Below are 144,179 nucleotides of genomic sequence, written 5' to 3'. Positions count from 1 at the left end.
GACAGCTACAAAGGAGATGTTTTCTAAAGGATGCAGGACCCAGTGTTGTTAGCTAATTGCTCTGGCTTGTCTTAATATCTCACGCAGGAATCTGCTGCTTCTGACCCACTCATCACGTGCTTTGTATCCTCATTTAAATCAGACCTTTCTCATTTCAGTCAAAGGTGATTCTTGTTCTGTCTACAGTAAATTGCTCCAACAGTCATTCATTCCTTGTCATGTCCTCTCTTGGCCTCTTCAGTAGGGTGTAAATCTATAGATTTCACCCATGGATTCTACAGTCCATCCAAACCACAAAATTAGCCTGTTGCTTGTTGGTGCCTTCCACGCACATCTTCCTTAGTGTTTAAACTTACAGCAGTTGCTTGCACCATTACCTCTAAATTAAAGTATCCAGTGTTGCAGGTACTTGTTTGAAAAGCATCTAAGTGTTTTGATACCTAAGTCTCCTCTTCAAGTAATGTAAGTGGCCAAATTTCATCAGTTTTAATGCTCTTTTTTCTCTAGTTTCTTATCAAACTCCTCAACTAGTTCATGACTTTCTTCTTTATCAAACAATGTGCTCCCTACTTGGTCTATCTCTAATGTATATGAATACACAAATATTTGTTTTCCTTTAAATGCAGCTGGCCACCTTTAATTTTGCAGTTGTCCAGTCATTCTAGAGCTGCTTTTTATACCAAGACACAAAGCCCCATCTGATGTTTAAATCTCATTTTGATCCTTATATTTTGCCTCAAGCTTCAGACTAAGATACCAATGCAAAGCACAGCACTGTGAGGGTTACTGTGGGAAAATGAATTCTATGTCAGCCAGACCCACTACAGATCCAAAGCGGTTTTTGACTCTCTGTGTGAAAGATTATCTACCTGCCTGCTCCTGCTTTCACTGCTGCCTCTAGGATTTTGACACATCACATACTCTTGTGACTACCTGTGTGAATCACTCCAGGGGAAAAGCAATTTGAAGCACCATTCCTGGCTATGCCTTTTGCCCTCACCTTCAGCTGTCATCATGGGTACCACTCAACTGGTGAACCTCCATGAAATGACTTTGATATATCTAGGTTACATCTAGGTCTTCTCATTTCCAAATTGGCAGAAAAAAATCAAACCATATGGCACTTGACTCATCAGCAAATTGTTTAGTTGCAAAAGCCTTCCTCCTTCAACTTACTCAGGGCAATTTTAATTGGCCCTGCCTTGTATCAGAGTCTGTGCAGCAGTGGAAAATCCCAAAGATGTCCTGTTTGCCTCAGCACATTCTCTAGAGACTCCCAGAGAAGCAGTTTGACTGGCAAAGGCAGCTGGAGCCCCACCTGCACTCTAGCCGAGACATGCTGGCCAGAGTAGCTGCGCATGGGGCCAGGCCATTACTTCTCAGGTTCTGAGAGACTGACATTGTCAGGGCAGTACCTCCATGGGATGCCTCTGTTTGTTTCTGAGTCTGCCCTGCCATGCACAAGAAAGCAACACATGAAATTTTCTCTCTGTTTGAATTCCTATGGAGAAATATCCACAATGCAACATGCTGCATTTAAGCACAAACAGCTGACATATTGCTTTGACTATTCTAGTCTACGACATTATCCTGCAGAACAAGTGGCTCTCACTTACCATGCCTTTACCAAGGATTATAACAGCACTCCTACATTTGTTAAAGGTGAGTTTGCCTTTGCACAAATTCACAGGTTATTTGGTGCCTGCATCAATACAGTTGGGGTTGATTTTTGAGGTAGTGGTTGCTCAAACTCTTCAAACTGGGGTTATTGGTGTCCAGGCTCTCTGAATATTAGATTATCAGATAATATTATATTCTCAGAAAATCAGAATACCAGATTTTTACATGAGTCATTGGACCCTGGAAGCATGTAGAAAATCCTCCAATACTCTTAAGTTCATTCTCATGAGCTGAATTTAGACTGCAGTTTATAGAATTTTGGGTAGAGGACAATAGATGTAAGAGGTGGGCAACAGCTTTCATGGCAGGGTGAGGAGAACCCATTCCTCACAATTGCCTAATTGTGAGTGGGGGACCAGGCTGCATCAGCCGCACTGACTTCAATTGAAGTAGTGCAGCACATTCAAAAGTCCTAAATTTCTGCAGTATCATGCACTTACTCAGGGTGTGTCTCTGAGGACTCTAAGGAGTGACAAGGACAAGCCAATAGGGAAAAAACCTACCAAGTTTATGATGAATATAGGTTTTCTGTAGATACCTGGATGTTACTCGAGCACTGCTGAAGGACTTTGTCCTGTCTATTGGGTAGCAGTGTCAGGGTTTGGAGTCCAAAATGCAGTCCCCTGACATGATTCACTGGCCAGGAGTTGTATTTGGTGAGTAATAATATCAATTGCAGAATCCTAGTATGGTTTATTTACTGGTCATATTAACATGTGAGCTGATTCACATTGCCACAGAAAACCCTTGCTTGCATATGAATGTTATTACACTATCAACTGCTTCTGATATCTCACAGATTTTTTTTTCTATTTTCTCCCTCCTAATCTATTTTTTTAGGCCAACAACCCTGCTTCAATGCCAGCATCTGCCTTTCTAATAATGTAACTATTTACTGCATCATTGTGCTCTACTCTCATTTCATGTTGTCACACTCTCCATGACAATATTTGAAAATTGTCAAAACCCTCAGTGAGAAATTTGTACCAGAGGGAAAATGAGAAACACAAGTGGTGCAGCCAGGTTATCATGAAAAGGCACGGAGGCTGTTGTCACGCCATGCCTCTCTTGTGTGACCTCCTTCTGGACTCAGGCTGAGACACTCAGACTGCCTCTGCTGGAAAAACTGATGCTTAGTTTATTTTTGGTGTGCTTTCACTGTAAGTGCTCTGAGTCCCTCTGGACAGCTCTGTGCTGTGTTTGCATCAACATGCTTTGTGTTCTTCAGTCAACAAAGTTCGCTACTTTCTCCAGCAACAAACGCCTATGCAGCAATCAGTGAATTATTATTAAAACAGGAATTGCTTGTTTTGAGTTATATCTTCAGGACTGAGTGAGCCTAACTTAGGCTAAGAGTCATTAACTGAGGCACATGTGCTGGATAAAGGAGAAGCAAAAATAACTGAGTGAATATGCTTGTTATCAGCAGGCATCAAATGTTTTCCTGAGCTCAGTCCCTAAGCAACTCTATCTGTCACAGTAGCCCTCAGGAAAAAAGAGATCCCTGGGTTTTTCATGCCTCGTCAAAGCCCTCCCACTGTCTGGCTTCTGCAGACTGTGGCAGCCCAGGACACACTACAGTCATCATGCTTACAGTAGGGAAAAGAAGGTGCTTTAGGAAGAGTCATAAATTTGGGCAGTCAGGAGTTTGGGACAGGGTGGCTACAAGCAAGTTTGTCTCTAGCATGTTGGGCTCTATTTTCATACTGTTTTTCAACTGCCCCAGAACTCCACCAAAGTTACCTGTGAGCCAGGTGGTGACTGTCACGCTGCTCAGCTGTCCCAGTGCAGAGGGACACCTACACATCTCCTGCCTCCCCCAGTGGCAGCACGTATCTCAATCTCCATGAGCAAATGGAGGCACTGGTGTTATCCCAGTCCATTCACACTCCAGAGGTCAGAAACACTCCTCTTCAGGTGTTACACCAGAGTCCTCCACTGCATAGGAGCGGATTAACAAGCTGCTGCAGAAGATGCTCCCACAGAAGGATGCAGCTCAACCATTGCCAGGCTGGCTGGCACTTGATAGTGTCTGCTTCTCTGATTAGCTTGTTTGCAGCAATGCGCAATCCATTTTTCATTAGGTAATGTGCTGGTAGTACATGGACAACTCTTCTGTAGCTGATGGAACAGGAAGTCTCCCAATCAAGATATCCAGAGGTCTACTTTGTAACCAAACAGTTTAAGACTGACTCAGACAGAATGTCCCTCAGCTGTCCTACAAGCTTCTGGGTAAAACAAAGTTGTTTATTTCTGGAACGAACATTGGAAGGAATTAGGGCTATCTGCTCTCATTTTTTTTTTTAAAAGAAGTATTTGTAGCAGTACACATTTAGAGTCTCTGTTCTTAATAAAGAAGCCAAATACAGAAGAGTACTTAAAAAACAAAACATCATTTTAGACTTATAAGGCACAGAACTGCAGGATGTCTGCATATCTTACTCCATGTAATAAACATGATATTGTGTCACTCTTTATTTCCTGTGGTTTGAAAACCCACCTGTGAAGTTATATATTGCCCTATGCATAACATTATTGTAGAGAGGACTCTTCCCAATGGTGATAATGTAAACATATACTTTTAAAAACAGCACATACTTACAAATCCAAACAGAAATACACATTGACTTACCATAATATTCAGTCAAAACAATTACCAGAATGTTTTCGGAATAAAGCTGGTTCTATTTTCCCAGTTTTGTTTGGCTAGTCCAATGAGGCTACAAAATACTACCAAGTATTAAGGATGTGAAGTCAAAAAGCTTTTTTTCAGCTCAGCTGAAATGGCACTGAATGGCAATTACACATTCTGAACAATCATACAACTTCTTTAATCAAATGAGGTAATATGAAATTGGCTAGATTTTCCTCAATACTTTCAACTTCAGTGAAAAATACAATAATTAAACTCTCGGTACAATGACTTTCAAACCTCTGTGCACTCTCAGCCCCCTCTCTTCTTCCCTTTCTGGATAATAAATCCTTATGAAAGCTGCCACCACGACTGAGACAGGTTGTGAAATTGTTTAATAATGTTGACTCAAGCAGTGACATCATTTGGAGACTCTTGCTTTTATTGCAATGTCTTTAAAGACAACTGGAAGCTGTTGGAAGTTACAGAGCAGATACAGCCCCCTGCAGTAGGAATGAAGGTGGTTGATACAAGGGGAGCTCTATTTCTCCCCTGGGGATTGAAGTGAGCCAACTTCAGGGGAGGAAACCCCACCACTGTCCTCTTTGTCCTTCCCTGGTGATCTTGCAAGCCCTTCCTTGGAACACGTCTCCTGGGAGAGGGTCAGAAAGTTAATGCCTCATATTTTGAAGGCCAGGGAGGGTGCCTAAGTGACTTTTGTCACCCCAAGCAAAGTATTTTAATGTGCCCGGAGAATAAAAACCCCCATCTGGAAAACAAACCTCACAGAGTCAACTGCTTTCTCCATTCTGAGAAGATCCTGCTGCATCCGGTCCTGGCTACTTTCTGAACATGCGTGTGGGGTTGGCAGTCAGATTCTAGGAATATCTGCTTTACAAAACTGATAATTTCATCAGGAAAACACAAATCTATTATAGAAAGAAGAAAAAGAACATGACTGTGATGTTTCTTCCCACTGTGAAACCTTATTATCTGCAAATAACATTAGCCTAATTCCAGTGATAATTATCAGGTACTATACTGGGGAAAAGGTCGCTTTTGCTGTTCCCTGTATGGGAGGTGTTGTCAGTTGGAGCACCCTGGATCTGTGGTATGACAACCACACCACATTTCAAAAGACCGTTCAACCCCCAGAAAATGTTGTAAAATAATAACAAACTTCCCAAATATATTGCAGTTTTAAAGTTACATACATATATAAGAAGCTTGAACAGTATGTGTTCGAATGGATGTAAAATGTCTGTCTTTCAAAAGCGAGGCTGCAATTCTAAGGAAGCCATGGAAAGAAAAAAAAATTACTAGCTCTAGTAACAGATGTGAAATTACATTAGATAAATATAATCATTAGTTTCAGTCTCACCCTGGTTAATTTGTTTGTGGAAATGTGCAACCCATTATTCATTAGGTAATTTTTCACACATTGATTAGAAAGCCATGTCGAATTGTGACCCCGCACATTGGGGTTTGCCTATCTTGCAGTGAACTATATCGCTTACAATAGTGGAAATGGGGGACAAAATGTTTATCTCAGGCTGATTTTGTGCCAATAAGTAAAGTAAATCAATAGCCAGTGAAGTGTGAACGACATTTCTCTGCTGTATAATATGGTTTTGGGGGCAATTTGACATGCTACAAGGGGAAACAAGGGTCTTGAACAGAAAGGTAATAAAAGCAAATCATGCTGGTAACTGTTACTGAAGTCTTGTGTTTTTCTCTACACGGGCAGCTTTAAGATGAGAAAAATAATGCATGTAGCAGTCCAAAACTACTGAGACACTCCCCAGATTTGTGAACGTTGGAGATCAAATCCAGATGTGGTTGAGAGAGGCTTGGGTCTCTGGAATGGGCGCTACTCTGTGTTTGGGCAGGCCCCTGGGCCGTGCTGGCAGTACCGTCACTTCCCCAACAGCACTTGCCTCTGCTGACATCTTTCTTCTGGCAGCTTCCTGTCTAGGGGGTTAAATTCTGAGGCTCTAAATAGTTTTGCATCAAATCACAGAAGCTGGTATTCCCACATCTCCATGAGACCACTGCAGCCTGTATGCAGCTTACTTTAAGTGACATTTGCTGCTGGTGCAAAGCAGCAGAATTTCATCAGCTTCAGTTTACCTGTTTGCACAGCAAAGAAGCTGTACAGCTTCCCTACTGTTAACTTTTGTACTTTGCCATTGTGAATTGCAGATAAGTTAAAGAAGGGAAGAAGGGAGAGTGACATGGTTGATGCTATCAGGTCTGTCCTTTATATCCCTGCACAATTTATTCTTCCCAGAAGACAGTTTGGGCAACATAGGTACATGATCAGTGATTTTTCACTCATTGTGGGATACTTTGCTTCATCCCCACTGCTTCTTGAGTCGGCCAAAAGTTAATGGGAGTAAACTTTTTTTCTTTTTTTGTTGTGTTGGCATTTCTGTTGCATGCCCTGCACAGACCATCGTGACATTTGCAGCAGTCTAAGGGAAAATACAACCATAAACTTGGCCAGGAGAAAAAGTAGTGTAATAACGCGCCCATCCATCCCCAGAGAGGAACCTTTGGGCACTCCTGTGCCCATGACAGCCATTACAATGAATTTTGGCCAGAGCAAGGAGCTATGGCGTAGTTGTTCCCCTACACATCAAAAACTTTTGTGCTTTCTAGTTGCTCTCATCCCCATCACCTCAGTCTTGGGGATGGAAAGTCTCCTCAGGGCCTGGGCCAAGCTGGCAGAAAAACTGCTGCAGTAATGGGGTTTTTTTGCCCAGGTGCTAAGTAGTTTAAGGGAAGGCAAGGTGTTTGAGCAGAATGTTGCAGGAGGGAGACAGTTTGCTCTGGAGAAGCCATTCAAATTGAGAAACTGACAATCCTATTTTCCCCAGTGTGCTGGAAGTGGCATGACCCCTCTGAGAATGGCTGTATGAGCGTCTGCCTGCCACAGAGGGGGCAACGCAAAGGTGTTAGTATCTACCCAGGAATAAAGATCCTTCAATCAAACCACACACACTGTCTGGTGGAATTAGAAGACTCAGGTCCTGACATATTTTAAAATAAAAATAAATAATTGATGTAATTTAAAAAATGCATCTTAATATCATTCAAACTTGGATACTAATGGTGCAGTTGGATTTGCATAGAAATAAAATTAAATTGTCTGAAAGAGACCTGAAAGTCTGAGAAATAATAGAACAACACCTCTATTAAACTCATAGGAGTCTCTTCTAACACTAAAGGGGCAAAAGCAATATATATCTGTCAGTTTATAAGGTACCTCTGCCATGCATTTTCTGCCTCAGATGTGTTCTTTAAAATACAGATTAAAATAACTTGCATTTTTCCACATAATGCATACTGTATTAAGGCAATTAACATTTAATTAACAGCAGGTTTTCCTCAGCAGGTCAGATTGCGAAGGGCTCACTGTTGTTGCCATAGAAAGTGGAAGGCTGGGCTGTTTGGTTTCCAGTAAAGGAACAGCTGAGCCTGTTTTGAGCCCTGACAGTCTGAAATCATCCTGAGTAGTCTATAATGCTCCAAAGGACAAGGAAAACAGGAGGAGGTGGCTGCTGTTGGTGTCACAGAGACCATGTCAGGCTGCTGGAGAATGTCATCTGCTTTATAAATCAGTGTGCTGTTGTTAGGGTATCTTTTTAATTGAGCTGACAATAGAGCTTTTAAACTCCTATATACACTCAGTGAGCTACTTTAACTGTTTTCCTCTGATATGCTTTTTAATTGTGTGAGCAAAGCAGTGCAATTATTTTGCACACTTTCGCTTTTCATCTGTCCTTTTTGTTGTTTCTTTCCTCTTCTTTCCAGATTCTTCACTCTTTCTCTGGGTAGCTATTTGGCGCTTATTATGAATGTTATCCAAGGATACACAGATGCACAAATTTCATTAAGAAGTCACATCGTTGCTCTGAATCAAAAGCTACTATCAAGATGGTGTAAGTAGTATTTGTAAAGGCATCTTTAAAAAGGACAGAAATGCTGAAATGAAGATAAGATAGATGTAGTGAATCTGTAATAGCACAGACGAAGGTCTCCTGGGGAAAATGAAAAAAACTAACAAACCTAAACCAAACAATCTCAAAGAGAACTTGGAAGAGCGTGGGGGCTCCCAGAAGGTGGTGGAGTTTGTCTTTTCTCCTCAGTAGGTGTAAGACAAGGCTCTAAATCATAACATCAGTGCCATGCAATAGCAACAACAACCAACTATCATTTTCAACAATACGATTGAAGGCTTCATGTTGGGGAAGGAGGTTATCCTGGTATGCTCCTAGGCTTTGGTAATTGCAGGCAGAGCTCTTCTTACAGCCCAGGACAGTCTGAGAGAGAATGATTCAGACTAAAAACATTCATGAATGGTTTTGGGAGTCATTTTATTCCTCATGTATTTCCAGAGGAGAACAAACAGCTTTCCTTCTTCTGGTAGGTAACAGATTTTTACCATTAAAAGTAATCCATCTGTCCTGGTAAATTTGTTAATCCCCATACCTGTTTGTGTTTGACAGAGAGATGAACAGGAGAACTGAAGTGCAAGGACAGACCTCAGGAGGGAAAATGTGACCTTAGGAATAATATGTACATACATTTATGTATATCTATACACTTGTATTTATACACACACACACACACACACACACATGCACATATATATGCATGTGTGTATGTATGTATGTAAGTATGATGAATATGGTGTATGTGTGCTCCCAGCAAAGGGTGTGAAGCTGGATAACCATTTAAAGATTTCACCCTGTGGATTCTGGTCCCCAGATTATGGAAGAGACAGAATTAATGAAGAAACTCCTCTGCTGGTGGCACAGGCATGAGCAGCAGCTCTGCCTGCTGTGGTACCATGCTCTGGGGAGCACTGCAGTGCTGTGGGCTCCAGAGGTGCAGCTGAGAGTCAGGGCTGGAGCATTACTGCATTCCTGGAAGCTCTCCAGCTCCTCTCTCTCTACCTAGGTGGTTCTGTTTGGTGAAAAATACTTCAGTAAAGTAAAGGAGGACCAAAGTGATTCAACACTACATTTGTCTTCAGAAAAAGCACGTGTCTGCCTAGGTGAGACTTAGGGCAGTTAAGGGTGGTGGTTTCCCCCGTGTGCCAGCATGCCTGTCTGCAAAGGAAAGGGCTCTCAAACCATGCAAGGAGTACAATGCAGATAGGGGGCTACAGTAAATTTATTTTGGTTTGTTACTGGGGGTAACTGAGAGAAAGTGGGAACAGGTCTTCTTGGGAAAATCAGTGCAGAGTCAGCAGGGCAAGAGTTTCTGGAGCCATAGCTCTTCAATGCTCAGTTAGAATATGGGCTAGTGCAAGGAAAAGATCTTTGACTGCTGTTTGGACATGGCAATAATGCCAAAACTACACTCTTATGGAAATACCCTGTCCAAGCATGAGCAGGATCATGGAGGTTTCCTGATAGTTGGATTGCTTTGTGACTTCCCTTCTGCCAGGTCAGAGCAGCACAGGACTTTATGACAGCCCCAGAGGACATGCTCTTGCCTGGGGGCGAACCACTGCAAAAAGAGCAAACTGCTCCTGGATAGGTTGCATTGCTGCTGAGCTGGCTGTGCAGGGCCCAGATGTTGTAAATTGGTTGCCATGCCTTGTCTCCCACCTTCTCATTTTTCTTTTGTTTCACCATTATTATAAAAAATTGGTAGATGGCTAATATTACAAGTCCAGGGCAAAACTACTCATACGTTCAGTGTAAGGACATTTAAATATTTAAAACAGATGGTTCCCAATGACCTTACATGTCTCCTTTATAAATGTATGTACTGTCTTATAGAACCATCTGCATCCCAATATGCAGCTCATATGTTTCCAAGTGTTTCCTTGTTAACCAGCAGAAAACTTCATCTTCCATCTGATGTGAGATAAAGGTTCAAGTTCAGTAACAGTCGTGCAAATCAGCACTCCAGGTGGGAGCAGCACTTACCCCAGGGCAGTGAGGTGTTGGAGCCTTGCACTTTGCATTCCAGGTGGATCAACAAGGCTAGAATTTGGAGGATGTGGGCAAGCTTCCGCACATGACCTGAGCCTGGGAAGTCCAACAAATAATTTGCAAAATCACAGCCACTGACAATGACAGGCATACATCTAGCCTGATGCACCTGCATCACCTCAGCAAGGCTATCTGTGAAATGCAAACCAATGCAGAGCAATGCATGATTTCCTATCCCCCAGATCAGCCTTGCTGCCTGCTTTTTTCTTGTATAGAAGAGCAGAGCTAAACTAGTAAAAGCAATTTTCCATTCTCCGAGAGACCCAGGGGAAATGAGCTCTGATCTTGTGCTCGTCTCACACTCCCTTGATTCCCTCAACTGGCAGCTTTCCTCTGCTAGTCTCCACTGTGCAGAGCTTCTCTGTCATTAGAGCAGTATGGTTGCCTCACTCCTTTCAAAGAAAAATCCTTTAATTTTTAGGACTCACTCTGGTGACTGGTCGTGTGCTACCTGCACTTTTTTTTTTTGGTAGGAAATAATCTAAAATAATTGTTCATAAAATATATATAAGTGGCAGGTAGATGGAAAGTGGCATGCCTCTAATTTAAATTTCGATTAGAAAAAAATACAGAAATGTATTACATGAGATACTGCTAAGAGTTGTATGGAATATTGTGTTTTAAGACCTACTGTAGATCTATGTCGGTGCCTGTGAAAGAGAGGATAATTAGTGCCCGTACTCTCAGTCATATCAGACTAAAGGTAATGGGGTGTAGGAAATGGTTCATTAGGCTCTCTCAAGTACTTTTACTGTGTCCATACTATTTATACCAGCAGAAAAAATTCAATGTCTTTAAAATCAAGTCAAAGCATTCGCCTTAGATTCTTCAGTTTAAGAAATAACATTGAGTGATAGTCACTTAAAGTCAAATGGAAAAAAAATGTACATAGAAAAACCCCTTAAACTAGTTTTATTAGCATTCTGTGTCACTCCAAGGCTGTCTACATGCCTATGCAAATCCTGCCTCCTTCACTTGTGCTCCCCTCTGTATGCTTAACCTACAAGAGGGAAAATTTGTGGCTGAAGGAGGCAAGCAAACAAAAGTATTGCATTTATTTTCAAGAGAAACATGCATTTAGAATATTCTTTGCTTTCTTGTCTGAACAAAAGAGCAAATTGTGTGGAGAAGAGCAAAAAATGTGGGTAAGTGAATGGAAAGAATGGCTGAAAAAAAGAGTTAAAGCCCAAATATCTGTAGCTCGACTACACAAGGGAAGGATAGGATGGCATGCTACAAATGTTTGAAGGGTACAGCTATCAAATGAGAGGGGGAAAGTTATTTAGGCTGAAAAGAGAGATTTAAGTAGGACTTATGCAATGAAGTTAACAAACGAAACATTTAGGTTGAAGAATCAGGGAAAGCTTCCTGAGAGCAAAATATATAATACAGCTCTGGAGCAATCTCTCATGGGAACCAGAGAAGCTCCATCACATGAAGCCGTATGAATTTAAAACTAAATTGAAAAAGCATGAGAAAATCTAAGGAGAATAAAATATAAGGCACTTTTCTGTGCACTGGAGTCTGGCATGGATCACCAGGGGCTGCTCCCCTGCTCTCTGTTTCCATTTTTTTCTGGTCCTTTGCTAACAATGTGCCATTTGTACTTTCTAGAAAAGTAACTAACACAGCAAGGGTAAATTTGGGAGGCAGTCTATTAGCATAAATTACACTATGTATCTACAAGATAATAAGGGCATAGCAAAGACACGTTGTACTAATACTGCATGCAATTCTGAGTGCACTTCTGAACATCCTCATTTTTTGGTTTGCAATCTTGGGCACCTCCATTTTGAGAATGTGGCCCTAGGTAAGTGCTTAAATTGGTGCCTTTGCAGTCTCTGGCAAGGATTAAATGAGCTGTGTTTGACACCATACTGCCCATAGGTGAAATGAGTGACTTGGCTAATGCCAGGAGTGGAGCACCCACAGCTCCCATGGGTTTGAGAAGGGAGAGGTGGTGCTCAGCTCCTGTTGGTGGCAAATGCTTCCCATGGTTTTTTGGGTCATTATCTGGTTTTGCACAGGGATATGGAAATGCAAGCCCAGCAACTTGAACTCAGCATGGCAGGAAAACATTTCACAGGAAAAGGTAAGTGGGAGTGCAGGACACTGCAGTGACCTAAACTTGTGTCCTTTTGCTTTTGGGCACCAGAAAGGAGCGGCATAAATCATGCCAGGTCCCTTAGTTTGATATGTTTTCCATCTGACCTATGTAGGGCACACACTGGCCCAGTTGCTATATTGTATAAGGACAGGTAGGACACTCAACTCTTTAACATACAGATAATGAACACCTGCACCCAGAGAGAATGCACAATTAAGGCATCCTGATTAATCTGCTATCACAGAACAGACAACAGGGAGTAGGCATATCCTGAAAGAGGTAAGGAGTAATTTCCCACCTACGTAATATATACACCATGTTCATTTAAGTGCCAACTTCAGCTTGCTCTACTGTCACTTGTTCTACAACTGCCACATGAAAATGTAAGCCTGTAACTGTAAAATACTGTTGGGAGGTTTAGTTACAGTAACATCATAATTTGTTCTTTTCCCATATTTTAGAAGGTGTGGTGCTTGGTCTTAGAAAATTATGGTTTTTCCTTCACATAAAACTTCTCCAAGTGGCTGAAAATAATTTGATGTGAAAAGGGGATTATCTCAGACGTGTTTGCCTTTGTGTATTCACAAACAAATGGTTGGTAACTTATAGCCTCTACAAATAAAAGTGTTAATGATTACCTGTGAAACCACAGGAAGGAGTTCCTGTGTGTCAGATAACCCTGTTCTCCAGAGCTTTCCTGGTGACAGTGATCACCACAAGCATTTGTGATGAAGAAGCTCAGTGTTTTCCAGCATTGCCCTGGTCTTCCACAGAAAGAATTTTTGTTTATCCTGAGAATTTATATTTGTTAAAATCAGCATCTGCACTCCTTAGAGAAACAGTACAAATGCTCAAAAGCCTCCTGACTTCAACATTGGTTGGATCTCTCTTTCCTGCACTGGGACTGCAGGACTGCTCCGTAACTACTTTGTAAGCCAAATGCTGAGCTTACAGCACTCCCTACATCTGATGTTCGCTCCAGGAAGGCAGACTGAAAAATATTCTGTATTTGTTTAGAAAGCACCAGTATCTCTTCAATGCAGAAGGCAGAATAAAAGCTGCCCTCATGTGTTAGCATGAAAAACATTTATCAAATGTTTGGTGAAATTCCAGTGTATATTGCTTTACCTCAAAAACATTCTATAAATCAGTTCGAATTTATATTAATTTTATGAAAATTACCCTCCTAACTGTGGAAGTGTTTAGGGGACCCACAATGAGCCATGATGCTGCAGTGCCAGATCCCATGCCAATAGAGAGCTGGAAAATTATGCCTGTTTGGAGGAGTCGATACTCCTTACGTGTGAGAGTGCTAAACGATATTTCCATTGTGTTTACTGCCCAGGGTTGAAAACTCTGGGTTAATTCTTGCTAGCACCAGATTTGGCAAAGGTAGGTCAGGTCCCCAACAAGCTGCAAAAGCAGGGGAAATACCAAATCACGTGCAGCCCCCTGTGTGGAGGCAGAGCACTTCCTAGGAATATGCAAGGCGGACAGCTCTTTTGTGGTCATGCACAGCTGGACATTACAGACGTCTTCCTCACTCTTCCAGAACTCATTTCAGCAAAGCAAGGTATTTCTGCATAAAACCACCCTTTGTAGTATACTTTCAGACCATTGCACAACTTCAGACAGGACACCTTTAACAATAAATCACGCTTCATACTCTGCTTTGTGGCTTTCTCTACTTACACTCCCCCACCCCCTCCAAAATTCAGGGGAATTCCAGAACATTTTGCAAGTAGCTAAGGATTATATTTCCTTATTTTTATTAATTTTATGTAAAGTGGGATTTATCAGTGGAGCATTCATTGACACTGACTTCAATTTATTCTGATGAAACTGACTGACATCTGTGTGTGCTGTTCATCAGTCATAATTTAAACCATTCTTAATTGCATTAAATGTAAATTAAGACATTCAATTTCAGCCATTATTTTTCATAAAATACTGTGAACTGAATTTTAGTGGGTCACGAGATCTTACATTCAAAATAAATAGGGTAAATTTGAAACTTACCATTGATGTTCATATTTCACCCTTTGTCGGCTGTATTTTTTTTGTAGCTTACTAGATTGGAACAATTAATTTTCTCTCTGAAGGGAACATGAATGGCTAAAGATGATGTAGCTGAGTTTTTTAACAAATTACTTTATCATTTCTAGAGCTTGCTTGTTACTACAATATATTAAATATATTAAGAGAAAACGCAATTAACCTTTCATCTAAACCAAATGACAAATTAAAAAAGAGGACGTAAACCATACCAGAATCAGCCCTCTGATTTTGAATTCAGAAGGCTATGCTAATGGATTTGTTTGATGAGCTTCCTCAAGGAGGTTTTGCAAAGCAAAATCTGTCCAGCAATGAGGGCTTGGGTCATTTCCAGCTCAAGCTGGAAATAAAGGGAAGACATGCAACACTGTCTTTGCTATAAAGGAGAGTGGTGCTCAGTGAGTGGGTTGAGACACTGTCTGGGAAAGGCTGAGACTTTCATTTTTGCAAGTTGAGACCAAAGCTCCTCTTTAATCTCATGGATCTGGTCTCCAATATCTGCCACAGCAACCAGCAAAGCCCAACAGTGAGGAGGTGATTTTTTTAAAAGTTGTGTATGTTTTGCTCCAGAATGAGGGATGAACTGAATACTGTGGTTTAATAGGGAGAACATGCAAGCCCAGCTAACTCCCTTTTTTAGTGGAGCAGCATGGCATGTCTCCAGCTGAACACAACAAGCTTGGCTCATGGCAGGGAAAGCTGCAGCTGCCCTTGGAGCAGCCCTGACTTGCCCAGCCTGTGCTGGATAGGGCAGCCCGCACCCAAGAGGCAGCTTGTGTCCATGGGCTCGCCCTGAGGGGGGCTGGCAGCTGGTCCTGCCACCTGCACTGCCAAACTGGCTCCAAGGGAAAGGCTGGAGGGATTCTTTCTCTGGTTCCTTGCTGTGGGTTTGGATGCTCATTTACCTGTCTGTTTGCCACTTTACATTACAGGACTGCTGGTCTGGGAATGGGTGGCTTGTTGGTGTAAATGGATGGCCACAGTGGTTTAAATGAAATGATAGACTCATTTAAGAGCTCTTTCCAGCTCAGCACTGGCACCTGCCTTGTTGCTCCTCCAGACCACTCCCTAGGAAGTGCTGGTGTGATGCAGTGCTGACCATCTGGAGCCAGCTTTCCTCCCAGCCCACTGCTAAAAATGTCCCTGTTACATCCTGTTATAAAGCTCTGCTGTGCCCCAAATCAGAACTCTGCTCTGGTATTCACCCTTACAATTCACTGAATTAAGGCTACTCCTGTGGCTACCACTCTTCAGGATGATGTGCAGAAGTTGGCCAGCAAAGGGAGGACCACAGGCCTGGCCTTACACATGTTGGAAAAATTTATATAAATATTATCGATGACATTTACATTCCCATGCCAGTTCTACTCCTGGAGAATGAAGTGTTACAATAAGTCTGGAGATGGGTAGTGATGCAATCATTCTCCCAGTTTCTTGCTATTAATATATGTCTCTTACTCATTTTTAAAGATAGAGTAAATGAGAGTACTGAATATAAATGGCCTTTGTAAGTCATTGAGGTCAGTGAAGCATGTCATTGTTTGCTACTTGAATTCCATGAAAGCACTGGCTAGCTGAGGGGCACACTATATCCTTTTTTTCCCCTCATAAATAAAAACCACAAACAATATTCAGTATGTTTAATGATAATTATAAAATAATACTGTGTACAATGAGTTTCCAAAGCCAGAACTAGTTGTGAGTGCTTTATAATGTGACCTTATAGTGTCATCTTTAGCATACGTGATGCCTATATGCCAGCAATGTATAAATTATTTCTCTGGCTGTACATTAGCAAACATTTGATTATGATTTATTTTGGGGTTCTCTGAAAGATGAAGTAAGTTCTTTAATATTAGCATTACTAATGATTTTAATGAGGCATTAAAATGTTGCAGTATTGTAGGAACATTTTTCTTTTTTAATATTATTTCATTAATAGTTTACATGAATGTTAATGTTAAATTGATTATGGAACCTGAAAGAGTAATCCACAAAATGTCAAAGTGCCATTAGCACAGTGAAAGAGCCCTCCAAAGGCAGGGATCTGGTGAGAGCTAATGAGATATCTCTGTACCACATAACACTGAAGCAGCTTTTTCTAAAATTAAGTCTGAAAATTAGGTTTTAATATCCTTCACTTTGGGACTCTCCAGCCATTTGAGCAACTGAGTGTTCAGCCTCATGAACGCAAAAAGACAGATCAGGAGTGGGCCCAGAAACTCCCTCAGAATTTGGTATTATGCATGTAAGGCCCAGTTAAAAATTTTGAAAAGTCAATGGTGAAAATATTAAGAAGAAGAAAAAGGTGTTTCACAGGATGTGATGACTGCATTATCCATCTTTTGACAGCTCTGCAGAGAGGATCATCCATAGGAATCTAAGGTTCACATGCGTTATGTACTGTACGTGTCAGTACATAATGTTAATTTGTTGTAAATTGTTAATTTGAACAAGAAAGAGCATATTGAAATCTTTCTGTAAGTTTTGCAAAGCAGGTTTTTAGATAACACCCAATTTTCTCAAAATACCAGAGGGCAGGTGTATTCAGAGAAACACTTGGAAATATGCTGCATTAGAAAGCCTAAATGGCAGTAGGGGAGAAGGAGGGCTGGCAAAGGCTCTGACACACACACACGTAAGATTCTCTACTGATTCACAAATTTAGGAGGTAAGAATATTTCAGGAGCTCCACAGCAGCTCTGCATTAAACAACTGGCACTTATGCAGCAGATGAACCAAGGTCTCACTGACCTTCACAGCTTTACAGGAAAAAGTTAATGTAAAGGTGAAGCATTCTCAAATAATGTCATTTATATGTTAGGTAAATCCACACTCTCACATGCTGTGGATATAGGTCTTGAATTTCCAATGATAGTTTTATTGTGGCTGGGGCAAATAGCATTTGCATCTTAGATCTGTTATCTTCTTATATTATAAGAAGTGAAGAGGTGAACTGAGTAATTTAATTGTTCTCCTCTAACTTAGTTCTATGCTAGAGAATATATGAGTATCCAGGGATATTAATTTGTGTAAAACCATCATGTGCACAGCAAAGCAAATATTGTCTTTCAAGTATGACCATCAATACACATGCCTGCCTGCAGTCTCCCATCAGCCTGTCCCCAGCTATGATATTCCACCCCAGATCTTGACTGCTGATGTCCAAGGCTTTCTTGCAGCAGCATTTCCAGGATCCCAATTTTACCACCAGGACAAGCCTTGTCCCAGCACCATTTAAACAGACATGCCCAGAAATTTGGGTGTCGGTATCTTGGGACTATGGGGACAGCCCCAGGGCAAGGTGCAAGGTGCAGGGGAGGTGGCACTTGTGTCTTTACAGCTGAGATCCGCACTTTGGCCTAGACACAACACAACAGGGCACTTCAACGTACTTGAACTACGTCCTAAGCCCTCCACTCATGTCAGACAAGACTGTGTTGAGGTACTGAACTTCTTGGGTGTCTGAGTTTCTGCAGAGGGGAGGAATGCAGTGGTGTGGGGCTGCCAGACACTGGCTCCCTTATGGGTGGTGGAGGGAGCTGTGTGCCAAGCTGCAATCTGGGTGTAGGCAGGGGCCAGCCTGGCAGCTCTGGGCAGTGTATGATTTGACAGCTCCAGGTGTGCCTCTCAAGGTCTTGCAAGCCACCACGGCACTCGAATGAATCCCAGGCAGCAGCAGGTGCTGGAGGGGAAGCCCTGTTCTCCACCACCTAGAACTGTGCTGCATCACCCACATCCCTCCAAGTTACCTCCCTCTGAGCCAAGGCTCACGCTGAAGACCAAGAAAGAGCTCAGCCCTAGGTGGGACTGCTAGTCTCCCACTCCTGTCTGGGTAAGGCTTTTTTGTGGTCTGAAAATGGCAATTAAATAGCCCAAAAAGACCCTTACAAATAGAATTTCTCAGTCATAGATGAGGAAATTGAGGCTCGGTAGCCTATAGCCTGATCCTGCTTGGCCTCTGACTGTCAAAACCAGTGAAAGTACATTCATGGGCCAAATGAGAGGATTGTAGATCCTCTCCTATGGGTCTTTCCCTCTAGACAAAACTCACAGAGTACTCATTACTGCTGGGAAAAGAAAATGGCTTGGAGAAAATTATAATAAATTCCTGTATAACAAAATTCTAGAGTGGATGTTACTCCCTCTACCTTTCTCATAAAAATCCCCTGGTTGATTTAATAATTTATATATTCATAATACATTAATTCAACATCATAGCTTTGCTTGGGTTTTTTTTTTCATAAGCAAGGAAACTGGTTTGAAAAATGACCTGAATAATTTTGTTTTGCTATGGCATTTTTTTACCCCTTTGGCCAGCAAATTGTTTTAATGGTTTTACCCAGGACATATACTGAAGTCAGCAAAGCTTGTCCTGAGCATCATTCCACAGCCAAAGTGCTCCCAGGTTACAATTACCCCTTGCTACTCCATGGGGCAATGGGCAGCAAAACGCTGTTTTGAGTAGTCTTGAGAATGCACTTAGCTGTCAAGAGGAGGAACAGGGAAGCAGTGGCCTCTTCCTTTCATCTCCCACCTTATAAATTAGTGATGGCAACCTTACTGATTAAACCAACAACTTTAAAAAGCAGTTAAGTAGTTAAAATGTAGATAATTTTCCAATTATAAGGAGAGAGATGATCAGCTGAGAGACAGAGACAGTTCTGGCTTGTAAGCAGAATTCCTCATTCCACCTAAAGACCATGCATAGTTCTTAATTTTGATTTCACTCAGGATTCCTTTGCAGAATCTGATGGTATGATCTTGTTCATTATACTTAAGAGGGCATGCATTTATTATTCCATTTGTTTATGTTATCTGAATATTCCAGCTTGTGTCTAGTATATGGCAACTACAATGGAGCTCCCCAGGAAGTCCTGAGTCAGACGTACATTTTTCCTGTTAAGACCTATTTTGTTAAAAATAAACTATAAGATTAATTGAGACTAAGTGAGTAAGTAAGTAGGCAAGTAAATAAATAAATAAAATTATGAGACTTGCATTACTCCTTATAAGGGGGATGATGAGGCAAACCTGATAGCCTTTCCCCACACTCATAGTCAAAGAAGCCTCTATCAGTAGGAGATTTTTCCTGTGTGGATAGCATTGCCTTGGCCCTTCACCAATTCCTAACTTCAGTGAATAAGCAAAGAGTTAACCTGGAATCCTTTGCCATTTGCAATCCAGTGTGCTGGTTTCCTGAGAGGGAGAGCTCAGGGTGAATTCATTTTCAGCTGAATATGTCATTAAGGAACAGGATTTATTAATGACTTATTAATGCAGACAGCGTCAAACTGAACTCTGGTACAAATCCTCTGGTATTCAAAGGAAATAACTGCTCTTGAGGATATGGGCTGTATAGAGCTAGTTCCTGTCTTCAGATGTGGATATATAGGCAATATTAAGTATGCTGTTTAATATGGTACACTTATACTCATTACCACTCAGAATAATAAAAACTTCCCATTTTACAGTGACATTTATTTACTGCTGAACATCAGCCCAGGTGAAAGAACTCCCACTTCACTCCTGTATATAATCTCAGGTTCTGTCATTCACATGTAGAAAACTCAGCTCTCTATTTAGCACAGTGTTGGTGAAAGATAGACATTTACAGGGCCCCTCTGCCCTTGAGCTGTTCCATTAGTGCATGGAAAGCACCTTGCAGCCTGTGACAAGCGCAGCAGATCGGCACTAAATCAAAAATCAGTGCCAGCCAGGGATCTAAGCCACCATGAAGGTCACAGCCATCAGCTGCATGCCATCTCAATCCAAACAAAACACACTGGATACAGGGGGATTTTCACTACTCACAATAGGAGACAAACACATCATGTTAGAGTAATCTCCTGATAGCAGCAAAATGGGTAACTGACCTTTTAAATACTTTTGAGTATTTAATAAAAGTTTGAAGACAGGGAAAAGAGGTATTGGTAATTTTTGGGTGCTTTTTGTAGTGTAACTGAAACATTGGCTCTGTGCCACAGCAACCCAAAATATTAACAAAGAATTTCTTTGCCAGAGCTGAGAGAGCTCATATGTATTAACAAGCTCATGAATTAATACCCTCTATTATTTTTCCCCTAAATAGATTCTACCTATTCTAGCGAATGTAAAGAAACTTACTCAAGTAACCTTAAACAGTGGATTAATCTGAAAGAGATTTAAGTGACCATAGAGTTGTACACAGCATCTTTGCTGAAATTGTGACCTAAATGTCCAGAGCTGCATACTCTTACAGCAGCACAAAGCTAAATGAACAGAAATCAGAGGGATTGTACATTAAGGGGTTTAAATAGGGCAGTCAAGACATGATCTACTGTCAAGGCTGAAAGGAGATGACGGGAGCTCAAATAGTAGTGTATAAACTGGACAAGCCATGTGCCATCTCTCAGCCACGCTGGGTGTCCAGCCATGCTACCTAGGAGCACCCAAACTATGGGTGTGTACAGGCTCATCTTCCTGCTGGGCTCTGTGCAGGAGATGCCCATGTCGCACACATCTCTCCTTCCCTTCACAGAAAGTGGAGGTGTTGAAAATAAGTTCCCACTCCAAGAGTCATTAGGATCAAAAAGACAGAGAGGGAGGAACAGCAGTGAAAGATAAAAAAAGGAATAGTTTCTTCCCCTATGTCCACTAGTGGCTGATCTCCCTGCCCAGCCCCAGACCTGGAGTTAGGAGTGTCCTCTCATGTCACAGACACCTGATTGCAGGGGTACTGGGTTGACCCACAGAGGACTGAGCACACAGGCTCCTTCTGCTAGTTTCCCCTGGTTCACCGAGAACTCAGAAAAATTTGAGAATTTGGGAGTTAAATTCCAGCATCAGTACAATCAGTCCCAGGTGATTTTGCACCTTCTCTGTGGACAAATTTTGGAGTAGACCCCCGAGGTGAATCTTAGATAAAATTGCCTTCCATTTCCTAGGTCTCTTCCCTCAGACTTTGCTCAAGAGCAGCCATTCTTACTCCCCCAAGATCATGTTATGCTCTGATTCATGGAGTCTTATTTTCCCAGCTCTAGAGTGACTAATGTTCTCCATCCAGAAAGAAAAGAACACAACTGAGCCTGTGAGTTTGTATTTGTGCGGAGGACAGAATGTCCTCCTTCCCTTTCTTCACTATACTAAACGGCAAAGATCACGTACAACTGCATGAGAGGAAAACGAGGCCCATTGGAAATAAAATAACCTGAAGGGGGAAGGTAAAACTGCTTCCCTTTGGAGATCTCCACCTCCTGCTTTGAGAAGGACCATTCCTGTTAGAGATATAAGACAAAAGGAACAGGCTCTGAATGGGTAGTATAGAAATAACATTTATGTAATCTACCTGAAAAGATCTATTGAAGTGTCAAAGCTTATTTTAGCTATGGTATCCAGGCTCTGTCAGACTAATTGGCTGCATCATTAATTATACAGAAAGCTAATTTAAATAAGATACAAACCAATGCACTGGGTCAGGCTATGGGTTAATCAGTGCCCGGCAGTGGATACATTTTCTTATAAGAGTGTAAGAGGCAGGGCACATACAGAAGTAATCCCCTCCATACCACACTTCCATGGCTCATGAACTGTCATGTTTTAATACCACCAACAGACCTACCTTTCAATGACACTGCCTATTCCCTTCTTGACTATTGCAATGTATATTCCTAAATAAAGATGAAAGACTTGCCAACTTGTTTTTAGGGACATGAATTTTTTCTTTGAGGAGAATATTTATAAACATGAATAGCAGGTTTACAGGTTTTTTTGTATTGCTGTTCTAAATACCCATTTTGCTATTAAAAAAACATGCATTTCCTTGTACATGTGACTGCTTCATAGATAATTTTATACAGTTTATGTGCATCTTGGTTTTGTGTTAAAATTACACTTATATACTTGCGCACAGAAACACAAGAGCACCACAACATATTGCAGGGTATTCCTACTATCGGGTGCCAACTGAAGGCAGTATTTGAAAGCCAGGTGCTAAGAGGCCATTGCGAAGAGAAGGAAACCCGACAGAGCTTTCTCCCAGCCGGAGAAGTTTTCCGTGAGCGCTGAAAGAAAAAAAAAACATCAAAACCCCAGCCCTAGAGATGCCTTGGAAATTGCGTTGTGGGCGGCTGCCATCTACTGGCACCGGGGACGAGCCCGCCGCGGGGCCTAGCCCTCGGCTCCTCTTCCCTCCTTTCAGCCGACACCCAGGGCAGAATTTTGTCTTCCTTGTGCCAGAGCTTTCTTTATATCCATGGACACATCTGAGTGGCACTATTTTATTTAAATTCCCCTTAATGGCAGTTTTGTATACTCTTAAGTGAGGGAAGTGCTTGAAAAGGACTCAGCATTAAGTGTCCTTTCTCCTTTTCCCTTTTTCTTTTTCTTTTCTTTTTCTTTTTCTTTTTCTTTTTCTTTTTCTTTTTCTTTTTCTTTTTCTTTTTCTTTTTCTTTTTCTTTTTCTTTTTCTTTTTCTTTTTCTTTTTCTTTTTCTTTTTCTTTTTCTTTTTCTTTTTCTTTTTCTTTTTCTTTTAGTTAATAAAGTTTTTGTATTCATCAATCATCAGGAGTCAGCCTGGGAGTGTGCTCTGTTTAAATGCTCTGGCTTTTCACTTAATGTATCCCATCTGTTTCTGAAATAAATTGCAATAATCCGTGTTTAATGTTAATCAATGTATTACTAAATATGCAAATTATATTAAAAGACGTGGTTTGAAAAAGCTTTCATTTGTAAATATGGTAGCTGAAAACAGGGAGCATATCTAAAAGCCATTTAGATACAGTAGCCTAACTCTGACAGTGTGGCTGATTTATAAAGCGGTTTGCAAGTTGATCTTTCTCCCACAAGGGGATATGTAAAACTGTTGCATATCAGATTTTGTTAACATCTGATGGGTTACTGCTAACAGTGTAAAGACCTAATATTCACAACCATGTCTCTTATTTAAATTAAAGCAATCTTATTCCAGCTTTCTAATTTTTGTGCTCATCCTAACATATGAATTTACATGAAGAGTTTATGAATCACAGTGAAAGCAATTTGAACAAGCTTTCCAATCAGTGTTACATCTTACTGCCTGATTTAGATAATTCATTGTCTAAGGGGCTCTTCTGGCCGCTCATTCTCCTTTCCAGGGGGCTCAGTCTATGGAGCTGGCTGTCCCTGTCGGTGTGGGCACAGTCCCTCCACTCCAGTGCACCACTTTGCAGGAGGGTCCTGTGCAGGGAGGGCCTTTGTGATGCTGCTCCCATCAGCAGCGTGGCTCCACACCCCAGCTCACAGAGGCCCTATGGCATTCCTTGTGCCACTATGTTAGCAGACATTTATAGGGAGGGTCATTTTTACTTGTTGACTTTCCATGGAGCAGTGGAAAAGCATGTGCAAAAACACTATAAGCAGGACATGATCCCTGAATCATGGCACTGAATAGGAAAGAAAGTACTAGTGAGCAGTGTTGGAGAGAATATCCAGCTAGGAAGATAAAAGCTGAGACATTCTGCAAACAGAGGTGTCTCTTTGTGTTCTCAGCCCAAGGCTACCCACTGCCCCTCTTGCCTCTTTTTTACTTTGTTTTTTTGTTCACAGTCCTGCTACTCTCTGGATGGATTGCATGATGTAACCAACTCCTATCCATGATGGAGCAGCCCTGCCTGGAGGACCCAGGTACCACGGGCAAGAGTGGGTAGAAGAGGAAGCTGTGACCACTGCAGCAGTTGCTCATGATGAAGTGGAGGGGAAGCCCAGGTGGTGAGGAAAATGCAAACTATCTTTTGAGATAGTGTGCCTTGGCTGACAGTGTTTTCCCAAGTGTGTGTTTAGCTTGACAACAATCCTCTCTTTTCCCATGCTGGGTTAGGGAATATCTTTGATGCTTCAGGATGTAAAGCAAGCTCTAAACAGAATTATTTGAAAGAAAGTTTACCCCTTGCCCTGGAGAAGGTCAAGGTGGTTTGTGGTTTGCTTGAGAGGTGGTTTGTGGTTTGTTTTTCTTTTATATTCTTCTTTTATTTCTTTTTCCTGTTGCAGCTTCCTGTGAAGCATCCAGTGAAATTTACTGAAATGCACCAGAGTAGGAGGACCTGGAAACTAACCTATGACTAAACTTATCTGGGCTCAATGGGGATTTCTTGGGTCCTTACATATTTGCTCTAATTTAAACACCTTTGGGAAATGGGCCAAAATTTTGCATGAATTTTAGAATAGAAAGGACCAAATATGTGACAGTTTTGACTGTGCCTCTTTCAAATGACCATTTGATTACATACTAAATGAGATGGCTTTGCCACTGTTTCCATGAGAAGTTGAACTAAGTTTTACTCCAACATCTTAGATATCCTGAAACTCAGACCTGGTCTATATGTGTGAGCAAACCTCCCAAGAGCTAAAAGTGGGAGCAAGGTTAGTAGGAGCGAGCTACCCCGTAAACTGAAACTGCTGAATTCCTCATGGGTCTATATGTGAACAGTGCCAGAGTTCAGTAGCCCTGGAATACCACCTATCAGCCAAAGTGGGGGGAAAGTGTGAACACTACTGAGGCACTATCATGCATTTACATTCAAACATATGCAAGCATTTCCTTTTTTGCCATATAAACTTAATGGAAGTGTTTAGTGAATTCAAAATGTGAAAACTAAATAAAACTCCCTCTTTTACCCTGGGGAAGAGATAGGAGGGACAAGGTTACAAGCAAGGTTTCATGAGGATGTAAGACTGTAACAGCTATGGTTAAGTACTATACTTGTCTTCATAGCATGGATCTCTGAGGGAAGGCTAAGCTGATGAACTAATTGAGATTTCCCTGTTGGTTCCTCGTGTGTGGGGCTTGGGGGGTTGCTAACACAGGTCTAGGTACTCGCAAAGGTACCCTGGGTAAAGTGATGCAGTGCCCTTCACCCCTCTTGACGGCTGGAGGCTCTGTGTGAACTTACCCCAGGCGGCATTTTTCACTGCCACAACCCCTGGAACTGAGTCCCCACTTGAGGATCTGACATAGCAGCTTGGTTTGACTTCTCCTTTGCAAAGTCATGCTCTTCCCTCGTGTCACAAAGCCCTAGAGTTTTGCCCTCAGCACTCTGGGGTTTTTGGTGATGGCACTGTGTTTGGTGACTGAGATTGCCCTTACAGAATGTTTTTAATCTCATCTAGTCAAATCAAAAAGTGAAAGTAGCAACAAGGTCTAGAGTGAAGAATCTGATTCATAGAGGATTTATTGACAGTACCTTTGAAAGTACTGTTTAATATGCAAGGTAAACAAATTAAAAATCCCAGCTTGTGGTCCAAGGGCATTCACAAATTAGAAATGACCCCATGCCTGCCATGAGAGTGCTAATGATGTGAAAGCTGAAAGGAAGTGAATCCTCTTGGGAGAAGAGAGTGGGTCAGAGGGGCTTTTGTAATCTACCAATCTGTTTGGCTTTGACAGGCTCTTTGTCTAACATGGGAGATGACAAGAGGAGCTGAGGCGCCTGGCAAAGACGAGAATGTCTGCCTACAAGCATTATGTATTTTTCATTTTGTCTTCACTCAGTTGTTAGTATCTCTTGGCTGCCTGAGTCCAGGGAAAACACTTCCCCTTGCTGGCAGCTACGGGGAGAAAGCAGCAGGAGCTTCAGTCACTGTCAGGGAGTATGACACAACATGAGGCACAAGGTTACCCACTTGGGTAACCTTGTGCTGAGAAAATCACAAAAATTGTCTCTAATCCAGACCTGAGAAAGCAAAAAGGTATCCACTATACCCACCGTACCCCGAGGCCACATCTCTCTCACAGGCTGAGAGGACACTGGAGTGCGGGTGGCGGCAGTGCTGTTATCAGCTGCAGTGCTGGTATCAGCTGCAGTGACTCATGGGTGTGGTCTGAAGGCAGAGTTGGTCTTGACAACGACCATGGCTAGGAACCAGTCTTTTCTGCACACACTGACCCTTAGGACCTCTAGAACCTTGCATAAGAAAGCAGAGCTCTGTCTCCAAGGGTGTATACACAATTTTCCTTGACTCCATGAAGATTCTGAGTGAAGTTCAAGGCCCACTAAAATGAAAACAACAACAACAACAACAAAACCCCAACCAAACAAAAAACCCCCTAACAAACAAACAAACAAAAGCCATGTCATCTCCTTCAGATAATCCTAAAATGGATATCCAGCTGTATACACAGGATGATATGCACAGAAATCCAGATAGATATCTTTGGCTACAAAGAAAAAAAACCTTTTCTGTTGAGAAATATCTTTTCTTCAGCTTAAATAAGTGATTTTTGAACAGAATGGGTCACTCAGAATTACAATACTGTGTGATTTAATTCTGCTGTTTGCTTGGCTCTACTTGCTCAGTATGAGCAGCTGGATTTACTTCACCCCTGAGCTGTAAAGCTGTGGACTTCCACCCAGATATGTGGGAACAGAGTTGGTTTGCTTGCTAGCTGGCACAGCATTGTGTTTTACCTTTAGTTAGGGAAGAATATTAATAACACACTGATGTTTAGTTGTTGCACAGTGGTTTTTGTCCCTAAGTCTAGGCTTTTTTTCATTACTATGTCCTGACTGATTAGTGCACAAGAAACACAAACCAGAAGACAGGGAGGCTGCAGGCATCAGCAGAATCTACAGTTCAACATGATAAGAGCAGTTAACAGCCTGGCTGTGGGGAGATAGAGAAAGAATCCAATAAGGTGTTAGAGGATCCCAGCCCAAAGATCACCATTGGACTTGAAACCACGTGAAGAGTGCGTGAGGGCAGGTGCATAAATCATGGGGGGGTCTAATTGCCCAGAGGTTTTTTGCTTCTGGGTCAGCTTAAGCTGATCTGTTGCTTTATCACTCTATTAAAATATAGATTTTTATAAATCTGACACCTTAGATTCTGCTGCAGAAAACCCAGGACAGAGCCTGAAGGAGGAAGTGCACCTGAGAATGAACATGTGTGCAAGCATTTGGAAGGGAGCCCATCAGCCCCACTGAGAACAGACTCCAGTCCTAGCAAGGAAGGCCTGAGTGGTGTGTGTGACACTCCTTGAATGGTGAGAGAAATCTTGGGCTGTGCCTTCTCCTTTAATAATCTCTTCCTTTTCCTTTACATCTCTTGAATTCTCACCTGAGTCCAGAATTGATAATAAGGTACCATTTGGACATAATCACAGCTACAAGGAGAAAGGTGGTGGTGGTTCCAAGCCCATATTCACAAAAAAGCACTTGCAGAAATGGTCATGCTATTTGTTCAACAATCAAGTCTGTTTTTCAAAAGCAGGTGCTGGGGAAGACCTGGATGGCAGTGTAGCAAGCTGCCTGATTAGCGGCACAGCTGCTTCAGCTGCTTTGGAAGTTTACACATTTCAAAAGCTGCTCCTCATTTTTGGCTCTTTCGAACCCCTTGAGTTGTGTTTCCCAGAGGCAGTGAGCACTGGCAGCTGCAGGAAGCCTTCCTTTGATGACCAGCACTCAGCACTTCTGAAAATGGACTTTAATCCTGGCACTCCATACCAAAACACCCCAATGAATGTGAATGTGGTCATTCAGATGAAAAGTGTGAGATTTATTCTTCAAAGGTCCTCTGGCATTTAGACCCTAGGTAGTTCTTGATGGGAAATGTGTTTAACGTGTCTCCAGATGAGAAGAGCAAGAGACCAAAGATTTCCTTTTTTCAGCTCTTGACAGAGTGAGTCCTTGCCAGTTCTGTCTCATCTCCATCCTTCCCCACTTCTTACTCAGGAGGTTATCCTTGAGTCTGCCATTGTCAACACTGCTGGGTCATGGCACCACATCATTTTTATCTATTCAAGAGCACTAACTCCTTCTCCATAATTTTTGAAAGTACCCAGGGGCAGGAGAGGAGCAATGGACGTAGTGATTCCCCCTTCCCTCACATAAGGCAGGAGCTGTTAGCCCCTGGGAAGAAACATATATTTTTTGTCCCCTAACTTTTTCAGACATGCTGAGGCTGCCTGCCTGGTGCTTTCTTGTAAGAAGCAGCTCTTGCCTGGGAAAAGAAATAACTGGGCTTTTTTTCTCTTCAACTGTGTGCTGAATGACAAAATGCTAAAACCATCTGTTCTCAAAGTCTACATTTCAGTCATATCAGAAATTTCAGTTTTTACTTATGTAGGTTTCCTCAAGTACAATCCTCTCACAAAATTACACATGGTCTCTGGTAGAATCCTCTGATTCTTTATTTAATTGAAGATGAGTAGTGAGAGAAGGTGAGACTGTGCCACAGATTTTGTAGTCTCTGTCGACAAAAGATGAGGCATGAATGGGTTTGCAACCTCACACTAGTCAGGAAGGAGACCCCAGATACCGAGGTGGAGAGCAAGATTATGTCTGGGAAAGAAGGAAAAAGAACAGTTCAGAAGCACAGAAAAGTACATAGGAATACTTGGATTCTCACTTTGCTGACTTGTCTGGGAATGAACAGATTAGCTATTGAAATCTGGCATAAAAATACATACCATGATCCTTGTCATTGGATGTCAGAGTCAGAAAAAAATTCAAGATGTTTTTAAACATTTTTAAACAGTGAGGTGAATCAAGCACTGAAGTGGCTGGACAACATATGTGCCAGATTCAGTCATGTGAAATCCCTACATGGAGAACATCTGCCTTTATGAAGACATGCTGCAGCTTGTGTGGAAGCTTGCCATAGAAATGGTTGGGTGAAGTGTTTTGATTCGTGTTACATGCAAGATATGACTTACCAAACAAAGTACGTAGCTCTTTCTGGCTTATTTATTTCTGAAGTCATAGACTTGTTTGGAAGAATGCCTGGGAGAAAAGAAGAGAAAATGTTTAGAAAGGTCTGAAAGCTTATTAAAATGCCTCTCAAGCCAAGACACAGCAGAGACAATGCACTACTCAAGAAAGCAGTACTGAAAAAAAAGAGATAACCTTGCCAAATGTTGGTATCAACACAGCCTCTCCTATTCTAAGAGGAGACAGGAAGTGTAGTGTAATTTTGAGTCAGAGAATGGTTAAGTCAGAGAATCCAATTCTCCTGAAATCCATGTTGCTTTCACACCAGCTTGTTCTGTTGACCAAGGTTCCCACTATCATTAGTTGCCCATTTGAACAGCTTTTGTGCCCCTTTTCTACCCTTTTTGTAAAGAAAAGTATAAGAGAACAGGCTCTTGTGAATCATTTACACACTTAATGGAAGATTGCAGGTCTCACCTAAATTTTCTTGTAGTCCAGATGCAGCATTTGCTCGTACTTGCTCTGGAAAACAACCACAGCAGGTTTCATCAGGAAGAAGGCAAGGAAAGCCACACAGCAACAGGACAAATGACACAGCTGGTTAGCTGACAGTCACACACTCAATGCAACATCATCCAGACTCTTCTGTCACAAAATTAGCCTTGAGAACAGCATTTCTAAGTTTCCAACTGTACACTGTGCAAGGATTTAAGAGATCAAAGGCAAAGAAAATGGGGACCTCTCATGACTGAACCTTACACATTATTTCAAGGGGGAATTTTTATGACAAGGCAGCAAAGAATATGGCCTATAATACCAGTGCCTTCTTGCAGCATTTCAGTAGTTTCATACAGAGAAGGGAGTCAGAATTGGAAAATCATTATTCTTATTGACACAGTATAAATTACCATAGTAATATTTTTTAACCATGGTATGCATAGAAAGGAACTTTTCCCTAGCTAATCTTCTAAATCATTATGGCTCATCAATTATAATTTTTGTTTTAACTTATTATGTAAACTTGGATGAGATTTTATTGCAAACTTTGCAGACTGAAATGTGAAAGAAAAACCCCCTCAATATCTGGTGCTCATGTAACCTGTACTTCAGTGTATTTCTTAACTGGAGACTAGACTTTGCAGCCAGACCATACTTTGTCTTTCATGACTGAGCCTTTACTCCTTCAGATATTTAGTTACCTAATTCCCAGTAAGTTACTTGGAATAAATTATTAAAATAATATGTGCAAGGATTTGTCTTTATTCTGTTAATCTGAGCAGGAAGATTTCTCTTCAATAACAGAAAGGGCATGGAATCTAGTTATCCAGTTATGTGGCCCACAGTGTTCAGGCAACTCTTCTACACACAGACTTGCCTTTTAATATTTTGGTGAAAAATTTTAGACAATTCAGACAGTGTACACAGCAAATGTGATAGAAATATTTTGCTAGATTGGATCTTGTTAAATGCATGCTGAAATTTCCCTATTACCACCACACTCAGTTCAGAGATCAGAGCAAGGTATATATATCTTTGATATCCATCTAATTATATGTCCCTAGGTATTTAATGGCCTTCTTCCAGCCTCGTGCATGATGATGGGAGCACAGGAAGGGATTTTCCAGGACTTCTGTCCATATAGGTCTTTTCTGAGGCTGCCTGTGTGCCATTGTGCAGCCCCATAAGAGCTTCTCTGACCAAAACCTTGCTTTGGATTAAAAACTCTTCCCAACTCCCAGCCTCCTCTACTGTCTCTATGATACACAAGGGAGTGCTGTTGTCCCCTTTTCACTTATGTTTGGTTGAGCTGAATTTCTGGTGTCATATGATAGAATGAGCCTTGAGCTTAAGGTGGCTGCTCTGTTCTTGTGCATGGGTGTGAATTGGTGTTCTCTGAGTGGAGAACCAGACTTCAGCTGACATGGTGCATCAGGTCTTGTCTAGCATCCTGTATGCTGGTCCTTATAAATCTGTACTAGCAGTATCTCACCACTGTAGCTGCAGAGATTAGCTGTACATTTGCATCACACTGCCAGTGTACTCATACGGCCACGAACTAAGGGAATCAAGAAATTAACGGTAGAGGACATTCAACAGCTTCTTCTTTGGCAAGGTAAGAACTTACCCATGCTCTCATTGTGATTACTTAATGTGCTGTAGGTATTGAAGGTATTTTGCTGTAGCTGCCAGAGTATTCACTACAGCTAAGACAGTGAGGCTTCTTCCATTTTGGACCTCTTTACTGTTTATCTGATGTTTCCTTTACTGTATAGCTATGAGGCTATACTTTATCTCTCAAGAGGATTTTTTTTTTTTTTGTAAGGGCAAAGGATTCTCTCAAGCATTTTCTGAACTAGGGAAGAAGAGAATACCCTGTGATAAATTTCAGACTTACTTTAAAGGGGACAGGGGGTTAAAATTTTATGTTTATCCATAATACTTAAACATATTAATAACTAAATGTCACTAGAAAACTAAGAATGAAAAAATGTGTTTGACAAATGGGAAAATAACTAAACAGAAATATATAAGTATATATATAAGAAATATATAAGTATATATGTACTTACATATATATAAGTATAATGTGCATAGTACAAGACAGCCCAAAGGCTAACTCATAAACCTTTGTGAACAAACATACATGACTTTGTTTCAAAATCCATTTAAACTCAAGAAGTTTTACATTTGTCCAGTCCAAAGCCCAGAGATACCACCACCTGCAAGAGTTTGCTATAAATTAAGGCTTGGTCCTTATAGTGAAAAATATACAGGAATGACTTTTCAGAAGGATTGTTGAGAGATTTAGGGCTGCAACACAATCAAGACAGATGAAGTTTGAATTTCAAACATTCCGTCTGTGCCTTCTGGCTACTTAGAGTCTTACAGTGCAGCAGCAATTTGGGTTTTTCTGCTTTAGGAACTGTGATTGATGATACTCTGACTTAGTGACTCCTCCCACTCTGAAAGATATTCAGAGCAGCATGTAGGTCAATTTTTATTTATGACCTAATACATACTGATATATTTTAAGCAGTAATTTAAATTAGCTCCATTTGCTTTATTAAATATGATTACTGTGTGTTTATGCTCCATATCCCACTGGAATCCTAAAGAGGGACAAAGATTCCTTTTGTCCAAGTGTTGCACAAATACAAGCTAAACCGGTCTGCCTTTCAAAGAGGTTGCAATCCAAATATCAGCAGAGGTTGCAAAGAGTTGCAGGTGGGGCAGCCCACGGTGCATATGACTAGGTGACAGTGTTGGTCAGAGCTGTAAGGACATTTTGCAGCACATCAGCCCAGTGGTTTCTAAGGAAGTTGTAGGGTTTGTTGCAGAGAAAGGTTGGAAGAAAGGATTTTAGGGGTGATTGTGAAGTTTTTTTTGTGGGCACTCCTCCACATGTACCAGATAGTATGGAAGAAAGCACATAAGTATTCACTAGCAGAGTAAGATCTGGGTGTGAGAGAGTTGAAAGGGAATAAATACTGTGAAAGCGACACTTGACCCAGCTTTGAACTGAGAACCTGGTGGGGAAAGAAATGCTTCAGCAGGGAGCAACTCAGCTGGGGAGCTGTGTGAGGTAGTTGAAATAAATCTCTGTGGGAGCCATCCTGCCTGTGGTGAATGAGGGACCTCAAGATGAACCATCAGCACCCTTGGTACAGAAACAGGGTGCCTAAGGTACAAGGTACAAGCTGTGCTCTTTGCAAAGGCCTATCTGGTACTCCTGGAAAGAAATAGAAATCCAACCAGAATCACACTGGGTTCATGCAGTCATAATATTGAATTCTGCCTGGATTTCATTGTAACTCAGCATCAGTTAACATCCATGTGTTGTAAGGTATTAGTCACAATTGGATTTATGATTTTCTCATAAATTTGTTGCAAAGTGTTTTACTGCAATTGTGATTTTCAAAATTCAAATGGTATCTTTTATTGAATAGCTGTTGCAGGACATCATCATGTTACGGACCTTAGTATCTGGAATATAGTATAATTTACATCATTCCATCAAATCAGATTTCAAGCTGGGTTTGAAGCTACTGCATTTGAATCTACAAAACATGTACAAATTGGAAACCTCAAAAAACAACAAAAAAAGGATCAGCTTATGGCTTTAATTTTTTTGTTCAAATCTACCATGAGGGTGAAGAAAATTTCTTTTTAAACAAAAGAATCAGATGCACTCTTTATGAAAACAAATGATTTAGAAAAACAAGGTTAGAATGCCACCTGGGGGCTTATATTGCCATCACACTCCACTTTAGACCAGAGCAGCATGTAATTTGTACTGTGAGATAAAAAAATTGTTCACTCCATTTTCTTCACAAAGTACACTCAGACTTTGAGGAATTCATGCAGGTGTTATTCCATTTTCTGGAACTCGCTTCCTTAGACCTTCAGCAAGAGCATAATACAAGAAATAGGCACTGAAGAGGCAAACCAATTTGCTTTGTGAAGAGAAACACAGCATTATGCACTGTATGAGGTAATCTATTTTTCACAGATAAATGTAAACCAAACACAAGAAACAGAAAAATAAGTTTATTTATTGACAACACATATAAAAGACTAGATTGCATCAGATGGAGGCCACAGTTTGTGGAGGCAGAAAAGGGATTGTTCAGGCACAGATAACTGCAACATGAAAGTACTAAAAACAGAAATAAACAGACAATAACTTTAATCTGTTAAAATAGTGTTAAAAATATGACTTTCCTTGACTTTATTTTCATGGATTGGGCCAGAATGGTGAAAATGGGAGCTGATAAGGATCTTTGTCAGAAATTACAACTTAACACAAATGAAGGTTGTTACTATGTAGCTAGGATAGCATTCCCACACTACTAGTATTCATCTGCACTTTTGGTGAACTTTTCTCAACCTCGCCAGACAGGAGAAATAAATACGTATTTCACACATTGAAATGTTAAATCTAAGGTCAAGGGGAGATAGGAGATTTTCTTAATAATTTAATCAAGTCACCATTTAGTTTTCCCTTGGCCAGGAGCAGCCTTCCTCGATTCTCTCCAGTCTGCTGAAATTCTCCATGAAGGGGTGGATAGGAGCACTACACAACTTGGCTTGTATGATGAGCTCCATCACAGTCCTAAGACTCTGAAGCACTCAGGTAGCTGTTGATTCCTCCTTCCATCTAGTGAGCTGCTCTAGGGTCAAGGATCTGGGAACTTGAGTGTCCCTGTGGACTGTGAAGGATGCCTATATTTAGGGGCTGGGTTACTTGTGTTAGGGTTATTGACCCATCATGGGCCATTTGATCAATGGAGACAAAAGGCACCATACAAGGGTGATCCCATATAACTGGGCAACATGTGAATTTCTGCTGTAGCTTCAAGAGTAGCTGAAGCTATTGACTAGAAGGGGTGACAAAGCATTTCTTGCAGCCACAAAAATCTAGAAAAATACAAAACTATTTATTTTAATCTACGAATCTGAACCCATATATTTATTTGGCCTGTGAGCAGCTCCAGAATTTCATGATGGAAGCAGTTGAATCTTTTGTCAAGGTACAAAATTTCTCTCAGACATAACACCATCGCTGGAGCTGCAGAGATCCCCTTAGGATAAATGGGGTCAAGTTAATTACCACCCGTGGCTGAAATTCCATTCCCTCATAAGTTCCTGGAGTTTAGATTCAGGCTCACCTAAATCAATCTAATGTCCCTAGGCCAGGTCTTGTGCAACTGGGATTCAGCCAAGAGGAGGAACTCAATGTGTTCAGGTGGTATTGCTGGTTGATCTCCTACCCTTCTCCTAAACCTCTAAATGCTGGTGATTAGTTGGAAGATGGGTGGTCATGTGACAAAATGGACTGAATCCTGCAAGGAATGCCATGAGGGTGCTTTGGTGGCACACTGACTATCTGAAACAGTGCCCTTGAACTGGCAGGAGCCACAAGGTCCATTTTTTCTCAGCACTTTTAATCCCCTTCAGTCACAAAGTGAACTGGTTAGACAGCATGGCCTTAAGTACCAGAAGAATGTAAATGATGCTAATCTGTGTTATCCCCCATCATCCAGGGCCACGCTGCACTTCCAACAGGGAGTGCAGAATTGAAATGGATAATTTCACTGTAAGAATAACAGATCTCTGAACTTCTGTATCACTCACCTGAGCTGGGACTGCAAAGTTAGCCGTTTCCTGAGGGGGTGTATTTAACCACCACTGAATACAAGGAACAGCAGCATGGACTTTTAAGACATATATACTGGTTGTGGAGGACTGTAGCATATGTTGTCCACTGAAATAGCATCTGTTGGCTTTAATATGTAAAGTGCTTTGATTGTATTTGATCTTGACAGGGTGTGAAATCCTTGCATGCACTTTTCAACTGATCTATTTATTAGACATAAAGAACATACTGTGTGGATTAGGCATGATTTTTGAAACTGAATCACAATTATATCTCAAAACTATATGGTCTGATTTAAAGAACTCACCTTTAAAACAATGTTTTCTAGTACTTCCTTTGTAAAAATCCCTCCAAGTAATTCTTACAGTAAGGCTGATTGTAAATTGTTCACCTGTTCCTAGGAACTTTATTCAATGAATAAAATCTACAGAAAAAATTTGAACTGTGTAACTTGAGGAAACTGTAATAGGCTTCAGCATATACAAATAATGTGACATATACAAATAATATGACATATACAAAAAATGTATATGTCATACAAAAAAGACATATACAAATGTGACATACTGGAAATGTTAGTTAATTGAGCAAGAGATAACCTAGTTACACTTTCTATGCCTAGTCAGTACTGCAGAGGCCACTGGAGCAAGTAAAAAGGGAAGCCATTGTACTAGAAGGTGGGAAGAAAAAGTATTCCTCTATTGAGATACTAAGGCCTGGGGACAAGAAATGTCATATTGGTGGAAAGTGTGCTCTTGTAATCACAACATGCGCTGCACATTTCCTGCAGTGAGTGTTATCCTCCAACACTCCATCATTTTTGCATAGTTAAGAGTCTGAGCACAATCCTTTGCCAATGGTTGAGAGCAACAAGCCATAAATTGCAGAAAACACTGCATCTTGGCCTAGCAAATGCAATGCTGTGATCAACTGCACTTTTTACCTAGGCACCACAACAAACACAGCACCTGTACCAACCACACTGGGAAACTGAGAAGTTGCTTCCTCTTCCTAGAAGTGTACAATACATCAAAAGCTTGAAATGATTACAACAAAACTGTTTTTTTAAGATTGCAAGAAGAATTCAGAAAATAACTGTACAGAAATTTATACAACATACAAAGGCAGAGAAAGAGAAAATGGAGAAAAATTCTGGAAGCAGACAGCATTGTTAGTCTAAGGAAAGAATAAAAAGATGCTCAGAAGCAGAATTCTGAAGTAATTTCTAATTAAAGAGACAAAAAGCACTCTCCTGAAGTCCATCTGCAGTGGGTTGACCCTGGCTGGATGCCAGGTGCCCATCAAGCTGCTTTATCACTCCCCTTCTCAGCTGGACAGGGGAGAGAAAGTACAACAAAAGTCTCATGGGTCAGGATAAGGACGTGGAGACATCAGCCACCACACACCATCAAGGGCAAACAGACTCGACTTGGGAAAAATTCAATTTAATTTCTCGTCAATCAAATCAGAGTAAATAGGATAATCAGAAGTAAGGGAAAACATTTTACAACACCTTCTCTCCATGTCTTCCTTCTTTCTGGGCTCAATTTTACTCAAAAATTGTCTTCCTCCTGCAGATGCACAGGGGGATGGTGGAAGGAGGTTGTGGTCAGTTCACCTCAGCGATCATATAGATCATAAAACTGTAAATAGTGTCATGCTGTGCAGTTGTTCCTTCCAATAAATAAAATGTAACAAAATGACTCAACACTTGCCAGTTTGGAGAATATACCAAATTATTTAGGGACACTGCCAGGGACCAGATTGCTGATGACAAAACTGCTGATTACCATGGAAACCCTGGCAGGTGTATCCACATGCACCAAGTAATTTCACTGGCTGTGCCCTTAGCCTGCAGGAACTGCATCTCTAAGATGGAAGTCAGCATGACTGAACTGAAATGAAAAAGCAGAAGTCTGCTAAAGTTTGTTTGCTAAACAACTGCCTTAAGAGTGGTTTATGACTGTTAACAACTTCAGCTGGTTACAAAGCTGCAAGAAGTTCACAGCAGTTAACAAATGGCAAAACTCAGGTTACAAACCACAAAAATTTGTCGAACTTATGTTACTTCTGTATCATTTCATCCTCGCATCCCATGCTTTATACACAAAGACTGGTCAATAGCAGATGTTCAGGAGGGGTGGAACATCTGTCCTGTGAAGAAAGGCGGAAAATATTGAGATTGTTGAGCCTGGAGAAGAGAAAGCTCTGAGTCAACCCTCTGGTGGCCTTCTAGTTCCTAAAGGGAGCCCGCAAGAAACATGGAGAGGATCTTTTTATAAGGGCATGAAGTGACAGGACCAGAGGGGAATGCCTTTGAATTGAAAGAGGGTAGATTTAGATTGGGTATTAGGAAGAAATTCTTTACTGTGAGGCTGCCAAAACACAGGTTGCCCAGAGAAGTTGTGGGTGCCCCACCCTGGCAGTGTTCAAGGCCAGGCTGGAAGGGGATTTGAGCAACCTGGTCTGCTGGAAGATGGTCCTGCCCATGGTAGAGAAGTTGGAACAAGATGAACCCCAAGGTCCCTTCCAACCCAAACCACTCAATAATTCTGTGATTTAGAAAAGCACCATAATCTCCTTCCCTATGGGAAATCTCAGGCACTGTCTGGAGTTATGTGAAGAAATGTTGGCAAAAAGCCACCAGGGCAAGTGACCTTTGTATATTCAGATGCTCAGGGCAGTGCCTGTTGGACATATCTGTATACCTCCATGGTTTCTTGTGTCTGCTCAAGAACGGGGTTTGTGTGGCCTTTTGGAAGGGGTTTTGTGATCTTGCCGCACATTCATCTAAAACGCAAAAGGCTTCCAAGATTAATGCATCACCTCATCAAGGTCTACAGCTGTCTAAAGAGTGTGAAGGAGATGGATCCAAGCTCTTCCTAGTGGTGCCAAGCAGGAGAACAAGAGGCAGTGGGCAGACACTGATGCACAGGAAGTTCCACCTGAACATGAGGAAGAACTTCATTGTGCAGTGACTGAGCGCTGGAACAGATTGCCCAGACGGGGTGTGGAGTCTCCCTCCCTGGGGATACTCAAAAGCTGCTGGACACAGTGCTGTGCCGTGTGCTCTGGGATGACACTGCTTGAGCAGGGAGCTTGGACCGGTGGCTGACTCTGGTCCCTTCCAACCCAACCCATCCTGGCGCTCTGGGACTCCATGAAGGGCAGCAGAGGAGCAGGACAGTGAATCAGGCGAGTTCACCCATGTTTGTCACTTCATCCTGTCAGAAGCATCAAATACCCCAGCGAGGGAGGATGGAAACAGCCCCAGCCAAGGGAAATCTGCTACTCAGAAAATATTTTGGTGCTCATTCCGCTTCAAGAAATAGCTGACGACCGTCACAACAAAATGGCAATAACTGTAATAACTGTAATGTGGTAATACGCAATATGGTAATATGGCAAAAGGTAATAGCATAAATCTTCTCTCACAGTCGGAAGACAGCGAGGTAAAAGGCCAGTAAATATTTCACTTGCCCGCCGTACGAGGCCGCGCAGTAACACCGGCCCGACCCTCACGGCGCACCCGCTCGGCCATCGACTGCTCCGGCCGCGCCCGGCCCCGCCCGCCGGCGGGCGGGTGTCCGCGCGGAGCTCGATTGAGCAGCCTGTCGGTCAGGTGCCGCCCCGCGGGTGCCGCAGGAGGGCCCGCACCGGCCCCGCGCCCGCTCTCCATGCTGCGCTGGCTGATCGGCGGCGGCCGGGAGCCGCAAGGCTTGGCCGAGGTGAGACGGCTCTCTGCGGAGCCCTGCGCTTGGGGCTGGTGGTGCCGTGAGGTCGGGATGCGCTGGGCCATGGCCGTTCCCGCTGGGTGGATCTTGGCCCCGGGATGCGCCGTGCTCCGGGCCGGGTCTCGGCCTGCGAGGCAGTCGGACTGGTAGAACGGATTACGGGTGTCCTGGAAGAGAAACAGGGGAGCTGGGAAAGCACAGAGACGAATCTCAAGGCCTTCGTCTACGTCTGGGCACTTGAGTTCAAGGAGGACATTGAGGTGCTGGAACCTGTCGGGAGAAGGGGAACAGAGATGGTGCCGCGTTTGGACCACAAGTCCTGTGTGGAGTAGTTGAGGGAGCTCGGTTGGTCTTATCCTGGGAACAGGGAGGCTCAGGAGAGATATTGTCCCTCTCTCCAACTACCTGAAAAGAGGGAGTAGCCCTGGGGGTTGGTGTCTCGTCCCAAGCAGCCAGTGACAGGATGAGGCCACAGTCTCAAACCGCCCCAGGGGAGATTCAGGCTGAGCATCAGAAACAATTTCTTCACAGAAAGAGTGATTGGATATTGGAATGGAGTGCTCAGGGAGGTAGTGGAATCACCATCCTTCGAAGTGTTTAAGGACTGGACTTGGCGCTTGGTGCCGTGGTCTAATTGACAAGGTGGTGTTTATCATAGGCTGGGCTCGTTCTCAGGCGTCTTTTCAAACCTAATTGATTCTGTGAACAGCAGAACGACCGAGCTAAGCTCCTGCTTTGCGGGAGTTATGGTGTGTAGCTTTCATGCAATTCTTGCAAGTTCTGCTTTCAAGACTCTTGAGATCGATAATGTAAGTTATAGGCAGTAAGTTGTTATTTATGTGTCACAGTAGTTTGTAGTAGCTTACCAGCATTTCTTCTTAGTACCTCATCCATGAAATATGCCTTGTTGCGGAGTGTACTATACAGTGACATACTTGCTGCTGCTCAGATTAAGAGTGATGTTACTGGATTAGACGGAGAAATTTCTGGAATTTTCGTGTCTCTCAGTCTGCTGTAGTTCTCAGCATGGATTTAACAAGAGTTAATTAAAAGTATTGCTGTGCTCCATGCACTTAGTGCTTTTGTAATCTAGGCATGTATGAGGAAATAATTATTCTTCACCTGCTGTTCATGAGCAAGTTATGCCAATATTATGGTTTACTTTAAAGGTCAGTACTTAATTTGGGTCTGCACCAGGTTGGAATGATGATGTGTGGAAATACCTCTGACTTTTGTCATTGGTCAAAATGCCAATTGGATGCAGTCACATTTGCAGGTTTGTGTGCAGTTGTTTTTAGAAGGAGGGTAGGAAATACGATGCAGTTTTCTAAGACGCGCTAGAAAACCGCATTATTGTGTGTCCCTCAAAGTTTGACTTCAGCTTTGGTTTATATCCTGTGATTTAATAAAGCATGAGCACAAATCAAGGTGTGGCCCGCTTCTTCCATTCTGCCATTAATGCTTCGGTTAAATCCAATCCTCAGGACTTTTGTTCTCATTGTTTTACTCTCACACAGTTGTGGAACAATAGTACTAATTTTGCTTCTCAGCTGAAAATCTGAAGAACGAGTATTCCTGAGGGTTAGTCCCTAGACTTTTCCCGCCCTGCATGGTGTAATATTGTTTCATTTAATAATCTTCATCACCATTAGTTCTTCAATAGGTAAGAAAGCCCACAGCAGTGTGTGGGCTGTGGACTTACAGTGCTTGTTTCCTGTGCTGTGACTTCAGGCAGGTGTGTTAGAGTGGCATTGCACTGGGTGAATAGAGGAAGCCTCTGGCAAAGCTGTCCTAAGTTTGTGAGATGGAAATTTCTCCTTACTTGTTTCTTTATTTTTTTTTTTTTAACTGTGGAATCAGAATCTCTTCAGTTGGTGGCCAGCCATGGTGTTATCTCAGTCATGGTGGCTCTGGTGGTGGGAGCATTTCAGTGCAGGAGCATCGTGGTCTATAGGAGCTGATCTGTCATGCTCCATGATCCATAGATCAGTATTCCTATGTGCTCTCGTATCTGTGTTTTTCATGAATAGCTTTTGAAAATCCTACTTTTTAAATGCTTCACATCTTGGGAAGTTTTGAGGTTGACATGAATTTTTTTTTCCTGATTACTGTAATGTTACTTGCAGGTCATGCATAAAAGTATGCGTGTTGGGAATAGAGTCCATTAACATCAGTGTCCAGATTTTACCTCCAGAAATTTGGTGTTGGTACAGGAGAGTCCAGTTAGTAGTTTGTACAAAAAAATAGATTTCTTCAGAGAAAGAACATTCATGTAACCCAACACTTGGGTAAATATTAATGAAGATCTGAAGAGAGCATAACTTGTTGTATGACATTTCTGGGGAAAAAGATGTTATTTTGTTCTCATATATAAGTGCCTTGTCAGCCCTGTAATTTTCAGTATTCACAGGGATTGTTAGAATTAAGATCAGACATAGTGTTCAAAAGAAATAACAGCATCTTGTATTGAATAGGAAGCAACATCAGACTGTACAATTGGGATGTTAATGATACCAATTCTGAGTTTTTCAGAATGGTGTTAAAATTGTTTCCTAAATGCTTGTTTTCTGACTGTAGTATTGGTATACTGAGATTTCCCTAGGATTTTTAGAACTCTAACTTTTTAAAAGGAGTGTTTGGATTAGCTTATAATGGATGAACTCCAAGTTATTTAATTTGTTATTACAGTCATGCAGATTCTACTTGCATTATTTTAAAGGGGAACTGCTGTTCTCATGTGATTGAACAAAATGAGGAACAGTTGCTTCGTGAATTGCATCAGGTAGCATAAAACCAATATAAAATCACAAGGGCTTCATTTAAAATTAAGAACTCTTCACTTTGAAAATAACAGCAGGTTTATTTCCATCCATATTTATTAACTATGTCGTTATTAATTCCCAAGGAATAATGTCATAGTACCAATATCAAAGTAATAGAAAATAATTTATTAATCCTGCAAGAAAAAGTTCAAGTTTCTGAGGATGACAAGTTTGTCTTTCATGTGGTGTTACGTGTCATGTGATGGATGTTGCACAGTGTTCTGTAGTTGCTGTTTTTACAATGTACATTCAGTTGAAATTCTCAAAGAAAGGACAGTCTTGGAAATAGTATGTTGTTGACTGTTGTGTAAAATAAATCTAGGAGGGAGAGAGTGCTGTCACTGTTTAGATGGTTAAAAAAAAGTCTGGCAAGTTGTTTCAGAATGTTTAAGATCTTAATTACAAAAAGGTTGTCTTGAAATAAAATGACGATTGAAATTGGCAGAACTATTCTGCCTTAAAAATGCAGCTGTATGCAGTATTTTATTGACCCCTGCCTAGTGATCAGCTTGCTCCAAGTGATTGATTGTTCTTTTAATTAATAGTCTAGTTGGGGGTAATTGCAGATGCTGTTCTATAAAATGATTAATCATTCTCTATATTTTTTAAGCAGTTTGCTGTGGTATTTTGTAAATAGAGTACCAGTGGGTGATTTACATATTATGCAACCAAACAGTATTTGTTCTTGTTTGTTTTAAATATGTTGTCTTTATATAAGATTTTGACATTGAACAGTAGATGAAAGATATGAGAGGTTCACAGCCATCTTGTAAGAGGTGTAATTTAATGAAAAACTGAATGTATGGTGAATTGAGTCATGAAGCTGGCTTCACACGACAGCTTATAATTCAGCTGGGTTTCATCTCACTGTATCAGCAATTAAATCAGTACAAAATGTTTTTGTTGAGAAGAAAATGCTATATCGTAATTTAAAATACAGTCTATAGAAAGCTATTATTTATATGAAATAACAGGAAATTATATTTTATTATTATTTTCATTAAGGCAAAATGGTATTTCAGAAACTTTGCACATGGGTCTGTATGTAGACCCATCACAAAGACCTGATGAAAATAATTATGTTAGTACAAAATAAATTTACTTCCTTTTTTATGAATTTTAGAAATCCTCTGTACAGACAATTGGTGAAGAACAAATACAGAATCCTTACACGGAGCTCCTTGTGTTGAAAGGTCATCAAGATATAGTACGATTTCTAGTGCAAATAGATGATTGCAGGTATGAAATGCCATTTCAAGTTGTTTCACAGTGTCCTTGGCAATGTGTTTGTAAAAATGTAGTAACATTTTAATCCTGTGTTTTTACTTTTGGGGGTGAGAGCTGGAAAAACTGGTGGTAAATCAAGGGATGAATACTCCCTTTTCTTGCTGTGTTACTGTATCTTTTGGCTTCTCTTTTAAGTCTTACTTTAATGAGAAAATAATGGTCATTATGTTACATTTCTCAGTACAGTTTCATTTGTTGTAAGAATTGCCTTTAGCTGATTCATCTGTTCTTTTTCAGTTTATTCCTGGTCTGAGTGCTGCCTTCTGTACATGCATAGATTCTTAAAGGACAATATGCGGTCTGCTGCTGTTCTCACAGGCTGCATGTGTCCTGTGTTTCTGAATTGAGGATAGCTGTAGTTTTACCTTGTGGTTCTATGAAAGAGTGTAATAGACTCCTGCAGATGTGCTGGAGAATTGGACGTGACATCTTCAACAATGAGTGTTGCTTTTCCTTTCTTTCTGATCTTTTGTTGCACTTCTTTTGGTGCTATAGTGCTAAACTCACTTGAGCTTTGGTTAATGCAATTTTTTTAGCTTTGCAAGATTTAAAGTTTTAGCTGCTTTATTCAGAATGACTGCTTAGTTTCAAAAGTCACTGTATGCCTGCCCTCTGCGTTACATGTCTCTTCCAGTTTGATCTGGTTCAACTTGGCATACTTCTTTGAAACTGATACTTCCTTTGTTTCTCTCCTTCAGGTTTCAGCTATATGCACCTTTCTGTATATTTCCTAACAATCTCTGTCTGTAACTTCTGAAGACTGAGTTATCTGTCTTCTGAGGACAGAGTTATCTAAAAGCTGGAAAACTGGTTAAGAAGATGAAATAATTGTATTTACCTTTGTCACTTAGGAAGTGTGACTGAGAGAATGAATTATGATAGTTGCACATTACAAACTAGTTTCTGTTCTAGTTTTATCTAAATTTACCTTGCATGTTCTTTAATTTAACATAATTCTATGAGAGAGGGAATAATTTTCTGCTTTAAAAGTAAGGTTGTAGAGTCTGTATTCAGTCATAAAATGTAGGACTCTTGACTGATGTGGAGAATTAAATAGAAAATGTTAGTGTCTAAGAACATAAGTAATAGGCAAGATTAGTTCTGTTAAGGAGATGTAGTAATTTATATCTTTTACCGATTAGACAAACAGAAGGGAAATTCTAGTATAGTCATCAATACACTGCATGAAGTTAACATGGCCTAGAGTTTGTTTTATATCTTATAGGTGTTTTGTGATGGAAGAGTCTGAAGATCCTCTTCCTCCCCATGCGCATTGATTGGAAGAGACCTTGCTAGTGGTCTCTTCCAGTTCAGAAATGCCCACAGAATCTTATTTTCTAATATTATATATATCTATATATATACATAAATAAAATTTCACAGAAGACTCCATGGAGGATTTTTAGCTTGCCACTTTTTATTTTAAAGATTATATATCTGTATCGATATATATATATATATATATATATATATATGTCAGGAAAGTTACATGCATTTTTATAACATTTATTTTTCTGTGTAGTAGTCCACCATAAGATTCATATAAAAATGGAAGAATCTTGTATGGTTTCTTCAGTCTTTTATTTCCCCAGACAGCTTAGTAAAATAACCCTTTATCAAAGTATGTTTTTCTCAAATGTAAACTGAGTATGTGTAATTCATCTTTGTAGAAACACCACAGTATTCTTAGCTTGCACATGCAGTCTTATAAAAAGAAGTCTTTTTCCATTTTGGGCTTTGTTATTTGGTGGCAGGTAAATTACTAAAGCTAAAATAATGATAATCATTGTAAAACTAAAGCCTTAGTGGTGATGTTTAAGATAGGTTGTGAAATAGTATATGGATAATGAGTGAATTGTATAGCTGGTTAGTATTCTGAGAGTTTGGGGAGTTTCATAGAGTTGTTTCAGTTGTTACTGGCAGTAATTCTAAATTCTGTTTATCAAGAATATGGTATTTTCTGTATTGTTAAACACATGATAATATTTTTCACTTGATTCTTTTCCGTATGACTAGTATTGTTACTCAAGCTTCTGAAATGTTTTTGTTTATTTTCTGCGGCTATTCCATTGTGTGGTTTTTGTCAACTATTGTAAGCCAAGTTTCACGCTTCAGGTCTTTAGATAATATCATCTTAGTGAGAATTTTACAGAAGGATTTTCTTGTTTTCTCAGTGGCTCAGCTAAAACCAGTGAGTGGAAAATTTTCTCATATTGGTTTTTGAAGATACTAAATAAATCCTCTATGAATGTAACAGAAAGCTGGTTGTTTTTTTTGGGTTTTTTCTTCTTTGCTCTTGTACTTTTTAAACATGAAGTAAGGCTCATATTGATTGGAAGATCACTAAAGAAGGCTAAGCCTCAGCAAGAGTCTTCCAAAAACTGGACTGAGATAAAATTGCAAGTAATACTCTAGCCTTTGACACATTAAATTAAACAGAAATTAAACAGAGTCCCTAGCACATTTTAAGAATAGATTTTTTTTTTTTTTTATCATTTGATCATTCTTTGCACCTTCAGGAAACAAATAAGGTTATAGATGATGGTGATCATGACTGGAAAAGACTGAGGTGACCCATGAAGACATTTTATAACACTATTGGAATTCTTAAGTCTTGTTTTTATATTAGGTATATGTTGATAATCACCTATTTAAATACACTATTTCAGTTTAGAAACTGTAATTAGGATTTACAAATGCATGTTTATAAATATACTATTTCAGTTTGAAACTGTAATTAGGATTTAAAATGCATGGTTATTCTTTAAAGACTGAATCTGATATATCTTATAAACATTTTTAGTTCTGTAAGTATTGACTGTTTTTCCATTACATTATGCTATAATGAAGTTTTCAGTTTGTTATGGTTCTTTGTTTGGTTTGTTTTTTTCCAGGTTTGCATCTGCAGGAGATGATGGAATCATATTTCTGTGGAATGCTGAGGTTAGCTGTCTTTTTTAGGGGTGGCTTGTGTGCTCTGGACAGGGTAGAAGTAGAGAAGAGGTGAAAATGTCTAGGAGCAAAAAAAGCGGAATAAATAAGAATTGCTGCAGAGCTACTGTTTGAAAATGTTTTTCTGTTAAAAAGCAGAAGTGTGAAGTTGTGACTTTAGTGACTCTTTGAAAGTATGTTCTGTGTTTGCTGTAAATGCTGAAATGCTGACTAGTTACTCAACAAATTTGTAGGAAGATCCCAAATTTGGCAGGACTTTTATATACATGTAAGATTTAAATACATTTCAGTCACTCTGTTAGTAATCCCTCTTTAGCATGACTGATTAATGGGGAGCTATCACAAAATTGTATTTAAAAGGTACCAAAGTCAGTAGGAATTAAACATTTCATACCATGCATGAACATGCCCTTAATTGCTTGCTGTGATAAAGGTCTTACAACTTTTGAAAACCTTAATAAGACATTAGTTTTATCATACAAATAGTGCTCTGTAAGTGTGACACCTGCTGTTTTGCTCTACTGCTCTGTTTCTCCATATCATTGACAACACTGTAGAGAACCGATGAACATTAGACCTAGGTTAAGGAAGTCTAGTATATGAGTTACATTGTTTAGTAAGAAGTATGAAGGGTCTGCAGTGTATCAGTCATTCAATTGAGGAAGAAAAAATTCTAGACTGTAAATTTTCTTTTAAATCTTCTGAAAAATTTCAGTGACATTTATAGTGGTCAGAAGGAGAGACTTGAAACTTTTCTTTTGAGCAGTTTCCACTAGTGCTTTCCTGGTTTTGAAAGCCTTTTATAATTCTATAATTGTATAATTTGTAAAAGTAAAGGGATTTTAGTATTAAAACCCATGTGTGTGTATATATATGCCCAGTGTTCTGAGCAGCTTGTAAACATAAAACTCATTTGGATATCCAGCTTTATGAACCGAGTTCCATTTTCTATTTCTGTAGGACTTCTATTGTGTTTGTTAAAGCAAATCTTTGCACTTTTAATTTAAAATATTAATCCACGTCTCTCAAGAAATTTGCAGTTAAAATTACCCTGTATTTTAGCTTTATGCTTGAAATGCCAATTTATTTCTGCATGTTTGTTTGTAGGGTTTTTCCATTTAACTAAAATGTTAGTAGAAGTAGCTGTAGTTGTCTAAAGCACCCACTTGAATCTATAGACAATGTGCATAGTAAATAAATCTGGCAGGAGGTTGGCCATAAATATAGGTCAGGTTTTTCCAATAGTTAAAATTAAAAAAAAATACATTTTCAATTAAGGGTTTGTCAACAAATCTGAATTGGTGTAGGATTTATTAAGAAGGATGATTAGCCAATATTTGCCTTAAAATTAAATGAGTTTTAATTGTGTTCTTAAGGGCTTTTAGAGTTTTTTTACTCAGAGAATAATTTCCGTTATGTACTACTTCTTTAAACTTACTCATAGTGTGTTATTTCATTTAAGGTCTTGAACAGTACTGAAGGTAGTAAGTAGAAAATCCTTAAATTTCTTTAGAAAGGGAAATTTTAAACTCATAGTAATTCTTGCTTTAAAAAGTCATTTAATACCTATATTTTCTGCTATTGTAGGCATTTTCCTATTTTAACCTTAGTTTTCAATGTTTTTATTTTTCAGACTGGAGAAAAACTTCATGAACTTCATGGGCACACACACAAAATTACAGCTATAGCACCATTTTCTTCATCAGATGTTGCTGAAGAAAAAACTAATTTGATTATAACAGCATCAGCTGATAGAACTGTTATTGTATCCTTTGATCTGGAGGGAATTTAAAATTCTATGGACCTTTTGTGACTTTTACTTCTAAAGATAGCACTGACACAGGCTACAGCCCATCTCAAAACTTTAAGGCTACCTATACCCACTGGGTGTAATTGGATTACACAGGGGTTTCACTAGTTATTGTTCACATGTAGATAGATCCCTTGCCACAAAAAAATGAATCCATAACAGGCCTTTTGTGAATATAAATATTTGGCCTTTATGAATATATAATTTAGGATGAATATTGAGAAGACTGTCAGGGTTTGGGAGACTGAGTCTCTGCATACCTCTCTCCTAATATGTCATTTAGTTACCAAAACAGCATTTTCATTTATGATACATAGAACCCTTTCAGTTTCCTTAATGAATAAAGACAGGTTTGGGACTGCACTAGTGGCAGACAGGTTCAAAAAGTGTCATGTTTCCATTCTACTGTAAAGGTACTGAAGAATGAATCCCTATGAATGTCTGTTGTTTTGTTTTATACATTAAGCTATCATGTCTGGATCATGGGTCATGTGGGCAGGTGTGTTAGAATGAATGGCATTGTGTTATTTAAGAATAGGTGCATAATGGCTGAGAAGTGGGCATAATTCTTAATTTGGTTTTGGATCTCTTAATACCTCAGTTTTCTTTTTGAGAATAGGTAGATCAAAGGTAGTGGTGTGACTTGGTTTTATTACTGTGTTGGAAAAGGCAGCCTACAACATTTAAAGTTTTTGTACTGTTGATGAAAAATTTAACATATTAGTGTGTAATTAAATATGTATTTCTCAGAGACCTTGATACTGTATTTCATAGTATTTACAGATTTATCTAACTAAAGCTCATGATCATTTCACTGAAAAATTCCCTGAAGAACTTTTGCAGGAGACATATATCTGTTTTTTGTTCTGCAGTGTTTGACAGTTCTTCAAAGACTGAATGTATGGTTGTCTGGAGGGAGTGATCTGTGTGTTTGGAACAAAAAATTAGATCTCTTGTGTAAGACCAGTCATCTTACTGATGCAGGTAAAAATGGAAATTACTCATTATAGCTGTTAAAGTGCAAGTAAAATTGATCTGTATACTGATGCAAAACCAACTTGGCAAATTCATTTTAATTCTAATGATAACATTATGTATTAGAGCCACTCTTTATTTTTTTTAATGTCAAATTTAATTCTCGTTTCTGAACTAAGACCGCTTTTAATGTTCTGTACTGTGTGAATTTTAGAATATCTCAGATCTCAGTAACTAGTACAGTACATTATCTTGGACTACAGGGCTAGAGCTCAGATGCTGATTTATGTGTTTGCTGTAACTTGTACCAGATCCTTTGACTGACTTTTTGTCTGATTGAGTGTGTGTTTTATTATATTTCTAGAGTGAAAATTTGTAATAGCAGAGCAGTAAAGATAACTTTTTTATTGTTAAGAATCAGTACTTTTGATGTAGAAAATGCATGTTTTGATAGGAATATAATAATCAGAAATCACTGTCAATCATGCTTTTCTGTTAATAAACTTCTATATTATCTGTCCATGTGGAGAAAATTTTTCATGTTATTGCTGTACTTTACCAAGATGCTTACAAAGCTGTGAATCACATTCAAAGGTGGAACTGATATTGGCCTTATTTTTGTCATAGAATAAAGTAGTGGTAGGCGAAGCCTCCTAAATCCTTGAGGGTATTAATACTTCTTTTGGTTCAATGTGAAATATCATGCTAAATACCAGTTGGACTGCGGTGCTTAGTATGGAGTGCTATTGAAACTTTGGTACAAGGAATCAACGGAATGTGTGGCATGGGCCCTCTCTTCTGTCCTAATCGCTGACTTCCTTTGTGGGGAAAGAGGTTGCTTATTCCTTGGGGAATTTTCTTCTAATGGTGCTTTGGCCAAGGGTGGGGAAATTTTGTGCAGGATGAAAACAGATGATAGCAAGCTGGGCATTTTATCATATGCTTTATTCTTCTTTTTCTTGCTCTGCATGTTATTTTAGAATTGTGCATACTTGAGGTAGTATCAGTATCTGTATCTGATTTTGGTACTGCCTGTGTTTAGGGCCACAATAATTGTCATGGTGTTTTTAATACTGTCCAGCATTAGAACATAAATATCTTAATTGTATTTAAAATAAAAAGATCATTTAATTTCAGCTTTACCACAAGTTTGATGTTCAGAATTCTGCTTGATTGAGACCAAAACTCCTGATCTTACCTCTGTTTGAGATAAACTGTTCATTTCTGATGCCATTTAACTTAAGTCAATAGACTTTGGTTTTGATAAGTGGAAAGTAGATTAATAAAGAATTAGCAGTTTGTTGTGCTTTCTTGTGGTCAATAAATATTCTTTTCCCCCTTTTTTCAAAGGCATCAGTGCTTTGGTTGAATTGCCCAAAAATTGTGTTGCAGCAGCAGTTGGCAAAGAGCTAAGTGAGTATCTTGCATTTTCCAGTGTTCATGCTCCTCCATAAGACCTGCTTATCAAAGACATTTTTGAAGAGCACTCTGCTGCAATTGTATAAGAAAAGTAAATGGTATTAGGGTGTAGTCAGCCACGTTTTTTCTTTGACCATTGACAAAGAGAAGACTATTCTAATCTTAATCAAGAATTTTTGGAAATATGCATGACATACAAAACAAAATGTTTCTGTATTTAGAATTATAGAATCATTAAGATTGGGAAAGACCTCCAAGATCATTGAGTCTAAGGTTTGACCAGTCACCACCATGTCAACTACCATAGAACTCACTACCATATCCAGTGATTTCTTGAACACCTTCAGGGATGCTGACTGCTCCACATCCCTAGACAACCCATTCCAATGTCTAATTACCCTTTCAGTGGATTCTTCCCGATGTCCAACCTGAACCTCCCCTTGAACAGCTTGAGGCCACTTCCTTTTCTCCTGTGACTTGTGGCCTGTGGGAAGAGGCCAATGCCCACCTTGGCATGACCTCCTCTCAGGTAGTTTTAGGAAATGATAAGGTCTCCTTTTACTCCATGCTAAACAACCCAAGCTCTTGTCTCTTAAGACTTGTCCTCCAGACCCTTCACCAACTCTGTTGGTGTTCTTTGGACACACTTCAGCACCTCAATATCTTTCTTGTCATGAGGGACCCAGAACTGAGCACAGAACTTGAGGTGTCGCCTCAAGTGGCTGTTCTGGCCTCACCAGTGTGGAGTACAAGGGCACAGTTGCTGCTCTGGTCCTGCTGGCCACACTGTTGCTGATGCAGGCCAGGATGCCACTGGCCTTCTTGGCCACCTTGGCACCCACTGACTCATGTTGGTCAAGCAGGACCTGCCTTTATTAAACCCATGCTGTCTGGGCCTGATTCCCTGGTTGTCCTGTATGTGCTGTGTGATTACACTCAAGATAATTTGTTTCATCACTTTACCTGGCACTGGCATTAGGCTGGCAGGCCTGTGGTTGCCTCAGTCCTCCTACAACCACTCGTGTAGATGGGCATCACATTAGCCAACCTCTATTTGACTGGGACCTTCCTGGTATACAAGGACTGATAAATGACAGAGATCGGCTTGGTGAGCTCTTCTGTCAGCTCCCTCAGTGTTAGTGCCACCTGTCCAGATCTGATTATGGCAATTGACATTTGTTCTTCTGGAGAAGGTCTGGAGTTGCTTACCTGAGTTGTCAGATACTCACATTCTCTAGAGCTTCCTTATCCTGGGATCTGAAGTATGAGGTATTGATGATCTCTAACTATCCAAGGCTATAATGAGTAGCTTTTATAGTACCCTTGAGATAGAAAAGAAATTCCAAGACTGATTAAAATAAAGTCTTAATTTCTGACAATATTGGTTGCTTTATTAGAGGATATTAAATTCATTGTTTTTGAATATTAATGTTTCACATAGATGAGTCCTCAAGAAAACATATTTCACTTTTAGTAACTTATCCATAAAGATGTCTGATACTTTTCAGTTCTGGTGTTGACCAGTTGTCTGAATATCAGAGTTACTAGGCTGAAGTGTTTATCCTGTATTTGCTGAAGCCTTAATGGTAACACTGAAGTAAGTGCTTCCTGTTTTTTGATTATAAGTGGCTTTTATATGGTCTCACAATGTTTAATTTGTGTCTCTGAAAATGTTGTTTTATTTAGACCTAGCTCCATCTTATTCCAAATGAAAAAACTTATTTTCTATCTTTGAAGTAATTTTTAGGCTGAGTGCTTCTAACAATGGGTCTGAAGGTTGGAGTATCCTTGAAGTAAAGCGCCTTGTTGACCATCAGGATAACATTTCATCATTAGTCAGTGTTAATGGTAAGAATAATTTTCTAATATTACTGGGTTTGTTAGTTACCAGTGGGATATTTCACCCATGGAGTTTTTATTTGAACCAAAGTTTTAACTGGAGTGAAACTTAGTAACTAGTGGATGTACCTTTTTGTGTAGCTGCAAAGGTTGTGATGTGACAAAATACAATTTCTTTGTTTATGGATTAACAACGAAATGAAACCAGGTGAGTTGTAATGTAGAAGACTCAATGTCATTGATGGAGATGGAACTCTTGGTCTTTCTATTGAGAAAGTTAAAAATGCTACTTTTTTGGTCTTGTTCCTTCTTATTCTTAAAATGGGATATGCATTGCCACGTCCCTTGCAGCTGTAGTCCTAAGGTAACTGGAGATTCTGAGTATGCAGATGTGGGCCTGCATGAAGAGCCTTTATAGAGAGGGTCTGGAAGCTGATAAGATCTGTGCTGCTCATTAGGGTGATACTGAACTAATACCTGAAATTCTGTCTGCTCTGCTGAAGGTATTGCTGGTGGGATAGAGAGTGTTTATTTATCCTTGGCTGTAGCTGTGTCTGCCTGGCTGGCACAAAGAGGCGGTATTACTGAGGTAACAATAGGCTGGAAAAAAGAAAACTTGGGTTCTATGGTACATGTTTCTGAGCTTAACTGTTGCCATTATTTTCTTCTGTTTGATTATGAAAGGAGAACATTGTTTGACTTAAAAAGACAAGATGCTACCTGCATTAAATATTGTTGTAGAAGTTCCTTTCCATGTGTGATAAACGAAGTCATGAGCAGCTACTTCAATATTGCCATTAACTCATTCATTTAATTTGTGATCAGTATTTCTATTTAGGGCAAAGATGTACTTTGTTGTGTCTGGGGGATGTTGGGGGATGCTTCCCCAAGGAATAGAAGGGCTTTGTATGTAGAAATGAAGTTCAAATATTTGTACACACTTCTGGTGGCATTCCTTGCCTTTGCAACACTGTGCTGTGCACTGTGGCCAGTGAATGTTCTTCTTCCTGATTCTAATTTTACATGAGCACTTGTCTGAGCTATGTCAGGTAATTAGATGAGTATTTACTCAAAGAGAGAGGTTTTTGTCCAGTCAGTTATGCACTGCACATTGTACATAGTTTTTTACATAAATGGGCTGTCTTTCTAGGGTTGTAGCTTTTTATAATTTTTTTTTCATATAATGTGATTTCTACGTGTGTTTTTTTTCCCTTCAGATTTGACTTTTGTGACAGGTTCTCATATAGGTGAGTTAATAGTTTGGGATGCGCTTGACTGGACAAAGCTGGCATCTGAGTGCAACTTCTGGGACTCCTCTGTCCATCCAGATGTACAACCAGAAATAAAGTTATCCCAAAGCCCACATGAAACTTCAGTTCAACACTTAACATCTGCTGAGGAGGTAAAAAGCTTCAGAGTAAATTACTTTAAGTAAGCTAGGATGATCTTACCACAGAAGATTGAGTGGTTTGTATTTTCAGTTTCCTTGTTATGATATGAGTGGCTTCTTTTAAATGTGCACAGCTATTTTATATGGTCAGTAGTTTTTATATAAAATATTTGCTGTTCACCTATATGAAGAGTTTAATATGTTGATGGTAAGGAAACGAACATAATGGACTGTCACAGCAGCATTTCTTTTTGACTAATAAAGATTTATTACTTGTTTAAAATACCACTAGAGAAAAGTAAAAATGGGTGTGTGTTTTGATGGCATCATCTTTTATATTCCAGATCCTGGAAATAATGTTTTCCCAGTAATGCACCTGTTTGAGCAGTTACAGCTGAGGTTACTGTGAGAATACTGTGGGGTACTATTTAAGAGTAGGCATATGTTTATGCTTCCTAGTAAATCAGTATTGCTCTTTCTGTTCAGGGGGACTATCCAGAATTATATACTCAAATGTTTCCAAGATCCTGTCTACTATAGTCATGCTTTAGTGATAAATTCTTGGTCAGAATACTCAGTTAGAACTCAGTTATCATGCAGCAAACACTAAAAATACTCAGGTTGATATTTAATTTTGTGAAATGTTACCAACATTTCACAAAATTAAATGTGGCAAAATAAAAGATCTTTCATTGTTGAGTTACACTGGGATTTTGTTTGGGGCATGTAGGTCCGTTATTGAGAATGATTAAGAAAGAGATTCATGGAAATGGATTCAGATATATAAGCTGTAAAACATAAAAGCTGTGGAAAAGCCTGAAAAGAGGGTAAGGACCAAACAGTCACCTGATGCATTTGCCTCTTTCTGAATAGAACTTTCCTAAAACACTGGAGTGAGAAATACTGTGGGAAGTTGGGGGGCTAAAAAGATGTGGCTGCCCTTAAAGGTGGGATATACAGTGGTTTTGTTGTCAATGCTTATTTCTACAATAAGCCACAAATGAATTTTATTTAGGATAAGTCCTCTAATTTAGCTTCAGAACACTTTGATTCCATGCTTGAAAGCTACGTATGATGTGTTTTAAGGGAGTAGGAAAGAATTTGAGGAAGGACAGAAGTTTTCAAAACATTCAATGTGGAATCTGGGGCTCCTGTCTTCCATTCATGAGACTGAACTAAATAAATAAATAGGTGTGATTTTTTTTTTTTAATTGTGAGAGTTTTGAATGATGGGAAGAAAAGGTTGTTCTAGTATTACATACCAAAATAGAAGGTGCTTTTAAGGTAGTGCTGTCTGCATTGTAAAGCTCCTCAAGGAGCCTAAAGTGTGGTGCAGAAATGTATTTGTCTAAGATATTATTTTGTTATGTGGTATTTCAAAGCAGACCACTGCTTTTCATATTAAAAAATGGTGTAAAATATATGTTTTCTCTGTCTTCCAGACTTGGTAGTTAGGTAGTTGGAGAAGATACACTTGTCTAGTTTGACACTGGGCTTGTAGGCAAAACATGATTCAGAAAAAAATGGGATGGTAAAAGTTTTCAAAGCTAGGGAACAGTGCTAAGGAGTACATCTGCTGTTCTGGTATGTGTATTTAGCTTGCCTATTAATAGAACTGTACAATTCATGCTTCATATGTTTTATTTTCTTGGATTTTGAGATGACCAGGATTTTGCCAGGGCTTGTGAATAAAGAAGAGTGCTCCATGAAGAGCATCTTTTGCAAAGCTGTAAGATTGTATGGCTCAGGTTGGAAGAGTTATGTGGAAAGCCATTGAATTTGAACCTTATGAAAGCTAAGATAATGGGCTTAGTGTTTTGTTTTTTGTCTTGATTTCCTATTGGTGGTATCAGAAATCTGTTAAGCTTCAGTGCTCCCACAACAGATAGACATAAGGGAAAAAAAAAGAATAAAAACCTGAACAAAGAGTTTTGAACAATGTTAAAACATTGATGAATGTATACAGGAAATTTTAGTCAAAAGACCCTAGGCTACAAGTTGTACAAAATGTTGACAGACGTGCAGTGTGAATTGTATATCAGATATTAATGTTTGGGTTGTGTAAATGGAAACTGGCTGTTCAGGGAAATGTTCCTAAACACTGTCATCTAAACAAGGCATGTTCAAAACTGCAAATATATACTGAATGGAAACCTTTTGCACACTTCTGGTACTGAATACTAATCATGTGTACATGCACAGGATTGTACACTTGTCCTCTGTAAGTTCATCAAAAGACATGAAGTGGTCCAGGTCCAAAGATCTGTAAACTGTTTCTGGTGTCTTAGGGTCATGATGATTATGAGGTGGAATGCCTGCAATCTTTTGAAGAAGAGCATTGAATGCAAAATGCAGTATTGCATAATACTTTGCTATGAGAGAGTTCCTTTTCTGAATTCAGTAGAGCTCAATTCTTGAGCAAGGTCTCTTTATCCATCTCTGTCTTTAGTTAAGAATAATAGTAGTTTTTCTTGATAAAACAAAGGCTTTTCAAAACATCGGACATTATTTTACTGTAAGAACATGAGCATTTAATTACAGAAGTGTATTGATTGGTTGGTATCCTTAGTTTCTGCTTAGACTCTGAAGAACAGGATAAAAATACAGACATAAAATTACTGCTTAGAATATAGGATTATATCCCACGTTTGCTTTTAAAAAATCCATCTCTTTTTATAACTTGCCAATTTCATATGTTTGGGATAAAGCAATAACATGAGGATTGAAACAAGCTAGGTCATAGTATCATTGGAAATCCATTATATGCAATGTGATCCTTTGGTATCTATTTCTGTAAGTTGTTCTATTGAATTTTCTTTCCAGTGTGTGTTTGCTGCTGTTGGGAAAGGCATATACGTATATAATCTTCAAATGAAGCGTGTGATTGCCTGCCAGAGAACTGCTCATGACTCCTCTGTGCTGCACATTGAGAAGCTTCCAAACAGGTACAAAAAACATAGTACATTTTGTTAATGCAATAAAGAAAAGCAAAACCTGGAAGGGTGACTAGATACAGACTGCAAAGCTACATTGGATTTCTAGGGCAGGGACTTGATTTTCAGTTTGATCTGCTTTTATTAGGTAGAGCTTGTTATCTGATCTTGCAAAATTTGTTATTGTAATTCAGTGGGAAAACCTATATTTCCAGTATGACTGGTACACAGGCTGAAAATACCTCAGCTATTTTCAAAATCAGATTTGATGAAGCACTTTTGTTTGTATTGTGAAAATGTAGCTTAATGGCATTTTACTAATAGAAAGCAAAGGCATATAGCATATATTTTTCATTAAATATTTTATAATACTTGAAGTGTTTTTACAAAAATTAATAAACTTGCCATTTCTGTTTCTTAGTGCAGAGTTTCTAGCTGGAACTTTTGGCAGCCAACTTGGACAAGTTGCCGCATATATATGTATATGCTGTAATATACCATAGATAATAGTACTAGATCCCGTTATGTTCTTGTTCAATGGGGCAAAATCTGCCAGAAGATAAAAACTGAGGCCTTGGTCTTGTAACTGCATGTATGCTAAGCTGTTCTAAATGTGTAATGAAACAGAGTACCTTTCCTTTCATTATTTTTCTGTAAGAAAAATAGGGTTTTGCTTAATGAAAGTAAACTTACAGAAATGAGTTAGTGGAACTGTGTTTGCAGAGTCTAGACTGGTTGTGTTTTTGTTTACATAGTGGTATGCTTTCAATATGGAGTTGAAAAGGTTTATTTTTTTCCACTTATTCTAAATATCTGTTATACTTTGTTCTGCTACTAATGAATTTTGTTTTCTGTGGAACATCTGTACACCCTGCTACATTTAAGAGTTCTAGTAAACTTGTATAGAACCTGAGGGACTTACTGTCTCTTTCATAGAGGCATCACAAGGTGATTTGCACAGGTAAGTATCCATGCTAGTGTTGCTTATCAACTGTTTTTACAGGCAGCTGATCTCCTGTTCAGAAGATGGCAGTGTGCGCATTTGGGAACTCAGAGAAAAGCAGCGGCTGCCAGCTGAACCAGTTCCAACAGGTTTGCTAGTAGTGGGGAGTGAAAGGAACATTTAAAAACTCAGTATTTAACATATAGGAATAGAGAGGCTTTCGGGCTTTGTAAAGAGTGATAATGTCTTGTGTTTAACCAGCTGATTACAGGTGTGGGAGGGAAGCTGAAGAGAGTGTGAGTTCAAGTACTCCAAGCTCTGGTACGGGATGATAGAAGATACAGCTGAAGCAATTCTGTGCCATAAGGCTTACTTACAGTTTACAGTTGTATGAGCCAGTTAAAAAAAAAAAAAGACCTGACAAACCTTGATCCTTTCTTCCTTGTACCAAACAGTATTGAATTCTATACCGTACCAGAGTAACTACCTTGTGATGAAAGCTTGCAGATAAGCAGCTGGCAGCAAAAAAAAAGGTGTTTTCCACATCTCCTCTTTGAACTTAGAATTATATTGGGACTTACAGTTTGGAGCTGTATCCAAACTCAGATACTGCCTCTGGGCACTGCAGACCTTAGAGCTAGTTGATTGTGTTACAGGGAACATTTTCCCCAAGTAAAGACATTCATAGAATCACAGAATGGGTAAGGTTGAAAGATTCTACAGTGAGTCATGTGGTCCAGCCTCCCTACTCAAACAGGGTGATTCTGGAACACATGGCAGAGGATTGTGTCCAGATGATCTTAGAGTATTTCCAGTGAGGGAGACTCCACAACCTCTGGCCAACCTGTTCCAGTCTTCAGTCACACACAATAAAGGAGTTCTTCCTCTTATTCAGGTGGAACTTCTTGTGCATCAGTGTCTGCCAATTGTCTCTTCTCCTACTACTCAGCGCCTCTGAGAAGAGCCTGGTCCATTGTCTTAATACCTCTCTTCAGATATTGATAGGCATTGATGAGATCCCCTCTCAAGGCTGATCAGGCTCAGTGTCCTCAGCCTATCCAGATGCTCCAGTCCTCTCATTATTTTTACAGCCTTCTGCTTGACCAGCTTGCTTGTCCTGAGAAGTCCAGAATGGGACACAGTGCTCCTGGGGAGACCTTGCTAGGGCTGAGTACAGGGGCAGGATCACCTTCCATGACCTGCTGGCAATGCTCTTCCTAATGCCCCCCAGGATACCATTGGCATTCTTGGTCACAAGGACACACTGCTGGCTCATGGACAGCTTCTTGTCCACCAGGATCTTCTCCACAGGGACCCCCAGGTTCTTTTCCACAGAGCTGCTCCCCAGCAGGTCAGCCCCAGGTGCCTGAGGCTGTTCCTCCCCAGGTGCAGGATCCTTCATTTGCCTTTGTTGACTTTCAGATGGTTCTTCTCTGCCCATCTCTCCAACCTGCCAAGGTCCTTCTGAAGGGCTGCACAGCACTCCAGAGTGTTGGCCATTCCTCCCAGCGTTGTGTTCTCAGTGAATTTGCTGAGGAGACACATTCCACCTTTTACAAGTCAAGAATGGACAAGTTAAACAGTTCTGGGCCCAGTATTAAACCTTGCAGGACTCTGCCAGTGACAGGGCTCCAACTGTGCCACTGATTTTGAGCCGCTGGGATCTGTTGTTCAGCCAGTTCTTGATCCACCTCACTGTCTAGTCATCCAGCCCACATCCCTGAGTTTGTGAGGATGTTCTGGGAGACAGTGTTGTAATCCCTGCTGAAGTCAAGTAGACAGTATCCACTACTTTCCCCTCATCCATCCAAGTAATTGTTTCATTGTAGAAGGCAAATAGGTCAGTCAAACATGGCTTACCTTTGTTGAACCTGTGCTGCCTGTTCCTGATCACCATCTTGTCATCCAGGTAGATAGAGATGGTCTCCAGAATTAAGTGCTCCATCGCTTTCCCAGGGATTGAGGTGAGGCTGACCGGCTGGTAGTTTCTCTTTTGAAGACCAGGGTGACATTTGCTTTCTTCCAGTCTTCAGCACCTCTCCTGATCTCCACGACCTTTTAAAGATGATCATGAGGAGCCTTGCAGTGGTGTCCACCAGCTCTCTGAGCACTCGTGGATGCATCCACTCAGGGCTCACGGACTTGGAAATGTCACGTTTGCCTAGATGGCTTCTAACCTAATCCTCCTTGACAAAGGGAAAGTCTTCCTTCCAACATTCCTTTACTCTGGTCTCCTGGGTCAGAGAATGCTGAGGGCTGGTCTTGTCACTGAAGACTGAAGCGAAGTACAGTACCTGACTTCTCTGCATTCTGGCCTGCATGGTCCCACCCTCCATTTAGGAACAGCCCTACATTATCCTTAGTTTTAATTTTGTTCTTGATGTATTTGAAGAAGCCCTTCTTGTTGTCTTTGACACCCTTGGCCAGTTTTAATTCCAGATGGGTCTTGGCCTTCCTTGTTTCATTTTTACTTACTCCTACAGCCTCTCTGTATTTTCAGCTGGCCTGACCCTGCTTCCATCTCCTGTGTATTTCCTGCTTATGCTTGAGTAATGACAGTTCCTTTGTAGTACTTGCTACTCTTTGGCCAAGCTCCCTTGCACACTGGCAGTTGGGATCTTTGACAGGTGCTCAGGACAGTGTAGTTCATGTCAAGGACTGGGAACAGCAACACTATTGGTCTTCTGTAGGAATTTTTTATTCAAGATGTAAATAATTTTCCTGATGTATCTTGTTTACCTAGCTATTCATCTCTTGTTGGTAACTTTTGAAAATGTATTTTTGCTGCATAGGTTGATTTAGAAACACTTTTTCAGGAATATTCCATCTTCAGCATTGCTGGTGACAGGCTGATCTACACAGTGACAAGTGGTGTTTGGCTTCACATTATAAATTTATAACTTCAGTGAATTAAGATGTTTGGAAAAAACCTTAGGGAGATATTGCTGTTGATTTGCACTCTTTTTATTTTAGGGATCCCCTGAGAAGCTGTTCACCTCACCAGTTATCTCCCTTGAACCAGGGCCAATATTTAGCACAATTCTAGTTTTATGTGCTGATAGGGCTGAGGGAAGAATTGGGAATAAAGTCTGAACTGCATTGTCAACAGAACCCAACCTTCTTACTTGTGTCAATACTGTTACACAGTTCTGGGGGCTGCGGCTGTGTACTTTTGTGCAATCTAAATGGAACATGTGAAGTACTATCTTTACACTCCACATTTGCTGATAGTTTTTGCTGAAGGAAGGAGGCAACGAGCCAGCACTTAGATGCTGTAGTGCAGAACATACAGAGGAGAGATTGGTGCCTCATTTTTGTGCTCTTTGCACAAGTAACAATTTAGGTGGGCAGAGCAAAGATAAACACCTGCATAAACTTGTCCTGCATGTATCTTTGCTGTTCAGTTCATTCTTTTAGGAAATCTTTGTATTTGTTCCTAAATCTGTATATTGTCTCATCCAAGTGTGTAATTCAGCATGTTTTCTAAATTACATTGTGGCACAAGTAGCTATATTTTCTTCTTCCCTCAAGATGAATAATCCAGATGCTAAAGAGCTGCACAGTACAGTGCTTCTGTCTTTGCCATGCAGAGTGTCCTGCTTTTAGATTTTATGTGGCTTTTGTAGTTCTCTCTTTAGCTAGAAGAAATAATTTATATTTGTGATTTTTGTCAAAATAAGAGATTTTTTTCCCCTCTCAGGGTTTTTCAACATGTGGGGATTTGGAAGGACAAACAAGCAGGCAAACCAAGCTGCTAAGAAGATGCAGGAGAATACACCTGTGTATTTCTTGGAGCTGGTTGGTGATTTGATTGGTCATTCATCAGCTGTGCAGGTAGGTCAGCATTAGTAAGAATGAGAAAAAGTCAGTGTTAGTAAGTCACATAAATTTGACTGTTTTTTGAGCTGTAACTTTTAACTGTCTGACTCTGGAGGCTAGGAACACATTTTGTGGTATCTTTAGTGCAGTGTGAAAACACTCGGTATACACACTGACTTAATATTCTAATGACAACTTGCTCACTGATGTCTGAGGACTGTGTTTGCACATAAATGCTAGAGATAATCTGACAGAGTATTTGGCTTCATTTAGAGACTGCAGACAATACAGCTGGGAACGTGTACATGACCCAGATTTCATCTGAAGTTCACAATCTAAAGAAGGACTCCTACAAAAAAAACTGAAACGAAAACACGCAGAGTTATTTCTTAACCCTCCATGCTGTGAGCATTAAGGAGGTCTTTTAACTTAAGCAGTACTACCAGTATTGTTCCATGCTTCTGTCTGCCTAAAATAGCAGGTGTTCATTTTAAATGGCATTTTCCCTCCACACTTTTCTGTCACAAGATATTGGAGTAACAAAGCACTTCGTTACAGCGGACTTCTACATATGTTCTTGGCAGGAGCAGGGAGCAGGGAGAAGGGCAGCCAGAAGGGGATAGTGTGGTTCTGGAGTAGCTTTGCTCACAGGCATTCATGGGGCAGACTGGATTTCAGACTGCTGCTGCTAAAACCTGAAAGCTGTTCTTTAATAGCTAAGGTGAACCTTTCTGCTAAAGGGATTTCTTCAAGGCTCTCTTTCCCTTTCTGCCATCTTTCTTTTGAAAAACTGTTGGAAGGGGGTCTTAACCACTTGGAAGGTTGCTCTCTAAGCAAGGGGACATGGTGTGTAATTCAGCAAGAGAAACAAAGAAGGTGAGAGGCATACATTGGGTCTTGGCTGAGATGCAGGGCAAAGAAGTAATGGAGATGATGGTGGATGTGATTTCCTGCAGTGTTCTGCATATGGAAAATTTTGGGATTTTTCAAACTCTGGGAATATGGGAGCTGTTGAGGAAGAAAATGTCGAGTAGTGATGAAATGTGATGGCCAAGATGAGGACTTGGGAGACTATGTCTACTGGAACCCTGTAGCTATTAAGTGAGCATTCCCAGGGCAGGTAGGCTTTGGCCTGAATGCTTCCCCTAGACAGAATCCCTTTAACAAACTGAAGAATTGGGGCATTGTGAGTATGCCATAGTGACATCACAGGTTCCATTGGCTGTCATGTTGGACTGCAGTTAGTGGTTAATCTTAGGCAGTCTTGTGATGATCTCAGAAGTCAGGGGTTAACTCATGATTTGTCAGCTCCATTGGTCTTGCAAAGTCCTTCCCCTGGTGCTGTACTTCCCTCCAGTAATATGTTTCTTGCTTGTTTAACTTCCTCTGTGTGACTAGGCATGTGTCTGTCACAGCTGTTTGTCCTTTGATCTTTCCAGGCCTGCTGCTAACTCTACTGTGTTGTAGGGGGGAGGGGGGACAGTGTACCTTGTGAACACAACACTTCTGTTCCCAAGAACCCAGATCAGAGTTTGTGCAAGTTGTTCACTCTTCTACTGCTGACTTGAAACAAGTTTCTTCAGAATTCTGTCCTTTAACTTACCTATCTGTAAGTTAAGTTACTTATCACTGCTTTTTTAGACGGAGATCTTTCAGTATGAAGTGACTAAACAGTTTGTTTCTGTGTAGCAATTTTATGGCATCTCTAACATACAGTATGTAATTTTGTATTCCTGTTTATAAGCAGAGCCATATCAGATACATATGTTTGTTTAGTCCAGCTATACACAAAATAATTAAGCAAGTTGACCATCTCATGCAAGCATCATGGTAATAATAGTTGTTTCATTGCAGATGTTCCTGTACTTTGGTGAACTGGGATTGGCTACATGCTCTGCTGACCACCTCATTATTTTGTGGAAGGATGGTGAACGAGAATCTAGCCTCCGCAGTTTAACGCTATTTAAAAAATTGGCACAGAATGGTGATTTGCAGCTCAAACTTTAAATTGTTTGAATACAGGCTGTATATATGTAAACTGGATGTGTTTTAAATATGAGTGTAAAGAATCTGGGAGTCTGACTTCTAGTAGAGCTTACACTTTATGTCATGTGTTATATTGGAACTTCTCTTAGTTGCTACTCTTCTCAAAGGGGGATTTTGCATTTTGTTACACTCTGTCAGCAGAAATGGTGTTCTCTTGAAAGACTGAAGGTAATAATGAGTCATTAAATAGTTTCTAGTATTATCCCAAATGTTTAAAATTATCATGAGTGAATGTCAAAATTAAGAATTGTGAAATACAGTAGATGGATCATAATTAAAGCAGTTGAGGGCATCCACAGTGCTATGTGCAGGAAGAAGGCACGGGAAGAAATCTGCAGCTTCCTGCTCTAATTTATTTCTATAAGCTGAACTTTCCTCACTGATGGCTCAGATTTGTGTGTATACAGAAAGCCCTGAAAGAAAGCATTCTTAAATAGAAATTTTGCACTTTAAATTAATATCCTGCATCAATGGTAAGGAAAAAAAAAAAAGGTAGGTAATGCCAGTTTGTCAGGTTCTAATTTTTGGCAAACTGAGGTACACAGAAACTGTTTACTAGTAGTAGCTGAAGTTTCTCTTGAGTTAGCCTACATTACTGGACTTTATACAGCATTACCATTACACCATTACCAAGTTTAGCATGCAGTGTGATTAGTTTAGCTTAGTCTTTCCATAGTGCATTCATCAAATTAAATTGTATCTAATAAAAAGCATTTGCTTTACCATGAATTTTCAGAATCCTTTCTTAAGCAGTAGGAGTTGATATTTCAATAGTAGTGAAACTGTGTTTTGCCATATGAATACTAAATTCTCAACTGAAGTCTGACTGCAGAGAAATGTGCACCAAGTTTGTAAGGTAAATAGTATTTCAGGGTTAAAAAAAAATAAGTAGCTCAGTGCACAGATACTAAGAGTCTGTGCTAACAATAGCTAAACAGGAGTAGGGAAAGAAATGCAAACTAAAACAAAGCTCAAACCACAGCAACAAAAACACAAAAGCAAAAAATCGAATCAACACACAAGCAAATAAATAACCCCCTCTCCCCCCTCCCTGCCAACAATAACAAAAAAAAACAAACTGAAAAATGAAACAGTTAAACCCAGAACTGATACTAAGACAGCATGAGGAAGGACAAGATAATGAGTGGTACATTACCATTTGAACAGAGAAGAGCTAGGGAAAAGGGAAAGTTTGGGAACTTAGTGGTCATAAAACTATGTAGAAGATGGTGCTACTATCCTCAGGTCTACTCAGGAGATACAGCACATAAATGGTGTGGGAATAAGTCTTGTGCAACTTTTCAGTGCCATCTCTTCCCTTTGAATCACTGAGAATTGTTTTCAGTACAGGAAACTGTGGCTGTAATTCCAGACCTCAGATACAGTGGTTGCAGTAAGTGTGATTAAGACAAAGGGCTAAGCAGATTCTTGCAAGAGCAAAAGAAGGAAGAAAGCTCCTAGCTTCCTAGGAGAAATCAGAGGTTTTTAGACTTGCTTCCCTGAGCAGCAGTGGGCACTTTCCTTCCTCCTGCCACTCAGAAGCCCACCTTTGCCTCTTGAGTCTTATTATGAGACTATAATCTCTGGAATGCAGGGCAGAGGGGCAGCAAGATTTTGAGCTGTAATTTTTCCCAACCTTAGTCAGGTTGTACAGCTAATCTTACTTGAGTATATACCTCAAAATTACATACTTCAAAACCACAAAACGGATGGAAGAATTGTTAAATTACCATCTCCTTTCAATTCAGGGAGGTTAAATCCTGAATTGTGTTAAAGTTTGAGCTGCATGTTCTTTGCTAAGGCTGGCTATTCTGCTGATTCATGTAGGAAACGCATTTGGATTACAGCTGAGGATAACATTCCTTTGGGTATATGGTATTAAACTTGAGAGAGGAAAGCATGTTAAGTTTACATTGCTTCAGCTTGTCTTCTTCAGCAGATTTTTGGCTTACCCAGGAGAACCTGGGGAGATAAAATGTCTCTTTGGATCTTTTTTGTTGTTTTAACTATTTGGTTGTATATAGTGCTTGTGTGTACACACTGTTATGACGCCTTTGCAGTGAAAGCTTATGAAACAGATTTTTTGGAGAGTCCCTGTTACCATCAATTATAACTACAGAGAAGGAAGGTCATATTTTTATAATGTCTTCTTCTAGCATGAGAACAGCTATTTCCTTTTTATTTGACTGCTGTTAAGTGAATACCTGGTAGAGAAACGGGCCTTTTCAACTGTACAGTTCTAGTCACAAAATTCGCTGTGCATTTTACAGGGATGTAATTCAGCTTTAAATAGTCCTACATGCAGGTGTAAATATTTATATTTATCAAAAGTGCCATTGTTCTCAGACACACTCCATTGGCAGAAGATCTCCCAAGGGTCTCTTCTTTTAAAGATGGTTGACTTAAAAGTACTCAGTCCTTTGTTTTACAAATGAACTTTGAGTGTAACAAGAGAATAAATGAGAGTTTGTCACTTGCTGTTGGGAGATGCAGTGAGCAGAATTATGCTGACCTGATGAGAATTTTACATCTAACTGATGTCCTAAATATTTTTCCACCTTGCAGTAACACTGAATTCCATATGTTCACGTCATGGAAGCAAATATCTTTGTCTGACCTCCTCTTAATACTTTTACAACTATGAGGTGGCTGTTTTTACATCTGTGCACTGACAACAGCATGAAACAAGCAGCTGTTAGTAAACTGGACTAGTCTAGGAGATCTGACACAACTGGCAGATTATGATTAATCTGTGCTGATTTGTTTTGCTATTAAAGAGGACCTATATCCACCCAATTTTTTTCTTTTTTTATTTTTTTTTTTTATTTTTTTATTTTATCTGACTGTGGGAAGAAACACAAGATCCTGCAACAAGTATATTGATTCTGCATTAATGCCTTCGACTCAGTTCTGGTTCACAAGTAGAACTTTATTTTTTTTTATGCCTTCCACTGTTGACATTTTGTTCTGTGTGACAAAAAATATGAATTAAATGTTTTACATGGATATGGTCTTACAATGTTGCTATATTTAACAGATTAAATTAACAAAGCTTAAATCTTGGGAAATTCTTTCTTCTGATGCAAGCTGCACTGAATGTTCAGAATAGTTAAGGTACAACCACTAAGAGCACTAGTTCTAAATAAAGAAATGGTAAAAGCAAACAGTATACAGTATTAAAAAAGAGGTTCAACTTCTCTGAATAAAAATCCACTGAAGAATGTTGCCATAGATAACAGGAAAGAATGAATAACCATGCTTCACCAGAAACACCATTCTTCAAATGTACACAATGCGGCATTTTGATACACAGCAACCTGCCTTGGCTGTGACAAAAGTAAGGATCTGTTACAATTCTAACAAAAATATAGCCTCTATACATTCTTCTGCACATACATTTTATGAATGTTGCCTTTTGTTTCAGAACTTGGTACAAAACATACAAAAAAGGTTGGCACATATGTAAGCTACCTGCAGTAAACAGCATTGTCACTATTCTTCCATAGCAATCTATGCTGTTTGCTTTTTTTCCCCTTTTCCTTTACCCAGTTTGATTTTTGATACAGCACAGGGTAGGTGGACTGCTTCTTTAACTGCAGCCACAGCTTTGACAGTCTTGCTTGCAGCCTGGAGTGCACAGTGTTAAAAATCAGCAGTTCTGCTAGTACTTATTTACTAAATAGTCTGAGAATAGTCTAAAATTTAAACTCATGTTCTGCATGTGATTAAAATGAGATGTACAAAAATACACATTTGGGCTTTGGAAGCCTTAGCATAAATTTCATATCTTGGAACTAATGAAGAACTATGTTTGATTTCCAACTGATATACATATTTCTTACATCACAAAACCAATGAGCATTTTATTAGGAGGATAAAGCAGTACAAATTGTAATGTTTTTATAAATTATAGCCTGGAAAGTTCTTTTAAAAAGTGATAGGTTCATCCTAGAAGTAGCACAAAAAATGAACTTGACGTAAAATTTAGATCAGTTTAATAAATTGATGACCATGTTTACAAACACCATTTTTATAAAAAAGTATGGTGATCAAGTGCCACAATAGTTTTTTGTGTAAAATTTGATGAAAACTTTTGTGATAACATCTGCAAGATGGCAGAGAACCCATGTGGATGGCACTACCTAGACAGAGCATGCTTACTTTCCTGTATTATATGATCAATTTTAGAGAACATTGACTCCTACCAAGATTTTATATAGAAAAGAAAGAACAGGTGGTGCTGTGAGAGAGTCTCTGTAATAAGAAGGTGTTTTAAAAGGTGTCATGTTTGGGTTTTTTATGTATCCAATTTATTAAAATTTACTTGTTTTGCTGTGCATGTTCGCTTTACAAGTATGGTTCCTAGAGCTGAAGAACATTGACAGAATTGGAACAAATTTATGCTAAATAAGTGGGAAGTTTCTGTCCTTATTTGTTAGGCTATTCTTACTCTCTTGGTGACTAGATTACCCCTCTCTCTGAAAAACAGTTGTGTAAAGTGTTAGTGAATACAGTTGTATCAACTACAAGATTCAACAAGTACATATTCAGTATTAGAAATTAGTTTTAGAAGTGCATTTTCTGCCACAAAATATTATTTCTGAAGAGCACTTAGTCATCTGTGGTTTATATAGCCTCTAAAAACATTTTTCTGTAGAATTAATAGAAGCTTAAAAATGAGTAAAATATTTCCTTCTTGTCATGCAGTCTTAATTTCACTGGAAAAGCAACATTAATCCCCTTTGTAGCCAAGAGTTTCTGTAAGTGATTCACAGTGAAACTGGTAGAGCAAGAGGTCTGGTTTTCTTGACTGAGTATCAGTTGTTGTTTTCTGATGGGAGCCGGAGACTCTTGCACTTCAAATCATCCAGTGTTTTCCAGTGTTTGTAGTTATTTGCCAAGTGTTGCATCAAAACTGGCAGATGTGCAAATGCTGAAAGAATAGGAAAAAGAGTTTTACCATGTTTATAGAATGAGCAGAAGAACAGCCCAGCCTGATCTGAAATTGGCATTCTCCTACTCTCTTTTGTTCTTCCAATTCCTTAAAGTAATACTAAAAGGTGAATGATTTTTGTGTGTGTGTGTGTGTGATTCTCTTTCAAGAAAATCCCTTTCCAAATGCATGGTGACTTCATTAAATTATGCTAACATGCAGCCATTGGTGGTCTTAGATTCTGCAGCTCAGAAGAAATACAGTGCCAAAGGAAAAAAACACATAGATGAAAGAAAAAGCTTAGTTATAAGCCATTACTACTTCTCTACATAGATTGCCTGGTAAGTGCACAGCTTCATTGTGTGCAGTGAAACAGACTTCAGTGTCATGATTGCATAATATCTTGTGTTGTACTGCTTATATATGGGTACAGTCTCTGAAAAAAGTGGATGCAAGGCCACCTTGATATTAGTAATTTTGGACTGTAGGAATCTCTGAATCTCTTTGTCAGAGGAAGGAAGAAAAATCAGTACTTACCATCCCATGCATCGAACATATCTGTTATAAAATAATCAATGAAGGAAATCTGGGACTTGGGGATGCTGCAGGTGTTTCTGTCAAATACTGGCATTACAACAGGCAGGCCCTGTCTCTTCTCTTCATCAGTCTAAGAAGACAAAACTCCAGTTAGCAACTAGAGCTTTGCTGACTTCCGTGCTGGAATAGCAGAGGTCAAGGCATTAGATTAATTGCAATAGGAGATTTGAGACAAGCCTTAGAACCTTAGTTTCATGTGTGTTATTTTGTCTGGAACAGGAACTGAAATCAACATCTCTTCCCTTTCACACGTACTCTTCATTACTGCAGTCCTGTGATTGCACTTAGCTCCAACAGGACAAACTGCTGTAATCTGGTGATTAGGGTACACCAGCTAAAAATATGGAAAATGGCGCTGTGGAGTCCTTTAGCAGAGAACAGGTTTGATCCCTCATTTTTCCACATCTGTAGTGGGTGTTACAAACCATTTGTCTTTTAAGTAAGAAGAGATTGTTGCTGGTGCTACTTCCTCTGCTTGTATCAGGTTATCAGGTGAATGAAAGTATAGGTAAGCCCTTTAACTCTGTCCCCAACTGGAAGAGGCCTGGTTTTCTTGCACCCACTGTGCTGCAAGAAAATCACCTCAGCAGTTTCTTAGAATGTAATTTGGAAACACATCCCCTTTTAAGTAGCACAGGCAACATTTAAAGCAGTAATTGGCAGCAGAACAGTCTCCAAAATTAGCAGAGGTGAATAAACAGGAGAACAACTCTCTGAATCTCACATTGCTGCAAGCAGGCTAGTACTTAATTTGGGCAATTTAAAGCTCATTTATGATACCTTGACTGCTAGGGAGATACAACGTAAGTGATCTTTGATTTTTCTTAGGACATGGCAAAATTTATTCACTATGATTAAAATGAAATTCAGACATGTTTCAGATAGTAGCTACAATTTTCTTTCAGGAGTAACTATCACGTGTGAATATGAAGGGTAGGCATGCCCACTTTTCTTTCTCTCCATTCATAGCTGTTATTTCCACACCATTACTGGGAAATAAAAGCTAAGATTTTATCAGTTGTTAATTAAAGAGGTAAAAGAGTGTTTCAGGAAGCTGGTTGCATTTCTGGCAGAAAAACTGAATGTGAAGAAGGAAAGCTGAGCTTCCAGTACTGTCTGGACACATCCCATGTGGTAAGTATTTACACTGCCCACATGCCTTGACTACTTTTCTGCCTACTGTGATAGTAGTTGAGGTCCCATCTTAGAAGAGAAAGGGCAATCCCAGTAGTTCAGCTGAGGCATTGATCTGAGGGAAGGTATTGGAACAGGAAGCTAGAGTGCTGACCATCTTGAATTTCAGCCAGTTGACTTGAGTAGGACTAATCAAATAATTTTGGTCAGATCATGAAAGTGTAAAACCTCCTTTCCACCGTCTGGACAACAAGCTTCATGATAAGCAAACTAGCTAACTGCTTGGAGTGAATTCTTCTGGATGAAATTGAGGGGCCAGTTCAGACTGCAAACAAAAAGCATGTATCTGGACTCTGTGGTGATACTATAGGCAGACCCTATGTGGAACAGCAGATCAGCCAATGTGCACTTCTTTATATAATGTAATAGTTAAGTCATAAAAATATACATACCTGTGCAAAGTACTCCTCTGAAATCCTACCTGCCCATTCAATACATAGCTCTAGGGGGCGACATGGATTTGCTACATCTGCACATTTAATCATCATGCGCTTGATCAGTGTCTGGTTGTCTGGAAAATTCTTTATGTTGGTTGTGCATTCAGTGTTGCTGCCATCATTCTGTAAAGGAGAGTTGGTTACAGGGGCCATCCCGTGCTAGCAGGACCGAGGGCATCATTATCAACTCTACCAGACTTAGGCACTAAGCAGGCACCCAGTCTACTGCCTTACAGTTTCATGCAGAGCACAAAGAACACGGAGAAGAAGGTGATGTCTGAGAACTGGTGCCTTGCTAAGTAAGTAATGTTAATCCAAATACATATTACAGTTGTGGTCATTCTCAAAATTAGTATCAAAGTTTGGAAAAAAAGTTCTTTATCAGGTAGGATGTTACCTTCTCTGCATCCCAGCCTGGTCCTCTTGGGGATGAATCCCTTGATAGAGGATGCATCTCATGAGAGGGGATGCATTCACCAACTGTAAGCTCACAAACAATCCTCACTTCTGAATGTTTAAATGTAGGGATGGTGATGGTAAGGGACTGCTTCACTTAGAGTTTCTGGAGTTAGATTTTTATTCCTAAATGAGAAAACTGAGGCAGACATGGGGCTGAATTGACTGGCACAACTATTTCTTTTACAGACAGAAAAGCAGGTCTCTGACATTCAGTTCCAGAATGTTTCCAAGTGGAACGGCTTTCTTTGTCTCAGATTTTGAACTTCAACCTGGAATAATCTTTGATCTCAGTTCCTGGTGAGGGTGAAATATTACATAATCTATGAGATTAACAGTAGGAAATCACAGGAGCAGCAGATTGACTGCAGAAATTCTCTGCTTGTTAGACAGTAGACAGTAAAATACCAAACTGGAGACCAGGTGGTGGCCATAAGGTATTGTTCCCAGTTTGCTATGGCATCATATTCTGGATCTTGAGCAGTTTAGAAGGCACAGGTAAATTATGGAGTAATGAAAGGCTTCCACCTCAGCTCACATGGCATTAATGCTATTCTCAAAATAATATATTTGTGGGATTTTGGCCTCCCTCCACTGCTAAATTCAACTATTGAGTCAGAAACTGAATGTAAGTACTTTTTGCCACCACAACTAAATATATTTGTGGCTTGTGGGGAACTATTTTGCTGTGACTTTTGCAATTCAGGCATTAATCTTCTAACTTTATGTTTAGCAGTTAATCCTTTTTCAGCATGGGTAGCCCAACAAAGAACTGTCAGGTTAACCCTGTACCTTAACTGCTGTTCAAGACCAAAACCAGAAAGAGCCACGGCTAACAGTAAAGAACAGAACAACCTAATACTGAGGGAAAAGAAGAAGTCTGTGGCGCAAGTGGTTCTGTCCTTCACGTTTATTTTGAGATAAGTTCAGCAGCACTTGTGGTTTCCAGCTCATATTGTGGGAGAGTGGAGCTCAGCAGTCCCTAGAAGCAGGTAATTTCAGATGACAGAATGCTGTCTTAAAAGTTGTAAATGGTACCCACGACAGTCTACAGTACAAAGTCCTATTTTGGATAGCTAACAGAAGATATTTCTGTTTGGTTTTAGCATTGCTGACCTTCAGTTTTGTCTGATTTTTTTTTTTTTTCATGTTTCCAACAAAGCATTATATTCACTAAGGTGCATTAAGACAGTCTTTCCTCAGGTAACAGATAGTTTCCTCAGATAGTCTTTCTCCAGGTGCCCTGGAGAACCTGGTCAGGTCTTGGGTGCTCAGCCTTGAGAGGGGGCAAGAGAAGGTAAGGAGGGGATGGGAAACTCAGAGACAGCTTATTAAATAAACCCTGGTGGAGCATGAGAGTTGTAACTGTTATGCAAAAAGGCCTGGACATCTCTTGGTGAGTGCCGAGGTCTCAGGAAGTTATTCCTCGGGGCAGATTACACAGAGACAAAACTGTTGAGAAGGTTCTTCAGTTACCACCCTGGGCTCAGACAAATCCCACTGTTTGGAGACAGGACCATAGGAACAGGTGCCAACCTCGCTCCGTGCACAGAATTTTCCGTGTAAAATAACATCCACTCATATATTTCCTGAATACAAGGTAGCTTTTAACACAATGCTTATAAAATGAAGTGTTTAAATGAACTAAGAGCAGAAAAGAGAAAAAGCATATTTTTTCACACTGCTGTGTGAGGCCACAAATCCATTTGTGTCATTTGGGCATTGCCATAATGCAAATTAATGCAAAGTGAATGAAAATGATACTTAAGGTTGTCTGGAAAGAACCTCACTGAAATGCCTGAAGGCATAAAGTCCTGCAAGCACTTACATGTGGGCTGGTCTCCTCAGATGCCATAGGCTTGTTGATACTGTTCACAAATTTGTTCACATGCTCAAAGTGCTTTGTCATCTCTGTTGCCAAAACCATATCAATAATGGCCTGTCGCAATGTCCGGTAGCGATTTCTAGGAAAGAAAAAGAGTTCTTGCTCATGAGCTTGCCAGACAGAACTCTGCCCTTTCCTCATCCCTACCCACATGTTGCTACAAAACACTGCTCAGGGACTCAGCCACAGCTGGCACCTTCAGAGTTAGGAACAGTCTAAGGATGGAGGAATGTACAAGATCATGCCTCTCCAAGTTCCCCCCTGCTCTGTTATTTTTACCTAATGAAAATCCTGAGAAATCAGCAACAATTTACGTCTCAGTTTCATAATGCTGTAAGACTAAGATAACTTCTCCAGGAATGGCACCAATGTGTCCATGTATGTTCCGCTGTATGTTAGTGTTAGCTTGGAATACAAATCTCAGGTATTTAAATTATCTCTTTGGGGTCAGGCTCTTTCCCTTTCAGAGCTCTTTCTCTCTCACCTTGTCCCTACAAAAGCTGGAGTCATGCAGTGGGGACACCTGGGCTACTTGCATGCCCAGCCAACCACAGGAAGCTTCCAGCTCTCCCAGAGTTTCATGTCCCCTGCTACCACCCTTTCAATTCCACATGAATGCAGTAGTGCTGGGATGCATAGGACCTTGTGCAGACATAAAATGCAGCATCCAGATGCTGTTGTGTAAAACATATACCAAAAAAGTAGTGCCCAGGCTCCTTCAATGAAAAGGCAGTGAGCAAAGATGCAGCCTTGAGGCTGTTAACTCGACCAAGTTAATGGAATTCATAAAAGATTATTAAACATCTCTCTAAGCTTCCAATAATTACAAGTTGGAGGATAGAGCTGGTGAGGGGGAGATGAAAACCTTTTTATAAATCATGTCTATATAGGATTCCAGAAGAGGTTAAATTTTATTATCTGTATTTAAACGATGCATTCCTGTTTAGAAGGTAAACTCTCAATTTGCCCCAAACTGCCAAATAAGCAGTCCACACATGGACACTGCCCTTGTCCAGCAGACACACCTATCAATATTCTTGAAAATGTTGTATTTGCTGTCTTTTGTTGTAAGCTGAAACGCCAGTGCTGTGTGATGACTCTCTAATACAGCTGTATCATTGTAAAGGACAGCTAATTCACTGCCTGCATTGCACAGGAAAGAGTTGGTCCGTCCAGGATGGTCTACATCATGAATGGTGGCAGCTATTAATGCAGCTACCTCATCTAGATGGTCCAGACTTCCCTACAGGAAGAGAGAAAAATTACAATGTAGCACAAAAATTACAATAAATATTTTCTGATAACTTCCAGGTACCCACAATTACACAAATGTAAACTTAAGCAGGCAAGCTACCTCCTTGCAGTCATTTTCCATTCACTGTGCCCACAAATTACCTCCCACAAAATTTCTGCTCCTACCCTTATCCACATATGCTTTCTTTAATGAAGCTTTTTACACTGCTGTCACCTGAGCAATATCTTTACATAGAATTGTTCAATGGATAGATGACCTAGTGGTTTCCTTCCACTTTGTATGCTTGCCTGAATGTATCTTTATTGACTCTGCTTCACACACCTTATGTTTTAGCACAGGATAGGGTAGGCTGTTTCACTTGGAAGTAACCTACATGATCATTGGCCAATTGCCTGACCACTTCAGGACTGAACAAAAGTTAAAGCATGTTATTATGGCCATTGTCCAAATGCTGTTTAAGCATTGACAGGTGCGGGGCATCAGCCACCTCTCTGCGAAGCCTGTTCCAGCATTTAACCACTTAGTAAAATAAATGTTTCGTGATGTCTACTCTGAACCTCCTTTGGCACAGTTTTGAATCTTTCTCACATGTCCCATGGCTGAGTACCAGGAAGAATAACTCACACCTCCCTCTCCAAAGCTTTTGCAAAGCTTTTGCGAAGCTTTATTAAGAAGTGTTACCTACAGCCAGTTAACATGAGACAGAAAAGAGCCAGGTTCCCTCCCCACCTCCATCACTGCTACTTAAAATGTAAATTTGTATAAACAGACTTTAGAGAAACTGTGTGGGCCTGCTTGCATCACAGGAAGACTTCAAGCACAGAGAGAGTTTATGAAGCCAGGACCATTATTTAAACATCTGACTTCTGGATGACACACATAAAATGGCAAACACACTGAAATCCTAACCCAAAAAACTCCTAGGTGATGGTTCTACCTTAACTCTCTCCTTCCCGAGAAAGAAGGCAGTAGCATGCAGGACATCTGCCGCATGTGTGGAGTTGTGGTATGAGTTGGAGGAATGGTAGTTGGCTTCAATGACCTGCAGCCATGCCCGCAGTGTTGCTTCCGAACAGTTTAAAAACTCAGAGACCCCAAACCGGGCAAAAACTTTTAAGCCCAAATACACTAATGGCCTGAAAAACAATAGAAGAAAAAAGCACTGCTGTAAAATAGGAACTTGTGATGTTCTGAAAGTGATACATTGAACAAAGAAACCAAGACTTTTAAAAGGGGGGGTAAAGTTTGAGTTTTTAAGTTGCATATCTATCACCTCTAAAAAGCTGGGCCAAGGTTACAAGTGATTGCATCTATCATCCTTTCAGACGTCATTTTAATGTTTTGTAGAAATTGCACAATTCCATCAGTTTCAAGAATTCCTGTGGCTTCAGAGAAAACATCTTAAAACCCTTTTTTTGTGTGTGTTTAGTATCTGTCAATCAAACAAAATTCCATTTTTTTTTCCTGAGGAGAAAAAGCAGACTGAGCATGACATGAGCACATGCCAAAGGCTAAGAAGTCCTAAGCCAAAAAAAAGGTCAAATTTCAATTGTAAAGTGCTCTGTGGGTGTGGGTGTGTGTACAATGCTGGGAATCCCAAGTGTGAAACAGTAAACAGAGTACAACCTCTAATCTTTTTGATTCTTAAAACCAAATCCACTCTGGGTTGTCTTTTACTCTGTGTTGCCTGTGAGAGAGTCCTATCCATCAGTTACATTCTTCCCTCCTCCAAGATGTCTTACAGAGCCTGTGAGTGGAGAAAGGCATAACCAAACCCGAACATCTGCAGATTAAAACCAGGCAAATGCAAATTTTTAAAATGGCTATTTTATGCAAAGAGAGTACATAAGAACGGGTAGTCTGTTTGATTCGTTGCATCTTGGAATGAAAGCAACTTTTCTGTCTGGATGACGTGCTTATTTTTGCGGTCTGCATGACCTCAAAACTACTGACGTCTGTTTTCATTATAAGCTTTAAAATCCCAGTCTGTTGATCCTATCACTGGTTTATCCTCCATCCCATTTTTTTATCCCTATAATCAAAAGCTGCAGTTGCCTTAGATCTTCCCAAATTGTGGGATGATTTAGGTGAGGAAGGGGAGAGGTTTGCTTTTCCAGCAGGACCATTTGCACATGAGCAAGAAAAAGGGCCATCTGGAGGGCATCCAGCATGTGGCAACATCAGACTGCATTGAACAGTGTCACTGGGACAGAGTGGATCTGTGTCAAGCAAGACAGCTCTCACAGATTTGCTGTGTCTTGCTGCAGTTTTTCCAGAGCTACAGCTCCTCAACAAAATTTCTCTGGGCACCCAGGGAAAGGAGTCCAATACCTTTTATTTGTAACAGCCTCCAACTCAAAAATATTGAAGTCCCAGCTTTCCTCGTTATCTAGGAGCTGTGCAATACAGGGTGGAACATCATTGATGGTGTTTGGCACTGGAAGGTGAGTATGGCTCAGGTTCATATCTGTTGAAATGGAATTTGGGAATTAACACATTTCTGGGTTATTCCCTCTACACTACCACAGCCCCTCCTCAGAATTCCATTTAGAAAGCAATTCTTTTTCAAGAAAAACAACTTTTTTCCTTACATGAAAAAGTCTGTAAATGCCTATAATAGAAAGGTTTATTACAGAGCATTTGAACATAAACCAAAAAGATCAGTGAACATTTCTTTGAGTGACAATTTGTTTTAATTGTTTGAGCCCGTTTCAACACCAAATTTGAGGCAACCTGGCACTTCTGCTGCAGTCATTTAGACAGCCATTTCCACAGACATATATTCCACTGCAAATTAGCCTGAAGCTGTATGTTAGTGGTACTAACAAAAGAAGTCACACGTGCAAAGGGAAGTTTAAAATGGTAGCTTACTCTTAGAAAACACATACTCATTTCCTGACAGTCTTCTCAAACCATCCTGGAAAAGAAAGCAAGTTTATCTTAGTTTTTTTGTATCGTTAGTTTCAAAAACACTACATGCATTTTAGGTACTATTCCTGGGTACTAAAAGCAATGCTCTTATTGCAGCACTATAGCATAATCCTGGTTTTCAGGTCTTTCAAAACAAACATGAAAGGATCCCTGGAACACTGGTATGAGATCTCCAGAAAAGATATTAAATACACAGTGTATTGCCCACCTTGACCCTCTCATTGGCACCTCCATAATTCAAATTGGCGATTATAATTTATTTTTCATTTTCTTTATATTATTTTGGTGGGGATTAGCTCAGTGTCTATTAAAAATGAGTAAATCCATGACAAAATTTTGACAGTTTGTCTCTTGCAGCTGTTGCAGGACCAAAATTAGAGCTTGATTAAATCAACCTCACTGATACACTGGACTAACGATAGAGCAATCTCTCTAATCCCATATAAGCTTCTAGAGTTTCTATGAAGTATCTCCTTCAGTATCTTCTGAGAGATTGGATATAGTTTCTGGTGGCAAGTCTGTTCACTGGTATCTGAGGATGAATGTGCACAGTGGACTGAAATGTGGCCATAGGTTACTACATCCTGCAGTACTGCTAGTAAAGAGGCCAAAATGCTTAACTGAAATGGTGATGAATTACAAGTCCCCTTCCCATTGCTTGGGAAATTTTAGCAGAGCAAAGCAGTGAATTATGATCTAGGACACTGGTCGAGCAGTTTTGTCTTTACTAATTTTACTCACGTTCATCAGACCTCCAACCAGATCACTTGTGTGAGGATCTTCATCTTTGGTACCTAACTGAGGGGAATAAAGTTCTGTTGTTCGCAGGATTTCCAGAACTCTGTCCAATGCCTCTGCTACTGTGATCGGGCTGTTTTCCTGGGCAGCGTTAATTATGTTAATGACCTGAAGGCAGATTAAGGAGGCAGGCAAAGAAAAGTGAATGGCACCTTTTTCTTATTACAAAATTTTTATTCTTGTCTCGATTATGCTAATTCTCATCAAATTCAATGTAAGTCTCCACAACCCTTGAAGTACAACTCTGAAAATGTAAATTTGTGCTCAGATTTCCTGGTATCCGTCTGCTATTTTTAACTGGCAAACTCCTGGGAAGTGGAAGTAGAAAGGTGTGAAATAGTTGCCAGTGAGTGGACCAAAAACCAGCAATGTCCCAGTACTTCAGCATATCCAGGTCTGCTCTGAAACAAATATTTCAATCCCTGAAGGAAAATCCAAACAAACAAACTCTTGGATGTGGCTTAGATATGCTGATATTATACCATGATATTCTCCTTGTAGAAGTCAAGGGAAGAGAGCAGAAGGTACTGGACTGTAGGAGAAGAGGATGGCTCTTTGAAACCCACAATCAGCCACAATCTGGAAATGCAGCAGTGACTGCTCCTGGCTCTGCCAAGAATGATGGGAAGAAAGTCCCAGTGCTGTCTTCTCCAGGAGCCAGAGGCTGTTGCACAGCCACTACAAGCCTCCCTGCGGGTATGATTGAGGATAAGGAAAAGTAAAGGAGCCAGCTGGCTCTTACAGTCACAGTGGTGCTGGGAAGTGAGAGCTTGATGATAGCAAGAAAAGATAGGGAGAGAGGAAAAAATTATTTGAAAGTGGAAGATACCTGACACCCTGGTGTGTTACAAGTGACTGTGCAGCTGTTTTGTGACAGCAGAATTTGTGTGGCAGAGTGAAGAAAGGCTGCAGAAATTGGGGGAGACAGAAGATGGTGCAGATGGTCCCTCTTCTGCAGGGTATCTTATAAATATCAATAGTGAGAGCAAAGGTGAGACTGGAAGAACATCCTCCTACTCACACATGACCCAACAGAGCAGTGTCCCCTTCCTACCAGAAGCCATGCATGTAGCAGGGCACTCTTCTCCTCTCCTTAATATACTTCCTTATGACTAGCATTTGGAATGCCATGATGAGATGTAGAAAGTGCCAATAAAAACAAATTACTTATATCACTCTGTTAAATACAAAGTGCAGAAAGCCTCTGTCTGTCCAGAAACTACATACTTCCCTATGAGTGCAACTCGAAACTCTGGAGTTTGTGGAAAAGTCAGTGCTCAGGACTCACCTTTGTGATAGGAGCTTCTATTGTCATAGAATGAATCCGTGCCATTGAGGAGTAGCGTCGGGTCTGTAAACTTGGAGCTGCCATTAAAGAGCCATAGAGTGTGAATCAGATGACAGCATCTGAAGAGTGCAGAAGGCCAGGGCATAGCACAATGAAATACAGCCTCGTGTTCCATTTCTCCTGTGTTTTTCCTCCTGCAAGTTCTTTCAATGTACCACATAGTTTCATTTCTTGTACTGTTGTCTGCCTCCTTGGCAGCCACCCCTTATTTTTGCTGTCAGATTTTCCATCCATCCTTCACTTCAGAATGGAGTTGTACTTACACTTCATGCCCTTTGATGCAATGGATCTCTCACAGACATGGCTTCTCCTTTAAGTCTGTGTGTGTCCCTCATCTTGGTGGTATGGTTGCTCTAATGAAAACCTTTCCTGCTCCCCGCAAGCAGTGCTTCTCTCGCTACACACAGGCAGAAAGAAATCTCTGCCACCATTGTTCCACCCCAGTAAGCAGTCACAACTGGGGTCAGAAGTACTGCTCTCAAGTAACCAGCAGCAATAGGCTCCTTCATGTTAAACATGAATAAACCGTAATATGTGTTTATGAGCACAAGCTGCAGTTTTCTAAGAGAGGTGGCATTAATGCTTCACCACACACTCTTAGTAAGCTGCTTCTGTCCCTTGGCACAGTCACTCCTCCTCCCTGTGAAGGCATTCAGACTGTCATGCACTGTACAGCAACGCTGGTACTTATGCTGGGACACTGCTTTGCAAATCAGAATGAAATTTTACAGCAGTTACACAATATGAAGTAACCTCTGTTTAAGCAGCAGTGAATCTGTCTGGTTATTTTTTTGTTCTGCAGTTTTATTGCCCAAGCCAAGTCTGTTCTTTATTTATTTATAAATATATATTTGTGTATATTTACAGTATTGTACATACAGTTTGCTTCCTTACCATCACTACTTTGAGATGTTATTGACTTAACATCAACTGAGTCTTTCCTTCTGTTCTTGCACTTGTAAGAACCAGATTCTGTAAGTACAAAACAAAAGTTTTAAAAATGTATCAAGTAAAGCCTCTACAAAATATCCATCTAAAATTTTGGAAATTTAATTAAGTGACCTTAACAATATCACACAACTGGGGGAAATACTGCAATTTCTGCACATCAGAACAAGGCACTTGGTGTCTATCAATTTAAGTCAACTTTTCTCAAGTCACTTGGAAGGGTCTTTTGCAAGGAAGTCAAGATGCCTTATGGAACAGGAGTCTTGCTTCACCTAACTTCAGCTCTCTAAAAGCAGCAGTCTTGCAGGCTGCCACCATGTAAGGTTTTCAGAGATCCTGCTTCAGGAGAGATGTCTCAGGCAGGTGGGCTGAACCTCTTGTGTGAGTTCTTTTTGCTCTACTCTGACCACTGAACAAGCCTGAGTTTAACTGCCTAAAACTTTAGCCAGTTGAGAAGAGTCTCATCTTATTTTACACTCTTAAAGCCAAAGCATGGTTCAGACTCTGACAGCTTTTGCTTTTATTTGCAATAAATATTTATAACCTGTGTTTAAGGAAAATCTAACGTGCTGAAAATTCTTAAACAACCCATTTAGTTCTTCTGAATACTAGTTATGCAATAAACTTATTCTTGAAATGACTGTTTGCTAAAGCCAGAGAAATCATCACATCCAGTCAAATTCAAAAGCTGGATGAAATGACAGGAAGGAGTTTAAAAAAAAAATCTGGTAAAATTTCATTTTTCTTCAATACATTAAAGTCTGCACTCTCCCTTATGTTTTAAAACAGCAACTATGCTGTTTCCAAGAGTGAAAAGTGGTGATACTACCTATTCTCAAGGTATCTAAAATGCCACTCAAGGATCAGAGACCCTAGCAGGTTTTCAAAAGCTGATAAAAGCGTTTGAAGAGTCAAAAGTATGATTTTGATATTCTTAACATAAAGATGAATGTTCATTATAATGTCACAAGACAGGATGTATGCAGCCTCTCTTTAGCAAAATGAAATGTTAACATACAATTCTCCAGAATTAAAAATTCATCTATCCTAAAAATTACTGAAATAGTTTCTGTCTTAATTCTCTTTTTCTACCACAGACAGTTTGGGTCTTCTTTGTTGTAGTCTGAACTGGAGAAATGGAAAGCATTTTCCTCTCTTGACACCTAAGAGCAGGGCATAGCTAATGCATGTTAAATAATTTTATTTATTCTTTCACTAACATTTGGATGACTTTATCATAAGGCACTTCAGTGGGAGCAAGCATTTACACATAAACATAGTTCTGAGTGGGTACAGCTGACAAAACAACTCTCCGTGTGTTAAATACCAACTAGCAAGTCAAATACTTTCCTAGTGCCACCCAAAGAGTCACAGGTGCATAAAAGCTACTCTCTGCCATACTGTGGTTTCATCTGTAAATATTTAAATGCCTACGTAATTTTTTTTCTTTACCTGGTGAGCAGAAAATCTTATCATCCACGTTGTTAAAAATCTCACACCACTGCAAACAGCATGATACACCTGGACTACTCTTCTATGCTCGTCACATATTGGTATATGCCCATGGCTCTGAAAAGTTATTCTTGGAGCACAGCCATGGACTGCAGGGAAGAATAACCTACATCACATGCTCTGAGACTGCCTACTTTCACTGCAATGTTGTCATCAATGTGGTGTCATACCATGGGGCTTCCCAGGCTTGCTGAAATCTGTCACAAGAATGAGCAAACTTAAAACATTAGCAAGCTAATATAAATGTGTTAGTAACAAGTGTCCTGCTTAATTTATGGGCTTCCTCATCTTCCTGTTTGCAGGACAGAAACAGCGAGAAGAAAATCTGCTTTTGTTACAGGGATACAGAAGCAAATGTTTTAACATACTGTGGATCAGTTCTGGCAGCAGCAATGGGAATGAGGACATCCAATTTCATATTGTCTCTTCTTCCCCCTGCCCATTGCTGTTTGGCATCACAAAGCTCTCAGATGTTTCTATGTATTCTTAGGCTTCTTAAGAGAGCAGGGGATGTCAAGCAGTCACGTACCATGCTCTTTATATGTTATATCCTCCTCCCATGTGAAAACCAGAAGCTGCATGAAATTGCACAGCAACATTGTCTCACCTTTCATAGCAGGAAAGGCTTCAGGTGCCAGAAGGTAACAAGGCATGAGAATCTTTTCACTCATGATTATAAGACATCAGTCTGGCTGAGACCACTAGAGTCACAAGCTTAAAAGTGGCCTTAAGTACCTCCTTCTTCAGGGAAAAGGGGTATTCCAAACCCTACATAGCATTGGAGGAAGGAATTATTCCCTCATGCTCCACACTTCTAGTCAAAACCTCTCTGCAAAACTCAAGGAGTGCTGGAATGTGCTGTCTGTGAGTAAGTAAACCTACCTAAGACACAAGACAAGGGTTTCAGACATGCTGCAGCAACTCTGGGCTGACTGGAACTGAGCTGCTCAGGCCTGGACACCTCAGAGACAACTATCTTAGCCTGTGCTGGGGCCAAACCAATGGCCTGCTGACAGGCCCTAAACTTGGACACACTGTGGCAGGTGTGCTGGCACAAATCAGCACATTCCACATTTCAAACACAAAGAGGTGCCAAGGTACACCAGCCACAGGAACAAACAGTGAACTTCAAATGCACAGCAAGAGGTCTGCACAGGAGACTCAATTATTGATGATTACAAGTCCAATTCATGGTGTGGTATCAGAGGCAGCTGGCATCTGTCCTTGGCCATCAGCTCTGACCACTGACCAGACAGGGGGAAGACACAACAGTTCATTCTAGCAGAGAACCCCGACACAGCCCCCAGCACAGAGGAATGTAGAGGTAAAGGGTAATACTCTAACCTGACTGAGAATTGTCTCCTGTGTGCTTATCCTCACGGTGACTCTTGTAGAGCTGGAGATAAGAATAAAACATATATGTAAGAAAAAAGAATACAAAAAACTTTAAACAGGCTGCATTCAACACTGTCCATATTCAGTATTTTCCATTCAGCTATCTAAAAAAAATTCTTTGGCTAAGACTCTTCTTCAGGTGTAATTAGATGTAGAGGAATAATATGAAAGCAAACAGATAGGCCATGCAGAAAATCATAGATACAAGTGCTTTTATGTACTGAATTCCCGTTTAATGCCTGTGTTTACAAGAGAACTGATACTCATTTAGGTACTGTTTTAAGTGCAAGTTGCATATGAACCTGAAAGAATAAAAGAAAACCTACAACACTATTTTTTGTCCTTTAAAAATATTTTTCTTAGAACTATTGAAGCTAATTTTGAATGCATCCTTTCATGGATAACTGATAAACTGGACTTCAAAAAACTCAGTTTCAAAAACTATTCTCCAGGAAATAAGGGGTAGAGGTAGTTGTCATTCATCAGACCTTTATTTTCAAGTAGTTTTAAATCATTCTCATGAATTAATAGTTAGGCATGGAATCTTAATTCTTTGTTCTTCTGAAACACTTATAGGCAGCTCCAATAGTAGCTTTTTCAAGCTTTCTTAGAATTTAGATAGGATATTTCCATATATTAAAATTTACAGCTATTGCTTGATCTGCAGTAACACAGATTAAATGTTCCTCTGCTTTTTCATTCTTCTCAAAGACAAAAGTACTGTCCAGTTCATGACAGTTTAATACCTACTAATCACCTCACCACTCTCCTTTGTTGTGTGATTAGAAGAAAGTGTTTTGCTGTTGATAGGAAAGCTGACCAGAAATGGCAGTTCCTCAAGTTATTTCTTGAAAATTGGTGTATGATGTATATAAGTATAGCTAACGGAGTCACAGAGAAAGACTAAAAATAATGCTTGCTAGGAATAATGCTTACTTTTTTACTGCAGTCACTAGAGAAGATACACATACCCTCTTACTTCAGATGAATAATTGTCAGTGCTTGACACTGTAATTACAAATTATTCAGTACACATAATATTTAGGAGTCCATTACTGTCATATGGTGACTGGTTGTTCTGACCAAATCCATCACCTGGCTGTACCAAAGCACTAGATTACATGGAAGCATGAAGTCCATGGCTGCAACCTGTCAGTTAAAAGGAGAGTATGACAAGGTTGTGCTTGTGTGCTCTTACTGGTCTGTATCAGTTTGTGACTGTGCATGCTGCAGGGTCCTCATGGGGATTATTCAGGAAAGAAAGGAAAAGAGTGATACAAATTCTCTTTTCTGTCATTCTGCCATTCTTGCACACCTTTCGTTTCTTCCTTTCTGCTATGAGGGGGAGAGACAGACAGTGAAAGGAGAAGAGAAGAAAATGGAAATTTTCTTCTTTCAAAATTCAGGCATGACTTTTTGTAACGAATTAAAAAAAATAAGAAAGGGAAACCCTTTGCCATTGCTCCATATAATTCTTGTTCAGGGGAGTGTAAGAACTGACTCTTCATCCAAAAAAATTTTAAAAGCTTCAACACCTCTCTTGTAACCATGTAGAAACTCTCAGAGAAATAATCTCATCCAAACAGAGCAAGGTTAAGGAAATCTCATCAAATATGGTACAGTGACAAAAGGCATCTGAACTGCTTGTTCTGGCCTCACTGGGGCTTCTTTCAAAGCCAATGGATATATCTCTTTCTACTGCACAACTGGCAGAAACAGTCACAGTCCTCCAAGTGCTTTACTAAAAAAATAAACCACATTTCTGTTCTGAATACTTCTCTTCCCCTTCTGCAGGCATGTCCTGAAAGAGCCATGTAAGGTAAGTTATGAGGGCAGCTACACAGTTAATCTTGGGTCAATATGTTCTTGAAAGAAACAACACCTCTCTTGTAAATTTATGAATGTGAAAACACTGGACACTATCCTGCCAGGTCTCAAATTGACAATGGCAGCATTAATAATTACCTAGGCTCAGCACACGGGAACAGTCAAATGAAACTCAATCCTCATTCATAAATCTTCACTGTAAGAATGCTTAATGCTCTTTTAGGTATTTTTTTTTCCATGCATAAATTTAACATGCTGGGTTTTTCTATGTGATAAATCTGGCATGGAAATACATGAAGGTTCCAGTGGTCTCTGATATCCCTTACAGAGGATGTTGGTACTGGCAAAAAACACATATACTTTTTTTAAGGTGGAAATGTGTAATGGTGTAATGATGTAAGGATGTTTTGAAGTCAACATATACTGTCTGAATGCTGAGATCAAGATGTTTAAAATTATATTGATTTAGTGCAACATTAGACATTTGACATCAAAATTTGAACTATGACAACTTTTACTGCTCTGCAACTTAAGTAAATATTTGATTTCCTTTTATCCTTCCATAAAGATTTATCTGTACCTTGAAAAGGAACCCTATTTTTTTAGTCTAAGGAAAAGTTCTACTGCTGCAAGTATTAAAGCATGGATATTAGGAAAACTGCATTGTCCAGGATCTCCTACAGGCATGAGATATTTCTGTGACAGAAGTGAAACAACAATTGCATAGTTCTATCAAACACACCTTATTTTTTCCCCAAGGGACGCAAAATCTCCACAGACCATACTTTCTGTTAGGCTGCAGTCTTTAACCTTTGTGGCGGACCTCTGTATCTGTGGAGAACCTTTTGAAGGCCATATTCCCTGGGATCACCAAATGTGTATATCTTCCCAGGTCTATAGTGCTTAATTTATTAGCTTCTCGTGAACCAGTATTAAAAAGACAGGAACGGATGATACTTTCCAGCAGTACAGGAGAATATGAATGTTGCTGTGGACACAAGTCCTTGTTTCCTAATTTCCCTTTTTCTCATTAATAAGGAGAGGCTTATGGGGCACGTGAAGTTCAAGGGCAGCATGGGCTGCAGCAATCATGAAGGAGTACAAGATCCTCCTCAGGGCATTGATGAGGGCACACAGTAAACTCACTACCATGGACCTCAGGAGAACAGACTTAGGCCTCTTCAGGAATCTGCTTGGTAGAGTGCCATGGAATAAGGCCCTGGAGGGAAGACAGGCCCAAGAAACCTGGTTAATATTCAAGGATCACCTCTTCCAAGTTCAGGAATGATGCTTCACAACAAAGAGAAGTCAGAAAAATGCCAGAAAGCCTGTGTGGATGAACAAAGAACTTGCTGACAAACTCAAACAAAAGAAGGATGCCTACAGAGAGTGGAAACAAGGATTGGTAGCCTGGGAATAATACAGAGAATGTCTGACAAGCCAGGGATCATGTTAGGAAAGCTAAGGCCTGATAGAATTAAATCTGGCCAGGGACATAAATGACAGCAAGAAAAGCTTCTATAGGTACCTTGGTGAATTAAAGAAAGGTTAGGGAAAATGTGGTCCCTCTCTGGAAGGAAACAGGAGATGTGGTTACCTGGGACACACGGAAGGCTGAGGTACTCTCTGACTCTTTTGCCTTGGTCTTCACTGGCAAGTGTTCCAGCTACATGCATTTCCCTAGTCACAGGAGGTAAAGGCAGGGACTGGGGAAATGAAAACCACCCAGTGTAGGAGAAGATCAGGTTTGGGAACATCCAAGGAACTTGAAAGTGCATGAGATCACAGGACCTTATCAGCATTTCTAAGTCCTGAAGGACTTGGTGGAGGAAGTGGCTAAGCGGCTGTCAATCAGATTTAGGAATTCATAACAGTCCAGTGAAGTTTCCAGGAAATGGGGAAATTTACTTAACTGTCATTTCTAAAGATTAGAAAAGAAAAAGGAAAACCAAGGGAATGACAGGCCAGTCTCACCTCTGTGCCCTGCAATCCATGGAGCAGATTCCCCTGGAAACTATGCTAAGGCATATGGAAAATAAGAAGATAATTGCTGACAACAAGCACAGCTTCACTAAGGGCAAATCATGCCTGACATATTTGGTGGCCTCCTACCCTGGGTGGATAAGGGAATGTCATCTAAGTGGACCTGTGCAAAGCATTTGATGCTTCTGTGCATGCCCTTGACTCTACAGCGGAGAGCCCTGGATGGACCACCCAGTGGGTAAGGAATTGCCCGAACGCTGCTGCTTCAAGAGTTATGGCCAATGGCCAGGAGTCTGGGTGGAGAGGAGTGCCGGGTGGTGCTCCTTGGGGCTCTGCACTGGGGCCAGGATCACTCACACCCCTGTCAGGGACACAGCCAGTGGGACCAGGTGCACCTGCATCAGGCTGACTGATGACAGCCAGCTTTGCGATGTCACAACTGCCTGAGGGGCCACAGCACCTCCGGAGGGGCCTCCAGCATAAGACATGAACCTGCAGGAGCAGATCCAGAGAAGGGCCACGGAACTGACCAGAGAGCTGTAGCACCTCTCTTATGTGAAAAGGATGAGAGAGTTGGGGTCGTTCAGTTCGCAGAAAAGAAGACTCTGGGAGGTCACTTAACACATTCCAATTACTAAAGGGGCCTACAAGAAAATAAAAGAAAATTTTACAAGAGTGTTTGGTGATAGGACAAGAGGCAATGGTTTTAAACTGAAAGAGAGTAAGAAAGTTTCAACTAGCTATCAGGAAGAAATTCTTTACTTTGAGGGTGGTGAGACACTGGAACAGGTTCCCCAGAGGAGTTGTGGATGTCCTGTCCCTGGAAGTTCAAGGCCAGCTTGGGTTTGGCTCTGAACAACCTATTCTAGTGGAAGGTGATCCTGCCTGTAACAAGGGGATTGAAACTAGGTGATCTTTAATGTACCTTTCCAGTCAAATCAATCTATGATTGCATGATTCTTACTGGTATAAGCAGTGCAATCTACAGGGCAAAGAAGGACAAAAAAAATTACTTTTTTCTTATATTCCTACTGCTATTTTTTACATATGGGTACAAGTTTGTAATACTTATTATCTTGCACTGAGTATCATATATACGCCTCCCTGTACCAGTCCTTCAGTTGCGTGTATAGTACAGAAAAAGCCTTTAGATTATGTCTTACTTGCAAATCAACATCAAAGCAGCTATAAATGAAACAACAGGTATGAAGTTTAAACAATGAATTAAAAATGCATGCAACTTTATCACTGCTTTTATAAAACTCTCGCACTCTAGCCTGAGCATTTTAAAACATCCTGTGACTGTAAATGATATTTTGCTGCTAATACTAAAACACATGGTTTAGTTCAAAGATGAAGTCAGTTTAAAATACTATCAATCTTATTTTTCAATGATAGACATGGAAATTTCTTCCAAGAATTATGCAGAGTTCTCCTTGATTTGTTACTACCTACCTCCACAAAAACTTGTGCAAGGAGGATGGTTTCAACAGTCAAATGCTACCGCCTATGAAATTCTTTTAGAAGTAGTGGTTTTCCAGTAACGTGTTAATATTCAGTATTGTTCTACTGAAGAAAGGGCATACTAGTGACTTTCTAAATACTTTTCATGCCAAAGTGTCTTTACCCACATGACAGATAAAAGCACATAAAATTCTAAATAAAACAAGATACATAACCCCTCTCCTAAATGACATGGAAACATATCCTATTTACAGAGCACGTGCTTGGTCTAAAATGTTTCCAGCCACTCTCTATCTCACACCTAGAGACCACATGCCAAAGACAGGCTTCGCTCCTTTGCTCACAGAAGTCTAGACTTCTTTACTCAACATGGCACTTACTAGAATACTTCTGGAGCAAAGTATGTGATATGATCATTTGCCTCAGACACCATCAGAGGGAGGAAGCCAGCAGAAGACGACAGCAAACAGCTCCCCACACTACCAGGTTTGTTGCAGGGGCAGCTGGTGTAGATTTGTGTCTGGACTGCAGAGACCCAGCTCTGCCACTGCTGCTGGTTTGCTGGGGTTGTGGCTTGAGTAGCACCCTCCCACAGCACCTGTTCTGGCAGGTGTGGGAAGCCTCAGGGCCAGCATGAGGGCTGCACTTCATAAAAGTACCACACTTAACAAACCTTGGGGCCACTGAGCACGGATCATTAGTTGGTATAAGTACAGCAGATCAGACTGGCAAGAGCAGCCCAACAAAACAGGCCCTGAGCTCCCTTTGAACTGTGATCTGTATTGCTCCACAGTATCATGGAATCAACTGTCATGCCCATGCTCCAGAAATGAAAGATGGTCTTCCTCAGGAGTCCTACAAACAGAGACTAATACAAGCAAATGTTGAAATTTTCTTGCTTGCTCCAACAATCAGTGAGAATCTCATCGACAATATAGGTCACATCTTCTTGGAAAAATTTATAAGCCAAAAAATATCATTCACTAAAAGCTGTGAAAATTATAACATGAAAGAAATACAATACCTGCTTGTTGTTTTCATTGGTACAATGCAGTCTTTTGAGGGACACAAAGTGTCTTATTTTCCTAACAACAGAAATTATCACTTGTTACTCCATCACATCGTAAAGACAGAAGTGAATTGATACGTTACTATTTTCTAAAGGAGAGATCTCTAAGCCCTCAGGAAAACAGATACCAAGCCCAACACCAGCAAGACAACTGGGTGACAAGCAGTCCTTCAGTGTGACATTGAGGTTTTTGTTGCAGGACACCCGATACTTCTGTTGGTCCAGGAATTCTCCTGCAAATCTGGGAGCAGAATTTGGCAAAGTGTCTGTTCTAAACTGCGAAGGTGGGAACACGTACAAGCACACACACAAACACGGAGGTTTCCCAGCTGCTAAATACATGGAGGTTCATGTCAAACTTACAGATGCAGAAAGCAGAGAGAAGGCCCTAAAACCCAGAAAGCAATTATGTTCCGGACAAGTTAGTTACCCTCCTTGACCGACCACAGGTGTTATCTTCACATGCTGCTGGATACTGTCCCCTGATTTCCTTCTTGCATAGTAAACTCCTTGCCACTCCTAAAGAAACACACAAAACAGAGACAGCATCTGAGCATACATAGCTTGCAGTCAAATACTTGTTTATTATTGCATAGTTCTTATGTATTAAATAATTATTTTTATTTCATAGTTGTATTTTTAAAAATTGTATAAAATTAATGTACTCTCAAGTATTACAGAGAGAGTGAGCAGCACCTATTCACCCAATGGAGAGCAGCATCTTTAACTAACATAAGGAGAGTATAATTATGTTCCTCTTGGGAGAAGGTATTTTTTACAAGGAACTTTACAATTTTTACAAGGAACTGTAGGTATCATCTAATTAAAGAGGTGACAAACATTCTTGCTAGGTGCCACCATAAGGAGCAGTGACTGCAACACATCCAGCGTATATCCTTTGGCACCAGCAGAAATAAGCCTAAATACCATTCAGCTTTGAAGTTGTCAGTTGCCATGCGATATATATACTAAACTTCAGAAATCCTTGATGTAAATATGTCCTTCAACTAACCTCAAAGAGGAAATATCTTAAGGGGGAAACTACCTGGCAGCAGGGTAGGATGAAGCTGGAGAGGGGGTAGAAGATACCTTTGAGCAGACAGTGCTAGCTGCAGGGCAGCCCATATAAATGAGGAGGAGCACAGCAGGAGCGGCCTGTAGGTATTGCTAATGAACCAAGGTGGACCTGCAGACAGTGACTCACAAAGCTCAGATCACTGCTGGACATGACTCAAAGACTCAAGAACTCCCCAAAGGTCTTGAAGCAGAATGTGAGACAGGGAAGGGCGACAGGTATTTCTGCAACCCAGGGGAGATGGGACAAGAGACTGTTGCATGTCATATTGCCAGGCCCATCGCCTTAAGGACAGGAGTTCACAGTGCACTGCAGACATTCTAACCGTAGTTATTAGGAAAGCAATTGGCACCCCACTGGGTGCCAATACATTTTGGTGCTTTAAGTACACAGTCAGCAAGGCTCTGCTGTTTGACAGAAGTTACACATTTTAGTTGGATGATTCAGCCACCTGAGAGACTGACTGAGGGACAAACTGTTACATTGCATCTAAGAAAGCTCCATGGGCTCTGAGCAAAACAGAAACACAGAAAACATTCTGATACTGATCTTAAACCAGCAAATCAGTAGGAGTTCAGTCAGATCCTAAAAGCAAAGCTAATGATATCTGTAGTCACTTGTCTTTGGCATGGGCTGTTGTGCTTAGACATGTGAGAAACACAATTCTGGTCTTATATGTGTACTCATGAAGAATACATCTAGTGTTCTTAAACCTACAGCAATAAAACCAAATCAGAATAGAACGCTATAGTGATTTCACAAGAGTTTGTCATATTTGATTACCTTTCCTTTTTTAATAAATGTGTTTATGTTGTCCAAAAGATCTGCAGAGTTTTTATCACTTTTAGGTAGTTCAGTAAGCTCCTTGCCAATAAGTTCTCCCTTGCAGTACCCCATCATCCGTTCAAAGGCTGGATTAACATACTGCCAAAACAAAGGTACATTAGGACAATACTAAAAAAAACTTATTTAAAAACTAGTAAGTTATATATAAGTACCAAAGTGTGAAAAGTTATATGCTAAAGCCACAACCACACATCCCTACAATTCAGTGTTTCTGAATAAACAGTTTATATAAAAATACTATGTAATGGTGAAACATTTTATTCAAGCAAGAGAAGGCAATATGTAATCTATCAGAAGGCACAGAAAGAGAATTAATGCAGGTTTTACCAGAAACAACATTACTGAAAACTATAGTTTCAATGAAGTTACAGAAGGAAAAGTCTTATAAATTCAGCAGGCATCAGTGTGCAGCAATCAGAAATTAAGCAGTTCATTGCACAAGACTTTCTAATGGGCAACAAAACTAAAATATTGATATAGAACAGGAACTACTGAGCCAAGATCTCTTTGGGGTCCCTCTTTTCAAATTCTATAAAACAGTTAACATTTCCCCCCTACCTGAATGACGTGATCTTCACTGGTTATTTCTACAGCCTCCTGACAATGGTCTAATGCTGTAAAGACTGCATTACAAGCCCTGCAAGTAGCAAATGATTAGCACATTAGTTTTATTGTTAGAACATTTTGTTCACTATAAATACATGATTAAATTTTACTTGATAGATGAACCACAAAATAGCAGTTGTTTTGACTAGACCATGCCACAACCTTTATTATGACTTTTTCAGAACATCCAGCCTCAGACATCCCTGTTGTTAACGTGCTTTTACTGCAGATTACATTGTAAATGTGCTCATAGGTGCTGCAGCATCTTAAGAGTACGTTTGTATCTACACACATGCTCTGAACAGCAGGAATGAACAATTAGCAGTAAAATAACACACTACTATTACATCAGAAAGTTCTGTGATCATTAAAGATTGGAAGCACAAAAATCATGACAGCACATATAGACAAAGTTTTATAGTACAGCAAGTAGGTTGGCACTATCAAAGAAACTGTAATACAACACAGTTAAAGGAAGCAATTTGATCCATCTCAAAGTTCTAATAAAAAAATTACCAATTTTCCTTCTTCCAAGTAATAATGCAGTGACTTGATTTCCATACATCCTCATCTTTCAGGGCCCAGATGATCTTTGTTGCCTATTATTTTCAGGGCTATCCTTGAACTAATGCAGGAAAATAAAAGCCTTACCTTCTTGGTACAGAATTCAAATTGCTTATATTATGACTTACACAGGATGGCGTTAAAATTAATATACACTTCTAATATTAGGGAAAAATGTATATCTCATAGAATCATGGGATGATTTGGGTTGGAAGGGACATGAAGGTCATGTAGTTCCAGGACCCTGCCATGGCCCAGAAGAGTGAGAACTGGAAGAAACAACTTAGTCATACTTGCTTTGATAGACATCAGTGCCTTGTCTTTGATTTGGTCTGAAGACAAACTAATTATCTTCTACATAATTCTCATTTCATGGAGCTAAAATGCACCATGCATAAATATTCCTGTACAGTTATTACCTAAAAGAAACCTCTTGCTTCCAGGCTGCATAGCAGGGTTTGAATTAGTACCACTGACTAGAGAATTAAGAAATACAGGACATTACTACTTCTGCTTATTGTAGAAGTAACTCAAAACAAAATAGGATACACAAAGAGACATACGCAGAAACACAGACATGCAACCATGTGGATGAAGGTTTGTGGGGAAAAAGTATTTTGTACAGAAGATGACAGAAGTGTTTCTGCTCGTATAATAAAAGGAGCTTGGAGTGTAATTTTATATGTGATTTTCTAGCAATTCAATCTGGTTTCCACGTGTGATTTTGTGCTGTGTGAAGGAACTAATTTGTCTCAGTGATAGATGCCTGTCTGGTACATCAGCTGCTAACAAATGTAATTACATAGACTTTCTGTAAGAAAACACACAGATATGTCTGCACTATTCAAGTATTTTCAATTGATCTGGCAAGCAAGCCAGCAAAATTACAAGTTTAAATGGCCCATATCCCCTTTAATTAGCACACAGATGTCCAACCAAGTTTCCAACCAGAACCAGCTTTGTGGAAAAGTGGAGTCTGTGCTAGGAATGGAAAGCCACTTCTGACCACTGACATGATCTCATTTACTTCTCTCTGGGGCTGATGCTAGTTTTTCATCACATTTCTCTTGTGTCTGAACACATGACATATCCTGAGTTTAATTCTATCAACGAACTTTCTGTATTCTCTTCCCTTTCATTTTCACAAAGCTGTTTAGAAGATCCCCAGATAATCAACTAGCAGCACAGATGTGCAGTGCAGCACTCTTTTCCCCACTTAATTAAACCACACAAATGAAAAAAAAATTATACCTGAATGCCATAACCAGGATTGGCTCTGATTAGTTTTTAATGACATTTCTCTAATAAGACAGAGGTAAGGGGAAGACATTCTTGCTGAGTTTTAGAAAACAACTATTAAAATGGTGTAAACCAAAATCCAATTTTTTTCCCTGGAATTCCACCGTCATTGCAGTTTGTGTGCATGAATATGCAATCACTCAAAATATAAAGTCACTTTGGTATCAGTTTGCAAAGAAATCTTAGAAAAAATCAACTTGTGAAACAGAGACACTGAAACCTGTAGAAAAGTGATAGTATTTTTTGTAGATGGAACTCGAATTAATTTATGCCACAGAGAGAACAGCTCTTTCTCTGCATTTCTTTCCTATAGTTTCATATGGTTGCATTGCAAAAATATCGACATGCATGCAAAAGCACCAATATTAAATAAAAAATTAGTCACATTAAGGAAAAAGTGCAATGTGGGGAAAAAGTGCAAAAGTGGGAATGAGCCCCATTTAACTTCTCGATAACATATAAAACTGTGCTCCTGGCCTGCTGAGTCTCAGCCAAGAAAGAAAATAAAAACTCAGAGCTGAATCAAGATTGCATTCAGTTCAAGCCTCCTAATATGAAAGCTCAGACACACGAAATCAAGGATCACTTTATAAAGTTTTACCGTCACTTAAATTCACAGCCCACACCTACACTGACCAAGATTTCTCAGGGTACCACAGTTACTAAAGCACTGAGTTTGTCCATTACAAAAACACAGAAGGAGGAAATATAGAAGAGTAGTGCATTAGTTAACATACAGATGCAAGGCACACAAATGCTTAGCTGGGAAGAAGCAGAAAATAACATGATGCAATTGTTTAGACCAAGAGGTTGTCGTTTGCAGTTTCTCACACCTCTACATACCGTAATTTGAACTGAGATCGCACTTCCCCATGTTCTATTTGAACCAGTTCATTGTAACAAGCAGTTACGCTGCTGTTCTCCATGAATTGCTGGAAGACAAATCAAGAGTACATGAAATAGGCTGGAATAGTTTTAAACTGTTATTTCTGTTTCTGCATCTAAAACTTTAACTTTTTAAAGAAAGCTGGCATGAGGCCAGCAAAGGCCCACAAGGGTGATAAAGCACCTCTGCTGTGAGACAGGCCAAGAGAACTGGGGCTTTTCAGCCTGGAAAGGAGAATGCTGAAGTGGAGAACACATCAAGACATATAAATATCTGAAGGGAGACTGCAAGAAGACAGAGCCAGCTTCTTTCCAGTGATGCCCAGTGACAGGACCAGAGGCAATTGGTACAAACAGAAACAAAGGAGTTTCAGGGAGCCTGAATATCAGGCAACACTATTTTTTTACTGTGAGGGTGACCTGGGCACAGGTTACCCAGAGAGGCTGCAGAATCTCCATCACTGGAGATCTTGAAAAACTGTGTGGCATGGTCCTAAACTTGCTTTAGGGGACTCTACTTGAGCAGGGAGGCTGGGCAAGATATCCTCTAGAGGTCCCTTCCAACCCCAACCATACTTTCTTTTCTGGTAGAAAAAAGTTTTTGTTGTACCCTTTGTGTTGTGAATAATAATCTTTCCCTCAGGAATGAGTTTCTGGTTTTTAAGACTAAACAAATATCTAAATACAAAGCAAGTATAAAAATGCTAATTCCTTTGCTGCATTTTCCCGTTTGGTTTTAGCAACCCACCAAATACTCCAAAAAACCCCCAAACACAGTCTCACACAAAACCAGTATTGCCTTGATGTTTTATTTTGAACATCTATCCTTAATTCAGAATGGAAATGGAAAACCTTAGAGACATAAAACATACATGCTAATAAAAAAGAAAGAAAAATATATTTGGCATTTGTTTCCAAGCAAATATTGCGGCTAAAGCTCCAAAAGTGAAGCAACTTTGCTTCTCAAGTAATCTCACTGAGCTGCCACAGCGAATTCAGAAGTACACAAAGTAAGGAGCATCTGACTGCAGTGAAAAAAACTTTTACTCCAGATAGGAGAGAATGTTCTCTGTTAGGTCTAAAAGGTCTTGTGCTTGATCCTGCTGAAATCAGAAAAATTATGTTGCTACAAAAGAAGTATATTCTCTGAGTTCAGTTAAAGTTTATTGATCAATCACATGCACTGATTTTAGTTATCACAGGAAATGCCCTGTGTTGTCTCTAGTTCTCACAGCACAGCTGCATGCACAGTCCAGAGGAGCATGCAAACCTCCAAAGAATAGCTTTCAAGAAATCTGTGCTTCTGTCCTGTATGAAAAACTGAGTTTTGGAGACCAGTAGCTTAATTCCAAGTTGTGAGTAAAATATAACAAAAGTAACATTAAAAACAACTGTTGGCATGGGTCTGTTCCACTCCCTAATGTTGACACCTTGAAATATTTCTGTAACTTTCACCTCCCATGCTACAGAACACATGGGAAAATGAAAGGTACCATAAAAAGTTGGCAGAAACAAAGCAAACAATGTTGTGTTTTTGTATACCAAACAGCCTGCTAACAAACTTGTCTTCTAAAGCAGTGTAGACTGAGATTTTCAGGTTTTGGATGCTCTTTTAAGTATTCAAATACGTTTGAGCTAAATTTAAAAGAATGAGAACAACTCTCAATAATATAAAATTTATCTACGATGGCAACCTATTTTATGAAATAGACTTAGTAGATTATGCTAAGGCTCTTTATAAACTAAATTTTATAGTAGTGTGTTTTACTGAAAAAATTTAAGCACTGCTGTTCAATGACAAAATTCTTGGCACAAATCTTTTGCTAAGAAACCAGAACTGCAGCTTATCAAAGTGCTAACCATGCTCTTAACTGTTGTATAGTCTTCTGCAGATCTAAAGAATCACTTTATCTAAGTTCATAGTGTTAATGCTGGTCATTTGCTGGCTGACTCAAAACTGAGAAATCAACTGGGACATGAAAATAGCAGGAAACATATCTTTTTCTCATCTGTGCTTTTAATGTGACACAAGAATAAGAAGATTTCTGAACTTGCAGATATTAGAAGGCAGACAAAACACTTTATTTTTAAAAAGTTTCATATTTATGCACTACATTTTGATTTAAATAACATATACTTTTAAATTATTTTCTTCATTATAATGGGATTCCACTGTTGTTCTATGCAGAACTTAGTACAAGCCACAAGAATTATAAACTAGCAGTAATGCATTCTTCTTTTTGCTTAGCAAAAAGAATTCATTTTAATATTAAAGACTCCTTTTATTCCAATCTAGTAAGTTTTAATAGTATCTGGTCAATGAGAATAAACATTTGTTAAAGCGGTTCAAAATACAAGACAAGGTTGTAATTCAGTAACTGCAAACATTAAGATCTCCTGTTTGCTGATTTAAATCATAGCTAAAAATCAGTCAGGACGCTAAATTGCTTATTCAAATTAGCCCATCCTAAGTAGGCCACCACTATTAGGTTTATGAGGCTGAGAGGGAAAAAAAAAGCATAATTAATATCCTGGATTAGCAACAGCATTAATACACAAACACAAGAGTTGTTAATGATATAGAGGGAAAATCAGATGAAATGAAATGAACTTTCTTAAGAAGAAGGAAGAAAAACCAGAAATAAGTCAGCATAAAGAAAAAATTATGATTTACACAGATTGCAATTTTCCAAAAATAAATTTAATTTTTGCTGATGAGGAAGAGACTCCCTGCAAATACCACCTTTCTTTTGAAGAGGGGCATGTTTAAATCTTTGTGTGATAATGCATTTAGTCCCTACTGATTGCCATCCAAGCAAAAATAATTGCTATGTCCACCCCATAGCAAAAAGGAAACTTCGACATCAGATGTATTTTAAAGTCTTGAAAATGGTTCCAATACGCAATTATTACATTATTCAAGCCCTCTGATAAATGTGGGACAGCAAAAGAGAGTAGTTAGCACAGCTGTCAGGTGCAAAAAGATTCTTTTTTCCAAGGCAGAGAGTATCACAGAGCCATGTCTCACACCAGAGTCTCCTCTGACTTTATTCAGTACTACACCTACAGTTTTAATCTAGCTTACAAAACACATTGCCCTGCATTGTGTTCAAATGAAACAGTAGACCTGAGAAGTAATAAACTTCTCTTTGAAAAATATTTCAGCCAGAGAGAGAAAGAGAGAGAGAGGGAGAGGGAGAGGGAGAGGGAGAGGGAGAAACTACATTAATAAAGCACTGGCATTCTTGGGCTGACCTTTCTCTTAGACTAACATTTCCAATTTTCAGAGCATGTAAGTACTTTAGAAATGCTTTGACCCCACAATACTCTTGCAGTACAGGCAAGATCTTATACCTCTATTTTTGGGAGATCATCTGAAAATAGTAATTCTGGTTCATGTTCTGCTGTATAACCAAACTTGAGCTGAATGTGAGTTGGCTCAGACACTGGACTCAGTATAAGCAAAGGAGAATGAGATTTTTGCCTGAGTTAATTCCATCTCTTCTCTGATTTTCCTTACTACAGTTAATTTTCCTAAATATGTATAGTTTAAAGAAAATATATACAGTTAATTCTAACTAATTCTTCAGATCCGCTTCTTATGCCTAAGTACACATCCTTCCTTATGAATGGCTAACTTAAAAAATGCAGCTGGTTTATTTTAGAGTAACATAACATTAATATCCAACCAAAGCCATTCACACAAATGTTGGGAGAGGGTAAGCAACCTAGATTTTCAGAGCTGAGAACTCCTGCCTTTCTGCTCTCTCCTACAAAGCCCTTTGAGGAACAGTATGAACAGTTATCTTCCCTTCTGCTTCTGGTACAGGAGCGTCTCTAACTCTGTACTGAGAAGAATTTGTGCAAACCAACATGACAGACATTACGGGGGGAAAAATCTTCACGAGCTGGACCAGCTTTGTAGTCCCTTTAGAAGAGAAATCCCAGCAGCCTGAGACACATGGAGGGGTCTGGGTGACGAGTCAGCATGCTGTGATGTGTTAATCAGAGCCTCCCACCCCTGTTTCTTAGTGCAGTCATAAAACACACGTGCTACCCAGCCAGACCACAAGAAGGTAATGTCAGTACAGCTGCTATTCTGAAAGGACTACCTAGATCACAGAGCTTTTTGTTTCATATGCTTCTGGAATACTCCTGAAAGGAAAACTAAATCAACTGCCACTGGTTTCTTATCAAAAAAATTCTAACAGAAGAGGATGTGTACTTTTCAATTTGAGGAAGCAGAAGTGTTTGTAATTTATGAAGCTACTATATTTTCTATATTAAATAGGCAATTTATACATACCCTATCAAAGCCTGCATCAAGAAGGGGGAGAACAGAAGTCTCTTCTTGGTCAGCAGATCTACAAAACAAAATCACACAACCACAAAATTATTCAGGTTGGAAATGACTGTTAGATCATCGAGTCCAACCTCTTAACTCAGCAGTGCTAAGCACTGAACAGCAGTGAACCACTTCCCAAGTGTCACATCCACACATCTTTTAAATACCTGCAGGGATGGTGATTCCACTGTCCTGGGTAGCCTGGGTTGCAATGCTTGCAACCCTTTCAGGGAAGAAAATTTTCCTAATGCCCAATCTAAACTTCTCTTAGCACAACCTGAGACCACTTCCTATGGTCAGATCCCTTGATACTTCGGAGAGAAAAAACGTACCCCACCTGGTATGGAGAGTATATCCTCCTTTCAGGTACTTGTAGAGAGAAACAAAGTCTCCCTGAGGCTCCCTTTCTCAAGGCTAGACATCTCCAGCTCCCTCAGTCATTCCACACTCCTCAGGACTCATGCTCCAGATCCTTCACCACCGCCACTGCCTTTCTCTGGACTCATTCCAGCACCTCAACATACTTCCTGTTGTGAGGGGCCCAGAGTTGGACACAGGATTTCAGGTGTGGCCTCACCAGTGCCCAGCACAGGGGGACAATCCCTGCCCTGCTCCTGCTGGCCACAGCACTGCTGGCACAGGCCAGGATGCCATTGGCCTTCTTGGCCACCTGGGCACAGCCTGGCTCATGTTCAGCTCCTGCCACCAGCACCCCCAGGTCCTTTCCAGCCACTCTGCCCCAGCCTGTGGAGCTGCCTGGGGTTGCTGTGACCCAAGGGCAGGACCCAGCACTGGGCCTTGTGGAACCTCTCACTGTTGGCCTCAGCCATCATCCAGCCTGCCCAGATCCCTCTGCAGAGCCTCCCTGCCCTCCAGCAGATCAGCACTCCCATCCAGCTTGGTGTCGCCTGTGAACTGATTGAGGGTGCACTCAATCCCTTGTCCAGGTCATTGATACAGATATTAAGCAGGGCTGGTATATTATTTACTATAAGGCGACATAACACTTGAGGGTTAGATGGCATGAATCTAACATAGTTCTCTAAACATAATGAACTCAGTGAGAAGAATTTTTCCCTAAATACATACAAAAAATCTTACTCTTACAGAAGCTGGTGCTACAGTCTTCTATTATAGGTATTTGCAGCTTCTATACAACTGGATAGTTACTCCTACAGCAAACCTGACAGATTCTCCAGAGAAGTCGTGTATCTCTCTACATACACAGAAGGGGATTGCAAGACAAAGTACAAAGAAGATAAAAAAGACATTCTGTGATATCTTATGAGAAAAAATCTAAAAAAATATTATTAAGATAAAGGTATTTTCTAAGTAGTAAAATCTTGTTCAGTAGCGAATTTAATTGATTTTCAAATCTTGGTAGTAATAGTTCTCCTTCCACTCTATTTCCTAATATTCTAATTGATTTAGGAAATGAATAAGAATGGTAATGGATTCAGTAGTATGTAGGAGTTCTAACAAGGGTATTTGAAGATATTTGATAAATATATATTTAAGTAAGAATTCTTCCTAAATGCATGGGTTACGAATTACTGAATAAGGGTTTATGGACAACATTCTGGTGAATTTAGCATCAGCTGTATTGAAGTTTGCCCCATCACCCAGTTCAATAAACAACAATTTGTTATTTCTCTAGTTATTTCCTTTAGAAAGTAATACACACCTTTCTAGTTTGGATTTGTATTTTCCTTTCCTCTTAGAAATAACACATATCTGTCTGGCTTTCTTACTATAAAACCCATCATGAGGTGACAGGAAAATACTATTCAGCACTAAAGGAAAGATGTCGAACACTCAAATAAAACATCAAACATCACTAGCCCATTTCAGATGAAAAATACTACATTTACTCTGTAAAATTTGCTAGTAAGATACTTTCTGTTATTAAACAACTGTTATAGACTAGGTAACTGTTCTTATAAAGTAAAATAAAAAATCTTTCACAAACTAGTAATACTTACGTGCGTGGAACCACAGCAAGTATTACAGTATGCCCTGATAGCTCTGTGGCACGAATAGACCTGAGGAAACAAAAATTTCTCAGTTACACTGAATGCTTTCTCAATATTCCTCTGAGTACCTTCACTGAAAATAGAAATGAAAGTCAGGACTGAAAGACACCACTGAGGCTAGACAATACAATAGTGCACTGCCAAACCTAACTATCCCCATTTAGGCAAGCCATTTTCATTTTGGCACCAGATTTCTCATTTTGCTCTATGGAGGTAAGAAGGCAAAAGTTCCAAAACCTCAGTGTACAAACATCACTTTTCAGACCCACTCTTATGACCTTCCCTTGGGTATTTAGCTTATCTGGGGCAGACTGCCCTGAATGCGTGAGTCGAGAAAGGTCAGTACATGCAAAGTATCTTCAACGCCCTTGACTAATTTAAACAAGAATCTCTACCCCCTCTCAGATTTACCACTGTCCTTCTAGACATTGCAAAATTTTGTTTAGAGGGTGGGAAGTGCTATCAAGACATGAAAGTAAGAAAAGTGGGCATAGCAAATTACAAAAGACTACAGTTCATTAAATACCGAATAAACAAAATTTTACCATGTTGCATATTATTGAGAAATCAAAAAAGATATGACGAGATCAGAAGAACACTCTGTGTTTTACTGGCTAATGATAAGGTTTTTTCACTCATATTACACTGTTCTGAATAAACAATCTTTATGATTATCTGTTGATCTTTTAGAAGAAAGACCAGCACAAATATTTGAGCATTAAAATGCCCCTTGTCATAAACATGGCAACTTTCAGCTCATGGCAGACTAGAAGCACAGTATGGTGCAAATGGTATGCTTCAGCTGAAACTGTGTATTTTAGCAAAGGATCCCAATACTGAACACTTGTAATCTTAAAGCAGCTTAGGCACAACCATGTGGACTAGAAGAGTGATGCAAACTTTTGCGAAGAACTGGCAGTGCTTGACCTTGTGCACAACATTCACACAAACAAACACATTCCTTTGTAGTCTGCAGCTTCAGATTTTGCTGCAGCAGTAAGCCAGGAAAGAAGCAGCACCCACAGCAGGGAATGGTTTCACAACAGCTTTGGCTTATGCTCTGATAGAAACCCCATGAGTTAAAGAAAATTCTACAGTTCAGCTTTGGCACAATGTAGTTTTTATATTGTTGTAGATGTGTGCAAACCTCCTGGCCTCAGTCCCCAAACTTCCATTCCACTACAATTTTAGGTGTTCATTTTTTGTTTGTTGTTTTTATTTTTTCCCTATTTTTTGGTTTCAAATTAGGAGGTTTGGTTTCATACAACGTATTCCAAAGCTTAAGAGAAGCATAAGGTGCTTTACGTTACCTGCAGATATCTTCTGCATCAAAATACTTGGAGTTCCTGTGATCTATAACAATTATCTCCTGGTGCTTATCCAGGAAACATTCAAGTGCTGATTCCAGAGTCCAGGCAACATTGCACCTGTATCCTGCTCTGTCACAAGCCCACCAGAAACCATTGCTTTGGTTGTCTTCTTTTGCAAAGATTAGCAAAACCTGCAGAGGATGGAAAACAGCAGCACCACATTAAGCACATAAAGTAGTCTTCTGCATGGAGCAAGTCTTAACAAATGCTTCTGCCCTTTGAAAGATTTAAAGTCTGCTTTAAAAGTGGGAGGCTTGAACCACAGGTTGTAATACAACCAATGCAGTAGTACACCTTTCTTAATGGATACCACAGTTGTCAATAAATAATCAATAGTTAACAATAGTTAACTATATAAATAGTTAATGGTTTTAAACAAGGACTGTTTAAAAGTTTAGGACAAAACCACACGATGATTTTTTCCTAGGTCCTGTTCCAAATCAATCAGCAACCAACCAGGAGTGTTCAAACATCATTGCCACTCATCTCATCCAAGCTACACACACTTTTGATAGTAAGAAACTGTCTGAAATTCAGCTGCCTTAATTACCTCTTACATTCCCTGAAGAATGGGCAAAAAAACCCACAGTTTTATCTGTTCTTTTCTTCTTTAATCACAAAAAGTGGCGTTAACTAATATTATTTCAAAGCTGAAAAGAGTAACAGGCAAGAAGGTATGTACAGGAGGAAAAATATCCAAATGTTAGAATTTTTTACCCAATAAATTGTACCACACTGTCCCTAAGCATATAAAGTAGTTTAGACAATTTCAACTGAACACTTAAGGAACTGCTCACACAAGATCAGGTAAGAAGTGTACAGAGGTGCCACTCTGAAGATCAAGGAGATGCTGTAGGAAGCCTGTTTGCAAGCTGACATGCAGAATAGAAGCTGAAGAGAGCTGTATTTCTGTGCCTCTCATGTAAAAGAAAGTGTTTTTCAGAGAGAATAAATTTTTCATCCTTGCCCCATAACACACAATTTATCAGTGTCCATTTATTAATCTAAGTCATGCAGACATTCCCCATTACAGTTGCAGGTATTTACCACAGCGACTGATTACTATCCGTGCTACCCTATGTGTCAGATGAAGAATAGGGCTAATTTAGTACAAATATGCTGTGAAAAAGAAGGCCTCAAAAAGTCAAAAGTTTATCCACAGCTATTAAAATTGCACAAAAAGTCAGCAGCCAGAGATTAGTCATGTATAAAGCAAAATCCTGTTCATTTCACAAATAAAAGTAATCCCCTGACTTTACTGAAACAACGTGCTCAAGAAAAATATGCAAAATTTTGCTCCAAATGCCTGTAGGAAAGGCCAATAACCTTTATCCACCTTGCTTTATGCAGCTGTGGTGTCAGCACATAAATTTCAGCACCATCAGTCTAGAAGCTAGAAAAGGTGACAATAGCTTTCTTCTTATCTTTAGCTTCCTGGATTGTTGAATTCTAAACAATAAAAAAATCAATCATTGTTACTGTAACAGTCAGAGTTTCATTAAACAATGGAAGAAAATTATATGCTCACCATTTCTGTAAATATTAAGAAGGTAAAAGTTTCAATGTATTGGAAGGTTTTTAAATGCAGTTATCAATAAGCAGATTTGGTTTACTGACACTTAACATCCAAGGTAACTGTTGTCACTCTTTTTAATCCCTGAGGTTTTTTTTCCAGCCATCAAAAAGTTGGAAAGCAGTGACGTGGCTGAGCTGCAGATTTTCTACTTCCTGAGTGAAGTCCCTACTCTGATACAATCTTCTGTTTGGTTCCAAATGCTATTAGTTTTATTTTGTTCCTAGTTCAAAATGTTATGGGGAAAGAAAATTTGAGGGGGGTGGGGGTGGCGCGTTTTTTGATATCTTCCTTCTCTCAGCACTCCCAGTTTGGAAATAAAGGATGGCAAAATGCAGTAATTTATCATCTCTGAAATAATGGAGCTTAATTAAACCATACAATCTCTCCCTGGTAGCTGATTATCAGTGCACAAATCCTTCTGAGAATATTAATTTTAAAAGTGGTTTTAAGGTATTACTACTACACTTTCTCATTAACATTTGTATGGAGCTTACTATAAATAATCAAAACAGAATATAACTAGAAGTATACATGAACAATGCTGTCATAGTCAAGGCAAAAATGTAATAATCCATATAAACAACATGATCAAGGAAATGCTTAAATTCAATCTGTGTTCCATGCCAAAAAAACTTCATGTAGTTTTTTTTTGGTTGCATGATTTGCCAGTGTTACTGTAAAAGGATCATTTTACTCAGTGTTGCCCTAGTTTAGGAATACCATGGACTTTCTCTGTAGAGGCCTTTCCAATTTTGGTGATGTACTGAAATTTTTACTCTCTTTCTAAGTATTTGCTTGACACAACTATTGCACATCTAGTTCCAAGTTTATTATACAAATACAGAAAATGAACAGAAATTTGCTTCAAAGAGTTTGAAATACAAGAAACATCAGCTGAGGATAAACAAGCTACCAAAAGGAGAAAGAAAATTACAGCAACTTAAGAAGCTACTTAATCATTTTCAAATCATCATATCCCAGCAAGAGACTTTCAAATTGGAAAAGACATAGTATCTCTGAATAAAGTTACAGAGATACCCGTTATAATGGTATGAGGGAACAGCGAAATGCTGTGCATCATCGTGCTTCATTTGCAGCTCATGAGGGAAGATCACAGTGTGAACACTGTGAAAGAGATGATGGCAAACAAATGTCCTAAAAGGTGAGAAAGTGCAGCATTTGAATAGGAACACACTGAAACGCTTATGAGCAAACGTTTCTGCAAGAGGATCCAACACCTTTTTTATGTGCACTAATCGTTTATAAAAACCACATCTCCAGTATCCCCTGCAGAAAGCATATTTTTTGTGTACTTTCAGGATGGTCATTTCCGAAATCAAATCATTCTTATTTACAAGCCTTGGTACAAAGTTGAGGCAATTGTGCAATGTGTATATGGGATGTCTGGAGGGTTGGAGCTGGCTGGTTTGCTTTGGACTCTTCCCTTTGCCTCTTAAGGCCAGGAGCACCTGGGTCAAAATTCTGTACAAATGAAACCCAATTTTTACTCTGACATATATGGTCATGAAGTCCAGTAGGGAATCTATTAAATGGTTTTATGGCAGGTCACAGGCACAAGTGAGGTCACTTCTCAGACAAAAAATATGTGCCATTTTGAAGTTGCACAGGTGTCCCATAACAGCATAAAACACAGCAGAATAAAATGAAGTTTGCTAAGAAAAGCCTCAGTGGCAATTGTTTTAACAAATGGAACTTAACTTCTCAGACAATTGTAAACATGATTAATCATCCACAAATAGACATTTAAAATGTGATATTCAGTAGCTGTTTGCAATGCACAGAGAAACACATAATTGTATTGTCAAGATGGAATAAAAGATTAGCATTCATTTTTTTAATGTGGGGATCTGTGCATTACTTGCCGACTTATCTGAGGTAATGTGGCTTGTTCCACAAACACACAAGGTGGGTTTACATGAAATGTTTTACTTAACTGTAAGTAAGTTAATGTATGGCAACATCTTTAAGGAAAATTCTTCAGTTAATGATTTTACTTAATAATTTCTGCCTAAAACAGATTATTTTCTTACACAGATTCTCAGTTGTAAAATGTAAAGACAAAATAACACCCCCATCTAAAAAGATACCAAGAAGAATGTCAATTTTTGAAAACAAGAAAAATCCAACTTTGCCTTGGGCAAATCAAATTTCTATGGAGTAATATCCTGAAAAAACACTGAGAGTATTTGTAGTTGCTAAATATCTTTTGGATAATCTTTCTGAAGATGAACATGATCTAAAAATATTTTTCTGTGAAGTTACACATTTCTATGTTAAAATTCCCTGCAAAACTGAAGGTTGTTCTGCTGTTGAAGTCACTACTCCTCAGTCTTATTACAATATAAACAAGTAATTTCATCAGATTGAGTAATCATGGAGATTACATTCATAAAGCCATTCATATGGCTTTACATTCAAGACTGAATGTAAAGCCATAAAAATGTAAAGCTTTATGATACTTTTCTTCCACACATAGATTTTTCACAGAAAGGGTGCTTGGTGACTAAATGTGTCTGTATTTTACAGAATTAACCAACTCATAAATTAATTCAGATGAATTATGTATCACTAAAACAATGTTAAAAACTAAAAGACTATTTAATTTCCTATAATCCGAGAGTTCCAACATCCACTATAAGCGGAAAAAAATAGCACTTGGTATCTGATACTATCACAGGAACAAAATGAACAGAAAATGAAGCATGTATGGATAAGAGCTGTTGTTCTTTAGCTGAATTTGAACCTGTCTTCTTGGAGGACATTTCTTGAATTGGTGGTCTGTAAAACATAGTTCTCTGTCCTGTTACAGTTCTCTGTCCTGTTGTGCAAAACCCAGCAAAACTGAACATATACCTAAATTTCATGAAGCTCTCTGCTGTGGTATAGCAAAACTGAACAGGTTTTAATATCCATAGAGGCAGCTCTTTCCCTGGTTGATGCACATACACTCACACTCCTACCAGTAGGACAGAAACAAGGAATGAGGGGATGTTAGTGGAAATTTAAGGGTCTTATTTACTGAGTTAATTTACTTGTAGGTCTTCTCAAGCAATCAGATACACAAAACACACATCATTCCTCTTACGGTCCTTGTACAAGTGAAATTAAAATATTATAGTTAACTAAAGACTTTGAACCTTAACTTCTTCATCTATCAGTACTGAATTGGCTCTCTTAGAAACTGAAGGAGCATCTTACCTGAATTGGGTATTGTGTCAGTCTCATGGGCCCGACTTGTACTTCTGCAGTTGAAGCCTGATAAAGAAATACAGATTTTTTTTCATTGTCATTCTTAAGAAGGCAGCATTTTACATACAAGAATTAAAGGTCAAACAGAACCATGAAAGATGCTAAAAAGCACACTGGCATATGAACACCAGTAATTTCATTACTTTGAAGTGCATCTCACATGATAATCTTTACCGAATTCCTATTTTTGTATTACTTGCCTGTAAGTTAAAAATGCTAGGGTTTTAAATAAGGAAGCAAGAAACACTTTCTTTTCCCTGTTTCCCCAACAGAGTACCTAGGTTATCTAGAAGGACTTTGTTTTTGCTGGAGACTAGAAAGCTATTTATCTCTGGCCAAAAGTTATTCATTAGAATGTAATACAGAACGTTTTTTAAAGGTCTTGTGAAATATTCTAAATAATAATGTTTTAGTGGGATTCATAGGGAAAGAAGTGACTTTTGAGAAAAGGGAATTTGTTTGGGTTGCAGACTGAGAGTTGTTTTCCTGAACCATAGCCTTCAGTTTTCAGGTAAAAATATCACTACCATGTGAGCCATGACATTTTCAGAAGATATGATAGCACACCATAATTTAAACCGGCTGCAAGAAAGCCAGTACATGTGGGCTGTGGCTGCTTTGTTTGTTACACTTCTTAGGAACTGGACTACGTTAATACTTTTTGTGTCTTGATACATTTCGGTACACTTCTCCTGTACACTACTGATTTGTTTCACTTCAAACCATTAGCTTCAGAAGGTTGTTAAGCAACAGAACAATACATATGCCTGCACACAGGTGCACCTACTTAATGAGAAGAGTCTTTAAACCTTTACAATGTTCGTGCATAGGGAGAATTAGCTGCAAGTTATCAATCTCCAAAAGGGCACACTCCTTGCTTTCATGGTCACCAGTTACTCCAGGTGCCCCAGGTGTAGATGAGTTAAAACAATCACCCTGCAAGACATGTAATCTGACCAAAACCCTAATTGCAGGCAGATTCCCAAGGCCATTCCCTGGCACACAGGAATGCTGGAGCCTTACTTCTGTGGCATTTTTCTCTGTGGTGCTCATTAGTCTTGAGCCTTTTATACAGGCAATACTTAATCCTTTAAAAATCTATTTTTCAAATGAATGTGTATAAACATTTCAAACAGATGAAGTTCCCGGTATTCTACTCTTTTCTTTTAGAGAATACAATGCAGTGTTAAGCATTAACAGCCTGGCCTGCACGTGAGACAATGGCATTATGTATAGCTACAACTGACACGTTGGACTTTCATGCACCAGTGCGCATCGATTCTTCTCAGCTCAACAACCTACGTCAGAAGGTGGTAACGGGCAGGACTCCAAAAGATTAAACTACAAAGCCTGCCACTGTTTTCCAAAGCAAAAACTGCCCCCAATATAAGTGTAGTTAACCTCTCCTTTTCTCACAGAAAAGCTTCACTTCCCACTAGAGCTCCTGCTGTAGCTGAATGTAGCTTAGTTCCAGTAAGCATATCTGAACAGAAATGGAAGTTAGCACCCATCATCAACCATGAGTTAAGAGTAAGTTAAAGAAACAGCTCTCTGAAAGCTCACAGCTCCTATTCCCCCAAATCAAAAGAGAAAAACAGCACATTCAAACTCCAATGATACTCAATAGGAAACTCTTAAATATTTTATTATCATACACTTTGATTAAAAAAAAGTCTCAAAGTGATCTCATTAGACAAATCTGTAAGACTACACAACAGACTTCAGTCAGTCTCAGAGCAAAAGCATGTTTTTTGAAAATACATAGCTCAAACTGTCTCAGAAGGTGTGGATCAAAAGCATAAGATTCTTCAACAAAAGAAGTCACCAGTACAAAAGAAGAATACAGACACATCCATGTATGTTGGGACACAGATATTTATTTTATTCTCTATTTACTAATGCCAGGGAAATATCAGGGAACTCACATTATAAATGAATGCCTTCCACTTTATACTGCTTTTGAAGATATTCAGAGTTAGTCACTCTGTATTGTCAAAAATGGAATAACTGTGTCCAAGACACAGATCAATGCAGGCAAGTCTATCAAGTCCTTTACAGATATTACTTTATATAGATTAGCCACTTTTCTTATCCTGTTTACTTTAAAAAAACAGCAACAAAATAATCCACTCACTCAGACTCTGACTCAGAGTTTTTCTCCCGGCTGTTTCTGTGTCAGCCTCATGAATGAATAGAAAACACTTGAATAGAAGGACAAAAAAAATCAGGGTCTTTATCCTCCTCCTTTCCTTCCAGATTCAGGGTGCTCCTGCCTTTCCTAATAGCAGGAAAGTTAGGTGAAAATTAGAAAATCAGAGACTCCTGATGTAGGTGAACATGTCCCTGTACTGCTCAGTGCAGACTCAATGGGGTCAGAACCATGGAGGGATGCAGAATAGGTGCTGTTCTACCTGAAAGATTGCTATGTATTGTCTTTGAGTTCCTAAGATGCTCAACTTCATTACTTATACAATGCACAGAAACAGATGGGACAAATTAAGGTTGGTAATGAACCTGAATATGGGAAGGATAAATAAACCTTCTCATTAGATATAGCAAAAAACATGTCTGACATCCTCCTTTCTGGTCTTTAAGTTCTGAGTCTTGTTTCACAACCTGAATCAGACCCTTGGATTTATATGCCCAAACTGCTGTAGGTATAGGTGACTGACTCACTTTCCTCTGTCAAACTCAGCTAAAGGAGGCAGCAAAAATAAAGACGTGTGCCTGGCCTTCACAAATGCCCTACAGATCTCTCACTTACCTGAAGGAACTAATTCCACATCTTCTGAACTCCCAGAAGAATCTGACCATGTGGACATTGCATATTACTGATACCATGACCATACCTCTGTTCATTTCCTCACTTAAGTGAATAGCACATTACTGATGATTTCCAATTTAAATAAAGCTCTCATTATTTGACTGACTGCCAGGAAGGACTGCTAATAGATCTGCAACCTAAATCAATTAGTGTAGTAGCTCATAACAGACTTTTCTGGTAAAACATGCAGAGACAAGCCTGATTCCAAAGAGGCCAGTGAGAAACCCCTAATTTCAGTGAACAGAGGAACAGACACTGTATTGAAAGCAAAGACATAACCACCGAGAAATAATAAAAGCATAAAACCCGTGAAAAAATAAGTTTAACATTTTTAACTGCCCAATATTATTTTCAGTATCATTGTAATCTCCTTAGCATTCTCCCCAGGAATCAGCTATGAAACAAATTATTAGACAAAGTCAATAGCACTTTCTTAGCTCTTATGCTTTTGTTCAAATCAGTGATCACCAAATAGCTTACTATCATAGCAGCGTCATTAAGCAAAATGCATTACTACTTCATTGAATTTTCACCTTTCTAAGTCACCAGTACAAAAGTCTTTACCCCAGTATGGCTGCAGCCCATGCAGTTTATGAATCATCAATAATTACCAACACACCACTGTAATTAGTACAGACTAATTAGTACAACAAAATCTTCTTGCATAATTCTGTGCTGCTTCAGAGCAACAATAGCAGCTAGAGCCAACCAAGCAGTGAAGCAAAGGTGTTGGTGAATTCAGCCTCCTGAAAAGGCTCAGGACGGATGTGCCAGTTGAGAAGCAACACGCAGATGCCAAGGTCCCTTTGGACATCCTTTTGCCCTGAAGGCTTCCTGCCCTCCTCCCTTTCCCTTTCATTAGTGCATCCCTTCATTCAGCTTTGTAGTGTTTTCAGACATCTGTCTCTTTGGTTTTGCAAGCCAGTAATAGGAATCTCTTTTTGACCCAGCTTTCACCTCAGCCTTGTGCTCCCCTGGCTGCATCTTTGCCAGGGCTGTTTTGCACTTCCCTCCAGCTCAGTTTCTTCTATCCACACTGTTGGTGAAGTGTGGATAGAAGAAATTGAGCTGGAGGGACCTATTCCTTGGCTATTACCATTTTCATGTTTGATTGTACCACTATTTTCAATCTCAAGTCCCTTGGCTTTTTTTTTTCCTAGCCAAACTGCAGTCCACAACCATGTATGACTTCAACCCTGGCCTTAGTCTTGCATGAATTCTGTTACAAGACACAGGGCCAAGAGCTGATGTCCAACACCTTTGGCCTGGAGCCGGTGTCCTGCACTTCTGCCTGCTACAGCACACCAGACAAGGGTGCCCAACTCCGCTGTTCAGCAAAGCTACACTCCTCTGTCCTTCCCCATTTTTTCTTTGTCTAGTCTTCCTTAATAGAACAATATCACAATCTTTCTCCTCTTTTAGTTTTTTTCACTTCTGGTGCCTCCAACTCCACAGGCATTTTTGTATAGTTTAACAGTTGGCCACTCTTTCTCTGTTTGGAGTCTCTCCTCCTTTCTTTGTCAGCTTCAACAGTTACAGAGAGTATCACTTGACCTGTTTAGCAATTTGTGTTTATAAAGAAGGGGCAGATTTATGGGAGAAAATTGGAGAGCTCTTTTCACCTCTGAGTCAAGAAACCCCTAAATGATAATTTGGCAAAGGCTGAGAGACTAAGTAGGATGAATCACTCCTACAGTACGTACTCCTACTGCTGGAGCTTGATCCTGAGCTAGATGGTTTTGTGGTCTGACCTCCCCAGCTTTTTCAGACACCATCTTTCCCTGCCTCATACATTTGTCTGACTCTTTATCCTCTCCACCCACCAGAACAGCTACTGTCCCAGTACCTACAGCAACTCTCTTTCAGGAAAGATGGCTCTCTTCCACCTTGTTGTCAAATTCTGTTGGGTTTTGTAGTTGTTGTTTCGACTTCTTTTTCCCCATCAGATTCTCCTTGCTGTGGCTTCCAGTTAACTTTTACATCTGCTTGCTGAGCTGCTGGTCCCCTTCATTTTCCTCAGCCCCACTAGAGAGCTGCCAACTCACTCTGCTCCATGAGCTGCTCCCCTCTTGCCAGCCGACTGCCACTTTTCCATGGAGTCCAGAGGAGCATTAGATAGTTGGACAGTTCAACCCTGAAGTTAATGCAAGGTCATGCTATATTATTTTCTGAAAACAATGATTAAACACATACTACTTAGAAGAAATAAAGTTTTATCACTGCTGGTTCAGCCACTGCAGTCTCTGCAAGCACTCCTAAGAGAAGTCTGACCCTTAAAATAAAAAATACACACAGACAGTTGGAAGTGGTGGCCTGCTAACAACATTTGTGACAACACACACTGAGGCATGCAGCATAAAAATAATACATCCACAGGCAACACATGGGACCCCAAATCCCCAAAACCTGTAGGTTTGGCAGGGTCTGCATGTAGGTCAAGGGTAGCGTTCACAAACTTGCATGTGGTTCTTTTGCCTCTCAAAAGCAAGCAGAATTGGGCTGAGACCATATCAATACCCCTGTTAAAGCTATGTCATTGCACACAAGACAATTAGACATTTACAAGGGAACAGAACAAGTCAAGAGGAAGAAGAGCCCTTCCTTCCATGACAACTTTCACCTCTGGGTGATGAAATTCAGCTCCTGTTGCGTACTCTCACCCATGACCTTTGAGCTCCTTTTCTGCAGCGACTGTGTCTGAAAGTGAGCATTAGTCCCTAACTTTCTTTCCACCTTCTTCTTCCCTACCAATCTTGCCTTCACCTGGAGGGAGAGCACTAATTTAGCAGTGAAGCATTTTAAACCAAGCATGGCTAGGCATTGAATATCTCATATCAGATCCACCAGCCCACGGCAGTCCCTGCATCTCTCCTGTGCTCTGAATACCAGCCTGACTGGGTTCCTAAGGGGACCTGCCATAGAGATGCCTCAGTCTGCAAACTCTACGTGTTCTTCAGTGTGAGCCATATGACAAGATTCATATGTTAGTAGAGATAAGATGGTCACCAGTTCTGGAGATAAGCAGAAGCCTTCATAAAAACTTCAAAGTAAGGATCAAATGCTTAAAATTGAACTTCTGTGAATTACACAGTTGATAATATAATGAATGGCTAAGTTGGTTGGTTTTTTTTGTGTTTCATTCTCAAACTCTGCTTCTCCTTTGCACAGACTCCTTTTGTGCAATGCTGAGAAGTTTTGTCTCAGAATCAGCTTCAGGAACAGATATTAAGATTTCTTTCTTCCTTCATTCTCATTCCTCACTATATGGTTTCCTAGCTTGTGTTTCCAATAAGAAATTAGAAAAACAAATAGTCAAAACCACAGATCTGTTTCTTCTCTATTTCTCACTCCCTTTGTCATGCCCAGGAGATGTCATCCATTTTTAAGCAACTAGAGTGAGTAGTGCTCATATAATCTTCCTGTTTCAATTTAAAATCAGTTTCAAGGGAAGAAAAGCAAACTAGGGGGATGCAGGTAAACCTCTGAAAGACATGGGGAAGAGAGAGGGAAACAAAAGGCAGTTAGCACCAACAAGTCACAAGTAGTGGATCATCCTAAGGGAAATAAAAATTGAGAAATTAATATCAGTGTCTAGTTAATAGAGATTTTAGATGACTTCAACAAGCAAGCTGACACTTGTAAAATAATCCTATGAGGTTTAAGATAATAAACGTGTATCTGATATAAAATGATAACTGTAGAAAGAATATTATTTTAGGACTTTTTAAATTCTGTTCACAGTTTGGTAGCAGCTTCCTTGTGAATACATTATCATAATAGGACAATGGAACAAACAAGCAGAAAAGACACTAGCTCAGCCATTATGGTGCTACATTTGGCATACAAACTACCATTGTTGAGCAGTCCTCAATCCTCAGAGCAGCAGCTACTCTGAGACCTTTCAAGGCTGCAAAAGACTCAGAAATTCTCTATCCATAGAGGGTAGTCCACAGCTCATTTATTCCTATAATTTGCAGATTAGGGCTTTCAACAGCATCTGGAAGCAGTCATGCAGTTTGTACACACAGTTTCTCACCATGCAGATTTTTCTTATATGGATTCAAGGATCATGATCTACTATTAGGACCACTACCAAAATTCTGGTTCTTGGTATCAACATAGAATAAATTTGGTATTTGAGATACAGTTGGTTGAACACATTGGGATAGGATGATCCTTTATAAAATCCAAAAAGGAGATTTCTAAACACATTCCCATTTCTAAAAAAACCTGTGAGGAACAATCAAAAGAATCAGTCAAACCAACTAATCTTGGTCCAACATCCTCTCTTCACAAGTGGCCAAAAGCAGATGCAAAACTGGAAAATGCAAAAGCAGGACAAACACAGGGTGACACTGTCTCTTATAGCCCTTAACCTTGTTGTTTATACCTTGTCTTAGCTTATGCTTTTCTGCTCACAAAGCAGCAGGACATGTAAATTAAGACAATCCCTTTCTTCACTGACCATACAGAGTGTCTCAAAACTCACAGCACTGGGAAATTTCCTCCCCTTCCCCCAGATATTGGAAGCATGAATAAGAAGGGTTTGGGTAAGGGCTTAAGATATTCACTGAAACTCCAATGAATAAAGAATCACAAACCTTTTGTCGTGAAGGGACCCCTGAAGGCAATTTAGTCCCTTCAAGGGGTGCTGTTGCAAAGCATTATTGGGTCAGCCATGGCTTTACCTATCCCTTGTCATCATGGCTGCTGCTCAGCAATCACATTCCAGCCTGTACTGACAAGACGGGAAGTAAAATCCATTTTTGGACAAGTGCTTTAATTTCCAAACTACTATGCAAGATTTTTGGAAGGAAAAACAACTACAGAATGAATCAAGGTTATTTTGAATACTTTTGACTTTATCAACAGAAGTTTCTCTGCGAGTATATTTATTTTGTTAGCACACAAATTTCACTTCACTGAATATGCTTGGCAGGTAAGTTATGTTAACACCCTTGCAATGTGAAGAGGTGAAGGGAAAACAAACTTTTACAAGCATCTGTCAAGTGAACAGAGTATGTCCAGACTTATGGATCTTGGCATGGTGAGACTTCTTTCTGTAAATCCATCTGTCATTACTGTCCATTCTCAACTTCGCAGAAGCATGAGTCACACGCATTACTGGGGAATACGATCAAATTTCTTTACCTTGGGGAAAAGCACACCAACTGAGACTGAGCTGCTTCAAAAATACATGCACTGGTGTCTGGGAGAGAGCAAAATCCAAGATTATAGATACAGAGAGATATAAAAGTTAATTGTATTTTCATCTTTGTATGTTGAGGTAGTCAAAAAAGCAACCAGTGTGAGGATAGGAACAAAGATCCAAGTGAAACAACTTTATACTACCATGTAAATTTATGGTGAACCAACACTTCCAGTGTTGTACATATCTTTTGCTTTCCTTGAGATAAATTAATGAAAACTAGAAAAATTTAAGCAAAAAGAATAATAATGAAATTTCAAGATATCTTAGGTGGCTTCTTCTAGGAAGAGAGCTTCCTAAGGAACTGAACAGGTATCTATGAAATCAGGAGCAGCTAGAGCAGAATGAAGAGTGACTCACCAAGAGTATTCCCAATACAAGAAATTTGATGCTTGCACTTAGAGCAGGCCACTGAAGGGGCATTGTTAAAAGAGCAGTTGAACAAAACTTACCAAAGGTAGGCCCCTGTGCTGCTGCAGAAGACATCAGTAGGGACATAACCTCAACTGGCAGGCCCTTCAGTTATAAATTAAGAGAGGCCCAGGGAGTGATCCCTCTCCATGTGCACTCTTTTCTCTCTGTTGCCTGAGGCTCCTTACACTTGCCCAAGACAAGATAACAGGCAGACAGGCTCATGGTTTAATACAGTAGATCAATTCTTGGGCATGGCTATTAAAAATGATACAAAAACACCAATAAGTGAGTTTCAATACTGGATATTTCAGGTAATACAATCATAGAAATATGAACAGAAATAGCTAGAACACAATTTGCAGGAAGAGATTAGCTAAATAGTCATTACAGTCTTCCATCACCTCTTGGCCTAGGTAAATACTCATAACTTGTGACTCATACTGCTAGTCTGCAATCAAAGAATAATTTTAAAATGCAAAATTTACTTTGCCTTCCAAACACTGATTAAGAAAAAGCATCTGGAGGTTATCTGCATACACCTGAGTTACCTCCTCAATTAACATTACTCTTACAGTAGTAGATAGCCTGAAAAATGCAGTTGTCTTGGCCTCCACTGTTTGGAATAAACTATTTAGCATTTTACTGAAAGTAAACAAAATCACTAAGATTATGCACCTCAACAGTCTGAGAGCAGTCAGAAGCAGCACCTGAAATCCTGGTGTGCAAGTACACATGTAGGTAATTATGGACTCTATTACAAAGGTTAAAAGGGAAAAAAAACATTTGACTCAAGGCATGTGCTGCGGTGTCATGGTTTGACACTGGCCAAATGCCAGGCACCTACAAAAACCTCTCACTCACCCTTCCTGCTACAGGTGGACAGAAAAGAGAAAATTTTGTGAAGGCTTCATGAGCTGAGATAAGGACTGGGAGAAAACGCTCCAAGAGCAAAATAGTGTAAAATTAAATTTATTGAGTTTATTACTAACAGAATCAGAGGAAGATAATAAAAAGTAAAGCCAAGCCCTTAAAGAACACCTTTTCCCCCCAACCCCTTCCTCCTTCCCACTGACAGGGCAGGGAGACAGGGCGTGGGGGTTTTGGTCAGTTCATCACCCGAGGTTTTCTTCTGCTGCCCAGGGGGAGAAATCCTTCCCTATTGAGGCCATGGGGTCCCTCCCACAGGACACAGCTCTCTGTGAACTTTCCCAGCATGGTTCCAATCTCACGAGCAGCATTCCTCCCAAAGTGCTGCAGTGGTCACTCTTCCGTGGGATGCAGTCCTCCAAGGGCAGGCTGCTCCAGCCTGGAAGCGGGGCCCCTCTCTCCATAGAGTCTCCCCCTGGACCACAGCCTCCTCCAGGCATCCACCTGCTCCAGCACGGGCAGCTGGTGAATCTCTGCATCCCCCATGGATCCCCATGGGCTGCAGGCACAGCTGCTTCACCATGGTCTGCACCATGGCCTGCAGAGGAATCTCAGCTCCAGTGCCTGGAGCACCTCCTGCCCTCCTTCTGCACTGACCTTGGAGTCTTCATGTTGTTTCCCTCACACATTCTCATCTCCTCCTCTTCTCTGGCAAGGAAAAACTGTGCTCACTTTGTTTCGTTTTTCTTCTTAAATATGTTACCACAGAGACCTTACCAACATCTCTAACTGGTCTAGGCTTGCCCAGCAGCATGCCCATCCACCAGGGATTGGCTCTGCCAGACATGGTGGAAGCTTCTCACAGAAGGCACCTCTGTGGCTCCCCTGCTACCAAAAACCAGGCTGCGCAAAACCAACACATAGTTTTGTTCTACCATATTTCCAACACTATTCATTGTAGATACTGCTAGCTTCCAACACCAGCCTAGGCTGCAGTGGTTACCAGGCTGCTTCTTCAGACGTGCATGATGGATGTCACCATCAGAGCGCTGGCTTTGTATTACCCCCTCTTACTTCTTGTCTTGGGTGGGCATTGCTGGAATGCATTTTTTCCTGGTTCAAAGAGGTCTGTTCCTATCTTCTTTTCCCAGCTCCTGAAAGCCACCTACATACTATCTCAGCCTAAAACCTCTATAAAACACTATATTCCTCTTGCTGGAACAAGCCAAAAAAAACCCCAACAAACCCCAGAACAAGCATGTTCTGATGAGAGTGAGTCATTTATTGAAGTTTTCTGAATTGTCTTGCAGTTAGGAAAAAAAACCCTCAGCATTGAACTTTGATCTATATTTTACAAAAAAACCAAAATAAACTCCATTAAAGAACAGGGCATTGTGCATAAAGGACAGACACATGTCCTTTGAAAACATAATGTTCTGTCCTCCCTGGTCCTTCACACTGTCAGACAGCATTTGTTTTGCAGCACTTCTGTCTTGACTGTTGAGTTTGGGAGCAGGCAGTGGAAAACAACTAGCTTGGCTTCTGATTAAAACTTTAGCATCCACAAGATATGTCTTAGAATTATGCCTAGGAACTCTATTGAAAATATCCCGAAACCTCCATCAAAATACAAAACCCAACAACACTCCAAATTGCAAATTCACAGTACAAACACCAATAAAAATTAAACCTTCCCAAGTTTATAGGATAACAGACATCTATGGACACTTTCCCCATTACAGTCTAACATTGACTTGAAAATACAAAACCAGTATTTAAATACATGTCAAAATTAACTACTTTGCCATTGACCCTTTAGTTAGAAACCCACAAATAGAATTATTCCCAGAGCAGACCCTACCGTCTCAAGTATCATGAGTGATGCTCTCTCCTGTAACAAAGCCTCCAGCTTAGCACTGTCTGTTATTGTGAAACTACAAATTATCAACATGAAAGTCTGTGCCATGTCTCACACTAAAAATTGTGCAGACAATGAAAATCAAAGCCAAATTATCATCAAAATAAACAGCTCCAAGGCTCTTATGCTGACTGAATAATTCATGATCACATTTAATTCAGTCCAAATTTCTATTCTAGTTTTGACAAAGCCACTGCAGCAAATCCAGACAGCAGCAGTCACGTCTCAAATACTCCAAGACTGATACCCAGATATCACACTCTGTGATATGCACAGTGGCTTGCCCACTTGTGAGTCATCTAAGCCACAATAGACTGGGTTACCCAAACCCAGCATTTCCACCCTCTGTGTTTTGTCGTTCAAGACTAAAGTGTTTACAAAGGTCATCTCACCTATTTTACAATTCTCAAAGACAAAAGACTTTTCTAATAGGGCACATGGGCTGATTACCCAAACAGAGATGTTTGGCTACCCAAACAGAGATGAAGAGTGAGGAAGAGTAAAAGGAGTATTTCTACAAGGTAGGTATAAGTGACATACACGAAATGGTAAAGAAAAGGGAAGCTCTGACTCAGAGGAACAGAGAAGCAGGTGTTAGATGCACCTGAAGAATTCATACCTTACAGAAACAAGAAATACTCTGATGAAACTTAGTTACCCAGTCTTACAAACTTGAATGCAGTCATGAAAATTTGACTGCCATTATTCTATTCATATAAAGGCAGGTAGCATAAGCATCTGATTTTAGGATTTAACCTTTGCACATAGCTGCAATCCAAATAAGCTCTGCAAAATCATGGAAAGAAGGCATACAATAGACCTTCACCTGGTCTGCTGAACCAGTGAAAATTACTACTTACACAATAAGCAATAATAATTTTGGTATTACTTATCACTACTTACACAGTATGTGGATGTGAAATTAAAAGTTTTCTGGAAACTTTTTTTTTTGACATTTTGTTCCAGTCTTACCAAAGAGAAGTGCCATTAAATTAAGTGCCATGGTTCAGAACCAGCATTACAAAACTCATGCAAATGTTCTACAGAGACCTCTTACTGCTACCCCAGTTTTTAGGTACTGACATCTCTTTGAACACAATATAGTCATTTTTCTCCACCATTAGGATTGTTCATTATGAGGATGTAATTATGCAACTTACTACCCACGTTACTGAGAAGATTAAAAAAAACTGTACACACAGGGAAGCACGACCCTCTTGCAAATGTCTTGCCAATCAGTTTTCTCCCATGGCTTCTGCACATCCACAGCATAAACTTCCACCCTTAAGAATCAAAAGCGGAAGTTCTGCCTGCTGTGTGCGATGTTAACTGCCAAATTTTCTCTCCCCAAAGAAGAGTTGCAATTGCCTAGTTTCAATACTGTGGAAGTTGAACCCAACTCAGCAATTGTTTAATTCTATTTTATGAGCAAGATTTCTGGAGACAAAAGGGGCTTCTTGTGCAGTTAAAGGCAGCATAGTCCAAATGTTCAGGACTTCACTGAATTAAGCCCTTACTAAGCAACAGGAGCCATATACCTGCCATGAACTGTGGAAGAGTATCAATCTCCTCTTCAAGAGATCACACGGACATTAGAATCCTGACACTTTCCAACCACCTTTATTAAGAAATCCAGCCCCCGAGAGCCATAAAATATTTTAGTTTCAATTCACAGACAAACATTTGCACCATCACAGATTTTATAAGGCACGATGTCTTCACTTCAGTAGATTAGACCCTGTATCATGGACAACTCCAATGAATAATTGCTTATGTGTAAATTATTCACACTGTTACACTACAGTCCATGAGATTACAACAGAAAAAGCTATTGCTGAGTTTTCTGTTGTATATCTCTCTCATATATCTCTTTATTTTACAGTTATCTGTGGAGGTACTCTGTAGGGAAATAAGTTGTATTCCCTGTTAATATTGTACTTATTACAAGTGCATGTCACAAGACAGGAAACAGTAACTTCTGTAAGTTTCTTACTGGGTCCCATCCAGTTTTCAAAGAAGTTAAGAAATATTTGATTGTCATAAACTGAGGGAAAGGAGATGACAAGAGAGCAGCTAAAGCTTGTACTACTCTGTGTCACTCTGCAACAGAGTTCTATGGAAGAACAAAAATATTGAGATATATTGAACAAAAGATGCAATAGAATATAATTTTATAAAACATATGGGGTCACTCTAAAATGAGTGCAGATAAAACCATATTTAAATATTTATAAAAATATATATTAAAAACATATAAAATCATACATTTTCAAGAGAAAGAAATATAATAAACTAGTCCTGTTCAAGACTGCTGAAAAGGGTTCTTTGGAATGTCACAGGCAAAGCTATTAAAGAAAATGAAGAAAAAAACCAACTGCAAGTTAGGTAGGGTAGCAGAGAGCCTTGACTGCAGGAGTCATAGAAATGAGGTGAAATTCAAACAATACAAAGAGCTATGTTGCTATCTGTTAGAAGTTTCTTAGCTTAATACAACAGAAAAAGCAGACATGACAGCTTAGGACTCCCATCAGTAAATCATAGACCAGAAATAAACTTTTCAAGGCTTTGATGAAACTGAAGAAGATACAGGAGGTGGCTTCCAACAAATGCAAGGGCCAGCTATCTGATCCAAGAGTCCAGAAATTACATTTTACTTCACATAGCAAGTTGCTATTAAAGATCAAATGCTTTCCCAAAGCAAATAAGAGGCTCTGGGCTGGGAGGCCTTCTCCTCTGTATTAAAATGTCTGTAATTGTTACAGTCAAAGAACATAAAAAGGTCATTTCTGGGCACACAGAGAACACTCTGACTTGCTCACTAGTCCCACCTGTAGAAACCCTGTGATGAAGTGGTAATGCAGATTGCTGGATCCTCACACTGACTAACAAAAGAGCACCCCATACCTTTTCAGTTATGGTATTGCAAATATATCATTACTATCCCTTACAGAATTTAGACCTCAAGTTTTCAAATTCATATAAAATTACTAAAACAATGAATTTTCACATATGGAGTTCTTGAAGAAATCCCATTTTACCCCTCAATGGCATGGACCTAACCAACTGCTCCAAATTTTGCTGCCAGACATATGTCATAACCATCCCAGGGCTATTTTAGACTTCTGGGTACAATGACCCTGAGAAAAAGTTAAGTCAAATGAGTGGTCTGGTTTTTCCAGTCAAGCTGGATGGTTCTACTTGTGCCCCTAAATATTTTGCTAAGTCAGGCTTCAATGAAGATCAGGATTGCAAAGACATAACAGCTGCAGAGGGTCATATCAAGCCACCAAACTAACATCATATCTCTGAGAATGGTCCACACAGGATAACTTGTACCAGACCAGCATAAGCATGTGTGACACCGCCCACATCCATTCCCTACTGAAGGCCTAAGACATTTCTAAAACATAGAGGAGTAATTTTTTACTTATTAATCCTCTCAAAAAAGCTCTTTTACTTGTTTTTGTACTGTTGCTGGGAACTCATGCTATGTGCACCATGGAACACTACCTCCTTTTTTATACAGGGCTGAGAAGCACAGCACAGCCTGACACATTCTGTAATTTGCAGTCATTATGTTTTTCATAGAGACCACCACGTAACAGATACAGATTATTCAGAAAACTGTCGTTAAAAATAAAGCAAAGACATTTTCAAGTCCTCTAGGTAGATATAGTTGTATTTTCAAAGGTGGTGTGAATCAACATACCCTGAATCCACAGTAGGTCTGAGATGACAGCTCTGATTGTCCTAAAGGCAATTTTACAATCAGCATGGTGTACTTACCATGCAGAGAGATCTGTTCTGAGAGATGGGGAATTGCCTTGTGTACTCCAGAGGACAAGAGGAGGTCTTGGGAAAAGAGCGCCCACAAAAGTTAGCAGAAAGATGAGAAAGAAGGTGAGAAGTAATTTTGCAAGTCATGAGAACTATGGAGAGTTTATAGAAGCATGCACTGCACACCCATTTCAGCATCAATTTTTATGAAAATAGGTACTGAATACAAACAAAATGCTGAGAAAATGCCATTTCCCCGTAAAAGTCTGAAGTGCTGGCTTATCCTTAATGTTATCAAAGTTTTTTGTGTTTCAATTCCCCTTGCAGCTTCTAGCAGAGACACACATACATTTGCAGATACAGTTTGTCCCATAAAAGTTTAAATGAAATGCCTTTGTATTAACTGGCTTTCTAATATTTCACTTCATTGAAAAAACACTCCAAAAATATACTATGCCATTAAAAATGAAAATTAAAGGAAAAGTCATTCTCTAATCTTGCATTTTAATTTCAATGATGATGTATGCAGAGATATTTTTTTAATTATTCAGTCACTTATACCACATTCAAAATATGATTGCCTCAAAACACTTACTAGGAGTAAGCTAAGAAATATATATTTGGAAGTCTACAAAGGCAAGCTAAATGCAAGGCTAGGCACAGTTCCCATCTTTTTGGAGAGTGGGATCTTCATCTGTGCCTTGAAACTACCCTTCCAGCCAAGGGAGTTTGCTCCCACTTGGTCACATTGAGACAACCTCTGTGGTGTTGCAGGAATCCTCATCCAAAAGCAGAAACTGTCTCCTCAGTGTTCTCTGGGGAGGCAAAAGCCACAGCATGAAAGGCATTAGGCCATCTCAGAGCTTGGGACACTGAAATTACAAACTTTTCCTATATCAGATCATGAAAGAGTTTACCCTACTTCTGCATATAATAAAATAAAATAATTTTGTTGTTATTGATCATGTTACCACATTGGGAAAATGAAGAAGCCTTACCTATGATTACAGCAAATAAGAACTATTCCTGCATTTCTCATGTGTACCGGTTACTTTGAATTTTCTTTGTTACATGAGACACTTGCCAAAAAGTGCAGTATTTACACAGGTTTAGGCACAGGTTTGCACAGTCTTTACACACGTTAAAGTAACTAGATTATACTATGAACACAGTAATTTCACTGGTACCCATGACAAATTATTCCATTGTCATGGAAGACCAGTGAAGAGGCTGTGACTGTACAAATAGGATAAATACACTCTAATTTGAAAAAATTTATAAGCATGTTTTATTACTAAACACTGATTCTGAGAAAGAAGCAGCTGCAAGAGTGCCCATCTTATTTAAGATGGCTTGGTTTAATGATTTTCTGTGTTGCCCCTGACAGGTAGACTTGCAGTTGTTCCTACCTGAGATTATTACTTCTCGCTGAAATGTGTACAGTATGAAGCAGCACAGCAGTCTTCATGAATTTATATGTACAGCAGAACATACACGACCCACTGTCATATACTGTACCCTTCAGTTGCTGCCAGCAATAACAGGAAAGCATTTCATCCATGTGCTGCCTCATATGACTAGGTTCTCCACAAAAAGAAACATAATGACAACAGAATCAGCAACAGCCTACTCATCTACTTTGCTTAGTTTCTTTTGACAGATTTGGGATCAGAAGCAAACCAAATAAGAAACTATATTTATTAAAGATTGATTGCTAAATTCTTCACCTTAGTGCTCCACTTAATCGTTTTCTTCAAAAGGGAATGAACTTCCATTTCAGTATGTGCTCACTGAACACATCTGCAAGTATTAAACACACAGTGGAGCTGAATCTGTAACTACATACAAGATGTTATGGCTGATGGTGAGATGAGTAAATAATCACTCATTTTATTTTTCACCCTGAATATTGATCTAACAGTGCAACCTCTACCTAAGGTGTGAAATACATCATCACAAAAAGTTAAAAAAAACCCCCATGTCGATTACCAAGCAAGGAGGAAGAGCAGCAAGCACTGCAATTCCATTTGGGAGACACTGGGCCTTTTTAGATCTGATCTAGTTGCTCAATGCCACCTACCTTTATAATAGTATCACACCACCCTTATAATAGTGTCAGAGCTGAGGTGCTTATGCACTTGGTAAGGTGCCCTAGTACAAGAGTGGCTAAGTCTCAGCAAGAGCTGTAAGGTCTGAATCCTATGCTTCCAACCTCAGAAAGGAAATTCACTGGGCTGTAGTTAGGTGTAGTCACCTGCTGAAGCATGTATCCATCCTGACAGTGTGCATTCTGCAGCTGATGTTGCAGCTATCATTAGCACTCAAGCTTTAGTAACCTAAAGTTGGTTTAAAACTACTGTGGGTATCTCTATGGAAACATGCCTTTGGACCTCCGCACTGCAGCATGAAGTTATCAGTACCAGAGAGGGAAAAATTTTTCAGCTGGATCCTCCCAGCTAATAGAAGATATTAATGTATTAGAAATAAAGCCTTTTGAAGAAGCTGTAAATCAGGTGAATATTTTTATCAGATTATAACCAGAATCTCAAACTGACTATAGTAAGTTCTAATTTATGAATAAATGAAACATTTTCCCCAGAATTTTGTGGTTGAAATATTTCTCTTGTTGAAGCAAAATTTTCAAATAAACAGAAAATCCAATTCCTACTAACTTCCCATTAGCATACAAGTCAGTTGCCGAGTGAATTTTTAAGAAGGCAAGCAGGAACATTTGAAAGGAGATTAGAGAAGATGTACAGAAGGCTCTTCCCTGTTTTACGCTTAATTCTGTGACAAGCAGCATGAAGGTACTTTTTTCTGTCACACATTTATGCTATGATTTTTGCCTGTCCATGGCATGCATATTGATCATAAAACAGAAGATATACCTGTATTGTAAGATACTAACCACTTCAGTCAATACTTGGAATACACAAAGAACAACCCTTCTTCAGAATGAGGAAGAATGATTGAAGATACTTAGCAGCTAGTAGAAGCAGGCTGTGAACTGTGACCAAATAGAACAAAGAAATTCACACATTTAAATGTATCCTGCTTTGATCCCATTTTCAGTAATGGCAATACCTCTGCAACCATTCGAAAGGACAAGGAGAAGGGCAATAAAATAAATAAAAATTATTTTGGGAATAAAGTCAACCAAAACTGGAGGAAAGACGCCAGCAGACAGCTGACCCAACCTGCAGATAAGAATGCAGCAAGTATATGTATAAACATACAAAAAATCTCCGATTGTTCAAAGAAGGCAAACTATCCTCTTCCTATGTTATCACTTCCTCAGTGATCCTGTGCTGAAAGAACAGGTGAAAACCAAAAATCCTGTGACAGGGAGAGTGGCAGATCAATGAAAGAAAGCACTGTTGACATCTCCAAGTGATGCAAATCTTGTAACTGCACCAATGCCTGGCCACTACCCCCCTCACCTACCAAGAAATGTTGAACAGTCATCAGGGGGAGTTAGAAAAAAGCCAATTGGAGCAGCAGCACAGCTCAACTACAGCTAAAATAGTTAAAGGCTGTGTAGGAGGTATAATGCCAGCTGTTTTGATCCCTGTTAGCCTCTTAGCCACAAGAGAATGTATTGCAGCCCAGTCATTTATTCCTGTTGAATTAAAAATAAAATGTGGGGAAATTTTCCAAAAATCTGAATAGCCTTTTGCCCACTGCCTATCTAAAAAAAGCCAGATCATCATCTCACTGATGTCAGTGTTATCTTTCCAGATGCATGATTTGCATTCTAACATATGGAGTGGCAACTTCTGAATTTGTACTACTGGACTATATGTATACATTTCACATTTCTACACTGGGGCTGGAAGTGCAAAATGGCACCAAGTTTTAATGTTGCATCATTAAACATTGTTTTGTACAGTAAACACTGTATTTTAAGCTCATTCATTATATTTTGAAATAAAATGCTTCTCTTTCTTCAGTGGTAGGAAATGATACATTCAGATGATTAAAGGTCATCCTTTGATGGGCAATCATGTGCATCGGCCATGCAGGAAAACACTATTCTCTGACAAGAATTCACATGTGAGCTACAGAAATACAGCACCTTTTTCAGTATAAAACTATCTACAGGTCTGTGGATATTTGCAACTGAAAAATAACAATAAAGCGAACATGAAAGGAGGCCTTAAAGGACTTACTTCCAGCACAGCAGATTTTTCAAATCTAAGGTGAGCTCATAGATAACTTATAGCTCCAAAGGGGCAAAAAATGCTTCACCTAAAAATAGCCTCTTGTATAAATGCAGTGGAACCCATGAAAAAAGATTCCCTTCTTTGAAGACAGTTTATTACTGAACTCTTTGAACTGTATAGATAGTCCCTAAGCCACTAAAATGGCAGAGGGCCAAGAGAGATCTGTATGTGCATGAGCTGTTCTTGTTAATGTGTATCTGCAACCAGACACCCATTCTGGTTGACTGTAATACTCATCAGTCCCATTAGTTTTTCTGGTCTCAATAATTTTATATTTCACTTTCATAAACCTGAAAGAAAAAGTCTGACATCTCTACCACCAGGATGCACAGAATATAACTTAAAATCATGACATTTAAAATATATTGTCTTTAAGACTTACACAACTCTTGTCTTGAGTGTGAGCCTTAAATAAATCTATCAAACACATAGTTTTTAACCCAGTAATGGTGTGAGAAAAAAAACCCCAGTTCCGTTGCTCAGTCCAATCTCACCTAAAGGACTAGAGTAGTAAAAGCTCTGTCACACAGAACCAAAAAAAAATCCCAGAATGTATCAAAGAAACCGTTGCTCCAAACAAAATTATACTATTTATACAGTTACATTTGAAAGAAAACAAAAACAAAACCCCATGAAGTTTACATGATTCCCATGCACCAGACTCACAGAGCTAACACATTTTGTGAATTCTGTCCTAATTGGGATGGCAATACACAAGTCCCTGATGACATTTAACAAAGTTATCACAGAAGTTATACTAAAACCAGTTACATCAGTAGTATCACCGTTTTGGAACAATTATGATTCTTAGTGTTAACTTGTTCTGCTTTGGTGTTATTTTGTTGTTGTAATTTTGGTTTTGGGGAGAATATCTTTGACTCTTTTTGTCAAAACTTCTCTCAGAAAGCAGGCGGTTAGTGATCTTCAGTTTGTCTAGACTAATATTAGGTACTTCTTCCTTGCTTTCTAATGTTTGACTATAAGATGCAGGAGTCCTCTGATACTGTGATGGGCTCATTAATAAAACAGAGACAAGCACAGACTAACAAGTGGCTTTAAGCAGTAGTGGATAAAGTTTTGTACACAGAACATCATCTAGGCAATTTCTGTTGCAGCAACATTGAGTGGTAAAGATACATTTTTGTTGTGCAGCTCTAAGATTTGGACAGAAATCTCTAGATTCAGACATCACATCTCCTCAAGACTCAAAGCATCAAAGAATCCAGTGCCACCAAGAAAAGACTTTTATTTCCCTCCAAAACACCTCTCTACCTACATGTCCCTTAAGCCCCATTCCCTTTGGTATGTCTCTGCCCTGAACTCCTCCAGCCCATAACACAGGACCCATCCACAACCACCCCAACTTGGCTAGATTGATCATTTTTTTACTACTTGAACAATGATATCTCACCTGCTTAGTCCATCTCAGATCTTCACTTCATCCATCTCTTCTCTAACCACCCACCACACCATCATAGTACTCCAGCTGACCTTTTTGACAAAAGTAGCCAAAGATTTCCCAGGTTTCCACCAGCACCCTGTGGCTGCCATCCAGAGCTCCAAGGGGAAGGAGAGCTGTCCAGCAGCTGCAGATCAGTACACCACAACCATGAGAATGCAAGAAATCTTAACTTTTTTGTCTTGCTATCCTAGTCTACACACTACAATTTGGGGTAAAATGCAACAGCCCGAAACAAGGCCATGGCAAAGGTGTTTGACACAGCAGTTACTGACTTCTTCCATGAGCCACAACACTGCTTAGAACATTAACACAGACCTAAACATTTAACACATGTGAATGGATTTATTCTGGAATGTAATATAACCAACCTTTCTGAAATCTTGTGATTTTTCACAATATAATTAGACAGCTGTTTAAGAAAGATTTGTCTATATGACAAGGAGGAAGTAATGATTCATCAGGCAGGACTCTTTGGAATGCATGGATTTCAGGGAAGCAATCTTAAAAGCGAGAGAAAGAAAAAGCCACAACAGCCAACAGTCCAGTGAGAAGAGTACTCATGTCGGAGGACCTTTTTACACACTTGCAAAACAGAGACTTGAGCTTGGGTGTCTATCCAGAAAACACCTGAGTCATCACATTAACACCTATTCTGGGGTCTCAGAAGAAATTTTATTAACTTTGGAAAAGAATACACACAAAAAGCTAAACCTAATTTTCTCTCTCCTTTTCTAAAAGAGGTTTCTTGGTTTTTGGGCTAGCAAAATGGTTTGATAAATTGCATTTTATAATGGACATGATAACTGCAGGGGAACAATGATCATTGACAACATTCAAGTCCACAGTGCCATCAGACAACCTTATAAATCTGCAGCAGAGGAGGAGGAAAGCCTCTCTTGCTGTTTTTGTAGCAAAATGGCTAACCTAAGAGAAAAGGGAAAATTGAGTGCTGGAATTAGCTAACACCAGAGACCTCATGTTAATTCCACATTCAATTACACTGATTTTTTTTTTTACAGCACTGAAAGGTATACCACCTGTAACTATATCACTATTTGATGAAAACATGCATATAACAAGACAGGAATCAGACCTCGCTCTTCCAAATAAAAACAAATGAATTGTAATTAAATCTGACAGGCTGCAGCTCTATATGAAAACTGACTGTAAACAGTTTCTCCTAGGCTTACAAACAGATGTTGAATAGCTTGATTTTTACTACCTATATTGCTTTAAAACTCCCTTCTGTCCATTTCATCAGTGGATGTTACTGACCCTACTGATGCAGAGTCTCTCAACTATCCATTGTTCCTTTGGAATTCTTATTTAAATGTCGTTTAATAATATCTATACACACATTCACACCTGGCTGTATTGTCTGTGAATTCTATGTACTGGAATCCAGGTGGCCCAGATCTCTGCAATTCCTGCTCCATTTTTCCATGCTATGAAACCAACTGCATTGGTCCAGTTTTCCCATCCTTTTGGACCAAAAGCTGCCTCCTCAGATGCAATCTGAATCCAGGATAAAAGGTCAATTAATTGTAAATCTACATCAAAATTAGACATGCATTTTCAAAGTGAATAACTCATGTTATTAAGAGTTTAATATTGAGACAGTTTCTGAAGTAGCACCATTTAGATGCAGGGTTTCTCAGCATAAATCTGCACTCTACCCTTTCTACATCCAAGATATGAAATATTTGGCATTGGATAGCCAAGTCAGAGATTTACAGGGTAGAGATATACAAGGATTTTTTAAAACTATTCTCCAGAGTACCTTGCTATTCAAAGAGTCAGAGGTAATATAAAGGAACAGCATGTCTCTAATGCATTTTGTTCTTTTACAGCTGACAACAAGGGTGAGAAAGACATTTATGAATAATTGGATGCTGAAGGATAGCGCTGTGGTTAAAACAAATGGCTGAATTGAAAGGGAAAAATAAAGTTCACTGGCAAATGGACTAATGGTCCTCTCAAGTGAAGAAAGTTACCTGGAGTAGACACTGCCACCAAAAAGCTGTACAGAACATCACCTTAAATCAGAATTAACATTGTATCTTTGCACAGAACTTCTTCCTCACATAGAGGGAAAGGTGACTCAAGCTTCATAAGCCAAAAGCACTGGTGTTTTGGGGGAGCTATGGAAGCTCCTGACAATGAGCTCATTCTACGTTATGGTCTGTGAGATTGTCCCAGAGAAGATGCCCTCAAACAAGCAAGACCACAGCCATGTGTTGTGTTGCTGCCCTGCAGCAAGGTGACTGCTGGTGACTTTCTGGGCTAGAAATGCACCTACTGATCTGTGCCAGAGGGAGACAGTACTGCACAAGAGATCATCAGGTGGCAGTTAGCTGTAAGCTCATGCCCTCAACCACTTCAAACACACAGGCTGCTCTTCACTATGCTCTGTACTTTGGTCTTTACATGAGTAAATGTGATTGTTGATTTCTTAAGCTATAATCCTGGGTTTGACAAGACTCACCAAAAAAAGGTAAATGCTGCTGCATCATAAAACATTTCACATGTTATTTTCTAGCAGCCATACAGGTACATCCAGTGTTCACTAAAGGCACTTTTAGAAAAGTTACATGGACAATAGAGAAAATGTTGAAAGATTCACACCAAGCTCCTCTGAAGATAAAACCTCAGTCTCATTCTGTGCATATCAAACAGTAAAAGGGGAAAACAGATGCTGCTAATGGTCAGTTTAACATCACTTGGTATTTTGGGCACTGAAAGACAAAGTCTTAAAACAAATTTTTACTGAAGGACTTAGAGGGGTCCTGGACCTGTTGAATTCTAATGATGAAACTATTGAGGCTCATTGTTCTCTTACAAGCCTTCAGCAATTCTCTTTTCTTATACATGTGTGTGCACATGCACATGTGCTCATTTTATATTAAGTGATATAAATGCATATCATCCAGAGCAATTGTGGAAGTCCAGAATGTTGTGTGACTCAATGTGAAGTCATTAATCAGGCTTCTTTTTGCCAGGTGGTTTAATATTTTCTGAAGAAATGGTTTTATCTGTTTTGTAACAGTTCTTCTGTCTAGCATTGCTTAAGAGCACAACAACAGTGCTTGCCAAAGTTCACCTGCATCATTTGAAGAAGGAATGGAAAGGTCATATACAGAACAGCAACTGTATTAATTTACTGTATTAATTTAAGATACCTGGGCTTAGTCACAGAATAACACCTCTATACTAGTAATTTTCTTTAGGGTAAGAGCTATTCAGGCCAGCACGTCTCAGAGAACAGCTAGCCTAAAATAACAATCCTGCACTGTAATATATTTCAACAGTTTTTGGCCTGCTCAATTTTTTTATGCCAATTCTGCAGTCCTCAGCTATGTTCAAGAAGTGCCTTATGTCTCAGGTGTCCTACTGAGTTGTGAAATGAACCTTCATCACACTAAGTTACAGAGCTGGGAGGTTTATTTTCTAGGTTTACACTACATCTGGTGTGTTCCACATGCCACAGAACTTACTATTAACCAGTTAAACCATAGTACACCTCAAACAAAACCAGTAGTGCAAGAAGTACCCTGACTTTTCTTATACATGGTACTGCTTGAAAGACAACTGTATTTCAAATCAAGGCAATCCAAAAAAACCTAGGTCCTTGACATTTTGAAGAGGATATGTCCCAACACTTCCACCTTGGAACTTAACACAGCCAGCACTAGTAAGAGATACTGTCCCACTGTATTTTTGCTTATTTCTGAGCTTTTCTTGCTACAGAAAAGCCTGAAAATGGTGAAATTCTACTGCTATTGTGACTGATCAAGATAGGCTCATAAACAAGTTTTTCTTTTCTACAAAGAAGACAGCATAAGAAGAACCAAATCATTACACCTGCTGTTCTTGTAATTTTAAGAAGAAAAATATTATAAAGTAATCAATGGAAGTCTGCAAGTTTTTTGCAGGGTTTTTTCCATCTAGCTAATATGTTAGCAACATGAGCTTTGAAACTTGTTTGTTGCTGTAAAGTTTTGTTAATGCTGAAGTCTCAAGATGTCAAGAAAATCAGAACTTTTCACAACTTCTGCTTAAGACTTGGCCATAATTATAAGATGTAAACATATATAAGGGATTTACATTTTCAAATCTCCAAGGAAGTGTCTAAAAGACTGTTTACTTCTTGCTAAACAGCTGGTACTTCAGAACAGCTGCACTTCAGAACCAGCAGTAACTGAGCAATGGGTCAAGCAGCCATTATAGAGTCAGCATCTTCTCAGCTCATTGTTATGCTTCTGTGATGGATGCTAAATGCCTTGTATCTTTATAGAAAGCTGATGGAACATTTGAGATATTAATACTCTTTCTTTTCATGATACTGTTTTGCTTTGTTAAGGAGGGCACAAGGGGAAGGAATGGCTGGGTTTTTTCAATTGAGTGCTTCTGCCCAAGTAGTTCAAGAACAGAGTGTATGGCTGAGCACCAGAAACTGTGGGTCCTATCCCAAATCAACCTGTAACAAGTCCACCTGAGATCTTTGTCAGGCAACCTGTACATAATTGTTTACAAGGCTTTCAAGATCAAAAGAAACACACCTACCCACCAAAACTGCTGACTGGTTACTCACAAACAGTACCAGTGGGATGGGACCAACACATCTCAATGCTCTGAACAATTCATAACTTTTCATTAAGGAAAGAAGAAGAAAAGAAAAAAACAAAAAATTATCCTTTGTAACACTGACCTCACACCAAATGAATACAGATCAAATACTTTGAAAGTAAGGTTTAGATAAGCCATATATTTTAAGTGATATTGGATCATTTTTTCTTTGGTTGGCTTTTATTTTTTATTTGAATTGAATAGGGTTGAAATTACTACAGGTTGATTTATTTTAAGGCTCGTTTCATACTATAGTGTGGAAGAGTTTTAAAACATTGTATAAAAGCAGGATCAAATGTAAAGTGCAATACTTGATTGTGAAAACAACTAAAGTGCAGTTTAGAACACAAAATGAAGACACACCAAGCAATATGGTGTCTTTTGAAACCAAGACACATGGTTTGAGTGTTTTGAGCAGTTACAGAACAGAGATATATATATATTTTACTATATAATAGTGCTAACAGCCAGTATATTGCTTTTGTCCTCTAATTCACTTAGATGAGATTTTGTGGTGGTTTAACCCCAGAGGGCAACTAAGCCCCAGGCAGCTGCTCATTCACTCAATCACCCAGAGGATGGGGAAGGAATCTGAGGAGTGAAACTGAAATAACTCATGAATTTGACACTTTAATAGGTAAAGTAAAAGGTGCACACATGAGCAAAGCAAAACAAGAAATTAAGTCACCACTTCCCAAGGGTAGACAGGAGTAAAGCCATCCCCAGGAGAGCAGCGCCCATCATGTGCACTGGTTACTTGGGAGGACAAACACCATCACTCCAAGTGTCCCCCGTGCCTTCCTCCTTCTTTCCCCAAATGTGATGCCATATAGTATGGAATATCCAATATTGCTAATACATGCAACCAAGCACTACAGCAGCAAAAACCAAGCGGTACCAACACTCTTTCCATGACAAAATAAATTATATTATTCTTCACTTTTGAGCTTTTATGGAAAAAAATATTGTTATCATGTACTACTGCAGAAACATGTTTCCACACTTTTCCACTTCTTATAATCGGTCAAGTACAGTAAACTATTTTGCCTTTATGATAGTTCTGTAATAACCCAATCCTGTTGTAGTCAATACTTCAGTATGATGTACAAAATCAGGCCAGGAGACTGGCAGTAAGAATGACAGCTCTAACTCAACTAAAAAAAAAAAAAAATTACAGATCCTAATTCTTTTAAGAATGAAAATATTTCTACTAAAAAATTGAAATAATTGTTACATAACTTCAAAAACCCCAGACACCTAACAAACTCATAATTTGTAAAAAGAAGTGAAGCTATCAAAAATAATCACAATTCTGAACCACAGAATCATTTAGATTGGAAAAGACTGAATATGGCACTTAGTGCCATGAGCTAGTTGACAAGGTGATGTTAAGTCATAGGTTGGGCTTGATGATCTCAAAAGTCTTTTCCAACCTAGTTAATTCTGTGATTCTGTGAAAAGACATCCAAATTCAAATCCAATCTTTGACCAATCACCACTGTATCACCACAGCACAGAGTGCCACATGCAGTCATTTCTTGAACAATTCCAGGGATGATGACTTTATCACTTTCCTGCCAGTCACTCCCAATGCTTCACAATCCTTTGTGTGAAGAAATTGTCCTTGATGTACCACCTGAACCTTCCCTGGAGCAGTTTGAGGCTGTTTCCTCTCATTCTGTCTCTTGTTGCCTGGAAGAAGAAACCAACCCCCACCTGGCTGCACACTCCTTTCAGTTGCAGAGAGTGGGAAGGTCCCCCCTGAGCTTTCTTTTCTTCAGGCTTCTCTCTCACCCCCAGCTCCCTCAGCTGTTCTTCACAGAACTTGTGCTCCAGACCTTTCCACAGCTCTGTTTCCCTTCTCTGGACTCACTCCAGCACCTCAATGCCTTGTAGTGAAGAGCCCAGAACTGGACACAGGATTTGAGGTGTGGCTTCACCTTTTCTGTGTACAGGAGGTCAATCCCTGCCCTGCTGCTGCTGCTGGCCACAGCATTGCTGATCCAGGCCAGGATGCCATTGGCCTTCTTGGCCACCTGGGCACAGCCTGGCTCATGTTCAGCTGCTGCCACCAGCACCCCCAGGTCCTTTCCAGCCACTCTGCCCCAGCCTGTGGAGCTGCCTGGGGTTGTTGTGACCCAAGGGCAGGACCCAGCACTGGGCCTTGTTGAACCCATAACATTACAATACCAATCAGAAAGTTCAAAACCATCTGAAATGCATGCAGTTTAAATAACTAGAAAGTTGGGAAATATATTTGTTTGTAACAGCACATAATGTAATAATATATAGTGAACAATTATTGAGAACCAAGTTATGACTCTAAAGAACTTTTTTTCCCAATTCTTCCTATTTTCTTTTCAATTCTCATCTTAATTGTAAAAGTGTTTTGATTTTGCTCTCCTCTTAACAGGAGAAAAAAGAAATCATATTTAAAAAAATCATATTTTGTCTTAAGTATTGCACTCTGACTAGTAAAAAAAAAATCTATAAATCCAAGAAATAAAAGAATTGTTTTACTCCAGTAATGCTTGAATTTTGTCCCAGTTGTTGATGATGCAGGCTCCTGATCTGAATGAGTAAAACAGTAAATGTGACTGCAGACAATTCTACAATTTTCCCAGCATTTGAACTAACAAACTGACAACGGGCCATGGGGGTTTTGGGGTTTTTTCTGTGATTTCTCCCACTTATGTTTTCCTTAAGTTTTCCTACTGCTTCTGAATTTTTAAATAATTAAGGAACATTTTATAACTTTGGAATTTCTTACTGATATTCTAACCAAATACTAGGATTGCTTTGTGACATGATATCCTGCTTTCTTAGTACAAAAGAAAAGTAACCTAAGATGCAGCTAAGATCATGATAGTGGTTTTGTTTTATGGGTTTTTTTTTTTTTGGTTTTGTTTTGGGGTTGTTTTTTTTGTGTGTGTGTTTTTGGTTTTTTTTTTAATTTATAAACTTTGGAAGGAGGCAACAAAACAAATTTTAATTTCTAAAAGGCTTTCAGGGAAGTTACTCTGATATTAAAAACAACAAAAAACAACCCAACAAACCAAACAAACCTCATGGAAAAAAAATCCAGCGCAATGATCTCCTTGCAAGTGCTAAACTTAAGCGAAGACGTTGACAGGCAGGTTGCAGCAGTGCCTGCCTTAGCCACTGAGAGGGGGACCAAGTCTTCCAGGTACCCTACACACACAGCCCCCGCCCGCTCCTCCAGGAGCATCTCCACAGCTCTACAGCAGCAAGGTGCATCAGCGTACGTGTGCAGATCATAGTGGTTCGGTTCTCAGCCGAACACCCACGCCTAGAAGCAACAGTTCATTTTAAGAGATACGGCGGGAAGAAAAAGGGATGAGGTAAATAGAGCTAGCACCAAGTACTCTCTGCCATCAGCCACAAAGCTCAAAACAAGCCTTTCCCCGCTTGCTGGGTGTGCGTGGCCGATCCTAGCGCAGGGCGCCCCGGAGCCGCACCAAGGCTGTGCTTCGAGGCGGAGAAAGGCGGAGAGAGCCCGAGGGGCCCGGCGGCTGCTGCTCCCCCCGGCGAGCTCCAGGCGAGGCGGCCCCCCCGCAGCAGTGCCAGCCCGGCCCGGCCCGGCCGCCGCAGCTGCGGTGAGTCAGTGGGCACCAGGGCACCGCTCCTGCCAGCTGCATCCCGCCCGCCGAGCATCCTCCGGCGGGGGAGGCGCTGGCTCCGCGCACCGTCCTCCCTCTGCCGCGGCCGGCGGGGACCCGCACCGGGACCGCCGGAGATCACTCCGGAGCGGCGACCTTACCTTGGCGCTGGAGCTGCTGGTCTGGGTCTCCGCCTCGACGCTGCAGCAGTGGGGCGTCCTGGACCGGGCGGAGGCGCCGCCGGACTCCCTGCGCTCCTTGCGGCGGGGGCCGGCGGAGGGCGGCGGCTGCCGGCTCTGGTAGGCGAGGACGGAGGGGATGGAGTCGGCCGCGTCTGTCTTAACGAAGAGGCCGTGCAGGGTGGTGGTGCCCTGCGAGATCGTGGTAGTCTGGTGGGGGGAGTTGGACTCCTCCGAGTCCCGGCAGTATATCACACCGCTATGCGAGACGTGAATGCTGGGTGCGCAGCCCATCCCTTCCCTTCGCAGCCACCCCGCCCCGCTGCACCGCCGCTCCGCTCCGCTCCCACCTGCCGCCCGCCCGGGCTGCGGGGCCGCCGCCCCTGCGCCGCGCACCCCGCGCCTCCAGCACCGGCGCCTCCCCCCGCCGCTGGCGCTGCCCCGGCCACTCCCGCCCCTGCGGCGCCTCCCCGCCACCCCGCCCGCTCCCCGCGCTGCCTCCGGGGTCCCCAGACCTGCTAAGCCCCTTCCCCTCTTCGGCAGCCTCTTACGGAGCGCCGGCGACCACCGAGCTGTTTTCACCTGGGGTGGGGGGAAGCGGAGGAGGATGAGAAGAAGGATGTGAAGGGTGAGGAGAAGAATGAGAAGAAGGGTGAGAAGAATGATTATCGCTGGTGCAGGCCCCTCATGACCTAGGCAGAGAGTCTGTTTTCAAGCCTCCCGTAGGGACATTACTCACATACACATACACACATACTCCCCAGCACTCCAGTTGTGCTAAATACTTTAAAAAAAAAGTTACAAATACTTATTTTGACAGTGAAAATGCACCCTACTCTTGGGTGAGCAAATGTCAGTTGTTTGGGGGTACTCAAGGGAGCAGTTTAGAGCCACATAGCATCCACTGCAAGTTAGGGAAAAAAGATTAGAATTGTTTCACAATTCTTAATGCTGCTTTTCAATTAAGCCAATATTCAGTGACACAAGTTGCCATTTTACCCTTGGTGTCTGATAGCTGCCAATCCCTATTTCCAGTCCCTGGTGAGATAATCAAGAAAAATGTTTAATGCTACAGAGATTTACACACCTTCTTAGTTTTCCACAGTGAATAGTTTCACTGACCACAGTGAAACTATGTAGGAGGTGTAAAGCTAAACATGGAGGTTTTAAGTCTTTGCAAGATTTTAGTTTAAATCCCTCTGTTTTAAATGGCACAAAATAAATTCTTCAAGAATTGGTAATGTCATCCAAGCAGTATGCTTCCTGCCTAATAAAGCATTTATCTGAAAACCAGCCATCAAGGAACACTTGTGTATATACCTTTTCTTCCTCTTGGAATATTACCTGATGTTTGACCACTCTTTCTCCACTTAGTTTTAGTGAATAATGTAAAAATACTAGAAACATGAAGCATGGCTGGTGCAAGAATTGGGATGTTGTACAACAAAATGGTCTGAATATGTTATTTTTGGTTCTTAATGCTTTTGAAGCACTAAGATTTCAGTTTACTTTTAAGTGATGATTTCACAGCTAAAATGCCTCAGTTTAGAGAGACTTTGAGCCTTAGCCTCTGCCTGTCTTGATGCAGTGCATGGATCATTGCAATTATGGCAACATAGACAGGCACTAGTCCATCAAGAAACCGGACTGAGGTCATCAATTTGTTTGACAAAGTATTTTCAGTTTTCCAGTTACCACAGTGAGTCCATGTTGGCCCTGGTAACCACAATTTTTTAGGTAACTGTCTTCCCCACCAGTTGTCACTGTTCACAAGCCAAGTTGTAGTTTACATCCTGCACATGCTACATATTTGCATGTTTGCCCCCTGCCACAATGCTCTGCTGGTGGCTATCTTTGAGGACAACCTTGAAGATAGGCTCAGTATAAGTAAATGAAGGAGACTGTGCTTCATCACTCAACCATGCAGCCTTTTTTGCTGCTTAGACTGCAGTTCTGCATGAGACCTCACTGCCTCCCAGAGCATAATGCACTTAGTTGCAGATGAATGTGTCCTAAAACCTCACTTAATAACAGGAGCAGCCAGTTTTATGCATTAATCGCAATACTTTCAAGTCTCTCTTCCTTTCTATTAATGTTTGGGAAACTTAAGCCGGGGATTTGAGCTGACTGCCCTACAGTACAACTGAGATTTGGAAGAGAGCCAGGAGCTCAGGAATGCCACTCGGAACACATACACTTACAGGGTACATCCAAAACCTATTGTTTTTGGGTAAGCGATGTTACCCAAAAGACTTCTAAGATTTGTTGACTATCTAGTTTGAGATGTTTTTCGTGAGACTTTACCCAGGTATCAATGGCATTTAGATTTTTAATAAAGGATGGGAACATAACCATATTTTGACTTTGCAGACTGAGCTTGGTGAAAATATTATGTCATACCCTAAACTGTGTTGCTAGCTATTCACAGTCCCTTCTTCTGAATTGATATAAATTATCAGATAAGTTATTTTGTTAGTCAGTTGGTCAGGTTTCCTTAACATCCCAGTATTTCAGTTTCTGCTTTGCTCCCATTGAATTCAGTGACAACTTTGCTATTGGTTTCAGGGAGCATTGCAGGAGTCTGCCCATTCTCACACAGATTTCCCTTGCTTAGGTATACATTTGAGTTGATGCCAGAAAATAAGCTGCAAGAATAGAAGTGACAATTCTGGACAAGCATTGCGAATGCAGCCCTCAAGCAGCAACCCCCACGCTGTTTACTTTAGGGTTATGGTGAAAGAGCACAACTAAAGAGGATAAGCCTGTCTGTGCAACGTGCCAGAATGCTTGAGAGGAGTGAAGGCTGCTGCAGGATGGGGAGCTATATGGACTGCTGAAAAGCAACAGGAAACTGTGAAGAGTAACAATGCTTTACCTGACAGCAGAATCAAAAAGTCCTAGAACCAAAGGATGGTTGAGTTTGAAAGGGTCATCTGGTCAAATCCCCCACACGCCCAAGAAGGGTGTGTGGCTAGTTGCTTGGGATGGGTGTATCTGGATGTACTTTTTAGTATCTCCAAGTATGAAGATGACAGCTCCGGACTACCTATTCATTCCAGTGCTCAGTCACCCTTACATCATCAGTTCCCTGATGATGTTCAGAGAGAATCTCCCATTTTACAGCTTCTTTCATGCCCATTGCCTCTGGACCTGTCACTGTGCACCACTGAAAGAGTCTATCCACCTTGCACCCTTCTTCAGTTTTACATTGATGAGATATGCCCTGAGTCTGCTTTTCTCCAGGCTCAAGAGTCTCAACTCTCATCCTCTCCTCAGAAGCACAGTGCTCAGAAGGAGCTTAGAGACACAAGTATGTAGAACAAGTAAGTGATGATCAGTGTGAGCAGAAGCTGCAGCAGAGCTGAGTGGCTGCAGAGGGGAAGTATGTCTGTCACGGAAGTACGAACTGAAGGAAAGTTAAGACTCCTTTTCCTACCATCAGTGCTCTTTCTGCATCTTGCCTGTGAGAAGACAACCATGGATTTACTGAACAAGGAGAAAGAGGGAATATTTAGAGGGTGCACACTTATAGCGCACTTGTAGCACACCTCTTACAGCACACTCCAGTCATGCTCATGAAGTCTTCTTGCTGCAGTATGCCCGGACTGATGAGCACTTAAGCAGAAGGCTTTACTGTGAGCAGCGTGCACCAACCAAGGACGTCCAGAAGAAACAGCTATATTGAAGCAGAATCTGCCTGCAGAAATGCATATTTAGTATGGCCCCAGAATGAAGTCAGTGCATCCAGGCACTGAAAAATATTCACATGTATCAGTTTTTCCACTACTAAAGAACTTTTGCTGGCTTTAACGGCAACAATATATATCCTAACAAATTTTATGCTCACAGGAAACCAGTTTTTTACACATGACTAATTTCAGCATGATGAATTGAAGCATATGAGTGCTTTTGGAAACCAGAGGTTTCCCTGAAGTATCTAGTACTTTTGTTTTTTTCCAGTAGAAAGCAGTGGATATGCATTCTCTGTGGTGTTTACGCCTGCAAATCCCTCCAGAATGAGGAAAATATACTCCTCAAAACTTTATATCCCTTCCAAAGCCAGTCATAGGCTTCACTCTGACCTCAATATTAAGGCTTTATGCTCAGAGTAGATTGCAAAGTTTATGTTGGTATTATTGGAAGTATCATCTATAAATCCCAGTTCATTGCAGTAAGAATATACTACTTCAGAGGTCCTATTTTACAGGGACTTGAAAATCTGGTACTCGACAACCCACTGCTGAAGACAGTTACCTCTATTCATGGGTCATTTACTGTAAAACCAGTTTAAGAATATATAAATAAGCCCGTACAAAAAAAAAAAAAAATTACTGGGCTCTTAGGCTCAACAGTTTCTCAGTCTTTTCATATTGGTCCAACAAATTTCTTAACTACAGTTAAAAATAACATCTTGTACACTCAGATTACAGCAAAGTCAATACCTAAAAACTATTTAAATTATCCAGATTCCATGCACCGTTTTAAACTTAAACTAGATATGAGAAAAATAGTCATTACAGCTAGAATAGAACTTTTCTTGGTACACCACTGTTTTGTTAAAATACCCCCATCTTTATGGTACTTTGATAATGTATAACATATTATCAAACATTAACTTCATGATTTTACTCATCAACAATACAAGAAATCATGCCACTTGGAAGTCAAAAATATACTAAATACAACAGGTGAAGGTTACTTTTGCTTGAGAAAGAGCAAAGTGTACTTTTCAGTCCACAAATTAAATGACTCACTCAACAAAGATGAAGAGGAACATTACTAACAGTAATGACCTCTCTCAAACTCAACCAAAAAAACAAAAGAATCCTTTTAAAAAAAAAAATCCTGCCCCAAATTCCTTTAATTTCATAACTTTGAAAAATCACTCACGGCAGCAAAACTGTGTTTTAATTTACCTTGATTTTGTTACACTGTCTCTGTGACTGCTGCAAATAATTGTCTCCCAGTTGCAAAATCCTACAAAAAAATATACCCTCCAGTAGGTACTGTTCAATAGAATGAGATTCCTGGAATTGCTTGCTAATCTCCCCATAGAACTTAACTTTGATCTCCCTTTAACAGCCAGATTTTGATGGGCTTTGACAATGCCATTTATCTCAGTTTTGCCCAGAAGTTAATAAAATACTTGACATTATGGACATTTTGCAAGTGGGAAAAGAAACCTGCTTCAAGGGAGCAAAGCAAAGCTGAAGAGAAAACAGTCGTCTGGTTTCCCTTCCACTAGCACCTCTTGCCACTGTATGAGGTGCCAGGCACAAATTGTTCTGAGAGTGCAACAGAAGGGCAGGTGGCCTTCTCTTACTCTCTATCTTCTCCATCGCTTTGTGTGTGAGCAAGGAAGTTAATTGGTGCCTGCCCTTCTCTGTCCGCAGTTGTTTCTTCCTCCCTACAGGAAGGAGAAGATGAAGTCCTCATTGCTGAGAGGCGATGAGGTGCCCCAGGGATGCAGATTCCCTCCTGGGGATGAACACGTGCAGTCATTTTCCCTGGAATGGGCCAAAATGGTAGTGTCCTTACTATCAGCTTTATTTCGAGAGACGCAGGAAACCTTTACTACAACGTTTTGAAGAGGAAGAGTAACATATAGAAATGCTTAGCAACAACAGTCTTCAGCCACTAGCAGGAGCAGCGGGTGTCAGCATTTACCCGAGGAGCCGAACTTCTGGCAGGACAGTGGCCACATACTTGTAGTTATGGGCAAATTTTCTAGAACAAGATGGATCACACCACATTTAAAAGGCTTAGGCTCCTGCTCACGAGCAGACCCTTTGGTTTGGGTACCTGTGGGCTGGCTGAAATCAAATACTTCACAACACTCAAAAGCTAAGAAATGCAGCTGCAGCTCTCCTGACAGCACTGAACAGTTCCCCCAAGCAGCGCTTGGTGGTCGTTTCCTCTAAAGCAGCTTTTTTCTTTGCTCGTTATTATTACTTCAACAAAAGAACTCTTCTCCCTTGATTTATTACTCTCCGGGAATATCTGCACAGAAAATCCCTCTCGGGTGGTCACGGCACCACCGGAAAGGTTGACTCCTTGGCTTTGGGGCTCCGGGCACTATAGAGCACAACTCCCGGCAAAGCCGAGCCGTGCTCAGCGGGGCCGGGCAGACGCCGAGGCAGCCGAGGCGGTCGGACACATCTCCTCAAGCCCCGCCGACCGGAGCGGGAGAACGCCCGGGGAGTATCAGCACTCGACGGCGTGGTGCCCCGGCTTCGAGCACCCTGGAGCAGGGGGCAGCCCGTGGGGTCGTCCCGCCAGCCCCCGACCCTCCCGGCTTTCCCTTACCTTCTTCCCCGGCCCGTTCATCCTCCAAGGAGCGGAAGGGAGCGGCGCCGGAGAGCGGGCGCCGCTGCCCAGGTGAGCAGGGCTGGCACGGCGGCCGCTGCCGCTTTCCTCGGGGCCGGCCGCCCTCGGAGCTCCCGCCGCCGCCCCGTGCCTGGCCCCGCTCTGCTGGAAGCGCTCCAGGAAGACAAGATTCGCCTCCGAGCCTCCGGTGAGGAATGAGCGCAGAAACTTCCCCGAGTTACCCGCCCCACGGGCCTCCTCTCTTGTCCCTGCGCTGGATCATTGTTTGCCCTGATCGGGAACATTTACTAATGGGGTAAAGCGTCCGGGGAAAGTACGGCCAGCCAAATGCTCTGAGGCTAGCATGATTTGCATGGGTAAGAGTTACTCAGCTCTCTTTGAGAGAGAGTGGTAAATCCACGTGCAGAACTGATAGCTCACTGCTGGTGCTCTTCAGGATCCTCCAGTAAAACCCAGCCTCACACTCAAGGAGAAGGGACACAAATTGCCTGGAGTTGAGAAGGAGTAGAATAGCCACGATCTGGAGCAAATCTAAACTGCCAGAGGTGGGACTGAAAACATATTTCAAACAGCCTATATTCATCTTTGAGATATCCTAGAATACAGCATGTATGAGGTAGGTGGAGAGCATCATCTTGGGAATGACATCTTTGGGTTTGACTCTTTCACTTTATTACTCTTCCCTCCATGCCTTAAAAATGCTAATGTCTGCTTTTCCATTTGAACAGAGTTCATTAATATAGTCAATGCTTTGTAAAGGTACTCAAGGCCTCAATGAGGGAACTCTATAAGATACTCAGACAACACCATAAAAAACAATCCCTACCCCAAAAAAATCAAAGGCTTGCATACAAGGCAGTGGAGAGCATGTGCATATCACAATAGCAGAGCAACATTAAGGATGACTGGGAGCTTTGGGACAAGTAGTGGTCAAGTCACAGCAACTGTCTAACCAAAACCCTCAACTACTTCACAAAATGAACCCAACACACTAAACCTGTACAGAAAATTAGTTCTAGACAGGAGACGCAAAACCAGCATTGATCAGCAGGTTATGTCAGATTGAGGCTAGGGACTGTGAAGATCTGCCCTATTTCTAGTGAAAAAGACACACAGTCATCAAATACAATCTTTGAGCTCCCCAGAAATGCTAGACAGTGCACATATTGGAATTTCCTCAAAAGCAGGTTAGAACATCCCCCTTTTTGTGGCCATACATCTGCAAGAACTGTTGTCTGCGAGCTCATGTGACAGAGAGACTTTGAAACTCTCTCAAGGTCTTTGTCCTGCATGGACGAGCTGGGTGGGGGGTTAGCTACAGCCTCAGCTGCACACAGCCATATTCTTGGATACTTGGTACAGCAGCCCTGATGTAGTCTCAGAGAAGGCATAACCTTCTTTCTTCAGAACCTCTGCACAAGCACCAGGTATCAGTCAGCCAACTGGAAATTTCAGAATCAACTTAGCTCAGTTATTTCCAGTAACTGTCAGGGAAGAAAGCATCACAGTCTGCCCTGGTACCCTGCTTCCCCAGGTGGACAAATTAGGGATGAATTA

The 144,179-nt window shown here is 40.1% G+C and overlaps 2 protein-coding genes across 11 annotated transcripts; one reads left to right on the top strand and one right to left on the bottom strand.

Annotated features, from left to right (window-relative positions):
- The first annotated feature begins 38,953 nt into the window (after window positions 1-38,953).
- On the top strand, window positions 38,954-68,222 carry WDR41 (WD repeat domain 41). The gene is made up of 13 exons (XM_058823266.1): window positions 38,954-39,034; window positions 42,986-43,101; window positions 46,044-46,092; window positions 47,735-47,866; window positions 48,262-48,324; window positions 48,784-48,895; window positions 50,237-50,299; window positions 52,043-52,153; window positions 53,362-53,546; window positions 56,358-56,479; window positions 57,471-57,559; window positions 61,111-61,244; window positions 63,084-68,222. The coding sequence occupies exons 1-13, from the start codon at window positions 38,984-38,986 to the stop codon at window positions 63,234-63,236; spliced, it is 1,380 nt and encodes a 459-aa protein (XP_058679249.1). The 5' UTR covers window positions 38,954-38,983; the 3' UTR covers window positions 63,237-68,222.
- On the bottom strand, window positions 66,229-136,589 carry PDE8B (phosphodiesterase 8B). Of its 10 annotated transcripts, none has more exons than XM_058823256.1 (23): window positions 136,240-136,589; window positions 130,146-130,173; window positions 107,126-107,182; window positions 102,271-102,461; window positions 100,910-100,969; window positions 98,889-98,946; window positions 94,541-94,629; window positions 91,787-91,865; window positions 91,166-91,306; window positions 89,738-89,826; window positions 89,263-89,323; window positions 82,914-82,965; window positions 80,004-80,081; window positions 79,050-79,126; window positions 77,705-77,869; window positions 76,904-76,949; window positions 76,364-76,499; window positions 74,970-75,168; window positions 73,803-74,020; window positions 72,721-72,856; window positions 70,392-70,559; window positions 68,746-68,875; window positions 66,229-68,208 (listed from the first exon to the last, which is right to left on the bottom strand). In XM_058823256.1, the coding sequence occupies exons 1-23, from the start codon at window positions 136,587-136,589 to the stop codon at window positions 68,093-68,095; spliced, it is 2,724 nt and encodes a 907-aa protein (XP_058679239.1). In that variant the 3' UTR covers window positions 66,229-68,092. The 10 variants fall into 10 exon arrangements, with proteins under 10 accessions (XP_058679239.1, XP_058679241.1, XP_058679242.1 ...); XM_058823258.1 differs by lacking the exon at window positions 130,146-130,173 and adding an exon at window positions 131,732-131,734 and having other exon boundaries at window positions 136,278-136,589; XM_058823259.1 differs by lacking the exon at window positions 130,146-130,173 and adding an exon at window positions 131,732-131,734 and having other exon boundaries at window positions 89,263-89,314; window positions 136,278-136,589.
- Window positions 136,590-144,179: the final 7,590 nt, after the last annotated feature.

This window comes from Ammospiza caudacuta, chromosome Z, assembly GCF_027887145.1.
Source record: "Ammospiza caudacuta isolate bAmmCau1 chromosome Z, bAmmCau1.pri, whole genome shotgun sequence".
Taxonomy (NCBI): Eukaryota; Metazoa; Chordata; class Aves; order Passeriformes; family Passerellidae; genus Ammospiza; species Ammospiza caudacuta.
The sequence above is the reverse complement of the archived record's forward strand: the minus strand, read 5'-3'. Positions and strand labels throughout refer to the sequence as shown.

Coding starts and splice junctions, on each gene's coding strand:
- WDR41 (XM_058823266.1), top strand. CDS start 38,984: ATGCTGCGCTGGCTGATCGGCGGCGGCCGGGAGCCGCAAGGCTTGGCC. Junction 39,035..42,985: donor AGCCGCAAGGCTTGGCCGAG/GTGAGACGGCTC, acceptor TATGAATTTTAG/AAATCCTCTGTACAGACAAT. Junction 48,896..50,236: donor CAGTCATCTTACTGATGCAG/GTAAAAATGGAA, acceptor CTTTTTTCAAAG/GCATCAGTGCTTTGGTTGAA.
- PDE8B (XM_058823256.1), bottom strand. CDS start 136,589: ATGGGCTGCGCACCCAGCATTCACGTCTCGCATAGCGGTGTGATATAC. Junction 91,866..94,540: donor CGATCTCAGTTCAAATTACG/GTATGTAGAGGT, acceptor TGCTACTTGCAG/GGCTTGTAATGCAGTCTTTA. Junction 82,966..89,262: donor CCAATGAAAACAACAAGCAG/GTATTGTATTTC, acceptor TCTTATCTCCAG/CTCTACAAGAGTCACCGTGA.